This window comes from Eptesicus fuscus, chromosome 11 (assembly GCF_027574615.1).
Source record: "Eptesicus fuscus isolate TK198812 chromosome 11, DD_ASM_mEF_20220401, whole genome shotgun sequence".
NCBI classification, from domain to species: Eukaryota; Metazoa; Chordata; class Mammalia; order Chiroptera; family Vespertilionidae; genus Eptesicus; species Eptesicus fuscus.
Genome location: NC_072483.1, coordinates 69,293,002 through 69,437,180, shown reverse-complemented (window position 1 = coordinate 69,437,180; position 144,179 = coordinate 69,293,002). Strand labels below are relative to the sequence as shown.

Here is a 144,179-nt window from a genome sequence, read left to right as displayed (position 1 = left end):
AAAATCATCTTTGCTCGTCCATCTCTCCCACATCTTATACAAGGCAAGTGTCTTGAACTTCCTTTTCTCATTCTTTCTGAAACGGCTCCCTTGTCTTCCTCATTTTTTCTCTTCTTGTCTGCCCCAAGACCTATTCTTGTTTTTTAAAAATTGAGGTATAGCCCGGCCAGCATGGCTCAGGGGTTGAGCATTGGCTTATAAACCTGGAGGTCACAGTTTGATTCCTGGTCAGGGCACATGCCAAGGTTGCAGGCTTGATCTCCAGTGTGGGGTGTGTAGGAGGCAGCGGATCAATGCTTCTCTCTCATCATTGATGTTTCTATCTTTCTCTCCCTCTCCCCTTCCTCTCTGAAATAAAATATAAAAATATTTTTAAAAATTGAGGTATAATTCTCATACTATAAAATTCACCGTTTAAAGGGTACAATTCAGTGGGTTTTAGCACATTCACAAGGTTGTGCAACCATCACCACCAACTCCAGAACATTTTCATCAACCCATAAAGCAACTGGTACCCATTAGCAGCCACTCCCCATTACCCCTTTAATCACCTTTTGGCAACCACTAATGTACTGTCTATCTCCATGGATTTGCCTCTTCTGGACATTTTACACAAATAGAATCATATGATATGCAGCCTTTAGTGTCTGGCATCTTCCACTTAGCATAATGTCTTCAAGGTTCATTTATATTGTAGCAAGCATCACTACTTCATTCCTTTTAATGGCTGAGTAATATCCCATCATATGGATATACCACATTTTGTTTATCTATTCATGAGTTGATGAAAATTTGGGTTGTTTCCAGTTTTTGGCTATTATGAATAATGTTGCTATAAATATTCATGTACAAGTTTTCCTGTGAACATGTGTTTCCAGTTCTTTAGGTATATACCCAAGAGTGGAACTGCTAGTCATATGATAACTCTATGTTTAACTTTATGAAGAACTTCCAAGTGTTTTCCACAGCTACTGAAACATTTTTACAGTTTTACTATCAATATATGAGGCTTCAATTTTCTCCATATCCTTGCCAACAGTTGCTGGTACCCAATTTTTTTATTATAGCCATCCTGATGGGTATAAAGTGGTATCTCATTGCATTTTTTATTTGCATTTCCTTAATGAGTTACAAGACTAATGATATTGAGCTAATTGATAATTTCTGTACCTTTGTTGGAAATATGTCTAGTTGAGTCTTTTGCTCATTATTAAACTGGCTTATTTGTCTTTTTATTGTTGAATTGTAAGTTCTTCATCTCTTCCTCATCTCTACAAGTCCCTTGTCAGACATATGATTTGCAAATATTTCCTCCCACTCTGTGGGTTTTCACTTTCCCCATGATGCCCTTGGAAACACAAAAGTTTTTAATTTTGATGAAGTACATTTTATCTACCCCAGATCTATTCTTACTTACCTTCTACATTAGCATCCTGACCCTGTGGTAAATCAATCTAGCCTCTCTTGTTACTTCCAATTCTCCTTTCTGCACATTACCCTGATCTGTATAACAAAGGCTTGGAGAAAGTAGAACAATATCTTCTTTAGAATGTGAAATGAGGAGGAAAGACGGTGACTCCTGTATTTTCATATCATCGTCCCTTCCAGATATACAAAAATACTTAGGCACCATGTGCATTTTTCTGGGGGTATGGGTCTGCAGATTTATTTCATCAGATTTTCAAATCTATCTTTCTTGCCAAGAATATTAAGAAATATGTATCTAGCCTCATTCTTCTCTTTTATAGGAAAACATGACCTAGAGCTGTTGAGTTGAAAAGGAAAATGGGGGGAGGAGGGGCTTGCAACCTAGTTCAGTATCTGGTTAAAACTGTAGTCTTACTTCCCCACTCTGTCTGACTTGGGCGGAGCCTAACCCCAGGGCCCCGCCACAGCTGACTTGGGCGGAGCTGTGGAGCATGCCCCCAAGGCCCCGCCAAGACTGACTTGGGCAGAGCTGCATGGATCCTCAGGGGCCCGCCACAGGAGGAGATATATAGGTCAGAGCCTCCCCACAAGTTCAGTTCAGGCTTTGGATCTGGAATTCCCCTGGACTAGCAGATCTGCAAAATAAAGGTTCAACTTTCCTCTCTCAGAGTGCTGATTGATCGTTCTCCCTGCATTCTGCCACAACAGAGTGACTTGGCCAAGGTCACCCAGCTCATTAGTAGACAGTTCTACAGACACTCAGATTGCCTTATCCTCCCCCCTCCTCCCCCATCAACATTATCCAGTGTACCATGTTGCCTATAGAATTTCCATATTGCCGGTAAACTCCCCTTGGAGCAGCATATTCATGCAGTACTAACATTTTACCAAATACATTTTTATTTGTCAGAGACTAAGGCCAGACAAGATACACCTGGAAGGGTGTGTGGGAGCTGGGGAACAGGGCAGGTCTTGGGGTACAGAGGCAGTGGTCCTGAGGCTCCCCTAAGGAAAGTCACAGAATGGAAGGTGGGGAGGGTGGTGAAGATAAAAGCTACATCACCACTTTGCCTGGGTCTCCTGCAGACAAACTGCAGATTTACGTCATGCATGTGCCTATGTGGAGAAGTGGACGAGGAATCAGAGAAACTGGAACTCACTTAGCAAGGAGGGGGGTGGCAAGAAAGATGGAGCAATTCATAACTCCAACTATGCTTCATCTAGGGCCTAGATTCTAGGCAATTAAAGAAATGTATCTGGGTGCTACTTTGAAAAAAGAGACATTTTAGAAACTTTCTGATCTATTTTTCACTTCTGAACTTTTTATTTAAGTCAGCAAAGAAATTTCTAAATGGGCATCAAGAATAATACTTTGGCTAAAAGTTCTGGTTAGCTTAGTTACTGATATTGTACCAGTATTAATGTCCTACGTTGGTAATGGTACTATGTTTATGTGCCATGTTAATGTAAGTCAAAACTGAGCAAAGGAGCTGAGGAAATTCTATACCTTTTGGGTAACTTTTCTGTCAATCTAAAATTATCTCAAAATTAAAAAGATAAAACATTTGTCTCTGTTTTTCATTTTTGCCTTTCCAGAAATTTATTTTTTAGCTATACATTCTTCATGGGATCATAATACAAAATATGAACTAACTAGTGACCTGGTGCACAGATTGGTGCACATTGAAAGGAAATTAATTGGAAGGTGGCCTGCGGGGTGAGACTGGGTGAGATGGACCAGACATGCCCTGGAGCCAACCTCCCTCGGTCCCTCTCTGGCCGGCCACACCTGGGGCAGGTCCGAGGCTCGAAGGGCATCTGTGGAGTGAGCGGGGTCCCTCCGGCAGGTGGGATCCCTTGGCCTGGCCTGCGGGGATTGGGCTGAAACCGGCTCTCTGACATTCCCTGGGGGGTCCCGGATTGTGAGAGAGCAGTTCACCACAGCTCAGCAGCTCCTGTGTTGTGCGTCTGCCCCCTGGTGGTCAGTGCGCATCATAGCTACTGGTCAGACGGCTGGTCGGACGGTCGCTTAGCCTTTTATATATGCAGATAATTACACATACCGCATCTTATTGAACTTACATGTTCATTTTATTTTTATTTTGAGCAGGTATTATATTTTTAACATTAAAAAATTTTAAATACTAGAGGCCCGATGCATGAAATTCATGCAAGGGGCTCAGCCCTTGCAGCCCCGGCTTTGTCCGGAAGGTCGTCTGGAAGGTCATCCAGAAGGTTGTTCGGCTATCTGGTCTAATTAGCATATTACACTTTTATTATTATAGATTAAAAGCTATGCAGTGAAAACATTATCGTTACTTTTAGCCACCCACCCACCTAGTTCCTCCCCTCAGGACAGTCAGAAGGGAATTGCAGTCCTTCAAGCCAGTTCTCTGAACTTAGATCAAGTGGAATTTCTGGACTCTGTACTTGAATTCTAACTTGTGAATGCTTTGTTTAATGCGATATATGTCCAGGTGTGGGCTTCCCAATGTTTTTAGTCTCATTAGCCATGGAAGTAACAGGTCTCTCACCTATTTTCCTCAGCTAGACTATTAACACACACACACACACACACACAAATACATACACATGCATATGCACACACACATGCACATACACTTGTGCGCATATACAACGTTGCTCTTTTCCTCTCACATCTTCAACACAACTTCCACTCAGTCTAACACTGACAAAGAGCAGTGAGAAAAACTAGAGCAGCTTCACAAAACCCTGCATTGTTTTGGGAATCAGGAAAAGTAGCACATTCGTTAATTTGATGTGTAGTTGCATGTGTTGTTTCAATTCTTTAATGTGTTAAAATTTCTAAACCTTAAAAGAGAAAGATCAAAATTTTATAACCACGTATAACAAAGGCCCACAAGGATGGGCTAGATTTCCTGTTAAATACAAATTTGAAGATTACAATAATCAGTTGAAACAACCAATAAAAGGTTAAAGAAATTTTACTCATCAGAATTTATCTTGGGAAAGCACTTTATTTATGGGAAAGAAATATTTTGGTAAGGAACTTGGGCTGGAAGGATGGGAACCCAAGGACATGATTAACTAGTAGTATTAGTAATAATAATAATAATAATAGTAATAATAATTAGTAATAGTAAACTGCCTTCTGTGGAGCCTGAATCCTGTTAACAGGAGGCCATTGGTTTAGCTCTATGGTCGGCAAACTGCAGCTCGTGAGCCACATGCAGCTCTTTGGCCCCTCGAGTGTGGCTCTTCCACAAAATACCATGGCCTTGGGCAAGTCTATTTTGAAGAAGTGGCGTTAGAAGAAGTTTAAGTTTAAAAAATTTGGCTCTCAAAAGAAATTTCAATCGTTGTACTGTTGATATTTGGCTCTGTTGACTAATGAGTTTGCCGACCACTGGTTTAGCTGACATATGAACTGGCTGTGTGGTGCCACTTTAAGAGTGGAAGTAGGAGGAAAGCAGAATCTCTTTGCATAATTGAGAGAAGACCCTGCTAGGTCGGGCACTGCTGAAGGAAGACAGGGAGGGAAAACAATTCTTAGACATAGTACATCAAAAAGCAGACAGAAATAAATATCTAATTTTGCTGTAGGGTGTATGATCGTAAAGTCTAAGCCAAGATTTTCCACCCTCAGCACATCAACAGGTTAGGCCAGATAATTCTTTGTCCATGGAGCTGTCCTGTGCATTGTAGGATGTTTGGCAGCATTGCTGGCCACTAACCCACTAGATGCCGGTAGCATCTGCCTCCTTCCCGCAGGTCTGACAACCAAAGATATCTCCAGATATATTGTCAAAAGTCCCCTTGGGAGAAAAAGCACCACTGGTCGAAAATGACAGTGTTATATCTTTAGTAAAGTCTAATTTGCTTGGGAAGGCAGTGAATGGGGCTGAGGAGACAGACCAAGTCTACTCCTAAATTGAATATTCTTGTAATAGAAAAGAGGAAGTGACTGTCGGCTTACTTTTCTGGAACACTTTACTCCTGTACTAACATTGTAGACCTGAGCCAGGGCCTGCACACATCCAAGTTTCTACTAAACAGTCTGATACATATTGCAAACGTAGGATGAGACAGAGTTCAATCTTAGAAGGATTCCTAGTTCCTTTGTGCCCCTTGTCAACACTGAACCTTCCTTAACTATATAGCACGTTGCCTTATACTTTAATACTTGCATATATCTATTTCTTTGTAGCCTGCAGGCTCTTTTTATTATTACTGCTGCCCAGCACAACGTCTATAATATTCTAAGCCTGAAGTCAAACACTGGTAGTCCACAGGCGTTACTTGGCCTGCAGTTATATTTTATTTATCCCTTTCAAACATTGAGAATGTTCACACTTAAATGTAGAGTGACCGCTTTCCTGAAAGAATCAGAAGGTGGTTCAATAGTGGACTGGCACTGCCATGTGGCCACCCTTCCTGGAGCTGAGAATCAGTTTCCTCTTCAGAAGAGGTGCATACTCACCAGTGTGCAGAGTTCCCTGTGTCCTCTTGTATTGCTGCCACCCCTTCCTTCTCTTGTCTGTTACTGGCCCGGGTCTGAAAGTATGAATTTTCAAGCTCAGGACAAGTGTCCCAAAATGTTTACAAAATTGGTCTTTGGTTTCACATTAGGTATCTTAATATTGTATGGTGTAAAAGAAAGAAAGAACGATAGCCACATAGCAATCTGAAACAAAGCTGAATTTTTTGTTTGCCTGACCAGGAAGAGCTGCATCACTCAGGTGCAAAGTCAGCAGGTCTTTCTGAACAGACATTTAAAGGGTTAGACATGTGTTGAAAAGATAATACAGTTGACCCTGAACAACATGGGTTTGAACTGTGTGGGTCCACTTATATATAGTTTTTTTTTTCAATAAATACTCAAAACGTATTTCCTCTTCCTTATGATTTTTTAAATAACATCTTTTCTCTTGCTTACTTTATTATAAGAATACAGTATGTAATACATATAACATACATGTATTTGTTAAATTTTTATTGATTGATTTAGATAGAGGGAAAAGGAGAGAGAGAGAAAAAAGAAAGAGAGAGAGAGAGAGGGAACATTGATTTGTTGTTCCACCCATCTATGCATTCATTGGTTGATTCTTGTATGTGCCCTGCTGGAGATTGAACCCACAACCTTGACATATCAGGATGACACTCTAACCAACTGAGCAACCCAGCCAGGGCCAAAATGCTATGTATTGATTGACTGCTTATGTTATCAGTAAGGCTTTGGGCCAAGAGTAGGCTATTAGTAGTTTAGTTACACATGGATTTTTGACTATGCAAGGGCTCCACAGCCCTAACCACTGTGTTGTTCAAGAGTCCACTGTACATCCAATATATCCTGAGTACAGTAATTCTGATGGCACAGGAGGTGAACTGTAACCTCCTCCTTGCAGTTGGTCATTGTCTAAGAGCAGGACCAGAGTGCTGGATGAGAACCACGAGGGGCTGTGTAAGGCTCAAGTCAGCTTAGAGCCACACACATCTGTATGTACATGAGGATGGGTAGAAAGTTTTCTTTTTTAAACAGGAATAATAGTTGACAATAATAACTATTATTTAGTCAGGTGGCTATCTGGATGACTTAGACAATAGGTCTCCCAGGGTTTAGTTTGATCTTCAATTCTGGTACTTTCTTTCTGGATCATTAAGAGCATCTTAGTGATACTAGCTATAGGCCATTGAGTGTATCCGAGTTGGGCTCTTTGAGTTCCACAGCCTTTCTCTCTTTGTACCTCTAGGGACTCTACCAGGTCCTTGAATTACCCAAGCACAACACTAATGCATTGTACCGAGTGAATTTTCACAGCTTCCAGCCCAAAACAAAATTAGGCCAGGCTGGATATTTCCTGAAACAATACTTCCATTTTCTCCAGCCAATGTGATAAATCAGTCACTCTCATGGCTATGAACAGTGCTAGTTAAACTCAAGTGAAGAAGTTACACCAAACCAGTTTGTCAACTGTTAGTTGACTAGATTCAGTCTATTTATCTTATTTGTATGTTTTCTAAAAATCATTAAAAAAATAAAACTTGTAAAGCAATAGTAAAATTTGAGTAAGCAAATGTTTTTTATTTACTTTAAAAAAATGAGATCAAATGCATTTATTGAACTTTGAAGCTTTAAAAATCTATAATAATAAAAGTGTAATATGCTAATTAGACCGGATAGCCTAATGACCTTCCAGACAAAGCCAGGGCTGTGTGGGCCGAGCCCCTTGCATGAATTTCGTGCATCAGGCTCTAGTCTTTACATAAAACAAAATGTTTGCTTCAAATTAATTTTAGACATTATATAGGCCAGTATTCCCAAAGAGTGATATAAAAAGCACTGGTTTATGGAACTGTTGATTGATCCACTGTTAATCACCAGAAAGCTGCAAACTAAATTCTCTCCTTAGAAATTCTGAGTATATGGCCATAGTGTAAAGGTTCTGAGGAGTCCCGTAATGAAAGAGAAACCTTTTCATTTTTTTCTAGTGCTCAGAATCATGTATGTTGCTATGGCATTTGCTCTGGATCCATAAAATATTTCATTTCATTTCAGCACTATCTTTTCATTGTCATCAAAACTAATATTCATCAATAAAAAATATAAAATGCTGTGGCAAAAAAAACAACAACAAAAAAAACTAATATTCATCAATATAGAACTAAAAATGCTGCAATTATTAAAATTTTAAAACTTCCTGTGTGTTATCATTTTACACATTAGGAAACTGGGGCTACTAAAAGGATAGAAAAATTCCTACCTAAGATGTTATTTGCTAAAGCTCTTTGCCTGCAATCCCAGGAGCTGCCACCAGGTGATGGTGAGCAAGTTTGGATACTTACGCTCATTTCCCAGTGTGAGGGTCAAATAGTCTAAAGAGTTCTTTTAATTTAAAAGGAAGGAAGGGAGGGAGGTAAGGCGGGAGGATAACCACCAGCTTTCCCTTGCCCTGGGCCCATTCTGTAAGCTTCTACGTGGATCCTCAGAGGGTCCCAGTGAGACTGAGCCCAGATGCCTCTAGAGAAAATGTTCATTTACACTCCACTTATTTTATTGGTCGTTCCCTGCATCCCTTCTCCTTTCCTGCTTCCTCACTGGTACTTACTAAGATCACCACTCCCTAAAATGACTTGTCCTACGTTGTCTTAGGGTCTGGATTGCAGGAACCCAAACTAAGACACTAGTACAATTTAACTCACTGGTATCTTTTCAGCCTTATTAGATACTATATTAATATTAGAATTCAGGCAATGGAACTTATACCCAGGCTGGTTTGTACACACACACACACACACACACACACACACACACACACACACAAAACCTGTGCTTGTTCTTGACCCTGCTAGCTCTAAGCCTGGCAAAACAATAAGTACACAAGCTGACTTGCTAGTTGCAATTCTTAATTTGAGTTTTGCCTCTGTCTAGTCACTTAACTTGTTGGATATTTTTAGAAGTCCCTTTCTTTCTAGGTCTCATTATAGCTAAAAACAAGAAAGAACTAAATTGCACACTAATATAGTAGCCATGGTTTTATTCTATAATTTTTTTTTTTACCTAAGCCAATTTTTCCCTCTCTTAATATGTTTTTATTGATTTTTTTAGAGAGAGAGGAAGGGAGGGGTAAGAGAGAAACAGAGTTCAGCTGCCTCCTTCATGCCCCCTCCTGGGGATTGAGCCTGAAACCTGGGCATTTGCCCTGACTGGGAATCCAACCGGTGACCTCTTGGTGCATGGCTTGACGCCTAACCAACTGAGTCACACCAGCTGGGCTTTTTTTCTTTTAAGAACACTATGTTTTGGAGCAGTTTTAGGTTTACAGCAAAATTAAGCAGAAAGCACAGGGAATTCCCATATACCCTCGGCCCCCACTCATGCATGGCCTCCCCCACTATCAATGCCAAACTGTTTTAAAATTACATATTTTATGTCTTTTTGAAACTTAAAAAATGGGTAACATCTTACAGATTTTAAAAGCGGTGATATGATGATATTTTTCACACTGCCAACTCTGTCTTTGATTTTTTTTTTCTTCATGGCTTTCCATTCTCAGCTTGTACTCTTCCTATGAAGGCTGGAGGATAAGCTCACAGCACTTTGCACTGAGCTAGCAATTAACAGAGGACTTTCCCAAAGCAGAAAGCAGAGAAGGTCAATTTTCACCCAACAGTGGGAGTCTGGAAGAGAAGAAAATCACAGCCATCTGTTTTAGCAAAGAGAAGTCATCTAAAAGAAAAATTAAAGTTTAATTGAAGAACAGTGCTAGTTAAATTCAAGTGAATAACAATTAAAGTTTTTAAAATATGTTTTTAGAGAGAGGAAGGGAGAGGGATAGACAGAAACATCGATGAGAGAGAAGCATTGATCAGCTGCCTCCTGTAAGGTCCCTACTGGGGATCGAGACTGCAACCTGGGCATGTGCCCTGACCGGGAATCAAACCATGGCCTCCTGGTTCATGGGCCGATGCTCAACCACTGAACCATACCAGCCGGGCAACAATTAAAGTTTTCACCAAATCTTGGAGCCATGTTAAGAAGTGATGTGGCAACTTGCTCCCAATAGTAGTTCCTGTGTAAAGGTCAGAGAAATGGGAGGAAAACACATAAATAAATTAACAGCATTTGGAGTTATTTCAACATGTGTAGTTTAAGGCCCTTGAACTTCTATCAACAAGAATCAGGCGGACTGCTGCTGCTATTGTTAATGCCATCATTTGATAGTGAACCCAGCAAACACCAGTTACCTGCTGTAGGCAGGCACTAAGGGTCGCACCCTCAGAGGGGTGGCTCCATGTTTCTTCAGTGACCAGCCCGAGGTCAGAGCTCTGCTGGGTGCCTTTCCGTGTTTCCCCATTTAGTTCTCATAAGACATCAATGAGGACAAATTTCCCCTCCTTTTACAGTTGAGGAAACTGAGGCTCAGAAAGTCAACAGCTTGTCTAAAAGCATAGGACTTAGGCAGGATTTGAACCTAGCTCTATTTGACCACAAAACCTTTTTTCATTCAAGCTCACCTCTTTAATAAAAGAATTCATTTGGCAACATGTTTTCCTCGGTAGGGTTTACACTGCTTCACATTTGTTTCAAGAAATGTGTGTTGGACTTCACCCCACTCCATCCCCAGCCCTGCCCGCGGGGCGGGGTGCGGGGGGGGGGGGGGGAGGGGAGAGACAGGATCCGTTGAGGCCCCACTGTCACTCGCCACATTGCCTACTGAGCACTTGAAGTGTATCTGGTTCAACTTGTCATGTGCTGTAAAATACACATAGGGCTTCAAAGACTTGTTATGGGAAAGGTGACGTAAAACCTCTCATTGATAAGGTTTTTATGTCAAACATGTATTAAAATAATATTATGGCTAGATGGGATAAAATAAAATATTAATTAAAATGAAATCCAGCTCTTTCTTTCAACTTGTTTAGTAGCGCCACTAGAGAATTGTAAATTAGCCATGCGGCTCACATTCTATTTCTAAAGGTCAGGGGCTGTACTTAGATCTCTTCCTTTGTTGCTTTCTCCTTAGATTAAGTTGCTGTCACCCGGAGCTGAGAGAGGATTTGTGAGGAGGGCTGACAGTTCAGAGGGCCCAGATGTGGATGTTACCGAAAACCCTAATGCAAAGGACTTAACCTGGCTAGTCCGCTTGAGCTGGAATTTAGTGGCCTGGGTCATGAATGCAGTTAAGCCCTTTAGTGAGCTTTGGCTGTTGAAAACGCTGTCTTTTTGGATTATATTTTAAGGAACTTAAAAGAGCATGGGGAAGTGAAATAGTCAAGGCACAAAACAAATATATTCTCATTCTGTTTTGTCCAACAATGGTTCAAGTTTGAGGTTTCTAAATCTGTCTTGAGTTTACCTGGTGAGCAAGCTGAGAGCTATTTCATTGTTTGCCTCCTGCCATAAAGGAAATGCCCGCAGAGACTGTAGGTCTCTCTTTCTGTGCTGCAGTTGAAAGGAATGGAAAAGTACCTTTGCTTTGGAGAGGCTGAGAGACAGAAAGAAACCCTGCGGGGACTATCATATCACGTTGCCTCCTCCAGCTGGGAAAAAGGAGGCTGGCCCAAGATGGGATTTCAGCCCTGTGGTTAAACAAGCAAACCATCTACCCGTGTCATAGAATAATAACAACACTAAAGGGAATAGGTAAACCCAGGTCAACTTTGCCCACTCAGCAGCTGGAGACACAGAGGCCCAGGGAGGCTGGGCAGATGTTTGGGGAGTCGGGGGAGGCGGGGAGCTCTCAAACAGCTGTGTACATTAGAATCACCTGGGGATTGTTAAAAGTCCCCATGCCCAGGGCTTCACTACAGGCCAACTAAGTCGTCAATGTTTGGATAGTTTCCAGGGCATTCCAAAATGCAGCCAAGTTTGAGAACAACTAACTTTGCAGACACGGAGACCTAGAAAAGATCAGGGAAATTTGCTCAACTTGCAAGAGCTAGCAAGTGGCTGAGGTGAGACAAAGCTTTTTTTCCCCTGGATCTTGACTTTGAAACTTCCTCTTCCTTCATTCTCCAGTCCACTCTTCTTAGAATCACATCACTCTGCATTCCTGAGAAGTGTCCCTCCTGCAGATCTCCGCAGGGCCAGCTCCTGGTGTGGACCTCAGTGTCCATGCAACACTTCCCTAGCGAGGCCTGCCCTGAGCACCTGCAACACCTCCCATGTCACCGTCCCCTCACAGCTTGTCTGTCAGGCTCCTGCAATGGTCCCCGTCCCATTGTAGGGGGTCAGTAAGTATCTGTGAACTCAATAAATGTTGAATGGATTCTTAACAGTGACTTTCTCCTGATATTGCCTTCTAAGGGTATCATTGCAGGGGAAATATACTTCCAATTATTTAAGTTGGAGAAAATATGATTTAATTTTGAGAGATGGATTTTCCAGTTCTGAGTCATATCTGTTCCGTCAAACGAGGCTCATCTGGGTGGCCAATTTAAGTATATGTCAGCTCTTAGAGAACCTCCTAGGCTATTTAAAGGGACAGCATTTTACCCATGATCCAAAAATGGACTTTGATTAGATAATGAGTGTGATTAGAATAAAACAGTATCCCATGACCGAATGGAAATACATGATGCCACTGAAGATCAAATTATCATTGCACTTGCAGTTGAAAGGATTAACAATGGGGCAATTAAAGAAAAGGCTTTCCAGGTGAATAATATTACACATATAAAGTCACACAGGGGGCAGGCTCCAGGGTTATAGCATTCAATGGATTTGTGAGTCCCCATGTTTAAGAATTCTGTAAAATGGTATAAAATGATCCTGCAGATACACAGAGGTCATGGTCAATTCTCAAATGCACTCATGGAAAGCTGGGGAAAACGAATCAGCACTTCCGTTAGCACTTACCACTATATAAAGGGTTTAGAGCCTGGTTACTCAAAAGCGTGGTTCCTCGGGCAGCGGCAGCAGCACTTTGTTTTTACTCTTTGTTAATCCTCACCCGAGGATATTTTCCACTGATTTTTAGAGTGAGTGGAAGGGAGGGGGAGAGACAGAGAGAGAGAAACATTGATGTAAGAGAGACACATTGATTGGTTGCCTCCCGTACCCACCCCTACTGAGGCCAAGGATCAAGCCTGCAACCGAGGTACATGCCCTTGACTGGAATCAAACGCAGGACCCTTCAGTCCACAGGCTGACGCTCTATCCACTGAGCCAAACTGGCTAGGCCAGTGGTCGGCAAACTCATTAGTCAAAAGAGCCAAATATCAACAGTACAATGATTGAAATTTCTTTTGAGAGCCAAATTCTGTAAACTTAAACTTCTTCTAATGCCACTTCTTCAAAATAGACTCGCCCAGGCCGTGGTATTTTGTGGAAGAGCCACACTCAAGGGGCCAAAGAGCCGAATGTGGCTCGAGAGCCGCAGTTTGCTGACCATGGGGCTAGGGCATCAGCAGCACTTTAAAAGCTTGTTACACATAGCAGCACAATTCACCATAGCTAAGATTTGGAAACAGCCTAAATGCCCATCAGCAGATGAGTGGATTAAAAAACTGTGGTACATCTACACAATGGAATACTGCGCTGCGGTAAAAAAGAAGGAGTTCTTACCATTTACAACAACATGGATGGAGATGGAGAGCATTATGCTAAGTGAAATAAGCTAGGCAGAGAAAGATAAATATCACATGATCTCACTCATTTGTGAATATAATGAACATAAACTGATGAACAAAAATAGATCCAGAGACAGAGAAAGATCAATCAGAACATCAAACCTCAGGGAAGGTAGGGGTCAGTGGGGGTAAGGGGGAGAGATCAACCAAAGGATTTATATGCATGCATATAAGCCTAATCAATGGACACAGACAACAGGGGGGTGGGGGCATGAATGGGAGGTGGGGGGTAACGGGGGAATAAGGACACACATGGAATACCTTAATCAATACAAAAAAAAAAGAGGTCACGGTTCGATTTCCAGTCAGGGCATATCCCCGGGTTATGGGCTCGATCCCCAGGGTGGGGTGTAAAGGAGGCAGCCGATCGACGATTCTCACTCATCATTGATTATTTCTGTCTCTCTCTCTCCCTCTTTCTTCCTCTCTAAAATCAATAAAAATATTTTTTTAAAGAAAAAAAATAAAGCTTGTTACAAATGCAAAATCTCAGGCTACACACACACACACACACACACACACACACACACACACACAGAGTTTGAGAAGAATTTGTCTAGAATTAAATTTGCACCAGTGGTTCTCATGTGTGTGTGTGTGTGTGTGTGTGTGTGTGTGTCCGAGTGCACATGTATCTGTACACATGCGTGTACTCATGTACCCTGGGGATGGGGAACAGGAACCAGAGTTTGAGAACAAGATAAACATAGAAGTAATGGGACCACCAACCTGCAAAGTGACCCACTTTACAAATGGTTTGAAAAGAAGGCATTAATTCATTCCTTGCCCCTGTAAGAGGCTCATTAATTCATTTAACAAGCTTTGCTGTGTTCCTTCCAGCCCCTAGACATTGGGGATGCTAAGATGGATGAATTCCACTCCATGCCCCTGAGAGCTGTAGAGTCTAGAAAGATAAGACACGCAAACCATCGCAACAGGCACAGTTACTCAGGCAGCTGAGCCTTCCTTCTGCACATATCCATGCCTGAAATTTAAGTCAGATCCTGGCACTAGCTCCCCATAGGCCTCAGAACCCAGAATTCTTTAACCTCTTCTTGCCGGAGAATTTGCCAGATCTCTCAGGATTCTTCGAGACACGTACCTGTCTACTCAGTATCCCCTGGGCTTCGCCTCTCCTGTGTTTAATGTGGGAACTGTCCTCCCCCCATTACCTCTGTTTTGTGACCCCCAAAATCTGTACATTGAAATCCCAATCCCTAGGATCTCAGAATGCAATCATACTTGGAGATTAAATCTTTAAAGAGGTGATTTTGTTAAAATGAAGCTTCTTGGGCTACTTTTTAGGAGATTTTCTTAAAGCTGTGAGCAACATTGTTAAGATTCTCTTAAGAGAGACTCTGGTTTTATCTGGTCTTTATTCTTGGTATCAACAGCAACAAAATATTCTACCAAAATACACTCCCAGGCTAAAATTTTTCTGGTGGGATATAACTTGTCTCAAAAGGACAATCAGAAATAATGCTTATGTCATTGAACCAGTGATTCTGTTGCAGAAAAGATGAGTCTGATTAGAAGAAATGCTGATCTATCAGCAGGAAAGTTGCTATTTCAGCAAAGTCCATTTGTCTAGAGAAATATTCCCTAAGTTGTTAGCCTCACACTTGTCTATCAGCCCCGCTTCCCGCATACTGTGATTTTGATGTCCGGTGCTGATTATGGAGATTTCTTTCAGTGCTATCATGTTAATATTTTCTAACTCAGTTAACTTCCCTGGTCTACAGTAAACCTTGACAGGAGATGAAAAATATATTGGCTTTTTGGCTAATATGCTGAGCTTTGTAAGACATGCTTCTTTGAAGGTTATATGCTTTGAACTCTCTTTATAGTTATGGAGATGAATTTCTTCATTCAACTATTAATTCATCCGATGTTTCTCACATTTAGTCTCTCCTGATTAATGGCATCCATAATGGGAAATTGAGGTTATGGGTATAATGAGGGTCATAAAACAACTAAAGTTTCGCTGGCCTGCCCAGCTGTGACCATGATGTGCTTAAGCTCCATGGATTGGCCACAGGTTATCATATACCTCTTACAATAGGCCTGTAGGCATGTCTGTGGTCTTTCTTTAAAAAAAAATTATATATATATATATATATATACATACATATATGTATATATATATTACTGATTTCAGAGATATCAATGATGAGAGAGAATCATTGATCTGCTGCCTCTTGCACACCCCCTACTGAGAATTGAGCCCGCAATCCGGGCATGTGCCCTGACAGGAATCAAACCCTGACCTTCCTCCCGGTTCATAGGAAGACAACCACTGAGCCACACCAGCTGGGCTGTCTGTGATTTTTCTACCCAAAAGAAGACATGTCCTTTTATCCTCTGAAAATAGTTCTCTAAGGAAAATTAATCGTTATTCAATAAAGATGTCTGAATTTAGATTCCACAAAAAAAATAACTTTGGGTTGTGTCCAAGAATATGAAAAAGGTGAGAACTGATAACACTTGTGTTAATATATTCTGGAAATTATTGCCTTGGAAGGTAAGTGTAAACCAATAAATAGTTTAGCTATTTGCTTTGGGAGATTCCTGTAAACTAATTTATCCACGAAAATAGTTTGCTCATCTGGGAAAACTGTCAGGAAATAGATTTCTCACTGTGAAAAAAGCTTGCCTATCAGACAATAGCTTACTCATTAAAACCCTGACCTCACTGTGCCCACCAGTGCTAAAACATTATGTCATAAACTCTGCCCAATGTCAACTGGTTCCCCTGTATTGAAAAATCAGCCCTATGTCAAGTGAGCTCTCACCCCAAATCCTATAGATAGCCTTCCTTTAAATTCTCTGAGACACTATGGGTATTCTGTCTTCTTTGTCATAGTAAGTCTAATAAAATTAGCTTTTGAACAGTCAACAGTCACCAAAAAGGACAAAAGTAATCTTTATTGAGTATTGGTACAGATGTTCATTATGTGTCAAACTGTTGTGTTATTGCCCACTTCCTTTGCTAATTTGTATAGAACACATATAAATCAGTGCTAAGTTATGCTGTGACTTGGGCTCAGAGAGAGTAAAGTCTTATATCTGGTTATTTATTCTGAGATTAATAATGAAAAGCAGTGAAGCTTTCTTTACTGTTAGAGCTGGATTTGATAAAATGTTTTAAATGTTCCGTGATGGGCCTCCTTTTGTAGCTTTCTTTAGTGTAGCTCAGTGGTTATCAAGCTTTGACAAGGAAAAGAATTACAGTACAAGAGTGTATGGCACACCATGAATATTAGACCTCATGAGTCATTTAAGTGATTTTTAAAGACAACTTTAATTATACATAATTTTCGCCTTCGTGCTAATCCCCAGCTTAATGTGCAATTTGATAGCAATTGTTATGATTCAGCTCTAAATTTTGCACTGATTTTCCAGTATTCAATGTAAGGAAACAACATGATTATAAAAAGTTTTAGGCTGCAGTATGCACTGCTAATTTGAAAACCTCAGAAGGCGAGTTAATACTCTCTAGTATGGATTCAACTAATGTGTATTCAGTTGGGAAAAGTCCTCTCACATAAACTTCACCAGGATTCTAAGTTATTTGACCGGGAGACTGATATGCAGGTCACAATGTTTGCCAAGTAGTTGAGATAGGATCTCATGGTATCCTTAGGACAAAGGTACATAAAATGTGCGCTGAATAATCATGAGGTGAATTCTTACCATGTTGAAGGACCCTATCTGAATGGTGATCAACTTCAGTTTAGAAAGAAGTCACTGGTGGCAGATTGAAAGAGTTTATCCTGATTTTTTTTTTTTTCTGGAAAATACTTAAAGGGCATTTATATGGAGGTAAGAACAGCATCAATTTGTCTCATTTGGAAATGATGTGATTATGGAAGGAATCATCTCTGTCCTGGATAATAGAATTGAAATCTGAAAAGAACTCAGTAAATTAGAAATACAAGTCAAATCAAACACCATAAAACATACTACTAATAAATATCAATTCTGCTCTAGGATCCCTAGGCCAACTATGTAAGGAAACATGAAGGGATGGAAACATTTATGGTCTTTTTTTTTGCTGAATCAGGAAGTGCATGGAAGATAATTCAAACTTAATCTGCCTTAGCAATAACCCAGAATAACAGAGAATTGTCAACTTCTCTGGCTTTGCTCAGGCCACTCCTTGACCAATGGTATCATTTGAAGAAACAAAGTCTAATAGAAATTGCAATAAATGAGCCCTAGCCAGTTTAGTTTAACGGATAGAGCATTGGCCCGTGGATTGAAGGGTCCCGGGTTTGATTCCTGGTCAAGGGCAGATAACTCGGTTGCAGGCTTGATTTCCAGCCCTAGTCAGGGTTCGTGTGAGGGGCACTCAATCGATGTGTTTCTCTGTTTGTGTCTCTCCCCCTCCCTTCCACTCTCTCTAAAAATCAATGGGAAAATATCCTCGGGTGAAGATTTTTTAAAAAAAGAGAGAATTGCAATAAATGAAATAGACCCAGAGAAGAGCAAACGAAAAGGTAAGAACCCTTGAAGTCATGTCACACAAGGACCCAGCTGGAGATGCTCCATATGGATAAGAGGAGAATTAGAGAAGATGTGACAGCTGTCTTCAAATATTTGTATGGCTGTCACCCAGAAGGAGTATTCAAATTCATCTACATAGCCCCACAGGAGAGAACCAAAGGCTACAGGAACAAGTCACCGGGATGTAGATTCTGGTTTAAAATAAAAGCTTTCTCAAGTTGCCTCAAATGAAATAGGCTGTCCCTTTGCCCTGAAGGTGTTCAAGCAAAGATGAATGGCTGCTTGTTGAAGAAATCTGGCCATCACTCACAATTTCCTTCTTAATATCCATCCTCTACTTTCTTCCTTTATAACCACACTTCAATGTTACTCCGAGGTGAACAGACAACCCAGTTCTAATCTTAGACTAACCTAGACCTTGGAGAAAGTCCCTGCTGGAACATGTGGGTGAGCTTTTGATTTCCTGATAAGACAGAGTGTATGTGGGTGGCTTCTGGCAGTCTCCCCACTTAATTCTGTCTTGAGTGAAGATATGATGATAAATGCTGCAAAAGTCACTTTGAAACCATGAGGAAAAGACCAAAACAGTCAGGGAGAGCTTGACCCTCAGTTCCAATATCACTGAACTGCTAAACCAAAGCCAGCAACTGTTGACTTCCAGGTACCTGGCTGTGTGAGAAAAATATGTTCTCATTTGCCTAAACCACAGAAGTCAGATTTTCTCGAGGGTTTGGGGAATTTCCAGTAGATCCCACACATTTGGGTCAACATCATCCCACACCAGGAGGAAGAGAGAACACCACATGGAAGCTACTGGGGAAGGAGTCCTAAAGAAACAGAGGGTCCCTAAGCCAGGAGGAAGTCTGTGGTTATTGCCCTGCTTTCAGGCATGGAGAAGGAAGTTTCTCAGGGATGAGTCTCAAGACCCCAGCACATTTGTTGAAGACCTCCCCCAACACACACACACACACACACACACACACACACACACCCTGAATAGCTTCTTCTGAGGATGGCATATCCATTTCTGTGCAGTTAGACCAGCACAGTCCAAGCTGAAGATAAGGAACCAACCTTCAAATTGAGGGATCTCCTACATACCAGCATAAACCCAGAGGCACAATGGGCAGTGGCCCATAGCCCAGGTTTATACCTCTACCTGTACCTCTGAGATATGGTAGAGGTAGAGGTACTCAAGCAGGGCTGCCAGGTCACCAGTGGAACCAGAAGGGAGAGAGCCTGGTTGAGTGGGACCAGAGCTAAGGCCAATTTTGACCACAAATGGAGGCCAGTAGCAAACTGGTGATTTGGTAGTGTCCAAGGGCAATACCACCAAAGGAAGATAAGTAGAGGGCACAGTTATCTCAGAGACGCTGTCCTGCTTTGCCAAAACACTGGTTTCCCAGGTAATTTGGAGGAGGGTCAGAAACCACATCCACCTAAGGAATGGGAGAAAATCACTGGAAACATAGTTGGGTAGTCTAATTCACATTCCAGGAACCCTGGCTGTGGGCTTGAGCTGAAGAAAGCTTCCACTGTAGTCCAGGTCTGTAATGACTCAGCAGCAGCAGTAGCAGGTGTGGCCTCAGAAATTCAGACATTGCATATCAGATATCAGGCTGCTTAATAAGTACTTTTCAAGCTGTGAACTGCAGTGCATTAGTGAATCATGAAATAGACTTAGCGGGTCTCTAACAGCATTTTAAAAATGAGAAATAGAATAAAATAGACTATGTAGAAAATAGTGTGCATCGTCTGTCATAAAGGTAATATGAAACCTGTACTAGAGAGAGGGAGAGAGAGAGAGAGAGTGTGTGTGTGTGTACATCAGATTCTGACGTCAAATATAATTCTTACTTTGGCCCAAGGTCAAAATGCTTGAAAACCACTGATTAAGAGGCTCGTTGCCTAGGTAAATACTTCATTTGAATCAGGTAACCTACAGAAAATTTTGTGCCCTGCTTTATTTCCATGTTTAAATGAACAGGAAGTTAAGTGATACCGGGCATATGACCAATATTAATTACACAAATGTCGCCTGATTTTGGAATGACATGTTCTGCTTTCCTATTGGTCCTATGGCTCCTACAAATGTTCCTACTTCATTCAGTGAGAGGAGGGTCGTTTGTTCTTTCGCCGCTCTATTTCCTCTTTCTCATTAATAGAGATTTACCCCCTGGGACATTATATACCTCCATTTCCATAATTTTGATCACCAATTCCAATATTCTTTCTTTTTATCTGATAAAAACATTCTCTGTTTTTTTTTTTGGTGTTTTTTTTTTTTAAGTAGAGCATTTCTTTTCTGGAAACATTTAAGAGTCATGGTAGTGTTTATCAGTCGTCACTTTCTCAGCTGGGCAGGGGAAGGACCTTGCTCTGTTTTCTTGTGAAGATATCAAGCAAGAACACAGCTGCCAGAACCCGCTGCCAGATGCTGGTTCTAGAGGGGAGGGTTCTGAGAACTAGGGGAATGTGGGGGTTCTGATTGAATGCATATTGTTTCTAGGGAATTCACACACGCATTGAAATCATTAGAGTAGTCTTACAAAATAATAAGAGTCATATTACAGAATGAAGAGATCTCAAGGATCCTCCTAGCTGATCCATCTTTGGTCTGGAAGGAGCACTGGGAATTCCTGGTTGGGTGATGCCACCAATGCTAACATAGTCCCATGTCTTTTAAAACTTCAGTGCAATTTCATGGGTGGGACTGATAAGAGGAACTGAAGTTATTTCTGATACCAAAAACTTACCAGTAGACTGCAGGCTTTTTGGGAGCCATAGGACTCACTGGTCTTCATATGATGTCTTAGTGTCAAGCTCAGTAAGACTTTCACCTGTTGCTTTGGTCCTTGCTGTGTATTCAATGCTGTGTCCTGCCTCCCCATCCCAAAACCCATATGTTGAAATCCTAACCCCAAAATGTGATGGTATTAGAAGGGAGTGGGTAGGTAATGAGGGCTGAGCCCTCAAGAATATGATTGGTGCCCTTATAAAAGTGACCCCAGACAACTCACTTGCCCATGTGATGGGAAGTGACTGCTAATGGGTTCTTTTTGGGGATGACTGAGACATTCTAAAATAGATTGTGATGTAATGGTTGCATAACTCTAAGTGGTGAATATACTAAAAACCATTTAATTGTTCACTTTAAATGGGTAGATTGTATGGTATGTGAATATATATCTCAATAAAGCTTTTTTTTTTTTTTTAATAAAGCACAGGCAGAGAGATGGTCCCTCAAACAGGAGGCAGGACTTTTGGGGGGTGATGGGAAGGTTCTGTAACTTGTGGTGGTTGTTACTGAGGTATATCCATTCCTTAAACCCCACTGAAATGCATGTACATTTATTCTCAATAAACACAAACTCCCAGTGACCTCCAAGGCCATTGTGGAGAAAAGCAGAGAGAAGTGAGAAAGGCCTAAGGTATTCAGCATTTGTTTAAAGGAACTGTTTACATTATTGAATTGGAATAAATTGGGCAAAAGTGTAGGTGTTTCCTCCTATGGTGGTCTGAATTGTGTCCTCTCAAAATTGATATGTTGAAGCTCTGACCCCTGGCACCTCAGAATATAACTGTACCTGGAGATACAGCCTTTAAAAAGTGATTAAGTTAAAAGGAGGCTTTTAGGATGGGCCCTAATCCAATCTTGCTGGTGTCCTCATAGGAAGAGGATATTTGGACACACAAAGAGACACCAGGGAGCGGGGTGTGCACAGAGGAAAGACCAGGTGAGGACACAGGGAGAAGGTGTCTACCTATAAGCCAATGAGAGAGGCCTCAGGAACAGATAGGCAGCTGTTTCTCTTTGAAAATTTGCTCTTCCAAACAAAGATTTCCTAGTAGTGGGTAAGAATTCCAAAATGTGAACACCTTGATCTTGGACTTCCAGCCTCTAAAACTGTGAGAAAATAGCCTTAGCCAGTTTGTCTCAGTGGATAGAGCGTCAGCCCGCAGACTATAGGGTCCTGGACTCGATTTGGTCAAGGGCACATAACTCGGTTGCAGGCTCGACCCCCAGCCCATCCAGGAGGCAACCAATCAATGTGTTTCTCACATCCTTGCTTCTCTGTGTCTCTCCTCCTCTCTTCCTCGCTCCTAAAAACCAAAGGAAAACTATCCTCAGGTGAGGATTAACAACAACAACAAAACTGTGAGAAAAAAATTTTTTGTTGTATAAGCCATCTAGTTTGTAGTATTTTGTTGTGACAGCTCTAATAAATCTCCCTCCCACCTCCCGTCAACCCAATAGATAGAGGTCTTAAAACAGAAAATCAAGCCACTCAACAGGAAAATAAAGAAGCTATATTTTCTTGAACTTGTTTAAATTTTTTTATAAAGCTAGTTTTTAGAATAAAAACCACTTTCTCTACAAATAATCTCTCATTTATCTAGTCATCAAAGAAAAGGAAAGAAAACCTTTTCTTACTAAACCAGGATATATTCAAAAACAAACCCCCATGCCCAAAAATATTTCTTTAACATTTCCAATTGGGTTTTAAAAATTAAATTAGCACAATTTATTCCAAATTAATAAAGTATACCAACTTTTAATTTTAAAGTCAGTCTTACAGAATCCTGGTTTCATCCTACCTCCCATTCAGTAAAGATGAAAGCTTCTATTTTCCCACTAAAATGGCACCTGTTATTAGCGATAGGCATACTTCTCTGCAATTGATATTTAAGTGTTTTTTGTTCTCTGTAACCCATAGATCTGTTTTGTATGTCAAATTTTAAACTAGGGACAAGAAATTTCCTCATGAATATTTATAAACATTACTTGAACAGAAATGGGATGATGAACGTGGCCAGGCCTCGGTAAGGACCACCTTTCTCTCTGCTCACGCCCAGACCTTTCCCCTCCTCACTGTAAGTAGGACACTCGGTGCCTTAGCCTGTTGCCTCGTTCAAGCTGAACTGTACAGAACAAAACCACATGCTGTGGCTGGGCACATGGTGCCTGCACATCGTGTGCTCCTAACTGTGCACATTTTCATCGGTTGCCCATAGAAATGTCTGCCAAATCTTAACAGTTGCAGCTGATGAAACACAATTCCCTAATGTTCACAACTTCTGTTTAAATTTAATTTATCAAAGGCCCTTTCTGACAAGGATGAGAATCAAAGCCAAACACTGTCTTCACGTCTGAAAAGAGGCTTCTAAGCTCTTGCCTCCTTCCTTCCCTCCAGGACCACTGTGCCCACCTCTCACAGCAGATCCAATAGCCAGAGAGCAGGACTTTGGCTTTGACCTGAGGATTTTCTGGTTCGTCACAGTCCCTCCTCCTTTTCTGAGTATAGAGTTGATCTGTCTTAGGTCAGAGACTGTGTGTGGATTCAGCACAAGGCTCCCTGGATAGATGCAAATGCAAAAAAGGGGTGACTATTTGGATGGAACATGTCAAGTGAATAAGGATGGCGTGAGGATGTTTGCAGGATTAGCAGGGGCAGGAAGGCAGGTCACCCAGAGAACAGATAGGCAGCTATTTCTCTTCTTGGAAAAGAAAAGATTTCCTAGCAGTGGGTAAGAACTCCGAAATGTGAAAAACGTGAACCCATAGTAAACATTGCTGTGCCACTTTTTGGAAGCCCCCTCTTTTCTCTTTATTTCCAAAAGAAAGCGCCCTCCTTCTCTCTTTTTCCTCCTCCCCCTCCTTCTTTTCCTTCTTCTTCTGCTCCTCCTTCTCCTCTTTTTTCTTCTTCAATAAAATATTATTTCTGGACATGGTCAATATTCAAGAGGTATAAAAACAAATACTGTAAAATAGTGTTAATAGGATGTTAACTAGACTTATTGTGGTGATCATTTTGCAATATATAGAAATATTAAATCATTGTGTTAAATACCTGGAACTAATATAATGTTGTATGCCATTTACACCTTAATAAAAAAAAAAACTTACTAAAAAATGTGCTGAAATACTTTCCTTGAAGCATAAAGAAAAATACAGAAATATTGTAAAAAATTCTACCATTGTCTTCACTTCTCTCTTTGAAGACAGTCGCTATTACCAATTTCTGTGTATACTTCCAGAGAGTCTATCTACAAGTGTATTCTGACACATTATTTTGAGCCCTGCAAAAACAAAACAAGATTTGCAACCAGTAAAAGATCATTCTTGTTTCTCCCAAGGAGAAAGGTGTGTTTATTATATGGATTATGTGAGATCATGAGGCTCCCTCCTAGGTTTTCTGACACGTGTGGAGTTCCCTACAGCAGAATTGTGCCTGTTTTTGTATCCACAGGTAAGAAGACATGCCACCCCTGCTTAGGTTAGACACACTAAAATAAGATTTCCTTCAGAGTATTTCTAGTTTTAAATGGTGGGACACGAGTGGATTATTTTGTCAGCAGCATCTAAATGGAGTCCACCTTTGGCCTAAAAATGTAAATCAGTCAGTTAGTATATGAGCTTGGCTGCCATAATAAAATACCACAGGCTGAGTGGCGTAGACAACAGGCATTTATTTTCTCACAGTTTTAACGGCTGGAAGTCCAAGATCAAGGTGCCAACAGGGTTGGTCTCTGGTGACCTCTCTTCCTGGTTTGTGGATGGCCACCTTCTGTTGTATCCTCACATAGACATGGCTTTTTGTCTGGTGTCTTTTCCTCTTCTTATCAGATTATGATGAGAGAGGATCATCGATCGGCTGTCTCCTGCATGCCCCTCACTGGGGATCAAACCCGAAACCCAGGCATGTGCCCTGACCGGGAATCAAACCTCGACCTTCTGGTTCACAGGCCAATGCTCAACCACTGAGCCACACTGGCCGAGCTTATCAGATTATTCTTATCATATTGTAACTGTTTTATCTGAGGAAGGCCTCACCCTTATGACCTTATTTAGCCTTATTTACTTCCATAAAGGCCTTGTCTCCAAACACAGTCCTATCTGTGCATTAAGGCTTCAACATATGAACACAGTCCACACCAGCTAGCAATAGTGACAACTATTTTAATAAAATAATAACAGCTATTATTTATTTAAGTACCTACTGTTTGTCAGGAAATGTACAGCATGCTCTATGCATATTATTTCTAGTTCTCAAAATCACTCCATGCGGCAGGCATTATTACACCTAAGTGGTGATCAAAATATTTCAAAATGGGCATGGTTTGGGTGCTGACCAGTCAGAACGAACACTGGCTATAAACAACCGGGGTGGCCATTATTCTAGTGCTTGCAGGCTGAAGATGAATCCAAACAACTCCATTACACTGGGAAAGGGGAGATTTGGAAAGGTTGGTGAATTGTACAAGCTCACAGCTGGCAAATGGTGGTGCAGGGACTGCAAGTCATGTCTATGTGACTCAACATCATTATGTCTTTTTGCTGCCTTGCTGGGAGCTATCTGCCAGAGGTCCTCATAGGCCCCTGCCTTGGTGAGCCTTGGAGTGTGTTCCATCATATCCACAACTTAATTACAGTGCCTGCCATGGAAGAGGTCAGCTTAGTATCAAGTTCAATTTGACCCCTGACTCCTCTCTGACTTGACCCAGACCTTGGTGCAGGGGTCTTCCTCGATACCGCTCTTTGAAATTTGAAAGTATTGCAGGGTTTCTGAATCCTGGTCTTTGCCCTGGGCCCAGGAAGTCTTTCCCAAAAGATATATCTGGGTCTCAGGGGTCCTTTGCCTCCTCTCATGAATTCTGTCTAGGTCAGGTGAGTGCCACTCCTGCTCATGGAGCAGATTGCACATTTATCTAGTCCAATCTCAGGGCTTGGACTTCCGCCTGATCATCCACCCTCAAGTACTGCCTTCTGAGTGCTCCATTTCCAGGCTACATCCTTTCTTTGAGTTACTTCTTCAGCTGCTAATGCATTTCTTCACCGGCTCTTCCCTCTTCCCCAATAAACTCTACTTCCTATCTCAGTGCTTCTCATTCTTTCCTTCCTTCCTTCCTTCCTTCCTTTCTTCTTCTTCTTCTTCTTCTTCTTCTTCTTCTTCTTCTTCTTCTTCTTCTTCCTCCTCCTCCTCCTCCTCTCCTCTTCTTCTTCTTCTCCTCTTTCTGGCTTGCTTTTATCTTCTCCTTATTCCTTTTCTCCTTTTTCTGTTTTTCCTCTTATTTAGGGCTTACACAAATAAGCAGCCTTCACTCTTGACATTTAGGTCTTAAGAACATTCCAGTCTCCTGAGCTGTCAGGGGCTCAGTGTATCCATGGGACATTATATAAAACTCTTCATCCATCTGTCAGTCAGTGATAACTACAAGCAACTCAGAATTAGCCCAAGTCCAAGGCCATTTCATGAATGATTAAAAGGCAGCCTTGTTCATCTCAAACTTTACCACCCTTCCCCCAAATGTCACCTTGTCCAGAGGAAAAAGGGAAAGCTCTGTTATCGGTGAATTTGCTAACACATTCAGACTTGACCTGGAAGCATTCTCTATTTCTTCAACAAAGTCCCGGTGTGATAGTGTTCCATGGTCCTATATCCTGCTGTACTCTTGCTAGAGAATCAATGATTGTAGAAGAAGCAGAACTTTGCTCTGGGATAGACCCAAAGGGTACTCAGTGTTCAAAGAAGCCATCTTTTTGTAGCGCCCTTTGTTTGATAGGCACTAGAGGTTGGGTTTTCTGGGTCATGCACAATGTGCTTGACCAGAGCTCCAAATGATGAACTGCCTCTTGAAGGTGACTCTAGATTGCCTTTTCCTCCCCGAAAAGTCGCCCTCTGCGGCTGCAAAGTTCTCAGTAAGGGTGGAGTCCTGACTATTTTTCTTTTCCACCATAGTTGACAGTGAAGACATCAGCATCATGTATTGGAAAACTGCCTAAGAATGGGAAGGTGTGATGTTTCCATGCCAAGACAACCACAGGGAGGTGTGTTTTACACCCTCCAGCCTGAGAGTCACCCTGGGAAAGGAATCATTTCCCACATTCGCACTGCTGTGGCCCACACTGGAGGTTGAGGGACATCTGGGAAAAGCAGTGTGGTTCCTGACCCAGAGCCTCAGGAATGGTTTCCGGCTGCCCAAGCGCTGACATTCATTCCTTCATTCGTCACTGAGCAAATATTTACTAGTACAGCCAATGTGCCAGAGTCTATAGTGGGGTGTATCCAGCAGTGGGGGAAACAGGCCTGGGCACTGGTCTCAGGAAGCGGACAGTCTCCTAAAAGGTGCGCCTTGGCTCCTTGCTGTGGACTGTCACCTGGGGCAGCGGCGTGAGCTGCTGAGCTGGTTACTGGGATGCTCCAGTGCCGAGTGATCTGGCCCTGGGGAACTTCCCTCCACACCTGACACACTGCGTGCAGTGAACCTCCGCTTTCAAAATCTTTTTTATTTTTTCAATTGCAGTTTACAGTCAATATCATTTTATATTAGTTTCAAGTGTTTTTAATGTGTCAAAGGCCTTGGCTTTTTCTGGTTGGGGAAATTTTTTTAAAATTTATCTTTATTGTTGAAAATATTATAGATGTCCCCTTTCTCTTCCCTCTCCCGCCCCCCCCCCCCCCCCAATTGACTCCCTCCACCCTGCTCCTACCCTCTCCCCTCTCCCCTCCAGGCCTTCACAGCATTACTGTGTGTGTGGCTGGGGAATTTGACAAAAATTTAAAACAGGCACCCAACAGGAAGTTCCTATACGTATTGCTAAGGAAAGACAGCCTGGAGTGCATGCTTCTGAGAGCAGTTTCTGGAAAATTTAATCTCATTAGGACGGATTCTGTGACTGCTGCCAGGTTTCAGAACCCTGAGCAAGTAAATGCAGATGACATGTGCTCGAGTTCAAGCTACCTCAAATAAGTGTAAAAGGGTCACTGTCTTTCCCCCAAACTCCCTCCTCCCCCAAATAATCTTTCCTGCAACTTATCTTCCTTGGCTCCGAGAAATAAAGGCTCCCATTTAAATCTTTCTTCCTTTTGAGCTTTGTGTCCTCTGCCTTCTGTAAGAATTGTTCTAGTATTGCTTTTGAAAGGAATTATTTGAAAGTTCTAAAAGCCAGAATCTCTTGGCCTTGTTTTTTAAAAAAATACAAACTCTATTCACTCAGTAACCAATTCTCTGTCTATTTACCACTACCATTTATTTACTTTAAAATAATTATAATTCCTAAAGACAAGAAGACTCAGAGGATGATTAATGAGTTATTCAAACTCTGGTGACTAAAACACAGTAAACTTCCAGTTTCTGAGTGGTGCTTAGAAACGTAACTTTTTTCCTTTTTATTATTCCAATTTTCTATATGATCTTCAAAGAATGGTGTGGGCTGATATTCTGTTGGGTCCCTTCAAAATCTTAGCCTCTCTATTGCCCAGCAAATGCCCTTTATTGATGTACTGAGACGTGACTCAGTGTGTTGACAGAGGACTCAGTATTGCATCTGCCTCTGCTTGAACCTACTGGGTCACGGGGAGCTCTGGAATCCACATGCGCCTCTGGGGTGGAGGTGTGGCCCGGGGGTAGCTCATTGGACCAAGGTCCCTTTCATTTGACAGGTTTGTTCCCATCAGAACTGAACTACCACTTGCAAGATTGGAGACCACTTCGGCTGGAGGCACTCAGCTCCATAGTAGGGATCTCTCAGAGCTGCACAGTTGTGTCCAGTCCAAACCCAATCCCAGGAGCCTAGAGTGTTAGGATGGCCCATGCCGGCACTCATCCTCAGTTCAAAGGCTTACAAAAGCATTTCACATTCCATTGTAGCCAGCACTGTAAGTTCTGGAAATGAAAGCTATGCACATTGCTAGTACATCTTTGAGTAGTTCCCTCTTGACGTGAATTGCTATCCATAGAAAAGTTATTTTCTGCCATCCTATTCAGGATTTCCCATTTCTAAAGTCAGTTAACCATATGGCTATACCTTAAAATGATGCAAGGATTAATTCATTAAAACATTACTTCATTTCATTGCTTAACATTATGAATATAATTTTGGAAATCATTTTCCTATATCAAATGACTGTGTTCTTAAAAGGAAAGACATTTCTTATAGGTCTTATAGGTTATTACAACTGCATGCAATTTTGTGATTACTTTCTAGAAAGTTTTTATCCCATTGAGAGAAATGAGTTATTTTCATCATTCAGGGAAAGGTTAAGAAGTTTATTTAAGGAGAGATAAAATTTTTAAAAAATGTTATTTCTTTAAGGGCATAATAAGCTGGCTATAAAGGATCTAATCTGGAGATTTTTTTAGTCCTAGTGAGAGTTGTGGGTGGTAGTGGGGGCAAGGGGATTAGAGAGGAGAAGAGAGAAGGTCAAGTATAATGCAATGCACAGGCAGTTAAATTTAATAGGACTGAAATATAAGTCTGTTTAGACTGAGCTGCATGACCCTGCCCCTTAACTCACACAGTTGGCTGATCAGGCTCGACATGTGGCTTTTATCTTCCTGAAAGAAGACAAATCATACAGACAAACACTCATTGTACCCTTGCTAGTGAAAGGCATCTACTAAGTAAACTCTTTAGGGGAATACAAACAAATAAAAGGCACAGTCTTTGCCTTCTTTAAAGCCTTTGATTTAGCAAGAGTGAAGTTAAACACCATTAAAGACAGTACTGAAGATGACACTGGTAGCAGTTAGCGGGTGGGCGGTGGGGTTGTTACCTGTCCCCTCCCAAACTCCTCATTGAGCTTTGCACATGTGCTCAAATATAGTCCCCAAGGCAGAGCTTCTCCCATGAGCAATGCTTGGACTCCAGAACCCCAAGTGAGAATTCCCCTACCTGGCTTCCTAGCCTCAATTGGAAGACTGGACACATGGAACTGACACCAGCTCCATGTCCCAGCCAGTTACAAAAGAGCTGGACTGGAGAGTCTGTGGATGGCCTACACAGACAACAGTGGAAGAATTTTGTTCACCACCCTACCCCCGGGGCCAAGCACAGAGTGGGCATTCAACAGATGCTGTTCAAATGAATGGTCACAGAAACTGACACATTCTTATCTTATGCCAAGGAAAAATGTGGAAACAAATTAATCAAATGTTAATTAGATGTATATTCTGGGTGCAGTTATGTCACAGCCACTCCAAAATTAATTTTAATTTTTTTCAATTTTTGTTTTTTAATCCTCACCCGAGGATATTTTTTCCATTGATTTTTAGAGAGAATGGAAGGCAGAGGGAAAGACAGAGAGAAATATCAATGTGAGAGAAACATATCAATTGGTTGCCTCCTGCATAAGCCCTGACCAGGGCCCGAGCCAGGGAGGAGCCTGCAACCAGAATTGAACCCGGGACCCTTCAGTCCACAGACTGATGCTCTATCCACTGGGCCAAACCAGGTAGGGCAATTTTAATTTTTAGTAAACATTTTTTCTAATTAAGCCATAAGAAAAAAAATAACCTATTTTTTTTAATAATCCAAATGGGGTTACTGATATTTAAAAAAAAAATTATCTCTGTATAAACTCCATTTTCTTTCACCTAAAAAAACAACTAGGTATTTCTAATGGAATGTTGATACTCTGGAATATGAAGTACTAAGGTTTCAATATGCCATTAGAAAATTTAAAACATTAAAAAACTTTTGTTGCATTATGCAAATGTGAAGAAAACAAATCTTGACAAAAACTCTCAGATACTGTGTATCCAAAAGCAACTTGGGCTTACTCTTGACAGGTGGCAGGATACTGTGGCCTTCCTGTAACATTATGCCCTATAAAAAACAAACAAACAAACAAAAAAAACTCTCAGATATTTTTAATTGATTGTTTTTATTTTAAGAATTGCCCCACTGTCAGTTATCTTAGTTGTATATCAGAATGTAAGCAAATTGATTTATTAAAACCATTTTTTCAGAAATAATGGCAAACAGTCAGTCATCAGTGTGCATGTCTGGCTGTTTAATTTATTCTCTGCATGACTACCCTCAGGAAAGGAGAGAAACAGAAAGAGAAATTCAGTTCTATATTAAGACCATTTGTGTTAGAGACCATGAATTCTTTTCAAGTCTGTCTTATGATCTAGTGGCTGTCTACATCTATCTGCCCACTTTTATTTTGTTTTGTTTTTGAGGTTTCTTACTCATTTTCTAAGACAGAATATCTTTTTTTTTTTTTAGAACTATCTGTATATATAAAAACCTAAGTGACCATCACAACTGAATGGACAATCGAACAGGCTGTGTGGGGCAACCAGGCCGGTAGGGGGGTTAGTGAGGGGGAACAAACGACCGAGCAGCAGGCTATGTGGGGCAACCAGGCTGGCAGGGGTGTTAGTGAGGGGTGACCAAATGACCAAGCAGCAGGCTGTGTGGGGTGACCAGGCCGGCAGAGGGGGGCAGTTGGTGGCAACCAGGCTGGCGGGGGGAGCAGTTGGACATTCCCTGAGGGGTCCCAAATTGGAGCGGGTGCATGCTGGGCTGAGGGGACACCCCTCCCCATGCACGAATTTCGTGCACCAGGCTTCTTGTAAAAACTATACGTGGCCCTGTGCAGTGTAGCTCACTTGGTTGAGTGTTGTCCCATGAACTGAGAGGTCCCAATTCAATTCCTGGTCAAGGCACATGACTGGGTTTCAGGCTCAATCCCCAGTGAGGGGAGTGAAGGAGACAGCTGATTGGTATTTCTCACATGAATATTTCTCTTTCTCTCCCTCTCCCTTCCTTTCTCTCTCTAAAGATCAATAAAAACATATTTAAAAATAAATGCAGATAAGTGAAATAAAACGTTAAAGTATCTTTACTCCCCAAAGGTAATCATTGTGTGGAACATATTCTGGATATTGCATTTCTGGAGCAGACGTTAAATGCAACTGTGATTTTGTTTAATATTGTCAACTTACTCTATTGCACGCCCACCAGCACTGTATGAGAAGCCTGATTCCTCATAGCCTTCCCAGCAGAGCGTGTTGTCAAAACTCTTGAATTTTCGCCAGTCTGGTGGTTTCCATTTGTATATTTCATTTAAATTTTTTAAAACTGATTTTATAGGGAGAGAGGAAGGGAGAGAAAGAAACATCAACTTGTTGTTCCACTTATTTATGCATTCATTGGTGGATTCTTGATGCCCCTTACTGGGGATCAAACCAGCAACGTGGCATATTGGAACAACACTCTAACCAACTGAGTTACCTGGCCAGGCTCTATCTTTCTTAATATGGTTGAGATTGATATTCATTGACAACTCTTATGATTTCCTGTTTGAACTACATTTCCTAGGCTTCATCAGAGTGTGTCTACTATGACTTGTTTTCCTTGATTTTCACATATTTTGCAACAAGTATCTGGTCCTTTAGTGCTGATGGTAATAATAAAGGTGCATATTATCAATCATAAAAATGATTTTCATAACATACACATCAAAAGAACTACAATTTGTTTATTTCCAAAGTAGTTTGCTCTTAGTTTTTAGTTTAAGTGAAGAAGAAATTACCTTTCACTAGCGATGCTTATTTTGGTTAGCAACATGACTTTCCTTATCATGAAACTGCCATTTATATGAAATAAAGCATCTACTTATAACCAATTGAATTACTTCATTATATGTCAGGTGCCTGTCACCAGTTCCACTTGGAATTTCTCAATAAAAAGAAGCCCTAATATTTCCTAAAAAAAAAAAAAAAGAGAGAGAGAGAGAGAAGCTGTTTTTCTGAATATTTCCCTCTTTCATTAGACATTTTATCAAGTGAGGTTTTTCATTTAAAACTAAGGTTTCTTTAAAGAATAAGCAAATTCATGTACGTTCTGATTTATTTACACTTAATACATTGAAATTTGGAGATTTATGTACAAGTTATACACACACACACACACACACACACACACACACACACACACATATATACACATATATATTTTTTTTCTTAGCATATCATTTGTTTCTCAAAGAACTTGGTAGAAATTGATTGGGCATATCTGCCTAAGGTGTCCAAGTAGGACAGAAGAAATTCTTGAGTGGTTAACCAGATCTCCTGAAAGGAAAAATAATGAAAGCAGGATCTATGGCGAGGCCCTCCGGACCTTGACATAAACACTCAAAGAAAAACCAGAAGCAAGCCTGCCCTGACTTGTAAATGGACTGCCCTGGTGCTCTCTAGGCGTGAGAGCTCCAGTGAACAGGTGTCAGGGTCTGAAACAGCCATTAACCACTGGCAGGGGCCAGAAGTGCTCTTGAGGGTGCCGAGGGTGCTATGGTGGCTCTCCAGCATCCACAGCAGGAAAGACATAGAAATTAAAGGTCAGACCCTCTTGGATAAGCCTAAAAATTAAGCCAGAATGCTCCAAGAAGCCACACCATTATTAGGCAGTGACAGCAACAGCAGCCACAAAAATAATAGCCAGTTTACTTATTTGTGGTAGTTGGTACAATCACTGAAATTAGCAAATATTCCAAAGTTGCAGCAAACACTGAATTAGTGAATACTGAACCCATGCTTCGGAGTAATACACGTTAGGTTTCTATAAGCCTCGGGTCACAATGGTTTTGTTAATTAACGCATAACCTTGTTTTATGAGCGCTCTCACCAGTAGCACTGTAACTCAGGCCTGAATGAGGGATACCAAGATGTATCTCCTCTGGAACGCACACCCTACCCTTCTGTACTTAGGAGCACTAGATAGCACTCCTGCCCTGGGCTTGGGGGCTATTTTTAAACAGGAAAATCACTAACAAACACAAATGCCAAAGACGTGGCACTCAACAGACCATTAAACAGACACTTGTTTCCAGCTGAGAGCGAAAACAAGAAGGTGGTGCCACCTTGTTTGACCTCAGCTGGGAATGTGTGCGGAGGGGGACTCAAAGCCTTGCCTGCTTGCCCATGCTCATGAGTAGTGACAGTGGATTTGGGGGTTACAATAAATGTCAGTGAGTAGGCAAATTTGCAAGTAGGGAATCTGAGAATAATGAGGGGTGACTGTGCTTATAATCATTGAGAAAGAATCCCCCGCCTCTCCCCGCCGCCTTTGAGAAGCATGGCACCGGTGGCCGAAGCAATGGAGCAGTTAAGCTGACCTGTGAACAAGAGCCGCGGAGGGCCCTTGGCTGGCCATGGTGGACCCAGCTTGGGGTCTGAGCTAGTTTTCCGTGGACCTCTGGGCAGGTCATGGAACTTCATTGTACCTCAGTTTCCTCACCAGCAAAACTGACATCATTTCTGACGTACTTACTTCAAAGGGATGTTTTGAAGCTAAAAATGTAGGAAACCCAAGGGACTAAATAAATTAGAATGAATTAGGAAAAAAAATCATTTTTATTTCCTACTTTGTATATCTCTAACTTATTTCACAATGAACACTGTTTAGTAGGGATTCTATTTATAATAATAATAAAAAAATATTTACAAGGGAAAAACACCCATGAGAAAACACAAATTCATATGAAACGGCTTTGACAAAAAGTAGACCCTTCGAGATGAGGTGGAGTCGTTTTCCATGAAATAAATCAATGTTAACAATGGGTTAGTAAATGGAAGTGAAATTCCAGCCTGCTGTTATGCACAGGAAAAACAAGTCCCACCTGGTTTATGTAGTTAATCTTGTCAGAGCCATTTGATTCAGGCCTGCCGTTACACCCTCAGGGAAGCTCCTGCACTGTGAACACAGACCCCTGAGCCGCCTGCCTCCTGGGGCCGCCAGACCCTCCCTTGTCAGGAGCCAAGAGTCGGTCAAAGGATTAACTCTGGCCTTCAGTAAGTTACTGAAACTAGGCCCACTTCCTCTTGCCTGAGGACAAAGCATTCCTTCTGTAGCCACCCTTCAACCGCCACACCCTTTATCTATAGTTATGACTTTAGCCGATTATCTAGGTCAGCCCCCACCCCTCCTAGGCATCCACCCTTCTAGAAATCACATATAAGGAACGCTGTAAAAATAAAGTTTTGAGGCTTGATCAGAATCCCTTTTGTCTTGCCTCCATTCTTTGCGTCCCTTGTCTGTTTCTCATTCTCTTAGGTGCGCTGCCTCGGTACCCCCGTTAGAAGACCCCGCAGGTCGGGGAAACTCCCTGGATGTCATCTGTAGGAAAGAAAGGAAAGGGGGAGGAGGGCTGAGGGGTTTCCCTCTCCTAACAACAACATGGCCTGTAAACCGGGGGGGGGGGGGGGGGGGGGGGGGGTGCAGAGGGGCTCAGGGACAGTGTATGGAGACATCTGCACTATGATTCACCTTGATTTATTAATGCAATTTAAGAAATGTAGTGCTAGTGTCTGCTTTGGTGCCAGAAACTACCTCGACCCATTGTTTTAGAAGCACACGTTGGACTTGGCCTTTTGAACAAATAACAGGCTTGTTTGATTCAAAAGTACACTCACTGCCTTCCACAAACAGTCATTTCCTTGCCTTTGGATTTCTCCGTCTTTTCAAAGGGACGTGCTTTTTTCGTTTCCTAATTAAAACTATCCTGTGGTGTGGCTGAGGGCATTTCAACAGCTATGACGCTTGCTGATAGATGGTTGGCTCTCTGTGCTAGGCATGTGACCCTAAAATAGATTAAAGAATGAAGGCTAAGCCCTTCAGCTCTGGCCTCCGGCTTACGTAAAACACACACCTGGTTAATAGATTTTATCATTCCTAAACAATCCCTTGCAAAATTCTACAAAAGCATCACGTTGAAAGAATGAGAAAACAACCTTGTGGAAATAATAAAAAATGATCACAGGGTTATTACTATTTAAGAAGAAGAAGAAATATAAAGTTGTATTTACTAAAGTCAACATTGTTTTAACATTAATTCTGTTTACACAACAAAAGTGTTGTGTTGGGAGGATTTAGAACATTTACTGTATTCCATGACGATTTTCACATAAAAGTTGGAAGCTTCCCAATAATCCTTCAAAAGTTCATTTGAAAGAAATCCAGAAATGCTAGCTCACGTGGTGAGGGAGCAGAGAACAAACAGTAGGAGTTTTGGGAAACTTACAGCCTAGTGGAACATTTCTGTAGCTCAAACATATTATTTAGAGCAATCTTGACAAGATCTGCTCCTAGAACTATTCAAATGCATGAGATTTTGGGTGAGCCATCCACAATTCTATATCGTGGGTTAATGATGAGAATGTTGCTTTCTATAATTCTCTTTTGGGGAAAAAATGTATTATTATAGTACTATTAGAGAATCACTAAAAAGGGTTACATGTGGGAGGCAGTTAATCCTGATCTAAAAGAAAGAAATTTGATGGTGACATTTGTAGGAATACTCTTAAAGGGAAACTGGGTCTGGAGAATGACAAAATTGATGACGCTAACCCTAGAGAAACCTGTCTATTTTGACCTTTCTAATATTTCTTATAGAAAGCCCTATTTGAAAATATTTGGTACAATCAAGGTACAATTTCAGCATCTGAGGAGAGTTTTGAGACTATTGGACTCTCAAACTATTGGAATTTCATGAGCAAACAGAAAAAAAAAAGAGAGAGAGTTAAGTAAATCGTGGGCCATCAGACCAAGATTTGGTTTCTTGGAACATTCAAATAAATATACAGGCAAAGTATCTTTGCTGACATGTGTAACATATACCTTTGTTTTAAAGCATGGTGTCAGGAAGAGATCAAAGGAGGTAGCATGCTCGGTTGCTAAAACTTGGAGGGACCCCTGACATCATCTCACCAGTCTTGTCATCTTACAGTTGGAGACACTGAAGCCCCCAGACTTAAGTGACTTGTCCAGCTGAGGATCTTTCCTCCATGTTTCACTTCTCTTGAAAGAAAATACCCTGAAGATGTCAGCAGTTCATAGAATCCCTCTGCGATAAGAAGGAGGAAGAGAAGGATGGGAAGAAGGGAGAGGAGGAAATCACTCTTCTTGTGGCCCAGCCCAAAGCCCCTTCCACAAATTTTTCTTAAACTTCAGGCTGCCTCTTCATCTCCCCTCTTACTCTTTTTTAAAAAAAAATATATTTTATTGGTTTTTTACAGAGAGGAAGGGAGAGGGATAGAGAGTTAGAAACATTGATGAGAAAGAAACATCGATCAGCTGCCTCTTGCACACCCCCCACTGGGGATGTGCCCGCAACCAAGGTACGTGCCCTTGATCGGAATCGAACCCGGGACCCTTCAGTCCGCAGGCCAACGCTCAATCCACTGAGCCAAACCGGTTTCAGCTCCCCTCTTACTCTTATTTATCTATGCTAATACTATCAGTTATTGAGTTTCCATGCCCAACTAAAAATGAAATGAACTTGAGAAAAGAACACAAGGAAGTGTTAAAAACAGCATATACTGTGTCTGTATTAAAGAATAAATCAGCTGTTTAAATTTTAATCCTAATAAACAAAAAAAATATGTTGGTTAGGTATATAAATGCTAACTGCTAAATATGTTTCATGGCCTGAATGTCCCTAGTATTCATTAGCAGGAAAATGGGTGCCTGCAAGCATAAAATAATGATTTAGAAGTCTTCAATTTTGTCTCTAATTTGTTGTGTGACCTTGGGCATGTCACTGTATTTTTGTTGCAGCTTCTTAGGCTTTAAAAAGGATAACAGAATTACCCCCTGATGTAACCTCAAAGCAGCGTTCTGATGATTAATGAGCTGATGATGGCTGACGCACCTTAGATGAAAGGCAGGCTGTAAAAGTGTAATGTTGTTGTAGTACTTACTATTATTGCTCAGACAAGGAGCAACTACGGGAGCTGGTAGTATGTCAGTCACAGCTAAAGACAACTGTCCAAGGTAAAGAATGGGCACATTTATGAATTTTGGCTTCATTTGCAATTCATTTTCAAAGTTAATTATTTTAATGAGATATACAACTTAACTTGGGTTATTGGTGCAATGAAACATTTTTAGAACCTGGCATCCCAGAGGAAGATGTGGAGTATGCAGATGCTCTAGCAGCCAGCACTACAACCTTCATAGCACCCACTGGATCTCAGTATCTGTGTCTGTAAAACCCAGTTGCAGGTCTAGATTATCTCTCAGTTTCCTGCTTGCTCTGAGCGTTTACAGTCCTTCCACTCCAGAAACCTCCAAGGTCAATTCTGCAGCTGATGAAAAATAGAAGCCCAAAAGAAGCCACCATGGCCCATCGGGAAGGTTGGTTACAAAACTGAGCAGTATACTGAAGAGGTTTCAGGCAGGGTGTCTGGCGTCAGAGAGTTAGCTCGTGGGCAGGTCTCTTCACATGAAAATGGAGCTCAAATAGTTCTTCCCTGCAGGGGTGGGGAACATCTGGCCCAAGGGCCATATAAGGCCCTCAAAATCACTTGGTCTGGTCCTGCCAAGGCATTAGGGGTGAGTTAATTAAATGTTTGACCAAATAAAGCAGGCTAATTTTTAAGTTGATAATTTTGTGTGGCCCTTGAATGATGTTATAAATATCCAAATGGCCCAAGGCAGAAAAAAAGGGGTCAAGGTTCAATTCCCGGTCAAGTCACATGCCTGGGTTGTATGTTCGATCCCCACTAGGGACAGCCAAGCAGTGATTCTCCCTCATCAATGATGTTTCTCTCTCCTTCTCCCTTCCTCACTGAAACAATAAAAATATGTTTAAAAAATTAATTTCTCTTTCAAATCTAGATGTCTCTAGATTTCAATGTAGTAAAAAGACCATAAAAAATCACATGTGTGGTTCTGAATACTTTAAATACTGTGTCTAGTGATTTGTTCAGCAATATTTATTAAGTAATAAACCAGTCAAACTTGACATTTTTTCTTAGTGGCAAATGGCCCAAGATAACAACAGCTGGCACCCAGAGAAATCAGGAAAGGTCCTTTATTACGCAGTCCTGCTAGGTCAGGGGACTTTGATCCAAAGTCTGAACTGACAATGTGGGGAGGTTTTGATATATATATCTTCTTGTGGTGGCCCCTCGGGGTGGGCTTTGCAGCTCAACCCAAGTCAGTTAGAATGGGGAAGTAAGATTACTGTTTAACTAAATACTGATCTAAACAGTAAGCCTCCAAAATTGCCCCTTTATTTTCCTTCTCATTCGGACTTGACAGAAAAACACAGAGTAGAAACTCTGCCACTGATAAACTAAGTTGATCCTGACCAAGGTCTTCTGAAATGTTTTAGAAGCTAATTTTCAAGGTCAGTGCCCCATGTATATGGTACTCTCAGACACTGACTTCAGTTGGACTCTATGTCAGAGTCAGCACATTAGCAACACTCTCTCTGTCATGGAAGAAAGAGGATATCCGTTACATTAATTAGGGCTTTGCAAGAGACAGAAAAACTTTAACTAATTTAGATAATGAAGGGGATTTATTGGCCCATAAAGTCCCAAGGTAGATACGCTTCAAACAAGGTTTGAACTCACAATTCAATGTCACCATTCAATGTCATCTGCTGCTTCTTTAGGTCAGTACCTCACCATCCTACACTCTAACTCCGGAGCTCCAGGTGGCAGGACGGTGGCAGCATTCTAAGACCTCCCATCTACCCATCTTACCTTCCAGGGTAGCTACCTCCTTCACAAGCCTTGGGATTCACCATTTCTGACCAAAACTGGGTAACTTGCCCATTTCTGTGGCAACAGGATGGGAAGCATCCATAATATTACATTAATTTCTGTGGCAACAGGATGGGAAGCATCCATAATATTACATTAATCAGCCACCCTGACCTCTTCCCAGAGATGAGATTGATCCCTTGGGCAGGGGTGAAATTGCTGCTGTGTCCTGATGGCAGGAGATGGGTGATGGATGTAGAAGAGGCAACCTTCAGATACTCAGGACACCCTTCCTCTCCACGCTCTTTTCATTCCCATTGCCTTTTAGTAGGAGATGGATGAATGTAGTAATTAGCTACCCAAGTGTTGGCGCCCTATTTGACAGCTTTCAGGTGGCTGTTCTCCAGCATAGCCTTGGTCTCTGGCTGTTTCCACAGGGCAAAAAGAATAATTGTACTCCTTCTTGTGGAAGGAATTCATTCAAATAGTCATCAGTTCATTACCCTGTTCACTTATGTGCTCATTCAGTGTCTATTTATGTGCCAATCTTGTGCTTTTCTCCCCATGTCTCCTTTTAGGACTGAGTGCAGGTGCTGGGCCCAGTTGCAGAAGCTGAACACAGGTAAAGCCAGTGTGCTTGGAGGGGATGAGAGTAGAGGGGACCATGTCTGAGTAATTTTCCTTGCTGATATTCAGGACTGCCAAAACCTTTTCATTATGGGCTTATAACTCCAGACCCACTCTCACCTAGAAATGCCTGGAGATTTCCAAGGTCATTAATTAGCTATTCAAAGATAATCCTTGGAAAGCTCCTATTTTCAAACCAAGTATCTTTTCATGGTATTTTTAAATTCTCTCCTTAGGTAACAAAGGTAATCACTGCCATTTATTGAATGCCTACTAGGCAATACTTATTCATTTTACTTACATTCTTTTATTAAACCTTGACAACAAACCTCCAAGGTAGGAACTATTATTTTACCCATGACAAAGTGGAGGCATGGAGAGGCCAAGTAAATTTCTCAAGTTAGAAAGTGATGGAACCAGGATGTAAACCCAGATCTGCCCAAGGCCAAAGCCAGTAATTATTCCATGGGTTTCTCTCCCCCACAGGTACACTACATCCTGTTAGTAAATGCATTATTTTCATTATGCCTTAGGTTGCACTTAATCCCATCTATCATATCAGTGTTTATTTAATTTAGAAACTGATATCTGGACCTGGAATGTATATACAGGGCCGTGTGATAGAATTGCATTTTACTAGGGCCTAGGACAGTGATGGAGAACCTATGACACGCGTGTCAGCACTGACACGCGTAGCCATTTCTGATGACATGTGGCCGCATGCCGAGGATGAAACATTTGCTGCTCCTGAGGATGAAACATTTGCAACTAGAGTCTTGGAGTTAGTTTTTTCCTCAAAGTGACACACTACCCGAGTTATGCTCAGTTTTTTGGCGAAGTTTGACACACCAAGCTCAAAAGGTTGCCCATCACTGGCCTAGGAGTATAGCTTGGGTTTCCTGATTCCTAAGCCAGAGTTTTCTTCTGGATTCCACAGAAGAAAATGGGATACAGACCCTTCCTGAGCTTTCACTGTAGTTAGGAAATAAGACTTAACAGAAGACAATGCTACGCTTGGTTGTCAAAGCAAATTGTACAAATCCAGGTGCATATCAAATGAAATGCTATCAACAGTCAGACCTGCAGGATGGACTTGGTGTGTGCACTGCTCCTCTGATTTACTGTTCACAGTTGGGAGAAATCTTCTTTCACTTTGACTCATTGTTTCATCTGGAGGAACTCCCACCAGCATAACAGGCCTGCATTAGAAGTGAGTTATTTGCCCAGTCCGAGTGGTTCAGTTGGTTGAGCAATGTCCTGGGTACCAAAAGGTTGCTAGCTCAATTCCTGATCAGGGCACCTGGGTTATATGATTGGTGGGTGGCAATGGTGCACATCCCTGGATTGGGTAAAATTAATTTGTTTAAAGTTAGCAATTCTACAATCTTTGGAGATTCATTCTCTTCCCCCTCTGGTGGACCAATGCAAGACAGTGAGCCTAGTGCTCGGTCACATAGTTCAGACAGTGAGGGCACAGAACATTAGCCAGTTCGGCCCTTTGGGCTGTAGGTATAAACCCATGTTCTCCAATCAGCTGCCACTGTCATTACCACCTTTAGTCTTCTGTGTCTTATTTCTCAGTTGCTTCAGAATTCCAGGGAACAAGGGGTTATTATTTATTGACTTCTTAAAACTCCCCAAATAGAAAGCATCCACTTTCTTCTTTATTTAAAACCCAGCAACCATCATGGCTTATTACTGAGTAAAAACAAAACAAAACAAAAAAACACTTCAACATAAAACTTCTTTATTAATATTTTAATTGCATTATAAATGCTCAACAAGAGTTTTCTGAGATCCACCTTGATGGAACATGTGACTGCTTTTCCTGGGCCCCTGGCCTCCTTTCCTGCCTCTGCTCTCTCTCTCTCCTGTTTTCAGAGATCACCTCTTAATTAAACTACCTGCACTTAAACCCTGCCTCTGCCTTTGGGGAGACCCAAACTAAGGCAATGACTAAAGAGGACATAATCCATTCAGCAGGAGCAGACTCCTCCGCCCATCCCAACCTATCCCAACACACAAGACACATACCATCCCCTTACACTCACACACAGAGACAGACACACACAGACACACACATACAAGCAGACACCAACACATATACACACACATACATACACAGCACAGGCTTCAGGTCATTGTCTCCTATCAGGTTTTGCTGCCACCATATAAGGGTATAAGGAAACACCATCTTGTCTGGCTGGTGTTGCTCAGTGGTTGAGTGTTGACCTATGAGCCAGAGTGTTGACCTATGAACCACAGTTTGATTCTGGGGCAGGGCACAAGCCGGGGTTGTGGGCTTGATCCCCAGTAGGGGGTGTGCTGGAGACAGCCGATTGATAATTCTCTTTCATCATTGATGTTTCTCTCTCCCTCTCCCTTCCTCTCTGAAATCAATAAAAACATATTTTAAAAATTATTAAAAAGAAATGCCATCTCTCCATCAAAACCATGTCCCTGAATTCTGGCCTTTTCTCACAGCCTGGGCTTATCCAGCTATAACATTCTGGACTTGTCCTCTTCACTACAATCAAGCAACTGGTTCAAGTGCAAGACAACATCTTATAACAATGGGAGAAAATGTCAAGGTCTTAGTTGAGCCCAATTACAAATACGGTTTCAAGTTCCTCTGCTGGCTTGTCTCAGCTTTGAACCATGAAAAGACACCTCCTGACACTCACTGCTATCCTTTCCTCATTTTAGCCTTTTCGTTTAGATCCCGACACATGTTTTTTCTAGATCACCTTCCTCCTCATTCCTCATTCTTTTGTTTGGGTTATTGTTATTGAGTTCCTCTTGGGGTTTTTGGAGGAATATGATTTTTTCCCAGGGCTATTCCTTGAGATCCTGGATGAAACAGTTACTTTGGAAGCGGCTTCCCACACAATCTTTCCTTTCTCACTGCAGCCACAGCCTAGAATCCCGCTCCACGTTTACCCCCATTGTTGGCTGTTTCTCTTGGAGTCTCTGTATTTGGGGTCATATTGCAGGTTGGGTTCCTCAGAAGCACACACCAAGATTGTCATATGATAAGCTTTTTGGGAATGTCCTCGAGATCAACAACTAGGTGGAGTGAGGGAATGTTAGCAGAATTAGTTAGAGGGGGATGGGCTGCAGCAGACACACAAGGCTTCATCCCAGGGTGACTTTGGAAGCTGGGAAAGTTCATCTGGAGGTGGTGCAAAAAGCAGGTCTTGGGTACCTCCACTGACCAGTCATTGCATTCAGGTTGCTCTGGGAGGAGACTGTGACCTTGGGCGTGCTGTGTTGACCCAGTCTAGGCAATTCTTAAAGGGCTGACAGCTGAGAGCTGTCAGCTGCCAACATTCCCCGCAGCTGAGGAAATGAATCCTTCAGCCCTGGAGGCGTGGAGGAGGAGTCTGGGTAACTCGGAGCCTGGTCACATCCTTCAGACCTTCTCACTCCTTAGTCTTCCAGCAGGCAGTCATTCTCCACCTTCTCACCCTGAGCTCTGTCCAGAGATCTTCTGGGGGAAAGGCAAAGACCTAGCAACATCTTAAAAAGCAAACAGCAGAACCTATACACATTGTGGTGCAAGGAGGCCCATATTCTCACAAAACTAAGACCGAACTGTAAAGTCTTTTTTATTTTTGTAAGTGAAGATCTATGTTCCAAAATACATTTCTGAATTCTTTTCCAGATGCACTGGACTTAGTGAACTCTGTAAGAAATGGAAACTTTATTTCAAAAATAAACCTTAAAGCAATTTGAAAATAAAGAGGACCTTCCTTTTGAACTGACGATAAAAGTGAAGCAGGCCCACAAGCACAGTGAACCAAACTTTTTTAAGAGTTCAAAATTTGAAAAGATTGCAATAGCAGACGTCCCAGAGTATGTGGCAGAATTTTAAAGTAGCTTAGGGAGCCGAAACCGGTTTGGCTCAGTGGATAGAGCATTGACCTGTGGACTGAAAGGTCCCAGGTTCGATTCCGGTCAAGGGCACGTACCTTGGTTGTGGGCACATCCCCAGTGGGGGGTTGTGCAGGAGGCAGCTGATCAATGTTTCTAGCTCTCTATCCCTCTCCCTTCCTCTCTGTAAAGAAGTCAATAAAATATATTAAAAAATAAAAATATAAAGTAGCCTAGGGAATACTAAGAGGGTCCCAGTACTTTTTTTTCTGAATGTAAAATTCTTTCAAAGGTCCTTTAGACATTATGAATCAAGCCCATTTGGAGGTACAAACAACTTAATAGTAAGTTGCTGTTATGGGTTGAGTTGTGTGCCAGCCCTTCCCTCCCCACTTCCCGCCCACCATCACCACCAAATAAGATATGTTGAAGCCACAGTTCCTCAGAATGTGACTTTATTTGGAGGTAGGATTTTTTCCAGAGGTAATCAGATTAAAATGAGGTCATTATGGCAGGCCCTCATCCAATAGGCTTGGTGTCCTTGTAAAAAAGGGGATTTGGGGACATAGAGAAAGGTACACATAGAGGGAAGACAATAAGACATAGGGAGAATGCCACCTATAGGTCAAGGAATGTCCGAGGCTCTCAGGAGCTAGGAGAGAGGACACAGTACCGATTCCCCCCTCCCAGCCCTCAGAGGGAACCAACGCTGCTCAGTTTTGGACTTCTAGACCCCAGAACTGTGGCACAATGTCTTTTTTGCTGTTTAAGCCATGCTGTTGGTGGTACTTTGGCGCTGCAGCCCCAGGAAACCAATATAGCTACTCTGACAGCAACTACTTCACTCAGCTCAGATTGTCATCTTCCAGGAAGGCATCTCAGAAGTCAGATGAAGTTGAACTTAGTTCCATCATTTTGGCCAGTTATTTAATTTCTCCAAGACTGTTTCCTTATATGTAACAGAAGAACATTAATAATACCAATTATAGGGTTCTGTTGAATATTGGGCAAGCTAAAATAGATAAGATTCTTCCTTTCTAGGTGCTTATAAATTCAGGAGTGTAGCATATGGCAAATTGACTATCTTCTCTAACACAAATGCTGATAAATCAAATGGTGGGTAGTCTGATCCTTGTAATTTTTATGCCCTTTAAAGAGTCAAGTTCAGTATCCCTTCCTCTGTCCTTTAGTACCCATTACAATATCATTGTTATTTGTTTTTTTTTTCTTTTTTTAATGTTACTTCTTACCAACTTGCAACGGTCAAAGCCATTAAGTCTCCTGAGACAAAATAATAAATTATCTTTATGTATAGAGGAAATCATAAACCAGAATGACAACCCAACCTTAGAATAAGCACCCTGCCTTTGGCAGCATGCCATCATGAACTGGTCTGGGGACACCACAGATTAATTAGCTGAATAGTTCACAGTCAAGGAGTCACCCAGCCAGGGACCAGACTCCAGTCTATTTTGAGGCAGATATGTATTTGGAGATTTATTTTTTAAATGTTTTTTTTTTTTTAAACCAGATAATCACCCCTGGTTTGTGTGCACAGACTTTTTTAAGTAATACCCAATATTATAAAACTTCATATAGATAGTCTTTGAACTTTTGGTTAGATTGGATCATTTGAACTGTTTTCTTTCTTGACAGAGATAATTAAATATGGGTTAAGCCACAGTGATGAACCACTTCACACATACTAAGATGGCTATAATAATAATAGACAAAAATAACAAGTGATGGTGAGAACATGGAGAAATTGGAATCTTTGTACATTGCTGGTGGAAATGTACAGGTGCATTTGCATGGAAAACAGTTTGGTGGTTCCTCAAAAAAGTTTAACATAGAATTCCCGTGTGACCCAGAAATTTCACTTCTAAGTATATACCCAAAATACTGAAAACAAGGAGACTCAAACAGAACATTGCGCATCAATCAATATTCACTGCAGCATCATTCACAGTAGCCAAATGGTGGCAGAAAAACAACAACCCCAAAACTGTCTATCAACAGATGAATGAATAAATAAAGGGCTGTATACACATAATGAAATATTATTCGGCCATAAAAAAGGAATGAACTTTTGATACATATTACAACATGGATAAACTGTGAAAACATTAAGTGAAATATGCTATACCCAAAAGGACAAATATGTGTGATTCTACTTATATGAAATAGCTAGAATAGGCAAATGCATCACCTCAAAAAGAAGATTAGAGGTTACCAAGGGTTGGAGGTAGGGTAGAGTGGGCATTAATTGTGGTGATGGCAGCACAACATCATGCATGTGATTAGTGCCGCTGAATTGTACACTTAAAATGGTGAGTCTTATGTGTATTTTTACTACCATAAAATAAAAAAGAAAGAAAAGCAATTACATAATCATTCTATACGTTTCATGTGAAACCAGGGGGTCTACACACATTGATGATCTCATATCATCCTCACAGTGTTATAAGGTAAGGATCATTGTCTCAATTTGACAACTAAGAAAATTAGAGGCTTAGAGAGAGGCTCATGGCCAAGGAGCTACTAACTGACTGAACTGGGATTGGAGTCACATCGTAGTCCTTCCTCAGCATGAACTAGAAATAACATAAATTTTTCTGTCTATCTACAATCTACCAAGATGGCTCCAACATAAATATTCATTCCTTATTTACAGTAGAGATGCAGGTTAGTAGTGAAGAAGACCCCCATGGGTCTCCTAGAGAGAATTTCCTGATTCTGCTTTCTCAAGTCTAGTTGATTATTTGTAAAAATAATATTTGCCTTGAAAGTGCCCCTGGAATGTGTCATGTATTTGGGACTGCCATTGTCTAGAAGACATCCAAGGAGCCAGAAATGAGCAAAGATCACCTGCTCAAGTACCAGAGCTGGCTATGGTGTGAAGGCTGCAGCCTTTTTGCATATTTTTGAAAAATCTTTTCTTATCCCCACTCCCAATCTGCAGCTTTAGGAGGGTGGGGTTAGAGGGTAGAGGGGAATAAGAGCATTTTCCCAAGAATATTGAAAATGACTATGAAGCCCTAGCCAGTTTTGCTCTGTGGTTAGAGCATCAGCTGGAGGACTGAAGGGCCATGGGTTTAATTACAGTAAAGGGCACATACCTCGGTTGCAGGCTCGATCCCCTGCCCAGGTTGGGATGTGTGCGGGAGGCAATGAATAGCTGTGTCTCTCTTACATCAATGTTTCTCTCTGTCTCTCCTCCTCCCTTGCACTCTCTCTAAAAATCAATGGGAAAAAATAGCCTTGGGTGAGGATGAAAGAGAAGAAGAAGAAGAAGAAGAAGAAGAAGGAGGAGGAGGAGGAGGAGGAGGAGGAGGAGGAGGAGGAAAATGACAATGAAGAGGAAAATCTACCCTTCCTGGTGAGGCAGACATCTTTATTCACCCTCCCATGTCTGGTCTTTTCATTTTTGTCACTTTCTTGACTCTTCTTTATCTGTTGGACTTTTAAATGTTGGTGCAGGGTTCTTTCCTTCTCACTTCTCTTTTCATATTATACTCTCCCGTTGACCTACTCATCCACAAACATGGCTTGACCTACCCCTGGTCCCTGATGACATCTACATTTCTAGACCAGATGGGACCATTGTATCCATTACATATCTCCAACTGGATATCCCCAACCATATTCATCATCTTCTTCTGAAACCCTAGTTTCTGTTGGAATGACAGCATCAACCAACCAGTTACCCAAACCAGAAACCTGGCAACCCTCTTACACCCCTCTCTCTTCTTTTCCTTCACTCTCCTTAGTTTTTCAGTCCTGCCAGTTCTATCTCCTATAAGTTGCTAATCCATTCCTTCTCCATTCCATCCCCATTGTGTTTTGTTTAATTTCTCCTTAACATAACCTACCAGACCACTGAAGTAGACTACATTGAAGTAGATTCCCTACCTCCAGCCATATTCCTCTGAAACCTGTTCTCCAGGAAGTCATTAGACAAACAAACAAAACCACATTTAGTCATACTTTTCTTTCACCTAAAAGCTTTCAAGATAAATTTCAAATAACCAGAGTCAACATGGCTGACAAGTTCATTCATGTTCTTTACAACCTTGTCTCAGGTCACTTTTCTACACACACCCTGAACTATAGTTACCCTGGCCTAATTAATTACAAAAATGGGCATGGCCCATCTTGCCTTTGTGCTTGGTGCATTTTGTTTTCTCCACCTGGAATGTCTATCCACCCCCTCATCCTCTGCCAGGGTTCTTGTCCTAGCATTAAGAAGGGCTCAGCATTCTGGAGAAAGGCTGTGCAGTAGAAGTCCAAAGACGAAAGATAATTTTGAAAGGCATTGGGGGTCAGAGGAGCTTCAGCTAAAGGAGCTAAAGGTTTCTCCTTGTCTCAGGACCCCATGCTTTTTATTAACACAAATTGTCTTAAGGCAAGGTGGAGAAATATACTTCAAAGAGTAGGGTCTACAGAAGCATTGTCAGATTGGGGAATAGCCTACAGCTGTTCAGGTGTTTGACCAACAGGAGGCAATAACATGTAGATTAAGATGCCCTGAGCTGTCTGGCAGCAGACAATCATCCTATTCAGGTTTGGGGGAAGTGCCCTCTAGCCACTCCAACAGGTAAATTACATATGTGACTCATCCCTTGTTGAGACCCCAAGTTTCATCAACCTTTTGATAAAACTCTTGTAATTATGACATGCTGGAATTGGTTCTCGGCAATCCTCCGCCTCTCTGCCTAACTCTTACACATCCTTAGGGACATGCTCCTTGTAGAAGTGTGTTCTGACTGTCCTGAGCCGATTTGGAGCCTTCTCCTCCATAGTTTTTCCTTATCAGAATGTGCAGAACTCTGTTCTACTCCTTATTATGTTGTCTTAATATTGATACTGTTATGCAGTATCCTTACTAGGCTAATTATTGTAGGCAGGCACTGGGTCACACACAGGTTTAATACATAAAAGAGATGAAACATATTTGAATGAATGCTCCCCACCTGGAAAACTATTCCTTCTTAGCCCAAAACAGGTGTTTCATAGACAACCTCTCCCAGCATTGATAGTAATCTCCTGAGGGCTCTTTGAGACTCCAGATTGGGAGAGAAAAGACATGTTAGTTGAGACATGAAATTCAGAGAATGTTACATAGACATTAGAGATATAAAAAGGACGTTAATGATAATGATGATGGACTATTCAGTGTGGCTGTCTATCAGGGAAAGAGGTGGACATCCCTTGTTTTTATGTTTCAGCAACATTTTCTCTTTCTTTTAATAATAGCACCTTGGGATTCCAACACTCTGGCTGGCACCAACCCAATCCTGTGGTTCAAATGGGGTTGATCCCCAGCTCCCATCCCATTTGCTCACAACTTCAGTCTGTTCAATCAAAATATTCCATCCCCTTTCTCTCAGCAATGGGTTCAGAGATAGGCACATGACCCAAACCAGACCAATGGACACTGTACAATAGGAATTCCTCTGGAGCTAGAGATTTTCTGTTTTTACTGGGGTTGGTTGGTGGAAATATAAAGTAGAATTAAAAACTTCCTGTAACTTGTTGCCAGCTTGGGCTCCTTATAGGAAACGACTTGGGAAAGAAGCCCATGCACAAGGAAGGAAGTACTGAGAGGCAGAAAAACAAATCGCTGAGGATAACGTTCAAGTGCTGAATGCAACTTTACACGAAGCCAGCCTGTTTTGTTTTTTGTTCTAGTTACATGGTAAAAGAATTTCTCCTTTTTTAATAAGGTAATTGAATTTGGGTCTCTGTCACTTGCAACCAAAAGAGGCTTTATTGCCCTAGCTGGTTTGGCTCAGTGGATAGAGCATCGGCCGGTGGACTGAAGGGCCACGGGTTTGACTCCGGTCAAGGGCACATGCCCAGGTTGTGGGCTCGATCCCTGGTGAAGGGCGTACAGGAGGCAGCCAATCAATGATTCTCTCTCACGATTGATGTTTCTATCTCTTTCTCCCTCTCTCTTCTTCTCAGAAATCAATAAAAATATATTAAAAAAAAAAAAAGAGGATTTATTAATACTGAAATCAGCAAATCTAGAAAGTGCGAATAACAGAGGACCCTGGCTCTGTGGTCATGTGATAAGCATGTGTTTCTTTTCATCCAGGTCGTTTCACCCAGTAACCTGCTAGGCTCTGGGTCATTGACCCTCTGGGCAAGTGGCAGAGGAAAGAGGGTCCTAGAAGGGGCTACGGTTCACAGACTGCTTTAACTATGGTCCACTGAGATGGGCCACACCTATGCCCCACCCCATTTGCACTTGCCAAAAGATGCTTTCAAAGTTATTTTGTTGTATACTTATTTTTTAATCATGAAACAAACATGAATACATCTTTTTGTAAAAATGGAAATATTATAGAACATTTGGAAAGTCTCAACTTTTACTTGATCATTCTCTCACAGAATATTCAGCTTGAATTTTTTAAACCCTATAATTGAGTATAAACACACATAGAAACAGTTGTTTGTTTTACATGGTGACTATGGCAGTGGTTCTCAACCTTTCTAATGCCGCGATGCTTTAATACAGTTCCTCATGTTGTGGTGATCCCCAACCATAAAATTATTTTCGTTGCTACTTCATAACTGTAGTTTTGCTACTGTCATGAATCGTAATGTAAATATCTGTGTTTTCCGATGGTCTTAGGTGACCCTGCTAGCGGTTCTCAACTGGATAGAGCATCGGCCTGTGGACCCACAGGTTGAGAACCGCTGCTGTAGAGCCTAAGACCATCAGAAAACACAAATATTTACATTACAATTCATTAACAGTAGCAAAATTACAGTTATGAAGTAGCAACAAAAATAATTTTATGGTTGGTGGTCACCACAACATGAGGAACTGTATTAAAGGGTCACGGCATTAGAAAGGTTGAGAACCACAGATGTAGGGGATGCAGACTGTGATTATGTAGGTTCTGCCTACATGTGCAGTAAGAATAAAATTCTGTGGTAGGCAGTTAGATAGACATGAGCAGAGCAAGGATGGAAGGCCAGGTACAGAAGGTCACCAGGATGGAAAGCCCTAGGTGCTCAGCAATGGGCAAAACTCGGAAATTAAGGACCTCGCCCCCAGGGTAAACTTTCTTCCCCCAGCATATTCAGTTTTTAACCTCTTACCTTTCCTACCTAGAGATAACATCTAGGCCTCAGTTGTATTTCAGCTTCAGGCCCAGAAAAGCAGCAAAACCACACAAGCAACACCATGGCTGACCTCAGGACCAGCTGCATTGATTAGTGACCCCTTGCCCTGGCATCTACCAATCTGTGGAGACCACAAATCCAAAAGAACACACCTAGAAAGCTTCTGAATATTCTACTGAGATCTTTCCCTGGGACTCTCCCATAAAATCTCCACCCTTAAAAGCCCTTAGGATGGAGGACCCAGCTAGCTCTCCCTCCAGGAGCACCATAGCACCTTTCCCCTCCCTTCTCTCTTTTCTCCTCCCCCCACCCACCCCCGCCCCAACCAGGCACATTATCTTTGCCTTTCTCTTTTCTCCTAAGCTCCAAGGACCCTTCTTTCCCCCCCTGTAACTTGTTTCCTGAGCCCATTTCTTTTACAGCTCACTTCTCGTACCTCTGTGACTTTCTAAATAAACCTTCTCTTATAGTTTGAGTCTTGCTTCTGAATTCTTTCCTATATAGAATTCAAGTATCAAGGTTGCTGAACCAAGGTCCTGTCTAACCCCACTGGTCTAACACCTGGCACCATTCTCCCCACTGCAAATATCCCTTTTCACTCTTTCATCCAAACCCAGGGATATCAGAAACTGCCCCTTCCTTTAAATTCTTCTATGTATTTAGAAACCTTCTCTAAAAGTTTGCTGTTTAAAAGTGTCCTGGGATGAGCTAAACTATAATTTTTTTCATTTTTTTCTTTACTCATTAAAAAAATTATATAAGTAATATATGAACAGGTACTTACTATAAAAGATTTAAAAAAATACAGAACTACATGAGACAAAAGGTGAAAATTGACCTTATCTCACAATCTCACCTTGCCATTACCCCTCATATTGTGTACTTTACAGTCCTTTTCTCTGCATTTTTTTACATACACATATGTAAAGCAGCAATATATTTTATTAATGCATTTTAAAAATATATTTTTATTAATTTCATACAGGAAGGGATAGGGAGAGAGAAACATCAACGATGAGAGAGAATCATCCATTGGCTGCCTCTTTCACACCCCCATTGGGGATTGAGCCTGCAACCTGGGCTTGTGCCCTGACTAGGGAATTGAATCGTGACCTCCTGGTTCATAGGTTGACACTCAGCTACGGAGCCAAACCTGCCAGGCAGCAATATATTTTAGAAGCTTTTCCATGTTAGTGTCATAAGACTAAACAATTACGTTGTAAAAAACCAGAGAATATATCTTTAGGTCATGAGATAAGGATCGGCAAGTTTTGAAGGGCTGGGAGGGGCAGGGCATCTTTGTACACAAGACTGAATAGGGAGGGTTGGGCCCCGGGTAATGAGAGTTTGTATGGGGCAAAGCACTCAGTTGGACCATGTCAAAAGCAAACCTTAATGACTTCCCAACTTTTCCATCCCTGCTTCTCAAATCCTGAGACTAGAAAGAAGGTATATTAGTGGCAGTAATGGAACTCTCCAAGTTTTTCCATTCTGAATCGTTACTTAAAGCTCAATATTTTTTTTTTAGAAAACAACACTATGTTTATTCTTTCCTTTTTCAGATAATTAAGCTAGATATCTTTTTCCTCCTTATGTACCAGTTTCGTAATGTGAGATGGATGATCTTTGATGAATGATTCTTGTTTTGAGTTCTCTTTTTAACTGGCAGAAATACCCTTGTCCTCTTTTACCTTCTTCTCTCTTTCCTCCTCCTCTTTATTCATTACTCTTTATTCTTTTCCAGTATTCTACATTTTTGTGGGGAGGAGGAAGGCCTCTTCTTTTCATTTTGGACTTCCATTCAACTTAGGCTCAATATTATGATTACTTATGTAACATGTTAACTATTTTACACTGAGGCTTAGAGAATGCCAATTAGGCATCCAAAATATTTGAGCACATGGACATTTGGTGTGATATAACCATACCACTAGGATGACAGACACTGTTTGCCTGGGGAGCAATGTGGTGCCTCAGAAAAAATCATGACCTGGGAGTCAGAACAGGGTGTGGATCCAGGCTCCACCACTCACTAGATTCAAGGAGGTTCCTAACAAAGTCTCATTGTTTTCTTCACTAAAACAGGAAAATGCTTTACTTGGGCATTTATCAGGCTAAATAAAATAATATACATGTAAACACTGGTTCAGTACATGAGCATTCTTTTTCCATCCTAACATTTTGATTTAGAGAATCTTCTATGAAAATTCACACCATCCATTCAGTCAACCAAAGAGAGAAGAGAGTGATTCAGGCAAATGTGTCCAAAAGGAAACACTCAAAAAAAAAAAAAAAAAAAAAAAAAAAAAAAAAAAAAAAAAAAAAAAAAAAAAAAAAAAAAAAAAAACAAAAGGAAACACTCACTGCTTTATGCTTCTCTTTTGCTGTATTTACTCAGAAACCTGAGCTTGCCTGACCTAGTGCAAGAAGAAAAGGAAGCTCTGGAAATATGATTCCTGCTTAACAGAGACGGGATGATAGAATATAAGCAGGCACCCAGGAAGGTGTAAATGACTTTGTTTTCTAAAGACATAACTGCAGTTTCTTTATAGTAACAAGCTAACTTCCTAAGCTTTAATAAATTTTATTTTGAAGCCCTACTTTCATTTTCCTATTTATATATCAGGAAGTTTGATTTACGAGCAACCCCAAACTAGCTTAAACAAACATACATGATCTGACTCATTTTACTGGTCAAAATAGGGATGCTTCCTGACCTCAAGCATCACTAGATTTGGGGTTTCTTGCCCCCCTCTCTTTCCTGGGCTCCCTTAGGGATTCATCCTGTGTTGGCCTGATGGCTTCTGAGAGAGAGTTGACCTGTACTCAGGAAACTTTAGGCTTAGAGGATCCCAACTCAGTTTCTTTTTCAGGATAAAAAGGTAAAATATCTAGGATGGACTCTGATTGGCCCTCCTTGGGTCATGTGACTGCCCTGAACCAACACCTGTGGCTAAGGGGATAAAATGTTCTGATTGGTAGGTTGGGTCCTATACTCACTTCTGTGGCTAATGTGGACAGGGTTTGGTGACCAGCAGTTATGCCAGAAACACACAGAATGAGGAAGGATCCTTTCCCAAAGGAAATGGGTGGTTTTTAATAGAAGAAGTTGGGGGAGGGTTGCTGGGAAGACAATCCAACAGGTGTTCATGCTAGAGATAATCTTTTACAAATAAACTTCTAGCTAGAATTTTACTGTGATTGTGTAGATTAATATCGAGCTTTAAAATTTTAGATATCACATTCTTTATCCCCTTTCAGAGTATGTTTGTCCCATCATTACTTCTGGTAAACATATCCTAAAGTATTAAGCTCCAATTGTGGTAATAAGAACGACTATATTGGAGTATCTCACCAAAATTAACAAATTATCACTAGTTGTTCATTTGGTGGTTTACTTCTTTCTGCCCTTACTAAAAGTGGCTGATTGAAAAGTAGGTAAATGAGAATTTATAATTTTGTAGTTAAAACCAATGTGTGCTGTGTGCTGGATTACTTTGGTTTTCTTGAATTACCACCACTGGTATAAAATGAGGTTGGGAAGCATGTTCTGACATTGTAGGTACACTCTGGCATCACTCAGGTTGCTGAGGGGTGGGAGTGGGGAAGTTGTCCTTAAGAAGACTAGGAGCCATTATTGGAGAAACTTGGTTCTTTAACAATGACACACTTTCTCTCTCTCCCTGTCTCCCTCCCTCCCTTCTCTTTCCTTCTTTCTATCCTTCCTTTCTTTCCTTAGCACAGCTCAGGGGGTGGCAGGAGCTTCTGCCTTTTGGATGAGTAACAAACAACTATAGTAAACTTCAGTCTGTCCTTCACCCAGCTTTCCCTCCATCTATGGGAAGCTCCATTATGTCCCTGTTCAGTGTGGCAGGGCACTAGAAATCAGAGATGCTCCGTGTCTGTTCTCTGGGCCAGCTGTTTCCTTTCATGCCTGGCTTCCATCTCTGTGGCAAGTAAATACATCTGATGCTAGATTTATTGACAATAATGTTGAACCAGGGCTTCTCAAACCTTAGGGTGCACAGGACTCACATTTTGATAAATGTGGATCCGTATTCAGTATATCTAGGAGGGGCGTGAGAGTCCGCATTTCTAACAAACTCCCAGGTATAGCGGCTGCTGCTGATCCATGAAAACCCATTTTAAGTAACAAGGTACTAAAGTCACAGGTAGGTGTTCCCCAGTCCTAATGAAAGCTGTTTTGTACCCAGGTGAGATAAAGTAAGGACTCTCACTAGACTTCTAGTTACTACTTTGGTACTCCCACATTTTATACTAGTTTAAGAAATATGCTCTAAGCAAGATGTGATGATATAATGAATACTAGAGTATCATGATTTAGAAATTACATGGAAAGTATATGATTTCCCCGTCCTGCGGGGGTCTTCTAACGGGGGTACCGAGGCGGCGCACCTAAGAGAATGAGAAACAGACAAGGGACGCAAAGAATGGAGGCAAGACAAAGGGGTTTCTGATCAAGCCTCAAAACTTTATTTTTACAGCGTTCCTTATATGTGATTTCTAGAAGGGTGGATGCCTAGGAGGGGTGGGGGCTGACCTAGATAATCGGCTAAAGTCGTAACTATAGATAAAGGGTGTGGCGGTTGAAGGGCGGCTACAGAAGGAATGCTTTGTCCTCAGGCAAGAGGAAGTGGGCCTAGTTTCAGTAACTTACTGAAGGTCAGAGTTAATCCTTTGACCGACTCTTGGTTCCTGACAATATGAAACAGCTAACATAAAACATATAAAATGCTTTTTATCTATATGAACCCTGGAAATATTTATAAAATCATTAGAGAATCAGTATAAATAGGAATAAATTGGCAAGATGAAAAGAAATCATTTTCACCTGTATTTTATTTTTTTTAATTGGACATTATGACATGCTCTTACTTATTAAAATTTCTGGACTAAAAACTGTCTTTATCTAGTAAGAAAAACACACATAATAAAGGTTTTCAATAATCAAGATTTGAAGGAGCAAAAGAAAAAAACTAAAATGACTATTTTGGCCCTAGCTGGTGTGGCTCAGTGGATAGAGCATCAGCCTGCAGATCGAAGGGTCGCAGGTTCGATTCCAGTCAAGGGCACATGCCTGGGTTGCAGGCTCAATCCCCAGTGTGGGGTGTGCAGGAGGCAGCCGATCGATGATTCTCTCTCATCACTGTTTTATCTCTCTCACTCTCCCTTCCTCTCTGATATCAATAAAAATATATTTAAAAAATAAAATGACTATTTTGCTTTGAAATGGACCATAATTCTCAATTCTGTCCACCTTGTGCTTCTATCTTTAAGGGGATGGAAAGAGAAGAAGAAATGGGGGAGGAGGAGAGAAGGGGAGAGAAAAAAGAGTGAAGAGGAGGGATATTTCAGATTGGTTTGTACCTTCTCAATAGTGGAATAGCAAATTTAAAAAACACAGGTCCTGAATTGTGTTTTAAACACCAGCACTCTTTCCCCGATCCAAGATAATTTTACTCAAAGTTCTTCCTCCTCACTTAAGCCTACATGCTGCCTACCATTGTTGACCCTACTCTCGGCTCTGGGAATGGGTCCTGGATAACTTTAACCGGTATGTTTTATTTCCTTGCAGACCAGAGCTGTTGAGGTAATGATAGCAGATTAATCCTTATGTGGCTAACACAATGCAAGGAGATGTTCCCCAGAAAATCTGGAAAAGATAGCCATTCTTTCTTGGGCTTGATTTGGTGATTTTTAAAAAAATAAGTCTTTATTGTTCAGATTATTATAGTTGTTCCTCTTTTTTTTCTCCACATAGCTCCCCTCCACCCGGTTCCCACCCCACCCCATACCCTTACCTCCCCATTGTCTTTGTCTATAGGTGTTCGATTTATGTCCAGTCTCTTCCTGCACCCACCACACCCCCTGCCCCTGAGAATTGTCAGTCCACTCCCTTTCTATGCCCCTGATTCTATTATATTCACCAGTTTATTCTGCTCATCATATTTTTTATTCACTCGATTTTTAGATTCACTTGTTGATAGATATGTATTTGTTGTCACTTTGTTGTTCATAATTTTTATCTTTACCTTTTTCTTCTTCTTCCTCTTCTTAAAGAATACCCTTCAGCATTTCATGTAATCCTGGTTTGGTGGTGATGAACTCCTTTAGCTTGTTCTTATCTGTGAAGCTCTTTATCTGACCTTCAATTCTGAATGATAGCTTTGCTGGGTAGAGTAATCTTGGTTGTAGGTTCTTGCTATTCATCACTTTGAATATTTCTTGCCACTCCCTTCTGGCCTGGTAGTTTCTGTTGAGAAATCAGCTGACAGTCATATGGGTACTCCCTTGTAGGTAACTGTTTTTCTCTTGCTGCTTTTAATATTCTCTCTTTGTCTTTTGCCCTTGGCATTTTAATTATGATGTGTCTTGGTGTGGTCCTCTTTGGATTCCTCTTGTTTGGGGTTCTCTGCGCTTCCTGGACTTGTAAGTCTATTTCTTTCACCAGGTAGGGGAAGTTTTCTGCCATTATTTCTTCAAATAGGTTTTCAGTATCTTGCTCTCTCTCTTCTTCTGGCACCCCCATAATTCAGATGTTGTTATGCTTGAAGTTGTCCCAGAGGCTCCTTACACTATCTTCATATTTTTGGATTCTTTTTGCTTTCCTGGTTGGGTGTTTTTTGCTTCTTTGCATTTCAAAATATAGGGATGTATTCATTGTATGAAGAAGGAATATTAAGATAAAATAAAGATAACACAGAAGAAATAACTGAAGTAAACGTATGGTGAGGACAGTGTTTCTGTCTAACTTTTAAGAAACGCTTTGATTTCTTGGGCGAGATTAAGTGTACTCTAAGTACCAACATTGGTGTGTGTACCTCTGTGCATGCATGAACAGTGTTTAGTAGGTGAATTCCTCAAAGGTTTCTTGAGTTGAATCGATGCAGGCATTGTACCTCCCAGCACATTGGGTAGATCCGACTGAAAATAAGATGAAGGATACATGCTGTTGCTTCTCAGACAGCTCATCATGGAGTTAGAGAAAGAGATAAACTTGATACAGCACAAGAAGCACTAAGTTTGAGTGGTGCCAGCCTTTCTGTTGCCTCTCTATGCATAACTGCACTGTGATTTCCCTGTGGGAAATCTACACCTGCCTCCCAACGCATTTCCTTAGTACTTTTGGGATGTAGACTGCTGAACTCCAACCTAGGGTCCCAGGGTGGAGTCAGTGGGTCAACTGGGATAGACAGAATATATGTACTGTTCTAAATGCACAGATTGGGTAAGGAAGGAACGAGGTATCTGGGAAGAGAATCTGAGTTTCCAGTGGGATAGGAGTCTTCAGATCCCCTGGCTATCTTGCTGACAAGGGGGATGGAATGGAAGTGCTCAGTGAAGCAAACACTGATACTAAGAAAGCTAAGTGGTGCAATGGAGAGTCAAACAGCTCTTTTGGATCTAATGCATAAACTCCCTTTAATTCTCAAACTCCCATTTGCTCAAGCAAGTGTAATTTGCATTTTCTATTCTCTGTAACCTAAAAGGTCTAACCAGTAAACCAATAGCATGAACAAACACAGAGAATGGGACAAGTGATTTTTTCATGGGAGCTTCTCAGAGCATTTGACATTTGAGTGAAATGCCTTAAATGATAAAGGGAGATCTAATGGACCTTTAGATAGTAGGGCTGTGTTCCTTGTTATATTTATGGATTCTGGAAATTGGGCAGGATTACTAAAGATGCCAGGTCAAGGCCAGGTAATACAAGAATATGTTCCTAGTCTCTGGGAGAGGCTCTACCTACAAAAAAAAAAAACAACAACAAAAAACAAAAAACAAAACTCGCACAAAAACAAAACAAACAAAAACAAAAACAGAAAACACACACACACACACACACACACACACACACACACACACACAAAAAAAAGCCAGTTGCTCATTAGGAGTTAGACGTCACTTCTCAGAGTCATCTTTTCTGACTTTCCTAATCCACTAGAAATTAAAGAACAAAGAATTTCTGTTAAACTTCCAAATGTGAGGTTCTCCTGGTTTTACATTAGGATGATTCTGGGAAATGCTAGTAGTAGTTTGCTATATAGTCACAGACTATTTCTTGGACCCTTAATGAAACAGATCATTAGGTATTCATGAGAATTAAAAAATCATTTCCTCCTCAATGCTTCTATAATTTGGAGAAATAACCAAATGATATAAGGAACCTGCTGGATGTTTTCATTCAGTTGCCATTATAGTTTTTGAATTGATTTTTTTCTAAATAGAAGGAAAATGAAGCCAAACTCCATAATCCTCAAAAGCTCTAAATAAAAATATACTGAAACCTTTCTAAAAGAAAAGCAACTGCTCATAATTATTTTATTTAAAAAAACAAAACCTCTAAAGATTAGAAATACTGCATTTCTGTTTAGCCTAAGCAATCAAGATGAGAATTTATAATTTTAATTTCAAGAACTATTTTCTTTTAAAAATATATCACATATATACATATGTGCATGTATATATAATATATAGGTGTATGTGTATACATAAATACATACATGCACTTACATATTTATTTTGTAATAGGAATAGATAGTAAAAAAACCCACAAAGATAATGAAGAAAGATGCTAAGATGTTGCTGGAATTTGACTAGTCTGCTTTACATTTATTGACGGAAAATTAAGGTTCAATATTGTTTTTCCTCCCTTGGAAATTATTTTTCTAGAGGCTTTTCCTGGTCTTGGAGCTACTACTTCTAAAATATACTTCCCTGTGTATGCAGAATGGTGGTAGTCTTTTCAGGTAAGAAATTCTCTATTCCATTTATGTCAGGGTCTATCCTTTGATAGCGTTTCCACAGAATGGAACATACAGTATTTTCTAGTGGAAGAACAGGTTGCCCGAGTCAGGTATCCATTGTTTGTAGCTAAAGTGACCTGGGCCCAAGGTAAGTGAGCTTGCTTTGCTCTGTGAATCATCACTCCACCTAGTTCAAGTTCAGGCGGCTTCCCAGATTTTGAGATTCTCCTGGGAAATGAGCCCTTGCTTTAGCCTGAGGCTGGCTCAGGAAGGCCACCTTTCACCTATTTAACGAAATGTTTTGCATCGTAGCAGTGAGATATACTATTCAAATGGCTATATCTAGCCCCATCACTACTTAAAAAAAATCAAAACTCGTCAAGTCAGTTTTATTTCCTGTGTTATCAAATAGGATTTAATGTTATAACTAAATAATATGTTGGATTAACAACAACAACAAAAAAGCCCCTGTGTGGGTGGGAAGAGATCAACCAAAGAACTTGTATGCATATATACCTAACCCTTGGACACAGACAATAGGGTGATGAAGGCCTGAGGCGGAGGGCGGGCTAGAAGAAGTCAATGGGGGAAAAAGGGGACATCTGTAATACTTTCTACAATAAAGATTAAAAAAAAAAAAAAAAAAAGCCCAAACTACTACCACTTAGTTGTCATTTGTGGGGGTTTTTGTTTGCTTGTGGGGAAGCAGTCTACCTGCCCTCAATGTCTTTTTTTCCTTTCCGAAGTGTCTAAAATGAGATATAATGGCAAACTCCATACAGGAACATTTTAAAATTAACAAGAATGTCCAAAAACAATCATCTGGAGTAAACTTTATCCTTTGAAAACAAGTGCCAATCTTGCATAAATAGTGAGTGCATTTAGGGGAGATGGGCTATTTGCTGGGTTGGTTTGAAGCCAAAACAAAAGAAATAATAAAAGGAACATGCCTTGAATTTTTGAGCTCCCCCCCCTCTCGCTGCTGGCGTTTCCAAAAATCATTTTGACAAAAGTGACAGAAATTTATGCAAGAACAGGATAACGAATCCAGTTAAGAATGAAAATAATATGCATATTATGTCATGATCTAGAAGATGAAGACTTGACAACAATAACTGCGTTTTCAGTTCTCTTTTTGGGGGTGGCCTTTTCCCCCCAGGAGGGACGGCCCTTCCTGCAGATCCTGAGGGACCCACCTCTCCTCGGCTCTAGTCGCGGCCGCAGAGCCTGGCGCCCCTCCTCCCGCCGCCGCGGCCCCTTCCTTCTCCGCCGACCCCGTTCCCGCCCCGCGGCGGCTGCGGCAGCGGCTGCGGCTGGGTCCCGTCCGCCACGGCTCCGCCGACTGACCCGTAGTAACCCCGCTCCGCCCCGGGCCGCCCGCCTCGCGCTCCCCGCCGGAATTCGATAGGCCCAGCCCCGCACGCGCCACCGCCCGCGGGCCAATGGGCGGCGGCCTTTCTGCATATGCAACGAGCGCCGGCCTGGGGAGCGCGTCCCGGGCGGTTCGGCTCAACAGACGCTGGTGTGCCGGCGCCGGGAGCGGCGCTGCAGTGGTCGCCGCGGCCGGGCCGGGACGAGGCGGCGACGGCGGACGGGGCAGCGGACGGCCGCCCCCTCGCATTGCGGCCGCGGCGGCTGCGCCAGGGTCTCCAGGAGGCGGCGCGGGACGTGACTGCTCTGGGGCGCAGCCAGGCCTGCGCGGGCCCGAGGCCGCAGGGACCGGAGCCCGGCGTCGCGGTGAGTGCGGCGCCCGTTGTGGGAGCGGCGGGGCCGGTGGGCGGTGCGGCCTCGGCGTGCGGTCGGGCTGCGCCCGAGGGCGGCCCCCGCGCGGAGGAGGAGCGCGGCCGGCCTGGGGTCCCCGGGGCCCCGACGTGGCCGCCGAGCCCGGCTCTGGGGGGGGGGGTGCGCGCAGGCGGCCGCCGGGTCCCGAGCCGGCCCGCGGCGTGGGGACCAGCTGCGTGGGGACCCGCTGCGGGGCAGAGTGGGAGGCACCTCGGTGGGATCCGGGCGGCGGGTGACGTGGGGCCTCGGCCAAAGCGCCCACGTGAGCGGGTTGGGGGGCGGGGACCGCGGCCGGAGACGCGGCGCTGTCCGGTGGAGGAAGGATGCACGGGGTCTCCCGGCGCTTTGGGGGTGGGGCGTGGTGGGGTGGGGGCTGTTAACTTGGATTTGATGGGCTCTGACGCGGTCGCTGGGAGGAAACCGAGTCCGCAATTTCGGAAAACCTTGCTGGAGGGGTGGGTGGGGGTGTCTTGCTGCGGGGTGTGAAGAGAAATTGGGTGTGTGAGGTGGATCCACCTTGGTATTTGTTCTGGCCACAAATACCAAGGTGGATCCACCTCACACACCCAATTTCTGTGGTGATGGGACTGGAATGAGGACGGATCGATGTTTTGGGGTCGAGAGAGAGAGTTGGTTTACTTTCCCCTAAGTGCGTTTTAATTACACACCAGCAATGGAAGGGGCAGTACCGAGGGCGTGCTCACTGCCAGAAATTCTCGGGGTAGGTGTTATTATCAGGCCCGTTTCATAGATGAGGAACCCAGGCAGTGAGTCATTGAACTGGTTTGCCCAGTTTGGCTTAAAAAAAAAAAGTGCTCTACTTGTATATACGACCCCTCAAAAAATAGCATGGTCGGAACAACGTCTTTAAAATTATATGGAAGCCAGAGAGGGAATAGGCCTTGTGAAAGTGATTGCAGCTGAATTAAAATGTCAAGCAGCTGACATTTATGGAGCCTTTGTAACATGCCAGGCACTGTACTAAGAGCTTTATGCATGGTGGTTATTCCCATTTTACAGCTGGAGAAACTGCAGTCTGGACAGGTTAACTTGCCCCAGATCACAGCAAGTGAGAAGAGAAGTCGGGATTCAGAGTATCCTGTCTAAACATCCAGAGCTCTCACCTCTTATCACTATACTAGAGGTTCGTGCCCTGGAGAGAGAGGGGGGGGGGGGTCCCTCAGCTGCGCAGTCCGGGACCCCTAGGGGATGTCGCCCCCCCCCCCCACCAGGGGGCGGGGAGGGGGAAATCGGGCCTAAGCCAGCAGTCCAGGACCCCTCGCTCCTTACTGCCGCCTGCAGCATAGGCGGGAGAGGCTCCTGCCACAGCCCCAGCGGAGAACCCAGCTTCTGGCTGAGCTGTGCCCCCCCCCCCCCCCAAGCGCACTGACCACCAGGGGGCAGCTCCTGCATAGCGACTGGTTCTGTCGTTTGGTCATTTGCATATTAGGGTTTTATTATATAGGGTTTATTATACAGGATAGGCTATAGGATAGACTAGGATAGGCTAGGATAGGACTAGGCTGCCTCTTCCTTGGGGCTGCCTGAATAGTTGCCACAGCAGGATTTTTGTTTGGGTGGTCAAGAGAACTAGGTTTCATGATCATGACAACCTTTTTCGTCTCCCCAGATTAGTCCCCAGAGTTGAAGGGTGCTGAGGGTTATTACTAGGAAGAGGTATTGTGACATGGGAGTGTGTTTCACAGACTTTATTCTTTTGTTTTCTGGCATCTTCCTGTCCAGTTCTGACCCTGTGGATTAGTAAGGCTTCTGTAGTCACTCTGGCCTTTTTCTGTCAGGCTTTTCCTGGTTTCTCCCCAGATTAGTCCCCAGAGTTGAAGGGTGCAGAGGGTTATTACTAGGAAGAGGTATTGTGACATGGGAGTGTGTTTCACAGACTTTATTCTTTTGGCATCTTCCTGTGCAGTTCTGACCCTATGGATTAGTAAGGCTTCTGTAGTCACTCTGGCCTTTTTCTGTCAGGCTTTTCCTGGTTTCTCCCCAGATTAGTCCCCAGAGTTGAAGGGTGCAGAGGGTTATTACTAGGAAGAGGTATTGTGACATGGGAGTGTGTTTCACAGACTTTATTCTTTTGGCATCTTCCTGTGCAGTTCTGACCCTATGGATTAGTAAGGCTTCTGTAGTCACTCTGGCCTTTTTCTGTCAGGCTTTTCCTGGTTTCTCTCTTGTACAAAAAGAGTTCATTTTGTGGGATGGCAGTGTTGTTGGGTGTAGGGCAGAGAGGTCCATTGTATATAAGGGTTGATGTGACAAGACACCTAGTGTCTTTGGGTCTCAGTTACTGGATTGGTAAGACATTTGGACTGGATGATTTAAAGCTGAGCTGTTCTGTGAGTAAAATGTCCTTGAAGGAAAGAAAGATGGCAGAAATGAAAGATGGCAAATTATGGGGAAAATCATGTCATGTTTGGTTTGGGGGAGTCAGATCTCAAAGCCTCAAGTTCTTTCTCATTGTTTATGTGCTTCCCTGCTGTCTGGTTCTGCTTAAATGATTAGTTCATTCCTCATTCAATTAATCAGTGAGAGCCTTTTGACTCCTGTTGTGTGTCAGGCCCCGTGTAAGGTGCTGGGATACAGTAGTGAATAGGATTGGTGTGCTCCTTGACATCACGAAGGAAACCAGAAAACCGACATGAAGCAAATCATCATATGAATAAATATATAAGTACAAGTTACGATGTGCAGTGAAGGAAAAATAGTGTGTGAATGAAGATTATAATGAGGATTGCGACTTAGATGGAAATCTAGGCAGTTATTTGAACTGATGTGGTGAGATTTTACTGGAATGATAATCTTGCATTCTGAGGCTATAATTAAAGGTCCCTAATGAGTTTGAGAACCTTTGAGCAGTATTTGTTCCTAATCAGAATGTCACTCACATTGAAAGATATGAAAATCAGATAGGGAACTTTTTCAAGTAGTCATTCTGCCTACCTTCAGGGTACTTAAAGCTTAAATATTTCTGTAATGCTTAAGTTTTCCCCTCTTAAAGTGAACTGTTGGGAAGCAAGAATCTTTATGTGAGATTTGGACTTGAGGATGGGATTTGGATGTTTTCAGGGAAGCCAGGCCCAAAAAGGTGACAGGATTTTCTAACTTTAGATAAGCCACATCATTATTATCAAAAGTATCCAGTATAGTTTACACTTTACAGAGTGATTCTCACCTTTTAGGAGATAAAAATGATGACATGATTTGGGAAATGTAAGCTGTTTAATGTGAATATTTCAATTGAACATGTATTAAGCCAATACAAATAATTTATTGCAATACATTTACTAAAGGCCATCTGCATGCAAAGCATTGTGCTAGGTGTGCCGTGGGGAATAAGAAGATGAATTTGAGAAAGTCCTTGCTTTCAAGGTTTCAATTTAATGAATACGAATACTCAGATTTAAGTGTTGTTTTTCTCCCCCTTTTTAAGGTACTATCATGTTAGCCCATTTGATTCTTAAGAGTCTTATATCATGAGCACAAATATTGAGATAATGGAGATGGAGAGGTAAAATCTCAGACATAGCGATTAATGGTATAGGGGAGGGAGAAGGAGGTGGAGATTTCTTGTGATTACTAGTTTATCATTTTGGAGCCATCAGTGTAGAGGTGATGGCTGAAACCTGGCATGAGTGAGATTGCCTTTGCAAGAGACTACCAGGGGTCCTCAAACTTTTTAAACAGGGGGCCAGTTCACTGTCCCTCAGACCGTTGGAGGGCCGGACTATAGTTTAAAAAAACTGAACAAATTCCTATGCACACTGCACATATCTTATTTTGAAGTAAAAAAACAAAACGGCAAAAACACCCGCATGTGGCCTGCGGGCCGTAGTTTGAGGACGCCTGGACTAGGCTAATAACAGGAGGAGGCCTGGGATGGAGCTGGCGAGAGGAGGCTGCCTTTGCAAAGGAGACCTGAGGAGTGGCCAGGGAAGTGAGAGGACAGCCAGAAGCAGGTGTCCCTGCAGCCATGGGGAGGAAGTGGTGAGGAAGCGGTTAATACTGTGGAGTGCGCATGTGAGAGGAAAACTGAGTACCATCCATTGGATTTAGTAACTGGGAAAGTGTGAGTTGAGAGGGAGAGGTTGAATTCAGTTGAGGAAAGTGTTACTTGTTAGTACAAAGTTCCACAGGCTAGGAGGAGGGCCGAGGGCCACCTCTTCTGTAGTAATAGAGGAGACAGGCCTGTGACTGACCTGATACAAATCAGTACCTTATCTTGGAACACTGAGCAATTTCCAAAAAATTGCCAAGAGCTGTTCAATTCCTATAAAAATCAGCCCAGTTTTAGTTCACTCATGATAGTCTTTTTAGAATACCATACTACAGAAGCATTTCTTCTCTCCCTCCCTTCCTCCTCTCTCTATCCTTTAATTGATGTAATGAAGTCTGTACTTATATAATTTGATGAATTTGGACAAGCATACATCTGTGCAGCAATCACAACTTCTAAGTTTCCCTGTGCCTCTGGTTTTGTTTTTCTGGTATTTTGAATCTGGTGAGTGAGCAAAGCCATCCTATATAATAAAAGGCTAATATGCAAATCGATCAAACAGCAGAACGACTGGTTGCTATGACATGCACTGACCACTAGGGGCAGACGCTCAATGCAGGAGCTGCCCCATGGTGGTCAGTGCACTCCCATAGGGGGAACATCGCTCAGCCAGAAGCCCTGAGCCAGGCTCACTACTGGCAAGTGAGTGGCAGGATCCTCTCCTGTGGGGAGCGGGCCTAAGCCATCAGTCGGACATCCATTGAGAGCTCCCAGACTGTGAGAGGGCACAGGCCGGGCTGAGGGATTCCCCACCCCCCTCCCCAGTGCATGAATTTCGTGCACCGGGCCTCTAGTTATATAAATAAAAGCATACATCATTTAGAGGGGACTGGGAAACATTAATCACCTAAGGACAAGAGTATTCAAGCTGTATGAAGGTGGGTACAGCATGTGGTTAATGTTGAGTGAGCAATACAGAGGGCAGAATAGCCAGAGAAAGGTCAGCTGAGCAAAAGGGGGAAATAGGCCGGATTTGAAAGGAAGGGTTGAGTCTGAGGAAGGTACTCAAATGGGGATATCCAAGAGCAGGATTGACACTTAAAATTGAGGCATCAATGTTTTGAGGGACCAGGGAAGCTGTGAGGATAAATCATCCGAGGAGAGAAGCAAAAAAAAGGTTTGGAGGACACAGTTAAGTCCTGGCATAAATTCATTTATTTATTGCTTCCTTCAACTTAGAAAGTAACTACTGAATGGATTGAAGGTCCTAGGAATGGAAGGCCCTAGACTGAGCAGCCAGCAGGTGAAGAGAGCCATGTGGGCTCTGAGTTGATACAGGAAGGACATTTGGGTTCTGGCCCAGGTTGTTTCTAATCCTGCTGCTGGTGGGCACTGCCGTGTGGCACTGTGCACAGCAGGCCTGGCAGTGTGGCATTGTCCCTACCATTTAGCCTGTCTGGAGCTCGGTTTCCTTGTCTGTAATACTTTCTTGTTCACCAGAGTTATGATCTGCTTCTCCACCCGGGTTCTTTTTCTTTTACCTCCCTTCATCTCTTTATTTTACTTGGCTCAGACTTTTTGTTACCTATGCTTTATTTGTGTTTTAGGTTTCTTTGAAATTTTATTAGTTAGTTTTGTGCACTTCCCTCTGTGTGTTCATTGATGTGTTTACTACTTGGAATTCACTGGAATTACTTGCATGGGTTTTATTAAATAATAACTACCCTGCTGCATAGCCTTAACCTTTTAAATATTATTTTAGTTCTAAGTTGATTTTGTAGGTATATAATTGTTCATTTTTCTGCATCGATTTTTGAGTTTTAATATATTCATTATCATTTTGGTCAAACTTGTAAAAAGTTCCTACTTCAACCACAGAAGTTTCTTATTTGTACTTACTTTACTTTTATTGGGACTGCAGTGATCCTCATTCTGGACTTTTACTTTGGCTTTGATTTTTACTGTAAGACTAAAACAGCCAGAAACCTTCTCTTCCCCTTGGAGACTGACTTGATCTCTGGACTTATACCTCCTGTTTTAGGGAAGGGTGAGGTGAGGAATTTATTTTAGTTCCAAAGGAAACCAGAATGAATTAATCTGAGCACTTTACTTGACATAATTTTAATGTAAACAGAATTAACATTAGTTGAAACTATATCACGTGGACCATAATCATGGAATTATTTTTTACATATTCACAATTAATGTTTTCCTAAGTCATTTTCCATTTGCATTATATAACTTCCCATATTGCTCATGTGCTAGAATCTAAGAATTTGTATTCATCATTTATTCTGAAACTCGGTCTGACTTATATAGGTTGATGCCTGTTTAGACAACATAGTGCCTTCCTTAGAAATTCAAAATATTTAGTCTGTATATCACTTTCTGAGGCATAAAAAGAATATCTGTTCTTTCTAACAGCATTTTGAGGGAGGTGGGGAGTTGTGGGAAGCAGTAGCTGGCTGGGAGTGAGGTCAGGGAAGGCAGTATAAGGAGAGATTGGTGTGGTCCAGAGGAGTGACTGCGGGCTTGAGCTTGGTGCAACATTATTGCTTGAATCCGAAAATCTGGTTCTCTCATTCTAGTTTTGTGACCACAGCAAATTAACTTCCGAGTTTCAGTTTCTTTAGGATAAGGATGATGTCTGTCTTATAGGGTACATGTGCTCTTGGGTGTGCATGCAACCCATCTCTGGGTGCTAGGAGAAAATGTTAGAAGTTTTACTTCTTATTTTAAGAAATCTCTATATATTATGCATGAAATGTGATATTTACAAAATGCTAGAACAATAGTATATATACACAGTATTGAAGGAACACATGTTTGGAATGCCAACAGTTTTTACCGAAGTGTCTTGTGATCCTTAGAATTTTGAGAAGGTAAGTTAGTAGATAAAAGCTAGGCTCATGCTTGGAGGCAGCTTTAGAGATGAATTAATTTTGGGATGGGGTTGAAGAGCTTTTGGTGACTTGGCTCTGGGAAATGAATTGAAATGTATTGGATTTAGGGATGTGTCTCTGGGAGTTCATTTGAAAAATGGTGGGCATAGTAAAACTGGCATGTGTAATATTTGAATTACTTTGTGAAAGTCCTAAACCGTATGTTCTTACACTATATCATGTGTTAGAAGATTACATGGTAGAAGTTTGCAAGGGATAAAACCCAGAAACATGAGTCAGTGTTAGGGAATTGCTCTTGGTGCATGGATAGTTTACCCACAGATAACTGAGAGCTGACTGTATGCATGTTTAAGTTAATAATATTTGTTTGCATTGTATGAAGCCAGAGGACAGGCATGTTAACTATAGGTAATTAATTAGTTTTGTATTTCTTATTAATTTCAAATTGCTTTATAAAATGATAATTGTATTTGCTGTCTTTTCTTTTTAGATAAGTCTAAAACATAATGTGTTCCTTTTGGGCTTTTTTGGGGGAGAGTAGCTGTGTGTAATTCATCCATCCATTGCAAAGACAGCTCTATGAGGACAGGGATATTTGTGCTTTAGTCACCCAGTGCCTAGCATATAGAAGATACTTATGTTTGCTAAATGACTCAATCTTTGCATCTCTGTCACCTAGCACAAAAATAGATGTGAGATACTCAGTAAATGTTTGTTAAATTGAGTTGAAAGATGTGAGCACAATACTAGAAAAGTTTGGAAGGCCAACAACGTGACATTGAAATGTCCAGTATGCACTTATTAGTGGGAGCACAGGAATTCTCTAAGAGCAGACTCACTGTTGATAAAGTATGTATTTGAATAGCTAGCAGGTTGAGCAATATGTACAGATATAATTTAAAAATTATGTGATCAAGAAGGCAAAAATATATGATGGATTATTTCAGTACAACTGCTTGTTGTACTTTAATATCATAACTACTTGTTCCTTTCTCTGTAGCCTCCTGACAATGTCCTCATGGCTTATAGGACACTTCTCTTGGCTTCTTTACATTTCTTAGCTGGCTTTTATAGTCTGTCCTTAATCTTTATTTATATATGAAAAGCCTAATATGCTAAGTGTCCGACTGTTCATTTGACCAGTCGCTGTGATGCGCACTGATCACCAGGGGGCAGACGCTCCCACCGTTGGGTTAGCTTGCTGCTGGGGTCCGGCCGATTGGGACTGGGTGAGACAGGCCAGACATGCCCTGAAGCCCTCCCACAGTCCCTCCCAGGCTGGGAAATCTCCCTCGGTCCCTCTTCGTCTCTAAAATATTTCTTCTAATTAATTTCCTTTAACCCTTTGCACTCGCTTGCTTTTTTCTCGATTCCTTTATTCTAATGCTAACCGTGTTGAGTCATACTCGACATCCGAGTGCAAAAGGTTAAATGTGCACGAGTCTGTGCACTGGGCCTCTAGTATTTTATAAGTGAACCAGAGGCCCAGTGCATGAAATTCATGCACTTGGGGAGGGTGCCCCTCAGCCTGGCCTGCGCCCTCTTGCAGTCCAGGAGCGGGGGATATCCTTAGCGCTGCTGTGGAGGTGGGAGAGGCTCCTGTGTTGCTCGCCAGCTGTGAGCCCGGCTTCTGGCTGAGCAGCGCTCCCCCTGTGGCAGCGCATTGACCACCAAGGGGAAGCTCCTGTGGTTGAGCATTTGCTCCCTGGTGGTCAGTGCGTGTCATAGCGACCGGTTGTTCTGCTGTCAGGCCGCAACCGGCTCTCCGACATCCCCCGAGGGGTCCCAGATTGCGAGGGTGCAGGCCAGGGAGGGATGTGGGAGGTTGGCCAGCCCGGGAGGGACCATAGGAGGGCTCCAGAGTGTGTCCAGCCCATCTTGCTCAGTCGTGATAGGCCGGACCCCAACAGCAAGCTAACCTACTGGTCGGAGCGTCTGCCCCCTGGTGGTCAGTGCATGACATTGCGAGCAGTTGAGGGCCTTAGCATATCATTAGCATATTACACTTCGATTGGTTCAACGGCTAACTGGATGACCGGGCACTTAGCATATTAAGCTTTTATTATATAAGATATGCAGTTGACTCTTGAACAACTTGGCAGGGGGTGGGTTAAGGGTATAGTTGAAAATCCTCAGAAAACTTTTGACTTCCCCAAAACAACTACCAGTAGCCTACCATTAACCAGAAGTCTTACCAGTAACATAAACAGTTGATTAACATACGTTTTGTATGTTATATGTATTATATAGTGTATTTTTACAAAAAGGAGGCTAGAGAAAAGAAAATGCTATTAAGAAAATCATAGGAAGAGAAAATAAATTTACAATACTGTATCTTTGAAAAACCCATGTATTTATTGAAAAATCTATGTGTAAATGGACCTGCACAGTTCATACTCTTATTATTTTTGAGAGATTTTCTGGTTTTGACTCTATTATGGAGAGAATCAGTGATGACTCTAAAATCTAGATCTTTAGCTCTGTCTACATCTTTAGTCCTGTATTTCTGACAGTATCCTAACTCTATTCTTGTCAGAGCTATACACTTAATAGCCAACCCCTCTACACATGCACTCTCATAGCTTTCTGTTCTTTCTCCTGTATTTCTTATATCTCTTGTCAGAAATGTTGACATTAACCTTCAAAGATTAATATTCACACCTCCTATATCCTGTTGTCTTACCTCAGAAAAGTCTCTACAGTTGGTCCTTCTGCTTCTGTAACTACTGCCATAAACTCTGGACCTTTTAATTCTTCTCTTGGTTTCTTGTAATAACTACATACCTGGAATCCTTTCTAGTTTCTTTTCTGTGGTGACCCAAGTAATCATTCTGAAAAAATAAATTTGGTCAAATGCCTTGCTTAAAAACCTATCTCATTCTATCTACAACATGTTTCTATATTCCATTTGCATTTCTAAATCCCCCCATATTTCCTGTCTTTCAAATATGTCAAAGTACTTGCGATTTCTTCTTCTGTGCTCTTTCATGGCTCTGTGTTTTTGGTGTGTGAGGCAGGAGTGGAGGGAGGAATCAGAGCACACAGGGATCCATTTAGCTCTGTCTGTGGGACCAAGAAGTACTTCACGTAGAGGCTGCAGCTGAGTCTTGAAGTTCAAGGTTACTTTGACAATCTGTGTTGCTGCTGGGCAAGTATGCACTAATTCTTGTTCCAAATTTTATTAGCTAGTCTTAAAAATGTTTTCTTCAGATAGACTTCGGGGTTCATGTATCAGTTATTCATACAAAACAAATTACTCATATAAAACAAACAGGTAACCAATTCCTAGTAAGATTTTGTGATAGGGATTGTATTTGGTTTAGAGGTTAATTTTGGTGGAATTATATTTATCCTTTCTACCCAGGAACTAGTCTGTTTTTCCATATTTGCAGGTCTTTTAGTTTCTTTCTGTAGCAATGTATATATGTATGCATGTATGATTGTATGTGTGTGTGTATAATACACATATGTTTAAGATGTCTACATTAAATGTTTAACAGTAAATTTAAACATTAATGTTAAACAGTAAATGTTAAATGTTAAACAGTAAATTTAAACATTAAATGTTTAAAGTTCCTTTTGTTATTGTGACTAAGAAATTTTTCCTTTTCGTTTTCCAATTACAAATTTTTATCATGTACTTAATATCAAGACATCTTAGTGAATTTTCCCTCTAGTTGGATAGTTTTCAGATGGTTCTTTTGAATTTTTCTTTTCTTGTCAGCCAATTATCTGTAAACAATGATGATTTTATGTCCCTTTTTCCAGTATTCATACCCCTCATATTTTTTTCTCATCATTGCATTGGCTTCTGTGACTGCTGCATCGGTGGTACACTGTAGCTTTCCAGGCCAGCATCTTCAAATCCCTCTGCTGGGTCTTCATATCGCCTTCTCCTCTGTGTGTGTCAAATCTCCCTTTGCCTCCATTTTGTAAGGACACTTGTGATGACATTTAGGGCCCACCAGATAATCCAAAATTGCTTCCTCATCTCGAAATCCTTAATTGAATCACACCTGCAAAGAACCTTTTCCCAAAAAAGGCAACATTTCTAGGTTCTAAGGATTGGGGTCATGATACCGTTGGGGTCATTTATCAACCTATTATAGTACTTAGTGTTGTCTTGAATTGCCCTCTTCTTGAATATCTCTGATTTTTAGAGATACTGTTATTACTGCCTATAGTTCCCTCTCCTTGATTCATTGGCCAGAAATATATGGATCCAGTCAACTCACCATGGTCAACCTTTTGTGACTTTTTCCTCCCCCTCCTAGACAGAGGACTGCATTTGCCTATCTTTTCTTAATATAGTCTATGTACTTCTCCAGGAGCCTTTGACATGGGAATCAGGTATTATGGCAAAGTGACACAGGTAACTTTCTCATAATTTCCCTTGATTTGAACAGATACCCAGTCTGTTTGTCTCTAGAACCTGACCTCTCAGAGTACAGTTGAATTGACTTCAGTATTTATTGGCCGGGTGTAAGAAGTAAGAGAAAAGAAAAATATTAGTATACATTTTGTATGAACTACAAAATTTTAAGTACTATTAAAACATAACATTGTATATTATAGTTTATGTAGAGTGCTTTCACCTGCTTTCCTTGTTTGCTCCTAAAGGGAGTTTTATTTGGTATTTTATTATAACCCCAGTTTTACAGTGAACCTGAAGCTGGGGTGTTCAGGGACTTTGTTCCTTATTACATGACGAGTAAGTGGAGGTGGGGTAGCAGCAGACCCAGAACTTATTGCCAGAGTTCTAAAAGGAGCAAGTTTATTGAACATTTTTTTTATATGCAGTTAAACCAGTGTTGCAACTAATAGTACCTTCAGTAGATCATATAAAGCATTTAAATAAAACAAGTACCTGTCGGCTTTGAAACTGCATGAAACAGAACTTTGTACCCATCCAGCTATACTGATAACTAGCATTCACAATGAACTTGTGTTTTCCCAAAGTCCTTTATATCTACTGCATTTCATTCTTATCCTCACTGTAAATTTTGTGTGTTAGATCAATGGTGACATATGTGGAAATAAAGTACAGGAATGCTTTTTCAAAGACAAAGATCAAACTTAACTAGTGGTGGGACTCGGGCTACAATTTGTTGGCTTACACCATGAGATTATTGATTGTAGGGTGACCAGCTCATCCCTGTTTGCCTGGGAATTTCCTCGTTTTAATGCTGAAAGTTTTGTGTCCTGGGGAAACTCCTCAGTCCCAGGCAAATTGGAATGGTTGGTCATCCTAATTACGTGTCACATGTGGAGGTGGACTGGACATGGGGATAGGTTTACCATATATAAAATACAAGGCACTCATTTAAATCTGAATTCCAGTGAACATGAAGTAACTTTTCAGTATATGAGTAAATGTCAAATACTGCATGGGATACATGTACTTTAACATTTGTTCATTGTTTATCTGAAATTCAAATTTAGGCATCTTGTATTTTTATTTGTTAAGTCTTGTAGTCCTAAGAACGAAGGAAAATTTTGGTGTGTAAAAGTGGACCTAGATGCTTTTTAATGGACCTTAGTCTCCACACATTTGTCTACTTGAGGAAGCACCATCTGGCAGTTTCTTTTTCTGGGGTACGACTCTTGTCCTTTCAGTTGTGTGGGCAGGATAGATGTAAGAGGTCAGGATGAAGATATGAAACTAGATTTGCCTACTGCATTAAAACGTCTGTGCGTGTATATATGTGCGTGCGTGTGTTTGAAGCAGTTCTTCTTTATTTGTCAGGAAACCCAACCCAGATTTGAGCCCATTTCATCTTTGTTGGAAAAGTCTGTGAAGGAGTAGCACATTCTTATGGATCACCCATAGTGTTTTTAGATTGTATATTAAAACGTATGTTTGTTGTTGTTTAGATAGTACATTGACAATGACTCAAAATGGAAAGGAAGTCAAGGCTTCACCCAACCTCTTGCACCTATCTGGTCTGTTGGAAAATGAACTTTTGAAATGGACCTTAGAAATCTCATAGAGTGGTTTTTGCTTTTTTTTTTTTTTTTAAAGCAGGGGAACTTACCTCCCTCAAAATGTGTGTGTGTGTGTAAAAATATCTTCTGTAGAAGAAAGAAATGGGTTCTTAGGGTTATTTAAATCTTCATTGTTGATGATTGCCACTACTACAAATTGATTTGGGAGTCCTAGGCATCAGTAGAATATAGTCTTAAAAAGAGATTTAGTTGAATTCCATCAACATTAATGGTGAGCAAATTAAGATTTAGTTACTTGTACAAGGTCTCACAGTAATTAGTAGCAGAGACTAGGGTCTGTGTATGCATGTATGCTTCTCATTGAATGTGTTGTAATTCCTATTCTGTGTCAACCTGAAATGATATAAGTTTTCTTGACCAATTTTCTGTTTCCTGTTTGATTCTATGCCAAGACCTAGAGTTTTTTTGTTGTTGTTGTTTTAAGAACATCTGGCTTAGACTTGATCTGGAAAAGGAAGATGGAATAAATGTAGATTAAAAAAACAACAGTGTCTGCTCCTGGCCAGGTGGCTCAGTTGGTCGGAGTGTCATCTCATGCACCCAAAGATTGCAAGTTCAATGCACAGTCAGGGCACATACCTAGGATGTGGGTTCCATTTGGGTAGGGGTGTTCATAGGCGGTGGCCTATTGATGTTGCTCTCTCACATCTATGTTTCTTCTCTCTCTCTGTCTCCCCCCCTCCCCCTCCGCCGCCCCCCTTTCCTTCCTCTCACTCTAAAAATCAATGGACATATCTTCGGGTGGGGTTTAAAAAAAATAAGAAAAAGGATCAGGGTTATGAAGTCCTGAGGTCTGTATTTGTGGTTCAAGAAAACTTTTCAAGCATCCCATTGTTATTATAATAAAAGGACTAAAAAAGTTCACAGTAGATAACTGAAGATTGTGGAAAGATAGTTGGTTCTATTCAGCTGCTTTTCAATTCTTAATCTAAATATATCCATGGCAAAGACTTTCTGGTTTTCCTTTCTTCCCTTTCTCCCTCCCAGTATATCTCCTTAGGGCCAAATTTTATTTTCTGAAGTTAGAATAAATACAAGTTTAATAGCTTTCTTAAAAAGAAAAAGACCAAACTATTACTTTTTCATCAAATTTCTAGTTGTGAACTGAAAATTTATCTAATCAGATGGTGCTATGACTCAATCCTCTAATAATGTCTTTAACTGACGTTCTGGTCCAGAATTTTTTGACCTTGTTATTTGTTGTGTAGAGAAAGTAATTACATGCATTAGTGATCTTGATTTTTACCTGTAGAGTCTAATTTCATTCTTAGAGAAGTGACTGTTGAGTGGTCAGAGTTGAAATCTTCAAGGCTGTTAAAGATTGTGTTAATAGGGTTTTAGAAAGGAAAAAATCCTTTGTTTTTCCTTTAGTAAAAGGGAGAGTGAGACCCACTGTATTATGTAGTAGTGAGTTCTTATTGAACTTAGGCAAATAATAATATTGCAATGAAAATAATACTCACTCAGAGCTTCCAAATTCTGGAGGGATCAAGTGGGGGAGAAAAAGATAAATGTTTCAATTCTGCTTACGAAGATATAATTTACCAGATTGCTCCAAGTCATAGGTAGCCTAAGAGAAAAGGTTTCCTTATATCTGGAAAATGAAAGATTAAAGAACCAGTACTATTTCAAATAAAAACTCATAAAATTATAATCCTCAGAAATTCATTGTCTTGTTATTAAGCCTTATTGGTTTTAATCTTTCTGTTAGAAGCTTTATGAATCTAGTTTTTCATTGAGTTCTGTAAATTTTCACCCAGTTCAAAGGTATGATCTTAAAACTTATCAGAAACCTGTATTTTAGAGTATCAGAGTCCTCTTCATGAATCTCTGCAAAAAAGTATGAGTAATATGATGACTCTGTAAATGACAGGCTTAAGATGACATGGTTAAAGATCTCTGATTACATTGCAGTTGGCAAAGAAATTTGCTTTTTTCTACAACACAGTATTTTCAGATAACAACTAGAATTACAAGTGAAAACCTATCAGGATATTGTAGATTCTTTAGAATTTTATATAATTTCTGGAAAATTCATTTTAACAATATGTGCATATAAGTACAATATAATTATTTCTTATTAGACTAAAGTTTTTGTGTAATTTTAGCATATCAAATAGGTCTAATTAATTTTATTTCCTCTTTTTATAAAGAGAGAGATGTCCCTTGAAATTTCTCAGGGATCTTTCTGAAAAATTTTCAAAGTTATTTTCAGGTTAGGAAAAAGACAGTTTAATGTGGGAAGGCGGGGGCAGGGCGTGGTGAGGGGGTAAGAGATCAATCAAAGGACTTGAATGCATGCATATGAGCATAACCAGTGGACACAGAGGGGTGATGGGGTGGGGGTGGTGAGGGCATGTGCTGTGGGTTGGGGGCGGCCAGGGAGAGGTCAATGGGGGGGAAAGGAGACTTATGTAATACATTAAAAAATAAAGAACTTAAATTAAAGAAAAAAAGACATTTTAGCCCTACCCGGTTGCTCAGTGGTTAGAGCATCGTCCCACAGACTAAAGGGTCACTGGTTCAATTCTAGTGGTCAAGGGCAAATCCTCGGTTTCAGCCTTTGTCAGGGTGCATGTGGGAGGCATCCAAGGGATGTGTCTCTCTCACATTGATGTTTCTGTCTCCCCCTCCCTTCCACTTTCTCTAAAAATCAATGGAAGAAAGATATCTTCAAGTTAGGATTAACAAAAAGAAAAAGACAGTTTAATTTTGTATGTATAGGAAGTTTACCAAACACACCAGGTGTTTTAAAACACTCGGTCAAATAGGATCACAGGTCACTGTGAAACAATATTTAGTTATCTACTTAATCATGGTGACAAAGACTTCACAGGCAAATACGGAAAGTTAAATATTTGTAAGTAAAATTTAGTTCTTTTAATATTAAGACTTGGTTTACATAAACAATAAAAAACCTGATGATAATAGAGCACAGGAAATGATTTTAATAAGACAAAATCTTTGCTTTTTCTTTATGATCTCTTATTAAAAGTATACCAATAGTACAGGAAAACTTTGTCCTTTTAACAGAGAAAAAACTAAACTCCAATTATGTAACAGCTATTTTTGGTATTTAAATTCACTTATTTAATTAAATTCATTTAAATCTTACTGACCATCCATAAAATCCCCCCCCCCCCAAGATTTCCTTTCCACAAACCTTCTACAACTTGTTCTTTTTAGTTTGTTTCATCTTATTCAGAAGTACTTTTTTTTTTTAAGGACAAACCATTTTAATTTTCTTAAAAATGCATTTGCTTGTATTAAAACTTTGACTGAAAACACATTCTATATTAATTAGAATTCTCAACCCTTAGAAACTTTAATTTCTAATGACAACTAAAAAGTAAGCAGTAGCATTCTTTGTATTGTTAAGTTTATGAATACACTTAAAATGTTTTTATTGTGTTTCTTTTTTTAAGAAAGAGAGGAAGGGAGTGGGTCAGAGAGAGAGAGAGAGAGCGCGAGCGAGAGAGCTAGAGAGAAATACAATGTGAGAGAGAAACATCAATTGACTGCCTCCTGCATACCCCTTACCAGGGATCTAGCATGCAAACTGGGCAAGTGCCCTGACCAGAATCGAACTGGTGACCTTTTGGTGCATGAGTTGACGCTCAACCAACTGAGCTTCACCTGCCAGGGCTGTGTGTGTTTTAAATACTGCTAGGTTGCTTCAGTGGACTCTGGATACTGCAGTCTTTTGCATACTTGTGAAACTGGTGGATGAAAATTGGTATGGCTTCATTTTAATCTCAGTTGCAAGTTAAGGAGAACATATTGTCTATATGTATTAGCCATCTGCATTTCTTCTTTTTTGGCTTCTCTGTACATAATTCTTTGCTCAGTTTTCCTTTCTGTTTGTTGCTTGATTTTTTTAATTTTTAGGAGCTCCACATATTTCATCATGTGTTATTTTTTTCTGAATCTTGTTTTCCTTTAGATTTTTCAAATGGTTTCATTGCAGAAATGTTAAATCTTTAAAATTTATGTGGAAGAATAAGTCTGTAAGAATTAATAGGAACATTTTGAAGAATAATGATAATGAGGGTCTTACCAGATATTTAAAGCAGTAAGTTCTCAAGCATTAGTGTACATAAAAACCACACAGATGCCATATAAAAACGTGCCACCACTAGAGTTTTGTAAGGTGAGGAAGGAGAGAGACATATCTGAGGATCATCATTTTAAAGATTCTCTTCTGATACGATTGGTTGACACACAGCTGCAAATTGGTTGACACACCATACATTTGGAATAGTATGGTGTTAGCAAAGCAGTTGACAGAGATCCAAGAAGTGGAATAGTGTCCAGAAACAGATCCAAGTGTAAGTGGGAATTTACTGAAGGTGACATTTTGGCTAACTGAGAAAAGGGTGGCTTATTGAATATATGGCTTCAGGCAGTTCATCTGAAAGAAAAGGTTAGCTTTCTCCCTTATACAATGTAGATAAGTAAACTATATTGATTGAATATCTAAATGTAAAAATTTTGCAAATACTATGAAAAATATAGGTGACCATACGTTTAGCCTGGGATGGAGGAGGCCTTCTTAACTAGATTGGGAACATGAAGGAAAAGATGAACAGATTTTCCAGTCTTTCACTGCTGCTGTGCTAATTCGTGACTATTTCGTTCAGAACAGAAGATCTTCACTATATTAAGCAGAAAGATTTCAGTTGTTGGGAAGGGCTGGAGGAACAGCTGCCACCGATGCCATCTTCTGGGCCTTCAGGCAGTGGGCATCGATCGCAGCTGCTGGCTCCATGTCACACCACCCTAGCCTCCTGATCTAGGAGTAAAGGATTATCTCAGCTATTTTAAAATCTAATTTTCTTGCCTCCAGTTTCTGCTACCTTCAGGTTAGCTATCCTCTGTATACACTTACTTTTTAAACTATGCATTTGTGTACACTGGAATACAAACTAAGTTTTTTCCCCAGCCTCAGAGGCCATAACAATTTGAACTTCACAGTTTGGGGCCTTAAACACCTGCTCTCATTTCCTCCTCATCCCCACCCTGCTCTACTGGAGTGGCTGATTGTTTTTTGAGCACCTCCTGCTTTTGGTGCTCTTCCAAATTTTGTAGTGTTATCTCTTCAAAATCTCCATTTTCTCTCTTCCTTCCCCTCAGCCTTTAAGATCATAAGTTGCTATTTGGTTTAAGAAAACCCAGAAGATTCCAGAACTAGCTTCTACCTTTCACTATACTCTTCCTGAGATGTTTACACTTAGTAGTTAGTGATCAGTACTTAGTGTTATAGTTATAGGTCTTATATGATCTATTTTGAGTTAATTTTCTGTATGGTAGAAGATAGGGGTCTATCTTTGTTGTTTTACATCCAGCTATCCAGTTGTTTCAGCACCATATGTTGAAAAGACTGTTCTTTCACTATTGAATTATCTTGTCATGTTGTTGCAAATCAGTTGTTCATGATTTATAGGGGTTTATTTTGGACCCTCAGTTCTAGTCCGTTGACCTATATTGTCTGTTCTTTTGCTGGTGCCAGACTGTCTTGATTATTACTGCTTTATAGTAAGTTTTGAATTCAGCTTTGTTCTTTTTCAAGATTAAATTTTGGCTATTCAGGCTATTTTGAATTTCCATGTGAATTTCAGGATTAGCTTACAGATTTCTGTATAAAGGCTAGCAAAGATTTTGATAAGGATTGTGTTGAATCTACAACAATGTGAGGAATGTAGCCTTTTTAACAATATTGTCTTACAATCCTTAAACAAGATGTTTTTCTATTTATTTACGTCTTTAGTATCTTTAAACAATTTTTGTGGTTTTCACAGCACAAATTTTGTGCTTTTTGTTATATCTAATCCTAAATATCGTAAATGCAATTCTTTTCTTAACTTCATATTCTGAATGTTCATTGCTAAGTGCACAGAAAGACAATTGATTTTTGTATACTCATATCTTGCAGCCTTTGCTAAAATCTTTGTTGTATTAGTTTTTTTAGTGGGTTACTTAGGATTTTCTTTCTTTTTTTTTTTTGGGGGGGGGCATTTTAAAACCTTTTTTATTATAAAGAAAACAATGCAGGAAAGTAGAGAGAATAATGTATTGAGTCTCCATATACTCACCACTTAAGTTAAATAAGTATTAATCTTTTGCCATATTTGATTTACATTTTTTAACTGAAATGTTGTGATATAAAATTATAGACATAAGCGTTTTTTACCCTGAAGGTAGTTCATTATACATCTCTACTTTGCCATCTTGACCAGAAGTCCCCTAGAATTTTCTGTACATTACAATCATGTCATCTGTAGATAAAAATGGTTTTTTTTATCACAAGATTATTTTATAATTCAAAATGCAAACATACAAAATTAAATTTCATGAGATAACATCATTCTCCTGGATTCCTAAAGTGCTTCTGTTCTTTGCAGCTCTGATGCCTGGAAGTGGCAGGACCTTTGTTTTCATTGTGCCATTTTCCTTTACAGAAACCTTCAGTGGTTCCCCATGCCCATGGCAAAACCCCAGGTTCTCTGGACTCATTCTCCAAAGTACTACTCAGTGCATTGTCAGGAAACAGCTCCGCATGGTGAGCAGAGCTTTGGGCAGTTGGGAGTCTTGGCTTCTTACCAGCTGTGCGTGGGCAGATTTGGAGGTGTCCTTGTCTTGTAAAACTGCAGAGTTAGACTTTTAATTTTTTAAGCATCATGTCCTTTCGTTCTTTGAACATATTTATTATAATAGCTGTTCTGATGTTTTGTCTGCAAAAATCAGACATTTGGGCCCTCTGAAGAACGATTTGTTGCCTGCTTTCCCCATATGTGTATATGGATCACACTTTATTTGCATGCCTTGACTTAAACTGGCTATTTTACATGCTTTATAGCGATTTTGAATTCTGATTCTGAATTTCGATTCCCTTTCCTTTTCTACAGCTTCTTGTTGTGGTGGTGTTTGCTTGTTTATTTGTTTAATAACTTGGCTGGCCTATTTCAGAGAAGTTGATCTTTTCTATAGTGTGCATCCTGTTGCTCCGCAGAGGACACAGCCGATCCTGGGTGCTACATACAGTGTATTTATCTACCTCTCCTAATGACTGTGGAGGATTCATGAGGAAAGGGACTAGGACTTTTATTCACTGTTGCATTTCTTGTACTTAGAGTAGTATCTCAATAAATCTGATGAATGCAGTGTATAAAATGACCAAAGTTTACTGCCTTCTTGCTTCACAGTTTAAACTGTCCTAATTGAAAAGTATCTAGAACCAACCACTATGGGAAGTGAATTTCATATTTGCTAACTTCAGTTGCTTTTTGCTATCTAGAATGAGAGAGTGGGAGCTCGCTGGGAAAGAATGCAGAGACTAGCAGGAGTTCCTCTGAGCCAGGAGAGGAGGCTATGGTGAATATGCAAAATGCTGCCATCCTTAATATAATGACACTGAAGAACAGGAAATGGGTACTCCCTCCTGGCCACTGGGAAGTGTTTGTGGATACTTGGGGTTAGTTTGGAAAAGCTGCCTTTTTACAGGATGGTGTGAAAACTTTTCTGTGGTAACTCCATTGTTAGTAGATACAATACAGATATCAAACATGGGTAGGACTTGACTGCGGCCAGTGCACTAGTTGCTGCTTGATGGGGGAAAAAATCTTAATTTGCCTATCTAATATGAATAATTTTTCTTTAAAGTTATTTAAAATGATTTGAACTAATTTCTTTCTCTTCCTTCTAGATTCTTACGGAAATCTGTTACTTCTACATTTTGAGTACTTATGAATAACCACGTATCTTCAAAACCATCAACCATGAAGCTAAAACAGACCATCCACCCCATTCTTTTATGTTTAATACATTTTATCATATCACTTTATACTATTTTAACATACATTCCATATTATTTTTTGTCTGAGTCAAGACAAGAAAAATCAAACCAAATTAAAGCAAAGCCTGTGAATTCAAAACCCGATTCTGCATACAGATCTGTTAACAGTGTGGATGGCTTGGCCTCAGTATTATACCCTGGCTGTGATACACTAGATAAAGTTTTTATGTACGCCAAAAACAAATTTAAGGACAAAAGACTCTTGGGAACACGTGAAGTTTTAAATGAGGAAGATGAACTACAACCAAATGGAAAAATTTTTAAAAAGGTAAGGTGATCTTTCGTTGCCTTTGAATTTTCTATGCATAAGATGAACTTTTAGAAGTGGTGGCAAGGGACAAGCCTGGCCTACTTCTATCAGAATTTGCTGACATGGCAGGAGAAATAGGGTAGGAAGGGGGCTAGACTGTGTTCTAACCTCTTTGTAGTCGCCAGCACTGATTTGTCCTGAATTTTCACAAAGACATTAAGAACTCTTGCTGGTGTGGGGCACTTCTGCACCTGCATGTCTACCAAGGTTTGGATAGAATGTCTAGGGCAGTTTTTGGTATGAAACCGCAAACTCCTGGCAGTTCCAGAAGCACCTCTGTGTGCTTGAGATTGCTCTAGGTTTTAGGGTGGCACCTGCTGTCTGTGATTTGAATGTATCATGTCTTGTCCTTGGGTTGTGGCAGTTGCATGGATTTTAAGAATTTCTTTTCACAAATCAGAAGAACCTGCCATTATTGACTTGAAGCAGGGGATAAGACATCCTAGAGGCAGTATAACATAGGGGTTAAGAATCTGGACTCTAGATCCAGAGTACAGGTTTAAATCTCAGCTTTTTCACTTACTAGCTAGCTATATGACTTTGGAAGAGTTATTTAGCAAATTTGCCTCAGTTTCTTTATTTGTAATATGGAGATAATGATCATGGCTGGTCTTTATTAGCATTTCTTTGAAGCAAGGCTGTTGTAAGAGCTTTACATATATCAACCTAGCTAAAACAATAGCTCTATGAATTAGTGTTATCAGACTTAAGATGACAACAGGGAGGCACAGATAGGTTGAGTAACCTACCCAAGGACATTACAGCTAGCAAGGGGTGAAGCCAGAACTGGAACCCCGGCTGTCTTGCTTTATTTGCGATTCATCAAACTTTTTCAGAAGTCTTGAAATAAACTCTGGTACAGAAATCCTATTATATTTCCTTGTTTGAAACTAGGCTCATTAGAAAGTGCATTAATTTTGGGTTTTGTGGATAAAGATGAGGCAGATATTTTCTGTTAGCCTTCCTCAGTGGGAAAGGGTGCTGTGCTAAGGCTGCTTTTTGTTGGTTTGAGTGGCAGCTGTGGGCAGGTCTGCAGACTGGACAGTGGGTGTTTCCACTGCACGTTAAACAGGGTAGGCTTTTTTCTCCCTCTTGGTCTCTTATATACACCCATTGTATTGCAGCAGGAACAGAGAAAAGGGGACCGTTCACAGCTGATGTAAGAGTGGGGTTGTGCAGGCCATGTGGCTTCTACTCGGAGTGTTTGCCAGCAGGAAGTGCAGACGTATCTTTTGACGAAGTGTGTCTTCATTTCATAGTTTCCATATTTGAAGACAGTCTTTAATTAGGAGAAGAGAGCTAATGAAGTAGCAATATCTAAATGTTTCCTCTCCGTTTTGAGGGGTTGAGCTTTGGGAATTAACCCTAGAGTGTATCTGATATGTTTGAAGCAAAGATACTCAAACCTTTATTTCCAATTAATGATCTGAAGCTTTGTTTCCATCTTATCCTAAAAGTATTTGAGCTACAAGTGGGGAGGTAAGGGAAGAAAATAGGCAGTGTGATGATTTTGCTCTAATTTTGCCCACAATAAGGTGGGCATCAGCGTCATCAAGACAGGCCTCTTTCTAGGGGGCACAAGTAGAAAGACAGAAGCAAAGAAGCAGAGGCTTGGCAAGCTCTTTCAGGACTGTTGTCTTACACTTTAAGTGTCATATGGTTTTATGAGACTGTCACAGAGCTAAGCATCTGGGATGTGTCAGCATCTCCTGACTGCAGATTCCCCAGCACCAAGTGCATTGTTCCAGCATCTTTTGAAATGAACAGTGAAACTGTTGGATCTCCAGAACATCTCTAAAGTACATGTACCTGAAATAGAACAAAGTCGCAAAGAATAACAGAAAAGAGCACAAGGCTGGTTCAGACATGGTGATCTAACCACCAACAACACTACATTTTTTTCTTGTATTTTATACACATTAGAGAGAAGAAAATAAGGAATTATATAATCAGTGTGCTTACAGAGAGATTTCACTATGACATTCCCTCTAAATTTTCCAAAAAGATAATAGAAGTCCTTATTTTTGTTCTTGGGGGTTGACTTTGCTTTCCTTTCCTCATCCTCAATGCCTACTTTTGTCTCATTTCTTGCTGTAGTCACATTTTTTACCCTGTTTACATAGTGCATGATATTCATTTTCGGAGTTATATAGGACATTAACATCGTAATTAATTTATGCAGTGGCTCGTCTCTTGGCCAGAGTTTGTGGTTTGGTTATTACTAGTACATTACTCTCCCAGACCAGAACTCTTGGTTCATCTTTTCATACTTGTTCCCCTCTGTCAGCCCCTTTGTTAAAGGTACCACCCGAAGCAAATGGCCCAAGGGAATAAAGCAGGAGTCTGATTCCCCCCTCCCCCCTTTATAGCCTTCCTCCCTCTTTAAAAGTGGCTTGTGCTTTGTTCAGGAACATATGAGATTAGATATTTGATAATGCTAATAATGAGACTCTCTTATCTCAAAAGAAAACAAAAATAAATTATTCTAATCCCTATTCTGATCCACTCACACTGCAGCTGAGGCAGTCTTCTGTGAGCAGCTCACCTTCCCTCTACCCAGTCACATCCCAGCTCCCTTCTCTAGTGCAGGCAAAGCAATGTGATTTAGTACTTGGGTCCTGGGATGAGGCTGCCTGGGTCAGATTCTCATCCTGTTACTAATAGCTGTGTGAGTTTGAGGAAGTTATATTATCTCTGTGCCTCAGTCCTCATATGTACAATAGCAATAATAATAGTAACTATGTCTAGAGTTACTGTAAGAGTTGAGTAAGCTAATTCTTGCAGCACACTTAGCACCTAGCAAACGGTAGTAAAAGTTGGCTGCCTCCCTCATTACCATCATAGTGATGATTACCAACCGTCCAGATTGCTTGAATATTTGCACTTTCTCTGCCTCCCTCCCCACAATCTATATATATATAAAAGGCTAATATGCTAAGTGTCCCTCCGACCGTCTGACTGGCTGCTATGGCACACACTGACCACCAGAGGGCCGACACTCAATGCAGGAGCTGCCGTGATGCGCACTGGCCATTTATAAAGAATTGGCACCGTGGACCTGGCACCAACCAAACAACACTTGGCTTCCCCCAAGTGAGACACAGGCCCCGCCACCACCCCGGAGTGACAGCTCACCCAATCGCAGCCGACATTGCCAAGACCCCATGGCACAAAATGTGACTCACAGCCCAGCCCAGAAATGGTGGCTGTGGGTGCTGGGTAATGACATCACGTAGCAACGCCTGGCTTCCTCCCCCTACCAACTAGCCTCCTTGCAATTTCTTCAGCCCAGGAACATGATTTGCTTTATAGCCAGGTGCAAACATTTTACACTTTAACCAAATGTCTATGAAGCATTTTCCAGTGCCTCATCACATTTGATCCTCACAGAAGCCTTGGAGTAGGTAGATAGGAGACTCGGTAGAATCCTATTTTCATTAGCCGGAAAACGGAGATTTAAAAAGTTTAGAAACTGGACCCGACTGAAAAGAAGTAAGAAATGGTGGACCTTGAAAATGATTTCAGGTTTTCTCATGCAGAATATAGTCAAACACTCATGTTGTTAAATATTTTACCCTTTGTTCTCCCTGTGTGATCTACAATAATAACTTGCTTCGTGTTGATATTTACTGCTGTGTTGCTGACAATTACCTGAAAGAGAAGTTGGGGTACTTCACTGGGCTGGAAAAAGTTGAGCTAAATTAGAAAGCAGGTCTAATTAAGCAAGTTTATTTTATATATATATAAAAGGCTAAGTTGACTCGCGCATGTGCAATACATATAAAGCTCTTGCTGGCGCCAATTGCACATGTGTGTTTCAATCTGTCATTGTTGATTGTGAATTTGGTTGGCACTTCTATTATAGAGAAAGGGTGAATAGCGATATTAAAATATTTCTTCTAATTAATTTCCTTTTAATGTGCACGAAATTGTGCACCAGGCCTCTAGTTTGTTTATAATGATCTTTATTTGCAGAGAGAAAGGTTAAATGAAGCCAGCTGTACTTTGCTAAGGAGGCAGGAAAGTACATAATTTTGAAATATTTCTCTTCTAAATGGTTATAGTAAAAAAAGTCCTGGTGCCTATAGGGGTTAGGCTCAGTGACCCGGAACTTGATCTTAATAGACTGTCTCATTCTTCAGGGTCCTGAATGGTTATTTATATGCTTTTATAGAATGTTCTATATGTTACCTTCATTTATTTTTATTGTTTTCTTTTGAGATAAGGGAAGCTCATTATAGCATTATCAAACATCTAATCTCATATGTTCCTGAACAAAGTAACTTAAGTTCTTGTGTTCCAGGAAGTGCTAGTGTGAATGATAACATTGATATTTACACATGTGTATATCATACCTGTCATGGAATAAAAATCCAGCCAATTAAATGTGAGGGAGGGAAGTTACTATAGGGATAATCTTAATCCTCCCCTTAGGTTTACAGAGAAGAGGGACAGACCCAGGGAGTGCGTGCTCCTTGAATTCTGTGCCCTAGGCGCCTTGCCTTATCCTCGTTCCTGCCCTGGCCCAGCCAGTTTGAAGGACAGAAAGAACAAAGTTGTATTTACAGGAAGGGCGTCAGGGAGGAGGGCTGGAAATGAGCACAGGGAAACCTGCACTGCTAGGTCCCTTAGGGCCTTTAGGCCAGGTAAGGTTTTTGGACTACATTTCTACCAGCAGGGGAAACACTGGAGTATTAAACAGAGCAATTAGCTGACTTATATATTAAAAAAACAACAACACTAGTTACTATAGCAAGAATGGGTTGTAGAGGAATAAGAATGGAAGCGGGTTGCCTAGTTGGGATTCATTAGTTCTGGGGGAGAGATGGACTAGGGGTGGTCAGGAATGGACATAGAAATTTGGGAAGCTCTTCGAAGCACAGTCGTTGTGAGTTTGGCTTTTGTCAGGGACACTTCAGCCATTGTAACACCTGAGGGACTCTGCTACGAAGAGTGTTGGTACAGATGGGTGAAGGTTATTGAACTTGGTGGTAGGTAGGTAAGGGAGTTTCTGTTTAATTTCTAATTTCTCAGTGAAGTATCATCACCTGGAAGTGGAGAAGGGTGGCAAAGGGTGAGGAAACGAAGATGCTAGGGAAGTGGTGAGATCTATGATTCTGGATTAGTTGTCAGAAGTATAGGCAGGGAATAAATAAATTTAATCTCAGGCTGGGCTCACTATAGGGACAAAATTAGGGTTAGAAACTGTTCCAGCACAAGTCAGATAAAATTATGAGGTCCTCTAAATGTAACATTTATGGGAAAGATGACTACTGGAAGATTCAGTGTTTTAACCCTTTGCACTTGCTTGCTTTTTTCTCAATTCCTTTATTCTAATGCTAACCCTGTCGAGTCACACTCGACATCCGAGTGCAAAAGGTTAAAGAATTAAATGAAAGTCAGATTTTGGTTATACTTGCATTAAATTCATGATTTGATTTCTTTGCCACAAGGTGGCACCATCATATGGCTTTACATATTTGGACTATATATGTGACTAGAGGCCTGGTGCACGAATTTGTGCACCGGTGGGATCCCTCAGCCTGGCTTGCAGGATCAGGCTGAAACTGGCTCTCCAATACCCCCTGCGGGGTCCCGGATTGAGAGAGGGCACAGGCCAGGTTGAGGGACCCCACCAGTGCATGACTGGGGCTGGGGAGGGACATGGGAGGTTAGTCAGCCAGGGCGGGACCGTGGGATGGCTCCAGGGCATGTCTGGCCCGTCTCGCTCAGTCCCGATTGGCTGGACCCCAGCAGCAAGCTAACCTACCAGTTGGAGTATCTGCCCCCTGGTGATCATAGCGACTGCTCTACCGGTTGACTGACTGCCCCCTGGTGGTCAGTGCACATCATAGCGAGCAGTTGAGCCGCCTTAGCATATCATTAGCATATTATACTTTGATTGGTTGAGCAGATGACTGGACACTTAGCATATTAGGCTTTTATTATATAGGACTAGAGGCCCGGTGCATGAAATTTGTGCACGGAGGGGGGGGTGTCCCTCAGCCCAGCCTGCACCATCTCCAATCTGGGACCCCTCGAAGGATGTCCGACTGCCCGTTTAGGCCCGATCCCACTAAACGGGCAGTCGGACATCCCTCTCACAATCCAGGACTGCTGGCTCCCAACTGCTCGCCTGCCTGCCTTCCTGATTGCCCCTAACCACTTCCGCCTGCCAGCCTGACCACCCCTTAACCACTCCGCTGCATCAGCCTAACTGCTCCTCTGCCAGCCTGTTTGCCCCCAACTTCCCTCGTCTGCTGGCCTGGTTGATCGCCTCCAACTGCCCTCCCTTGCAGGCCTGGTCCTTCTCAACTGCCCTCCCCTGCTGGCCATCTTGTGGTGGCCATCTTGTGTCCACATGGGGGCAGGATCTTTGACCACATGGGGGCAGCCATATTGTGTGTTGGAGTGATGGTCAATCTGCATATTACTCTTTTATTAGATAGGATGCCTTTTCGGAATACATATATTCTCTGACACTTAAAAGCTATACATTTAGATTCTTGAATCTGGGAGTAGCTAGGAGGTAGCTCATGCTTATCTTTAGAGTATAAAATTCTTAATTGCAATCCAGTTCCTGCATGTTTTGGCCCAATTCTCATCTGTCTTCTCACCCCCACAGAGCTCCTTTTGAAGTTTTGGAGCTCCCCATGCTGAACATGTTGTGGGGGTGAAGAGCAAGGTGAGAGTTTGGGACCACTAACATTAAATAAGTATTTTAAATACAGTGGTGTTATCCATCAAAATAAGTATTTCTTAAGTTCATTATTGAATAGGACACTAGAGGGCAGCATTTATCTTTTTTCAATTTTATCTCCATCTTATTTCTGAAAATTTCTTAAATGTTGTATGCATTTTAAAAAATGAATATGATTTGATGGTTCTAAGGTGTGTGACATATATTGATGACAAAGCCATATTTGAGAACTATATATTTTTGCAGTGAAAGGAGCTTTTAAATCAGTTTGTATGTAGTTGGGGATTTATAGTCTGATCTAACCTAAAGATAAAAATACGTTAACCAGCTTTAAAAGGAGATTGTAACTAATGTAGACTCAATGTTACCTGAACTTCTGGAAAGCACAGATGAAATATTGAATGTCTGGCGGTGCCAGTGAGTATTCTGGTCCAATCCTGGTCACGGAAAGAGACTTGTTCACTTTGCTTATCCAGTGTCAGATACAGCCATTCAAATTGAACCGTCATAAACATTTTTCTTAGCTTGGGGTCTGGCCAGTTTTTTTTTTTTTTGTGTATTGTATTTTACCATCTGATACTGAATCCAGGAATTCATAAGTAAACAGAAAGTAAAATTTTGGTGTCAGTAATGTTTAATACTAGGCTAAATTTTCAATTATTAGACAAATCCTTTAAGTAAATAAAATCTATAAGTGAATTATTAGTATATGACCCTTGAGCCGGAAATGTGACCTTTAAGATCCTGTCAAACCCTGAATATTTTTGAAAAAAAACACACACAAAAAAACACCTCCCCCCCACAAAAAAAGTTAAAGATTTAGCATAAAATTTGAATTGTCATAGAAGATATCACAAAATAGCTAATTTTCAAAACAGATTTATCACTTGAAACCCACTTTTTGTTAAAAAATAGCTTAATTACATGCAAACATAACTTTCTTATTTGTCAAAATTTGGAACACATCCTGGCTTTTTAGAAACTAATATTTTGGTTATATTGAAAGCTATTTGTGTGGTTTTTGTTTGTTTTACCAGGTTATCCTTGGACACTATCATTGGCTCTCCTATGAAGATGTCTACGTTAGAGCTTTGAATTTTGGAAATGGCTTACAGGTGTTGGGTCAGAAACCAAAGACCAACATTGCTATCTTCTGTGAAACCAGGGCCGAGTGGATGATTGCTGCACAGGCGTGCTTTATGTATAACTTTCAGCGTACGTGGGCTTTCTTTTTCTTGTCTTCTGGAAGAGTGGACCTACATTATTGTGGGAGAGATATACTGACTTTTATTATAAATATTTCACTCTTACGAGTAAAATTCTGATGTTATTTTTCACCTTGCATTCAGTGGAGAATTTGTTATTACTTAAAATTACTGATCTGTTTTTGGGAAAAGGAACTAGTTGTGGAACAATTGGTACAGTCGCTGTAGTAAGTGGACTTGAATCTACTAATAGGGGACTATCTGGGTATAAGGAGCCATGTCTATACACTGCTGTCATCTCTCAGGATTTCCCCTTTGAAGGTGGCATCATTTTGTTAGGCCACTTCTATCAGAGGTAGCAGTTGCCCTTTAAAATACTTCCAATACTCAAATCCAGGTGATAGGCTAAACGATAGAGAATTTTTATGTTGTGTTTATTTGAGTAGTATTCATGATGCCTCAGTCTGTGAGGTAGTCTTGGAAGCTTAGTTGAGAGTTCTTGGTGCCAAAATGTGATATTAAGTATGGACATTATCTTATCCTTGAGATCAGGATTGGGGAATGTCCGGCCTGCTGGCCATATCAGGCCTGAGAAATCTTTTGGTCTGGTCCTGCCAAGGTATTAGGGGTGAGTTAATTAAATGGCTGAACAAATATAGCAGACTAATTTTTAAGTTGATAATTTTGTATGGCCCTGAGAATGATGTTAAAACTATCCAAATGGCCCTTGGCAGGAAAAAGATTCCCCACCCCTGTTCTAGATGAAACAGAAAAGGTTCTTTTACCAGATTTCTTGCTGTAAATGCCTTCACTGTTTTTTTTCCCCCTTTAAATTGTTACACCTTTTTATTTTCACAGGTTTAGGTTTATAAAGTGTTTCTTTTGAGAAGCTTGAAAACAATCATTTCTTAAAGTCACGTTAAGTCTTACTCTATTGAGTTATTACTCTATTGAGTTAAGCAGAAAGCAATTAAAAATCCACCATATTATTTAATTTCAACATTTTAAAGAATGTTTTTCTGTAGATTTTTCTGCTTTGGGATAAGCAGTACTGACACTTGTTCATGCTATTACTGTAACATGTAATAACTTAAATCTGACAATGTGTTATTTTAATTGGTATATATTTTTTTTCGTATTTTAGTACCAAGTAGTTAACATCTGAGATTGACATTTTAGAAGTCAGATATGATTACTTCCAATATGACAGTCCCATAATAACATCTATAGGTGAAACAAAATAAAATTAAATATTTTTAAATTTTAAAGTATTGAAAACCTTGGGGGAAACCAGGATAGGGTAAGTAGGCATAATGTTAATTAGCATATTAAGGATTTGGGAAAACAGTACAGTTAGATCTTTAACTATGGATCTAATGATGGAGGGTTCAGTATGCTCCCTTCTGATTCATATACACTTTCAAAGGTTTTACCTATATTTAGTATGCCCTTGAAATGTTCAAGTATTGACTTGCCCTTCTTTTCCCTATAGTTGTTACGTTGTATGCGACACTAGGAGGTCCGGCAATTGTTCATGGACTAAATGAAACAGAGGTGACTAACATCATTACTAGTAAAGAACTCTTGCAAACAAAGTTGAAGGTGAGGACTGGAGTTGTTTTAATAACTGTCCAATACTTTTGAATTTTCAGTGTCATGAGCTTTATTGTTGATGCTTAGTTCTTTTATGATCTTTAAAATCCTTATTATCTTTATAAACTTATAGGAATATCATTTTATTCCTTTAGTAAAGAAAAAGTGGATTTCATATATACATATAACTAGTGCAAGAGAGTTAAAAATTATTAATATTCTCATATCTAAGGTGGAGTTTATAAACCTTTTTTCTTTATTGTGCTCATCTATTTTCTAGTCTATTTTAAATTAAATTTTAATTTTGAAGGGTTATTTTTAAACTGATAATTTTATTTCTGAAGCATTGAGTCATTATGAGTTTTGAGAATTTTTTTAAAGGGAAAAGAGAGATTTTATGAAACTACAGGAAAAATGCGCTTCTTTAATTTCTAGATAACTCCCCATTAAAAAATAATTTCTGATTAAAAAAATACACAAGTTTATAAGTGAGTACTATTCTTTCCCCTTCCTCTGCATCTGTTAGCCTCTTATTACATAAGGGGATTGGCTCCCCTGCAGTTTAGGCAGCCTATGTTTACATGCCCATTTTGTGAGGAAGTAACTTTGTTGATCAAGGTTTTACCAAAGAGCAAGAGATACCAGTAAATCTGGTGCTAAAGAATAGTAATTTAAATTTCAGACCAGTATTTCTCCATCTAAAAAGGGGTATTCCTACCACCCCCCTTTATTTTGAGGCAAGAAGTTAATAATTCATTGAATATGGTAAACTGCTTTCCTTGTGATCTGGACCATTTGCTAAGCTACTTCATGAAGAATAATGAACATGGTGAATGCTTGTGTGTTTCCAGGATATAGTTTCTTTAGCTCCACGCCTGCGGCATATCATCACTGTTGATGGTAAACCACCTACCTGGTCCGAGTTCCCCAAGGGCGTCATCGTGCACACCATGGCCGCAGTGCAGGCTCTGGGAGCCAAGGCGAGCACGGGTATGTCGCAGCTCCCTGACCCTTCTGTGTGCTCTGCAGGGACCCTGCTTTCCAGAATAATTTCTAGACCATCTCTCTGGGAGTAAGATCACTCTGGGTATACTTCCATCTACCCTTTCAAGAAAGGTATAAGGAAAAAGTCAAGCAGTAATCTACGAACGTTCTAAAAATAGTATTTATTTGAATTTAGTTTTAAACATGTTTTACTTTATATAATTTTTCCGTTTTCTTTTTTCTGGTAATTTTAGATGGTTTAAAGTTAGTTTTATAACTAATGACATTAAACTTGTCCTCTGTGGAATAATTATTTGTGAGTATTAAAAGATAGCGAAACCCAGATCCCTCCTTTTACTCTCTGTTCCAACTGTACCTCTTCCAAAAGGGACATCTTTTTATCCTCCATAGCTGGGCACGGTGACTCCAGGATTTCCTTCTCTCAAATAGGTGTCAGAAAATGTTAACAAGTATATTGGTATTTAAGGATATCATAGAAAGCTGCTTAGATGCTGGGGTATATTTCCTTTCTAGTTGGACACTTCGTGACTAATTCAGTGTAAGCATTGGCTGAACTCTGGAATGGGGTTATGCTGACATTAATTTTGGGCAGATTGAATTTTAGGTGCTGGTGGGGCATTCAGATGTCGCTGTCTAGTGGGCAGTGACTGTACAAGTCTCGTACTCTGCAGTGAAGTGTGGTGTTAGGAGATTTAGAAGCCAGAGACAGTTTGTTTTTTTGTTTGTTTTCTTCTACCATGGATGGAGAGCCTCCCAGTTCACTTTGAGGGGCACAGCCCTAGTCCCCAAAGGCGATGAGATTGCTTGCTGCTAGCACCTCCTGTTTAAAGTGCTGCTATAACAAACAGCTTAGGTGCCTGGCAGTTAAGTTTTAATTAGCTGTGGAGTAGGTGAGGTCACCCATGGAGATTGGTGCATTCAGATGCCACCCAGGATTGGCCAGAGAGGAAGGGAGAAATCATGTCTCAGTGAGGCAGGAGTCAGCAGGACCAGGTGCACAGGCCGAGTCAGATGACACAAGGAGAGCAAGGGGACCATTGACTTAGCAGATGTCACCTCAGAGAACAAGTTCCAAGAAGTGGGATGAAGGCGTGGATGTAGATTAGGGAGTGAGCACCTGAATGAGAACAATTGTTGAAAAATATGTCTGCAGGCAGGAGAGGAAGGGTTCACTTGGGAACATGTTGAAAATTTTCCCCTGCTTACTTAGGAAGTCCACATTTAGGGTAGTTCCCGGATTAATTCAGGCAGATCATCAGTGCCACCCACGATCCACTTCTCTTTGTCTACCCTGTCTCCTCTGTAGGATGTTGGCTGCTGTCCTTAGGCTTGTCAAATGGAGGACGTTGTCCTTAATACAGAATTCTGAGTGTAGCAAAGTTAACTTACCACTGCGAAGCAGAGAACATTTTTAGCAAATGTCTAGGTACCCTTGTTCATCCACCCTAATTTTTAGTTGCATATCTGGAATAGCCTTTTATCTTCCTACCTCCTTCCTTGCCTTTCTAAATTAGGTAGCCACACAGCAGCTAAAGCGATCCTTGTCCAGGATGATGACAAAGCAACATTGCTTTCCCCCAAGTGAAATCCTAAGTCCTAGCGTAGCCTCGAAGGCTCTACATGGTGTGGGCCCGGCTGCTGCCTCCCTTTCCTTCCTGCTCCTTTTCTCTTGCTCGCTCCTCCCCACCACACTTCCTACTGCTCTGTACTTATGCCAAGCACATTCGTATCTCGGGGCCTTTGTACCTGCTTATTTTCTACTTGACACAATCTCCCACTCTCAGGGTTTTCCTGGCTCTTTCTCACTTTTTTCAGGTCTTTACTAAAATATCAATTCCAGAAAGGCCTCTCCTGACTTTTTCATCTAAATGGCTTTACTTGTCTTGCTTTATTTTTCTTCATAGCTTTTATTATATGATAGATTTATATGTTAGTCTATCCCAACAGACTATATGTTCTTTATGTGCCGGGACTTGATCTGTGTGATTACAATGAATAATTGTTGAATTGAGTTAATAAACATTCTTATGAAAAAAATCAGTGCTTTGGCTAGATTTCTTAGAAGTGTATTGTGTATGTGTTTTTCTCCAAAACAGAAAACAAACCTCAGAGCACACCGGCACCCTCAGATATTGCAGTAATCATGTACACAAGCGGGTCCACAGGACTTCCCAAGGGGGTCATGATCTCCCACAGCAACATCATTGCTGGCATCACGGGGATGGCGGAAAGGATTCCACGCCTGGGGTATGTCTTAGCGAGTAAATGCGGGGAGGCCAGTGTTAATGTCTATTATAGTAAGCCTCCCTGGCTCTTCTCTCACACAACAACACACATGGAGTCAAATTGATGCCCTGAGGGCCTTCCCATGTGCCTTCTCAAGCTTGCTCCCACTGTAGTCACTTTCAGAGAGCGCGCACCTGACCGTTTCTTCTCACATCTCCCTTTTCTTTCAGAGAGGAAGATGTTTACATTGGCTATTTGCCTCTGGCCCACGTGTTAGAATTGAGTGCGGAGCTTGTCTGTCTTTCTCACGGATGCCGCATTGGTTACTCTTCACCACAGACGTTAGCAGATCAGGTAAATTAAGTGTCTATGACTCGAGATACAAAAAAATCATAGTCATTTTTAACACATTTTCCCTGACAGTTTGGCACTATATTGTGGAGATGACAGTTCATTTTAAAATAAGCACTTGCTTTTTAGATTATAAGTAAGTTAAAATGATGAATTTATAATACATTTTTTTAATCTAAGAATTTCATTGAATTTTAAAATAAGAATCACTACATATAGATCACTTTTTCTCTCTATAGTCTTCAAAAATAAAAAAAGGAAGCAAAGGGGATACCACCATGTTGAAGCCAACACTGATGGCAGCGGTTCCGGTAAGAACTGACCACTAATTAGTATTGAGTTCTCAAGAAGTGTCATCTGCTACAGACATACATGCCAGTGGGAAAGATACTGTGGTTGAGGAGGTTATGTAGGGTTTATCCTCATTGATTTTCTGTATTACTTGAAGCTCTATGGATATAGTCCGTCTTTATTGTCATATCATCAGTGCCTTTCTCTAGATAGCTTCTTGTTCAAATTCTTTTCATGAGGTTTGTTTGCTGTTAGTAGAAACCTGGAACTCAACAGGAGATAGGAGAGAAGAGTTAAGATCACCTCCTTCTAAGCAAGTAGTGTAATTACCTCCTGAGTCCTCAGGAAAGTCTGGCCTAGATACCAAAAAAAGTGGCCCAGAAGTTGGTGCCACTTTGAATGGGAGGGGCCTGAGAGTAAGGTTAATGGAAGTGAGACACAATGATTTTCTCTCCCTATGTAAGTCTTATGTGGCTTTCTGATTTTGTTTGAAAGTGTTGGGAATTATCAGATATCTGAGTGCTCATGTCTAAGTATAATTACATAGTTATTCCAAAATCAAATATAAATGACTGGCGATTTTGGAATTTCTATGGGTATATCGTTTTCTTAGTGCTATCTTGCTTTAAATTTTCAGGTCATGTAAAAATTCAATATAATTTGAAATTGTAGAGGAAAAACTATTTGAAGTCATTAAAGTATATTTCATAGTAGTAATAGGCCTAGCAAGCAAAATATAGTGCAGACAAGGAAAATTTCCTGGGTGCAGCATTGAAAGACAAAACCAGCCAAAATAACCCAAGGTCCTCTTGAGAGCGAAGAATGTGGTACTCTATAACTAAAATCATTTCATATAGTTGTTTATTTACTTAATGAGTTCAGTTTTTAGTTCAGAATAAATAAGATGAAAAAAAGCAATATAAAAAATCAGTAATGATATATTACTGCCCAAATGCTTTTATCTTTTTACTACTAATGAACTTATATGTTTGCTATTAAAAGTTATTTTCACAGAAACCTCATTTTTAAACTAATTTTGGCTGTATCTTAAAAATGTGTTCCTGATGGGATATATCTTTTGAAACGTCTCAATATTGATAGAACTATTAATTTGATGTGAAGATTTTAATATGTGTAAGGCAGCCGATAACATCATTAACTGTATTAACTAATTTTTATATGTATAGGAAATCATGGATCGAATCTACAAAAATGTCATGAATAAAGTAAATGAAATGAGTAGTTTTCAACGTAATCTGTTTATTCTGGCCTATAATTATAAAATGGAACAGATTTCCAAAGGGCGAAGTACTCCCTTGTGTGACAGGTAAGGAAAGGTTCTCCCTCTGGATAATTGAGTTGCTTTGTTCAGATCAATAGCCCTGTTAATTGAAGTAGTGGTAAGAAATAAACTTATTTTAAAAAGTAAAGAGATACTTTTGGCGTGGCTCAGTGGTTGAGTGTTGACCTATGAACTAGGAGGTCATGGTTCAATTCCTGGTCTGGGCACATGCCCGCGTTGCGGGCTGAATCCTAAGTGTGGGACGTGCAGGAGGCAGCTGATCAATTATATTCTCTCTTATCATTGATGTTTCTTATCTCTCTCCCTCTCCCTTCCTTTCCTAAATAAATACATTTAAAAAAATAAGAGGGACTCTTTAAAAATTCCATCTTGCATACGAATATGAGCAATTAAAAGATTGCCATTTTATTTGACAAAAATTTCCACTTACTCGATTTAATAATGTGCTTATATTTTATATGGACACTTGTGTGATTTGAATTACTTTAATTATTTCCCTTTGCTTTTAAATGTATTTCAATCCTATTTTATAAAAGAGTAATATGCAAATTGACCATCAGTCTAAGACACATGATGGCCACCCCCATGTGGTCAAAGATGGATGCCCCCATGTGGACACAAGATGGCCACCACAGATGGCTGGTAGGGGAGGGCAGTTGGGGGCAGTTGGGGGTGACCAGGCTGGCAGAGGAGAGCAGTTGTGGGGGACCAGGCCTCCAGGGGAGGGCAGTTGGAGAGAGACCATGCCTGCAGGGGAGGGCAGTTGTGGGGGATCAGGCCTGCAGGGGAGGACAGTTGTGGGCGATCAGGCCAGCAGGGGAGGGCAGTTGGAGGGAGACCATGCCTGAAGGGGAGGGCAGTTGTGGGGGATCAGGCCTGCAGGGGAGGGCAGTTGTGGGGGATCAGGCCTGCAGGGGAGGGTAGTTGTGGGCGATCAGACCAGCAGGGAGGGCAGTTAGGGGTGACCAGGCCAGCAGAGGAGGTTGGGGGAGACCAGGCCAGCAGGGGAGGTCAGTTGTGGGAGTACCAGGCCTGCATGGGAGGATAGTTGTGGGGGGACCCAGGCCTGTAGGGGAGGGCAGTTGGGGGGGGACCAGGCCTGCAGGGGAGGGAAGTTGGGGTGGGGGGCAGGCCTGCAGGGGAAGGCAGGGGTAATCAGGCCAGCAGGGGAGGACAGTTAGGGGTGACCATGCCAGAAGGGGAGGGCAGTTAGGGGCAATCGGGCTGGCCGGGGAGCAGTTAGGCATTGATCAGGCTGGCAGTGGAGTGGTTAAGGGGTGATCAGGCTGGCAGGCAGAAGCAGTTAGGGGCAATCAGGCAGAGGCAGGCCAGCGGTTGGGAGCCAGTAGTCCTGGATTGTGAGAGGGATGTCCAACTGCCCGTTTAGGCCCGATCAGGATCGGGCCTAAATGGGCGGTTGGACATCCCTCAAGGGGTCCCAGATTGGAGAGGATGCAGGCTGGGTTGAGGGACATCCCCCACCTTCCGTGCATGAATTTCGGGCACCGGGCCTCTAGTATGAATATAAAAGGGCAATAAAATGTGACTAATTTTTTGTGCTTAAAGTGTTAACTGACCAGTTTTACCACAGATCTACTAATTTTTTGTTTTTGTAGTGCTAATAGAGTAAGATTTAATTATACAATATTGTAGAATTTAGAAATGAAAGTATTATTTTCTAATTATTTTCAAGATTATTTTTTATGGGAATACTAAAGGCCTGGTGCACGAAATATGTGCACAGGTAGGGTCCCTAGGCCTCGACGGCAATTAGGAACTCCCTTCCCTTCCCTGGCTGCCGGCCACTGGCTGGGGCCTCCCTTTGTTCCGCGCCACCCCCTGGTGGTCAGCGCATGTCATAGCAAGCACTTGAACTCCTGGTCTCCTGGTCGAATTCCCAAGGGGACACTTTGCATATTAGCCATATATATATGATAGATAGATATGGGTTAATATGTTTTTCAAATGTTTTACTTTATTTAAAACTTTATAAGCTTTTCCCTGCCTTTTAGTTATCTCTTTAGCGAGATATATAACCTACTTTGTAAAGCCTATTATTATTATTATTATTAAACTAGAGGCCTGGTGCACGAAATTCGTGCACGGGGGGGGGGGTCCTCCCCTCAGCCCAGCCTGCACCCTCTCCAATCTAGGACTCCTTGGGGGATGTCCAACTGCCAGTTTAGGCCTGATCCTGGGGATTGGACCTAAACCAGCAGTCGGACATCCCTCTCACAATCCAGGATAGCTGGCTCCTAACCACTTGCCTGCCTGCCTTGCCTGCCTGATCGTCTTTAACTGCCCTCCAGCCCCCGCTGGCCTGGTTGCCCCCAACTTTCCCCCCCTCTCCCCCACCGGCCTAGTCGCCCCTCACGGCCCCCCCAGCTAGCCTGGTTGCCCCCAACTGCTGCCCCTGCTGGCCTGGTCGCCCCACACAGCCTGCTGTTCAGTCGTTAGGTTGTCCCTCACTAACCCCCCTGCTGGCCTGGTCGCCCCACACAGCCTGCTGTTCAGTCATTTGGTCGTCCCTCACTAACCCCCCCTGCCAGTCTTATTGCCCTGCGCAGCCTGCTGTTCGGTCATTACTATGAGGGCGTCCTGACCAATTTACTCTTTTATTAGTATAGATGATTGCCACTTGGTCTCTGCCTTTTTCAAAGTTACTTAAAAAACAACAGTAAACCCTTCTTTTGACCAAGGTTGTATTTATTAGTGTATTTTCAGAAACATTTCAATTAAATATTTGAATTATTTTCTTTTTTTAATTTACCAGATATTTTTAAACAATAAACTTATTGGAACTTGAATTAGTGAAATTTTTTTAAAAGTTAGATTGCTGTATATAAATATGTAGACATTTCTAATGAAGTAAGCTAAAGCAGAAAAATAATTTGCTTTTAATACTAAATTTTAAAAATAAAATAGAATTATTCAGTATTAGTATAATGTGTAGTCTAGAATAATATAAAACAAATTGCTCTGTCCATTAGCAAGGGTTTTCCATTATTATACAAAATTAAACCTGACAGTTTTGAATTCAAATATTAGTTGAAAAATTTTAAGAAAAGATCATATCTTTTTTATTTAGTTGAACTTTTAAATATTAAGATGTAAGTAGTGGGTTAAGAGAATATCTTGAATTGGTTGTGTGGCCGTGGATAAGGCATTTACTATCAAAATTGGGAGATAAGTCTAAATGATTGGGAGATTCCATTCAGCTTTAAAATTCTGTAATTTCTCTGATTAATTTTTCTAGGTTTATTTTCCAGAAAGTTCGGAGCTTGCTAGGTGGAAATATTCAGCTTTTGTTGTGTGGAGGTGCTCCACTTTCTGCAACCACGCAGCGATTCATGAATATCTGCTTTTGCTGTTCCGTTGGTCAGGGCTATGGGCTCACTGAGTCTGCTGGGGCTGGAACAATTACAGAAGGTTAGTGCTACCACAGAGTGGAGTATCCAGCAGAGGCTGGGTACTCTGACTCCCATTTTTGGATATGGGTTGTTTTCTACAAGTATGTAGAAGAGGGTTTATGGTATCTTTCTGGCACTGTAGTGTTAAAGTCCATGTTTTGTGATTATTGACATAAGGGTTTAGAATGTGTTAGGTATATCTAATAGCAATTCAGCTGGAGGAGTTTCTCATGCTAAATTATAAACTAGGGAATATTATAAACTAACTAGAGGCCTGGTGCATGAATTCGTGCATTGGTGGGGTCCAGCCAGCCTGGCCTGATCGGGGCCAATCAGGCCAGGCCAGCTGGGGGGAGGGGCCGCAGGAGGTTGGCAGGCTGGCCCCGCCCCCAATAGGGGTGGGGGGGCTGATCGGGGGCGGGGCCAGCCAGGGATAGGGGCCGCAGGCAGTTGGTGGGCCGGCTCCGCCCCCAATCGATGTAGGGGGGCCGAGCCGGCCGAGGGGAGGGGCCACAGGCTGTTGGCCAGCTGGCCCCGCCCCCTGATCAAACTCCCACTCTAGGGGACAATTTGCATATTGGCCTTTTATTATATAGGATTAGCATTCTGGAAAAGAAGTTTTAGTAAAAATCATTGGCTGTATTCTGTACATTTATTACATCAGTTCTTAAGTTTTGTTTATGTAGAAAATTAAAGTGTTTTGTCTAGTTGTTTGGGTATGTGTATTAAGGCTCAAATTCAGAAATGTTTCTTGCGGGGGCGGGGGTGTGTGTGTGTGTGTAAGTATAGAGAGAAAGGTCTAGAGAATATAGTTTTCATCCTTCCCATGATGACGTGATTGAGGAGGAGATCCTCTCGCTCCCCAGGTGGTTCCCAGGTGAACCCCATAGGGCCTCATGTATCCCTTTTATGGGAGGAAGTTACTTTGCTTCCCCTGTTAGAGGAAGCTGTGTTTCTACTTTGTATTTTCTGGATACTGATAGATATTGAACCTCTTCACTGCTGATTTTTAAAAAAATATATATTTTTATTGATTTCAGAGAGGAAGGGAGAGGAGAGAGAGAGATAGAAACATCAATGATGAGAGAGCATCATTGATCAGCTGCCTCCTGCAAGCCCCCCACTGGGGACTGAGCCCACAACCTGGGCATGTGCCCTTGACCATAATCGAACCTGGGACCTTCCAGTTTGCAGGCTGACGCTCTATCCACAGAGCCTAACCAGCTAGGGCTGATTTTTTCTTACTTACCTTGAGTACTTCTATGTACTCTTCATATGCCAGGTTTATCTTGCATTACTCCTGTATTTTCCTGTTTTCAATTATATTCTCTGTATTTTATATTTTTTGTTTCATGGGAAATAAACAAGCACTCTTTTTTAAAAAAAAGTATTTTATTGATTTTTTTTTACAAAGAGGAAGGGAGAGGGATAGAGAGTTAGAAACATCGATGAGTGAGAAACATCCATCAGCTGCCTCTTGCACACCCCCTACTGGGGATGTACCCGCAACCAAGGTACATGCACTTGACGGAATCAAACCTGGGACCCTTGAGTCCGCAGGCCGATGCTCTATCCACTGAGCCAAACCGGTTAGGGCAACAAGCACTCTTAAGTACATGCATATATGGTTTCTTTTCTTGAGGATCTTAATTTCTTTTTTTAAGATTCACATTGAATGTGTGTTTAATCAGTTACAGTTTGTTGTAAATGAAACTCTGTAAAGTATTAAATATTGGCATTTTATTTCTGATAAATGGTAGATTCTTTTCCCAAATTCTTGAAAATTAGCCATCTTAATCTCCAACCTGGTCTATGATCTCTCACTGCGTGAATTTAAATAGGGTGTGGTGGCATAACTGATATGTGAGGGAGGCTTCCGAGGTCTTCATTTCTTAAGATGGGGTGCTATAAAATCATGAACCAGGCAGCTTCTTAAATGAGAGAAACAGGCCCTGATGTAAAAAAATGTGGTAGGTGACGAATCTGGGGACCTGGAGCAGGCTATGTGCCCTCTAATGGGGACTATAATTACTGATGTGCTGGGAAGGTGGGCCCATTGTTCCTGGAGATTCCACCCTTACATGTAAAATGTCTTGATTTTTTAAGTGTCAAGAATCAATTTAGATTAAAAACAAAGCAAAACAAAAGAAAAACTCAGTGTGGGCCACCCAGCCTGTGGTTCACCAATTTGTGACCTGCTTTTAAGGATTCTCTGGGGATATCTAAGCTTTGGGATAAATCATTGTTTTTGGTAATTTTAAAAAATGAAGCCATTTATTAACTACTGTAACCAAAGACTTTTTTTCGTTTGCCTTTTAGTGTGGGACTACAATACCGGCAGAGTGGGAGCACCATTAGTTTGCTGTGAAATCAAATTAAAGAACTGGGAGGAAGGTAATAACATATTTTAACCACAAAACATTAATGTGTATAGTATTAACTTTAAAATTAGTATTGTGCTGCCTGGCAGCCAGTGTAGTTCAGTGTTTGAGTGTCGACCTATGAACCAGGAGGTCACGATTCGATTCCTGGTCAGGGCACATGCCTGGGTTGTGGGCTCGATTCCCAGTGCGGGGCGTGCAGGAAGCAGCCAGTCAATGATTCTCATCATTGGTGTTTCTATTTCTCCCTCCCCATCCTCTCTGAAATAAATGAAAATGTATTTTAAAAATTAGTATTGTGCTTCATTTTCTTCCTTATTTAGAATATAAAAGTACTCAAACTGCTCATTTTTGTTTCTTATTAATAGATATATTTTATCTACAGCTATATGGATGCATTTGCTTGATTAAAAGATGATTCTGAAGAATTGTAATTTTTTTATTTTGCTTATTATTAGTAAATACAAGTAACAATTATGGCAAAAAAATGTACTAAATAAATATGTCAGTTTATTAGGCATAATCATAACTTTTATTTTATAGAAGCAAATTAATAAAATTTAGCCCTAATTGGTTTGGCTCAGTGGATAGAGCGTCAGCCTGCGGACTCAAGGGTCCTGGATTTGATTCTGGTCAAGGGCATGTACCTTGGTTGCGGGCACATACCCAGTAGGGAGTGTGCAGGAGGCAGCTGATCGATGTCTCTCTCTCATCGATGTTTCTGGCTCTCTTTCCCTCTCCCTTCCTCTCTGTAGAAGGTCAATAAAATATATTTTAAAAAATTAATAAAATTTATTTTTTATTAAAAAAATTTTACATATTTTTTCTTTTGTCATCTTTTCCACGAGGTTTTCAACCCAGAATTACCAAAAGGAAATTTTTACTGTAATTTCATAAAAATCTGTTGTTATATGCACTTAAATATTAATTACTTTTTAAAAAATCCTCACCTGAGGTCATGTTTCTTAATTGATTTTTGAGAGAGAGGACGGAGGAGAGAGAGAAAAATTGATTAGTTGCACCCCAACCAGGGATTGAACCCACAACCTAGGTATGTGCAACATTTTTTTGGTGTATGGGATGATGCTCCAACCATTTGAACCACCCGGTCAGGGCAAATACTAATTACTTTAAAAAGTTTTTATTTGATCCTATTAACATGTAAGTATTATTTATGATTTGTTTGAATGCTTTCTTTTCTTTTATACAAAGTAAAGATAAAGATTCTAAGGCTGAGATGTAATTTTTTAGTGAATATGTTTAATAAATTTAAACATGGAGTATTCTGAAATTATCTGTAAGAAAACATCTTCTAAATATATAGGAATTTGATTTGATACAGATATTTATTATTCTCTTATTAAATGCATGATTTAATACTTCTACTAGTATGATATTTAAGAATCTCTACAGAATTTTTAAAGTTTACCTGTGTAGTGATGTAATTATTTTATACAATAGATGTTAGATTTTTGAATAATTTTCTCCTCAGAATAGTAGTTTAAAAGCATAAGTGCTTATGTTTAAGCAACTGAAGTTTTGTACCTAAAACTTCAATTTTACATTGATGAATTTTGTTAATTCATAGTATCTGCCTTATTTCCTTTGGGAAATTCTAATTACATTGAAATCAGATGTCCCTGTTTAGAAACTAACAGTTTCATATTTTCACATGATGCATATAGGGATGAAAATACCGAATTAACTCTAAATTATTCTTCTTATTAGGTGGATACTTTAATACTGATAAACCACATCCCAGGGGTGAAATTCTTATTGGTGGCCAGAACGTGACAATGGGATACTACAAAAATGAAGCAAAAACAAAGGCTGATTTCTTTGAAGATGAAAACGGGCAGAGGTGGCTCTGTACTGGAGACATTGGGGAGTTCGATCCTGATGGTTGTTTAAAGATTATTGGTGAGTGTCTCGTACTTTTTTGTGAACGTGGGTGTATTTAGAGAAGCTGCTTAATAATGTAAGAATGTATTTTTATGAAATGTTGGTATGGCCTGTTGCATCATCCATAGAATATAAAAGTTTACAGTTAGGGGTGTGTGGAATTATAAGGTGAGACAGATAAAGAGGTCTCAGAATCTGTCAGCAGCAGTGATATCTTATTAACCCTTAAAGAGTCAGATTTGTAATAGGGAACATTGTTTTTGTGACTTCTTTGATGTCTAGAGGTTATTGGACATGTTCTCTCCTGTCGGGACATGACCTTGCCTCACCTGTGAGAACAAAGGAAGGCCGGAAAGCTCAATGGGGTGACATACCTTCCCCTGCTCTTCCCTGAGGTTCTCTTCCTCAGACACTGGCATTTCTCGCCCAGTCTTGACTGGAGGCCCAAGAGAAGATGCTTATTCAGCTCCTCATATCTAACCCACAGCCCATTGATTGACCTTATGACATAGGCCTCAAGAGCATTCTCTCTCTGTCTCTCTTATCCTGGTAGTATGTTAGGCTGCCCCTTCTGTGATCATATAAATGCTGACCCCACTGGGCCACTTCCTCCTGAAACCTGTTAGTGGCTCCTAGAGGCTCAGTTCAAGGTTCCCCTGTTGTGTGGCCTGGTTCACCTCTCCACTTTCATCTCCACTTCCGGTGGTTTCTTCCTTCTCTACTGCGGTAATTTTGAATTGGCACATCTCTTTTCTCTGCCAGCACTGATCCACTTGACTGTTGCTCAGTCTTTCCACAAGACTCAGCTCAGGTGTCGCTGGCAGGAATTTTTTCCAAAGCAGCAGGTTCGAGAGTCTTAACACTTAAGCACTACCATAGCGCATTGGAGAGAGATGTTTTTGCAACATGTATCTCTCCAGGTAGAGTGATTGTTCAGGTGGCACTGAGTATATTCTTTACCTCCCTGGTATTAATGTATACCATGAACATACCTGTTCAGTGGAATATGTCCAAAGCCCTGATGAGGGGAGGCCCTTATTTAGAAGCTAATTAAAAAAAAAAAAGAATATATTTAATAATGTCAAAATTAGGACTTAATTTTATTACATACTTTTAATTTTAGCATAAGTATTATAATGAACTTAATTGGTAGCAAACTGCTTAGAGAATGGCCAATATTTATGTGTCTTAAAGGTGTTATTAATGTTATCCTACCATGTATCCCCCTCCCGGTCTTGTCTTGCACAGATCGTAAAAAGGACCTTGTAAAACTCCAGGCAGGAGAATATGTTTCTCTTGGGAAAGTAGAGGCAGCTTTGAAGAATCTTCCACTAATAGATAACATTTGTGCATATGCAAACAGGTAAGAAAGTAGAATTCAGTCAACGTTTACTTAGAACATTTGGTGTGCTATTGGCATTTCCTTCGTATATGGGTCTTCTTTGTAAAATTGTACCAAGAACTGTTCCTTCTGATCTGTTGTCTCTGGGAACAGCCTCTTCTCATTACAGCCATTCACCACCGATTCTTCCCTTTTCATGCTTCCATCCTCATCTTCCTCTGTGTCTGTTTTCTGCTTTATATCTCACTGCAGTGTCTTCTGTGGTAGGGAAGTGAAGAAGAGCAAGTCCTCCTTCCTGCCGCCTTGGGACCCCTAGCTACCTGTCCCTCTGCACAGGGAGGCTTCCCAGAGCCAGTCCAGAGGAAAGGGAGTAAAGAAAGGAATTGGGAGGTGTGAGCCTGCTTGGGATCTTGATCAGGGTTGAGGGCTTCTTTCTTAGGCTGTGTTAAAGCCCATGATGACTTAGAGGCAGCTGGGATGGGGAGTTTAAAGTTAAAATCCTACAAGTGCATTCTTGGAAAATGTGTTGGATTTTATTTACTTACTTATTTATTTAATCCTCACCCAAGGATATTTTTTCCATTGATTTTTAGGAAGAGTGGAATAGTGGAATAGAGAGGGAAAGACAGAGAGAAACATTGATGTGAAAGAAACACATTGATTGGTTGCCTCCTGCATGAGCCTGACCAGGGCCCAGGCCAGGGAGGAGCCTGCAACCAAGGTGAAAATGTGTTGCATTTTAGATTGGTGCTCTGATTACGCTTTCCCTGGCAGTAGTATGTGATGTAATTATTCTCCAGTGTAATGACCAAGTGTTGTGTGGCCAGCCTAGAAACCTAACTACAGCAGTTTATATAAAAACTAGAAGCCTGATGCACGAAGATTCGTGCTAGAATGGGCTTTCCTTTCCCTGGCTGCCGGCACCGCCTTTCCACTCCTGCCCAGCCCCTTTCCACTCAGGCCCTGGAACCACCTCTTTCCGCTCCAGCCCCGCCTTCCCACACTGCCCAGAGGCCCTGAGAGACCGGGGATGGGGCAGAACGCCTGCGATGACGCATGCGTCCCACCCCTGTCACTCGGTGCCTGTGTATGCAAATTAACCGCCATATTTGTTGGGTTAATTTGCATATCATTCCTGTTTGGCTGGTGGCGTAGCAGAGGTATGGCCAATTTACATGTTTGTCTATTATTAGGTAAGACTAGAGGCCTGGTGCACAAAATTCGTGCACTGAATGGGGGGTTATCCCTCAGCCCAGCCTGCACCTCTTACAGTCCGGGACTCCTCGGGGGATGTCCGCCTACAGCAGAGGTGGGAGAGGCTCCCGCCACTGCTGCTGCACTTGTCAGCCATGAGCCCAGCTTCTGGCTGAGGCACTGACCACCAGGGGGTAGCTCCTGCATTGAGCGTCTGCCTCCTAGTGGTCAGTGTGTGTCATAGCGACCGGTCATTCCGCCGTTTGGTCGATTTGCATATTATGCTTTTATTATATAGGATTATGAAAAAATAACCTCTGGTATCAGAAAAGCCATTTTTGAAACAGACTTTGAGGTACAACCCCAGTTAGATTTATTACATTTATATATAAATGATTTGGCCCTTTAATGAAGTATTTTTGTTAATGAAGCCACGGTTCTGTGTTCTACTTGTGTGTTATTAACCAGAATTGCCCTTCTCTTCCTGCTGTTGCTGCTATGTTATGACGTTCCTGCCTTTAGCAGGCAACTTGGCTCCTCTTTCTTTTCTTTTTTTTAAAAAAATACATTTTTATTTATTTCAGAGAGGAAGGGAGAGGGAGAGGGAGAGGGAGAGAGAGATAGAAACATCAGTGATGAGAGACAATGATTGATCAGCATGCCCCCACCGGGGACAGAGCCAGCAACCTGTGCATGTGCCCTGACCAGGAATCGAACCATGACCTCCTGGTTTATAGGTTGACACTTAACCATTGAGCCACGCCAGCTGGGCTTAGTTCCTCTTTCAACATAAATTCTCATGATAACAAATGAAAATCAGTATAATCACATTACTTTGATTTATTGCCAACTTTCTTTAGATAAAACTTCTTATTTACATTAGCTTTTATTTTTGTTTAACCTGTTGATGTGAATTACTGATTTTTTAAAAGATGAATTTTCTAATACTTGTTATTTTCTTTTTAAAATGTATACATGGCACTATTCCTGTGCATATTTGAAAATGACCATGAAATGTTATAATAAGGTTTATTTAGCAATGAACTCTGCCAAAGCATTGGAACGTGCTGTGAGTCAGACAGAAAAGGTGGCTGTTGTGTGAACTCAGTATGCCAGTGCCCGGTATGCCTCATGCATTTTCTGTAAAGCAGTGAAGGATTGGCGACTAAAATGTCAGCATAATCATAATCAGTTAAATGGTGTGCCATTCAATGACCTTGCTAAGTTATCCTTTGTCTATTTCAGTTACCATTCTTACGTCATTGGATTTGTTGTGCCAAATCAAAAGGAACTAACAGAACTTGCTCGAAAGAAAGGACTTAAAGGGACGTGGGAAGAGCTGTGCAACAGCTGTGAGATGGAAAATGAGGTACTCAGAGTGCTGTCTGAAGCTGCTATTTCAGGTGAGTGATTCTTACCGTGAATCTGCGAACTGAGGTGGGATGAGAGCACTTAAATTATTTATCCTGTTATATTACAAGGCCTAGGAAACCAATCATAGTTTCCTACCATTAGTAGAACAGACATCTCAGTTCCCCTGTCAGCCCTGCAACACAAAGGTCATCCGTCCCATGATGCACATGCCTCAGAATGTTCTCATCGTGCAGCTTCTTTTTCTCGGTTTTTCTCCACTGTTTCCAAGGCCCTGCTCAGTGTCCTGGCCACCACAGCCCCCAGGGAATTGTCTGATATTCTTCTCTACACTTTCTGTACTGGGAGTTGGTTGTTTCCACTTTTGGCTGTTCTGAATAATGCTGCTATGAACATTTGTATACAAGTTTTTGGGTGGATGCATTTATTTCTCTTGGGTAAATACCTAGGAGTCGAATTGCTAAGCCTGTGTTAACTTTGTTGGACCTTTTGAGGATCTGTCAGACTATTTTATAGAATATTTTTTTCCAAATTACTTTCTAAAGTGGTAGCACCGTTTTACATTCCCACTAATGTTGTATGAGGCTTCCAGTTTCCCTGCATCCTTGCCAACACTTGTTATTGTCCATCCTTTTGATAGCCATCCTAGGGGTGTGGAGTGGTATTTCATTGTGGTTTTGATTTATGGCTCATGATATGGAGCATCTTTTCATGTACTTGTTGGCTGTTATATAGCTTCTGTGGGGAAATGTCTATTCAGGTCCTTTGCCCATTTTTTAATGAAGTTATTTGTCTTTTTATTATTGAGTCTTATCAGTTATTTATCTATTGTAGTTACAAGTCCATTATCAGATATGTGATTTGTAAATATTTTCTCCTATTCTGTTGATTGTTTTTTACTTTCTTGATGGCATCCTTTAAAGCATAACAGTTCTAAATTTTGATAAGATACAGTTGATTTAAATTTTTTGTTGTTGTTGCTTATACTTTTGGTATCACGTCTGAGAATTTATCGCCTAATCCAGGTTACAAAGCTACCCCCAGTGTTTTCTAGTTTTCACTCTTACATTCACGTCTTAATCCATTTGGAGTTAATTTTTATATGTGATGTGAAAAAGGCATCCAACTTCATTCCTAATCCAAATCCACAGGGGTCAAGTTTACACCACAGATCCAGTGGGTTATATAGATTAAGAGACTTACTGTAAGGAGTTGGTGTACATGGTTATTGGGTCTGGTGGGCAGGGTTGGGACTCTGGAGGGCAGACTGTTGAAGGGTCCACGACGAATTACTTCTGTGGGGGCTGCCTCAGCTCTAAGGCCTTTAACTGACGGACCAGACCCACTGAGATGATCTAGGATAACTTATATCATCTATCTATCTATCTATCTATCTATCTATCTATCTATCTATCTATCTAATCTATCTATCTATCTATCTATCTATCTATCTATCTATCTATCTATCTAATCTAATATAATCTAATATAATCTAAAGGCTAAGCATCCATCTCATCCGAAACAACCAAACGGATGACCGAACAGACTGTGTGAGGCGACCAGGTTGGCAGGGGCATTAGTGAGGGGCGACCAAATGACTGAGCAGCAGGCTGCATGGGGCTACCAGGCCCACGGGGGGAGAGGGGGACAGTTGGGGGCGACCAGACCGGCAGGGGCTGGCAGGGGCGACCAGGTCGGCAGAGGGGGGCAGTGAGGGGCGACCAGGTTGGTGGGGGGGAGCAGTTGGGGGCAACCACGCCGGCAGGGGGTGCAGTAAGGAGTGACCAGGCTGGCGGGGGAGGGGGGCACTAAGGGTGACAAGGCCGGCAGGGTGGGGGGGCAGTTGGGGGCAACCAGGCCGGTGGGGTGGGCAGTTGGGGGGTGTCTATGTCTGCAGGGGGGGCAGTTGGGGGTGACCAGGCCAGCAGGGGTGTCAGTTAGATGTGATCAGGCGGTCAGGCAGATGAGCAGTTAGGAGCCAGCGGTCCCGGATTGTGAGAGGGATATCAGACTGCCGGTCTGACATCCTCCGAGGGGTCCTGGATTGGAGAGGGTGCAGGCTGGGCTGAGGGGAACACCACCCCACCTCCCCGTGCACAAATTTAATGCACCAGGCCTCTAGTGTAAAATAAAACGATTATAGACTTAAATCACACCCACAAAACACCTTCAGAGCAGCATGTAGGTTAGTGTTTAATTTAATAACTGGGACTCTAGCCTAGCCCAGGTGATGCATAAAACTGACCGTCACAGTCCACCCCTTGTCACCTTGGCACCCTTGTACAACTCCTTAAACAACAGTTAATTTCCAAGTAAAGACAGTAATTAAGTCAGACTTCCGCCTAGCATGATACAACTATCCTGCCTACAACTGAAAATACCTTTCCCCAGAGAGGATGCAAACCCCTGAGTGATGTTTACTCTTCTCCTTTGCTATCCTGTGTTAAATACTGTGGTATAAAATCAACTTATTATGTACATATTATAAGAAAAAAGGGGAAGAAAAATATTTGCTTAACATATATATTCACAACAAAAGAAAGAAGAAATATTCAGTTATTTGAGTCCTCATTTCTGTTTATTTTTCTAAAACACTGGTTTAAATCATGTCACTGAGTAAGGCCATAGAGTGCGAGGCTGAGCTGAGCAATCTCTCAGCACTGGCTTTTCAACCTCCCCCACGTCTCCGAGGTGTCAGACTCCTGGTCCCTTAAATCCTGTGGTCCCAGCCTTACTGATTTCTTTGCTCATGGAGGTTTTCCTCTTGACACCATTCCTGAAATTCTTTTAATCATTGAAGAATAAAGCCTGTTGGTTATCTCTGTATTTATTTTATAAGTTAAAATTAACATATCTCTCTTGTTTCCAAGACACTTGTACCTTTCATTTAGTATTTTATCCATATGTAAATTATTATGGCTAGGTGTTTACCCTTATTAGATTATATATTACTTGAGGATAGAAACCTTAGTTTTGTATTTTTTAGAGAGTGTTTAGTGAAGTACTTTACACAATATTTTTCAGTAACTATTTGTTGAATGAATGTTAGAAAAATAAGTCATTCTTACTAAGGAAGTGCATTTCTTCAAAACTAAATCTCCCCTCCCCCCTTCCCTGGCTCTGCTATTGAGAATCTACTGAGTATTAGTGTGTTAGGAACACCATCGTGAGCAAACATTCTGCCTTTATAGCTTATCAGTGAATATCCTGGTTCAGTGACAGGAGTCTCTTTTAACTTCATTACATTTTAATTTCTGATGTGATTATGCTCTTTATAATAAATTCAGAGAAAACAAATAGGTGTAAAGTAAAAAGGGACATTTCTTTATTCTTAATCCTGGATCCCTCCCCTAGAGGTGTATACAGTTTATAATTTACTATGTATCCTTTTTGTCCTAGCATCTAGATGCATATAAGTTTATCTAATATTTAAAAAACAAAACCTTGCCTTTTTAAGCCTAGCAATACGCCCATACCATATAGATCTAACTCATTTTTGATGACTGAATTGCATTATTTTTTATGCCTAAGTCATACTTTATCTCATTATATTGATAGACATGTACTTAATTTCTTTTTGCTATTCTAATAGATATCTTTTTTTTTTTTTTTAACTTATGCTAGCATTTCTGAGGGATAACTTGATTGGAAGTGAGATTCGTGGGTGGTTGCTTTTGCATTTTGATGGGTGCTCAATGACTCTTTGCTAAGAATTTCAGTGGTACATTTTTCATGACTTTGCATTTGTATTTTTTCCCACACCATCTCAGCAAGTCTGGAAAAGTTTGAAATTCCAATGAAAATTCGTTTGAGCCCTGAACCGTGGACCCCAGAAACTGGTCTGGTGACAGATGCCTTCAAGCTGAAACGCAAAGAGCTTAAAACACATTACCAGGCGGACATTGAGCGAATGTATGGAAGGAAATAATTATTCTCTTGGGCATCAGGTTGCTGCAGGGAGCTCAGATCAAATAGGAAAATACTTGAAATGCACGTCTCAAACTGTGAGGCAAACTCCATTCCTCATACTAAACCTAAACTGTTACTTCTCATGACATCACCATTTTTAACTGACAGGACGAGTAAAATATTAAGACAGCAAACCTGTGTCTGTCTCTTCTTTCTTCCCCTCCTGCAGTTTCCTTTACCCCCAGGACTGCACTTGTCGGCATGAGGAGTCTCCTGAATCATACGGGGAACAGTGATTTTAAAACCTCAAGTTTTTAAACATGATTTATATGTTCTGTATAATGTTCAGTTTGTAACTTTATAAAGTTTGGATGTATAGAAGGATAAATAGGAAATATATGAATTGGTTATTTTGGGGGTCTTTTTTACTTACAGTATTTAAAAAATGTAAGGTTATGAATGTGAAATTATGTAAATTTCAAATGCTTATGAATCAAATCATTGTTGAACAAAAGCTTTGTTGCTGTGTAATTATTGTCTTGTATGCATTTGAGAGAAATAAATATACCCATACTTACATTTTAAGAAATTAAGACTTCGTGAATATATGCCTGACAGTGTCTTCTTTTATATCATATATATATATTGATTTCAGGGAGAGGGAGAGAAAGAGAGGTCAACGATGGAGAGAGTCATTGATCAGCTGCCTCCTGCACGCCCCCTACTGGGGATTGAGCCTGCAACCCAGGTATGTGCCCTGACCCAGAATCGAACCCTTATCTCCTGGTTCATGGGTTGACGCTCAACCGCTGAGCCACACTGGCTGGGCTATTCATTTATTTTTTATTAGATAAAAATGAAGTTTGGTTGGTGCTGCGTGGAACAAAATAGCAGTAGAGGGTTCTGATTTAATAGTAAAGAAGAAAACACAGCAAGTGCAGCACCAGTGGGTAACTCGTCTTGGGTAGCTTGCCCTCAAAGTATTTAGTCTTCTAGTTAGCTGTTGAAATGAGGAAGCAATTCTAAAAGTAAGATAGTAGAACTTAAAAAACAAAGGATGGAAAGTTATTTATTTCATCGATCATATGTACATTGAATTGTTTATACTAGTATATATGCTACATTAATAATGGAAATGTACTATGTCCCACTCCCCTAGTTTTCATGTTTAATCTGTTTCACTTCCTAATTAGGATTCTTTGTTTTGATGGCTTGCACTGGTGTGTGTGTGTGTGTGTGTGTGTGTGTGTGTGTGTGGCTTATTGAAAAAGCACTAAACCTTTCTGTCATAAGTTGTCTATATTAGAAAAATGAAAAAACTTAGAATGCTTAAGATAATAGTATTCTCAACAAATTCCATGAGAACTTAATGAGGTGAGTTAAGACTTGTAGGTTTTTATGCTTGTGTGCAACTTATTTGTGATACTAAAAACATTGATTGTGTAATACAGTCTTTTCATATGTATCGCTTGTCTCTTGTTATTTGAGCATTATTAAAAGTAATATTGCACCGATTAAGATATGTTCAACTCAAGACTTTAAGAAAACATAGGTTCCATGTTTTTTATATGTCATATTAGTTATTTTCTTGGTTTCTCACTGTAAGCCTCAAAAGACAAAAAAAGCATGCACAGGGGTCTGTGTAGGGCAGTGGGCATGTTGAGGATGGGCTCAGTTTTTGGTCATATCACAAACATTACATTTGAAGATATTGCAATATGGTATTTTGTTTGGTTTTGAACTTTTACTAGTGGTCTTCTATATTATGTTTTGAATGCTTCTGTCTTCATTATAGTTTATCATAGTTAGGAAAAGCTGCCAAGAAATAAAACTATGAAAGACATTAAATGGAACCTCTCTATCGGATGTTGTGATCCAAAAATTAAAACAGAATGGGTGGAATTTGTTTCTGATGCTTTAGCTTCAGAATAATTGTTTGCTTTCCAGTGGTTTTAAAAAGTTGTACTTAGAAAAAGAAGGCTCAGTTCTTCAAAGGAGAGATGTTGATAATTGTGACTTGAAATAGTGTCAGATGAATATGTAGCTTATCATTGATTTGGAATAAACATTTCTTTTCAGAAAAATCTAAAGGCTGATTCCATTTTAATAAATTTTAAATAATTTCTTTCAGTCCTAAAATGTCAGATGTCACAGCAGAATATGAAATTAAGTATGTAGAATCTCTTTTCAGACAAGTTACTCTCTAACTCAAACCATCTTATTTAAAAAACTTGTTTTTAAATACATTTTTGTTGATTTTAGAGAGGAAGAGAGAGGGGGGGCGTGGAGAGAGAAACATTGATCGACAGCCTCCTGCACGCCCCACACTGGGGATCGAGCCCGCAACACAGGTATGTGTCCTGACCGGGATTCGAACTGTGATCTGGTTCCTAGGTCAATGCTCAATCACTGAGTCATGCTGGCTGGGGCTCTAACCCAAACCATCTTAAGTGACTTGTAAAACGGTATCTTTTAATACTACACTTTCAAAAAGAAAAAAGTTGGTTGATTTACTAGGTGTACCGGTTAATGACAGATTTTATAATAAAAGAAAACATGATTATTTCAAGAGAAACATCAGAAGTGCTTTATTCAAAGTAATGTCCATCGCTAGCTACACATTTCCGCATCTTTCAGGTAATTTGTGCATACCGTCCCAATAAAACTTTTCTTGTTTTGAGGCAAACCATTCAGAGACCCAATTTTCCACTTCTTCGTACGTTTTGAAGTGCTGCTTCGAAAGTGCGTGTGCCATCGATTGAAACAAGTGGTAATCTGAAGGAGCAAGGTCTGATGAATATGGCAGGTGGGTTAATACTTCCCAAGCAAGATCTTTTAATGTGTCTTTAACTGGTTTTGAAGTGTGTGATGGTGCGTCATCATGAAGCAACATTACTTTGCTGTGTCTTCTGGAACATTCTGTTTCACGATCAAAGCGTGGTTCAAATTGATTATTTGTTGTTGGTAGCGATAAGTATTAACGGTTTCACCTGGTTATAGAAGCTCATAATACACCACACCTCCCTGATCCCACCAAACACAGAGCGTTGTCTTCTTTCTGAAGCAATTTGACCTTGCAGTCGATGTTGATGGTTGACCTGGATCAACGCATGATTTTGTGTGTTTGGGATTCTCAAATTTTCATCGCCAGTTACAATTCGATGCAAAAAAGTCTTTCATGCCATTGAAGCAACATTTTACTGATGACTTTTCGGTTTTCCATTTGTCTTTTGTTCAGTTGATGTGGCACCCATTTTCCTTTCTTTAAAATCGTTCCCATTGTTTGTAAAGGATCGAGTTGTTTTTGAGTTTGACACACATCTTCATCCAATAATGCTTGTAATTGTTGGTCTTCAAACTTTTCCGGTTGACCTGGACGTTCTTTGTCTTTCACATCGAAATCATCACTTTTAAAGTGTTTAAACCAGCATTCACAAGTATCTTGAGATAGAGCATGTTCATCATAAGCTTCCCGAAGTATTCAGCAGCACTTTTCTTCAAAATAATGAATTATAACTTTCCTGCAAATGCTTTTTTTTGGGGGGTACAAAATTCGACATTTTTAAGTGTAAAAATATGTTAACACCTTCAGCAAATTCGACATATGAAGCTTTGAAGAATACAACAAAATAGCATACATATCAAATCGCATATATATCAACATATGTGTAACTCCATCTATTGAAAAAAATCTGCATTATTAACCAGTCCGGTACACCTAGTAAAAAAAACCCTAACTACTATAATTCTGTTATAAGAAATACTGCTTTAACCACAAGGTACTTGAGGAGGAAAACTTGGAATTCCAAAGTCAATGGCTAAATCTAATACACATGTGACTGTAGAGTAGATCCTAAAGGAATGGTTCCCTAAGAACTCCTGTTTTCTATACTTCTGGAGATAACCGTTGCTGTGACAGTAAGTAGCAGTTTATCGCACATAGATTGTTGGCTACCTCCTCTTCCCTACAGCTCCACTCCCCCGCTGGAATTTTTAGCTTAAACTTCATTTAAAGGTTTTTACCAATCAATAGGACAAAACTGAAAGTGGAATCTACTTTCTAAGTACTTTGTTTTTAAGTAATGGATTTGCTATCAGTGATGTTCTCTAAAGTTTGCACTATTTTCAGCAATGTTTAAAAATAGATGAACTTGGCATAACTTTGCTGCTAAAATTCACAAGATTTTATAGTTTTAAACAATTAGTCCCTGTGATACAATGTTAAAATTAAAAAAAACAAACACAAAACACTGATGTGTGGGTTCATTTGTAAGAAAGTTATGTACATCTGTATTGTTTTAAAGGGGCCTCCATTTTAAACTGTCACGTGGGTCCACACTGAAATGTAACACTTTCTCTGTACTTACCAGTGGTGACTTACTATGAGTTCATTTTCAGTGTTTTCTTGGTGATTGCGGTTTTCTCCCTGAAGAAGTGTACATGATAAAGAAGCTACATCGTGTAGACTACTTGTAATTTGACATGAATTTTGAAGAATAAAGATGTGTAAAAACATTTCTGATATTAAAACTCAAAATTTGGTCCTAAAAAAAGGAAAAGCTCCATCCATTCTTGAAATCCTTGTTGAAAAGGGAGTTTGGGGGAATTTTCTGTCTCAGCCTAGCAATCCATTTAAAGGGAAGTTTTTATTCTAGAAATTCTGTTCTTAATCTTCACTTCTCAGCAGTCTTTCATTCTTACGTTGCCCCAACCCGGCTGGAGTTCCTCCTTTGCGTTTTTTCTGGTTCTGACTGCACAGAAGCTCTGCATTCAAAGTCAGCGCTGATAAAGTATTTCCTACACTTTCCCACAGCATAAAGTCGTGAATACAGATAATAGGAAAGTTAAAATTTGGCCCTAAAATGTGTGTGGGTTTAGAGGCAAATGTGGCATATTGTGTGCCGAACTTTAATCCTTTGATTGTGGGAGAAAGTTCGGTGTGATATCTCAGAAACAAATCTCCCCCTGCCTTCAACTGTCATTTAATGTTTGTTTCTGACAAAATTGGGCATATGTCCCTGTATACTAACACTTCCAATAAAAGTAGGTCTTTGTAATCATGTAACTAACAAAACTAAGCATCTAGCAGCTTTGATGTGTTTTTCTTTTTTTTAATTGTGCCTCCTTTCTCTAACTTTCCTCAGGTTATTCTTTTAAACATTGGTAGCTTAATATTTCGACTACCAAACACATAATATATAATTTTAGGACGAGGCAGGCCTGTATTGCCATGGACTCCCAACTTTCTTCCCATTGAGAAAAAATGTAGCTGTTAGAAGAACAGCTGTGAAAGATACGTTCTGTGTTACTGCAAGTTCCATATTCATCAAAATAGTGAAAAACCTACCCCTATGTTGCCCAAATATGTTGATGCCCAGATTTCCATATTTTATTTATAAACACCTGTGGTGCCAAAGCCCTTCCTTGCCATTGTGCTTTGTCAATCCTCATGGCTGTATTCTGGACATTGTCATCCCACAGAAATAACCGTGCCTGACAGCAGGAGGATGTTGACTATTAAAGGCCTGGATGAGATTAGAGAATGGCTTGAACCAGAGGCCTGGCCGGGCAGGGGGCTGAGGCTGGCTTGGGAAGGAGGGGTGGGGTGCCAAGGTGCTCATGTGTAAAATACCCAGTTCTAACACCCAGCAATGTGCTATCCTTAGCTGCCCACCCTTGCTGTGGCTTTCCCTACAGTGATGCGCTTAAAAAAGAAAAAAACCTTATTTGAAAGTATTTTTAGACAAAAGGAAAAATATTAGTTTTTTATGAATTGCTAATTTAACGTAATACATGAATTTATTTTAAATTTTCTAGCAATTCAGAAATATAAGGTAAAAATGAAAATCATACAGAATATTTGAGAGCATATTATGGACTGAATTATATACACCCAAATTCATATATTGAAGTTCTAACCTCAGAACGTGACTGCATTTGGAGACAGGACCTTTAAGGAGGTATTAAAGTGAGGTCATTGTAGTACAATATGACTGGAGTCCTGATAGGAAGAGGAGAGTAGGACAGACACACACTCAGGTACAACAATGAGAAGACAAGCCAAGGAGAGAGGCCGACTGACACCTCGATCTCAGACTTCCAGCCTCCAGATCTGTGAGAAAATAGACATGTTTAGGCCTGCCAGTCTGTGGTATTTGTTACAGCAGCCCCGGTAAACCAGTGCAGAACATAATTGGGTTATGGCTATTGTTCTGTGACATGCCTTCTTCATGATGAGTGTACATTGGGCATTTCCTGTGTCAGTTTGCATAAGTTGATCTGATTAAGCAATAAAGTGATCTTTTTAACGGCTACATACTATTCCATAGCAAGGGTTTATTAGAATGTATATAATCATTCTTTTATTGCTGGGCATTTAGGTTATTCCAATTTTTACTACTAGGATCTGGGTGACAACAAACAGCCCTTTGTAACATTATTGTACATATGTGGAAACTCAAGCATCTATGGGGTATTTCCCTAATAGGGACCAGGCTAGATCACTCCTTAAACAATTGTCAAGCTAGCCAATTGGTATTTTGTTTTGAATGCATAGAACTTGACTCTTCGGTAAATTTAAATTCCCGAGGATGTGGGTGCTTTTGTGATTCTTTGTATCCCCCAAATCTATATATATAAAACCCTAATATGCAAATAGACCAAATGGCAGAACAACTGAACAACTGGTCACTATGACATGTGCTGACCACCAGGGGCGTGCATGGAACATGGTGGGTGTCAGCAGCAGGCAGCAGAGCACGGAACATGGCGGGCACTGGCTGTGGCGGGATGGTGGAGCAGGTAGCGGGGGTGCCAGACCAAGGCGGGGCGCCAGTCGCTGTCATTGGGGCGAGCCTCTGGTGGTTACTGAAATTTCTTTGCTCCCACGTGCTGTGGTCCCACCAGGCGCTTGCACCTGCTGCCGGCATCGGAGCTGCCTCTCCCACCCACTGCTGGCCCCGATTGCTTGGCGCTATCAGTGGGCTTCTCTACCTCCCCCTGCTCCTGAGGGGCAATTGGGGCTGACAGCCGCTGCTCGCACCCGCTGCCGGCGCCTGGCGCTGGTCCTGATCTCTCGGCGCCATCAGTGGGTGCGAGCAGCAGCTGTAGACCCCGATTTCCCCTCAGGGCTTCTCCACCTCCTCCTGCTCCTGAGGGGTGATCAGGGCAGCAGCTGCTGCTTGCACCCACTGACGACACCGGCCCCAATTGCTCTGCGCCATCAGTGGGTGCAAGTGGGGCTGGTGCTGTCAGCACGTGGGAGCAGCAGCAGTGGGAGTGGGGCTTCTGGTAGACGGGACTGGGGGCCGTGGCAGGAGGGGCCAGCGGGTGCGAGCAGCAGCTGGCGGCCCTGAGACCTGTCCCTGTGCCTACCGCAGCCTCGCAGCCCACAGTTCCTTTCAAGGTGCACGAATTCATGCACTGGGCCCCTAGTTTAGTATAATATTTTAAGATCCAGAGTGTTTGCTATAGTATCATTTTCATTAATCATCGCTTGTCAATCAATCATTTCAGCCTTTGACCCAGGCTAAAATGCAGGGAACGAGGGAAGGATGGTGTGCCATGTGACCTAGACAGACCCGTCCTGGGAGCTCCGTGGATCCTGTGTCAGGTTAGGTTGTTTCCTCTGTATTTCCCCACCTACCTCCTTTTCTCTCTGATTCTAAATAACAATGCCATATGCCTTTAAGTCATTTGTGGAATTGTTTTGTTCTACCCTTTGCCAGGAATATACAAATATGAGTAAAATAAAAAGGAATGCAGTGCCATTAATCACACAGGGGCCTTTGCAAACATTTGACGTAGAACCGGAGACAGCTGGCCTTTGTGTGTCTGTGTGTGTATGGATGCCCTCCTCCACAGCGCTTACAGGAAGCAGCGGGGACTGTGAGGATAATTGATGTGGTCTGCCACCCCTTCCCCTGTGTGACTCACCAGCCCCGCGCTGCTGCCTCACCAGCAACGTCTTCCTGGAGTGGCACAGACAATCTCCTACAGGATCAGGACAGTCTGGGGAGCAGGCAGAGAGGATGACGAACACAGACTCGCCGTAGCAGGACACCAGGATCATCCATCACCTGCATGCTCTTGATGCTGAAACTGATTTTGGATCATGTAAAAAGGACAGTTTTGCCTTGGAGTATTGGTAACAAGAACTGCTTTTTGAATTTTATGATTGGTCTCTCTCCCTTTTCCTCCAAGTTCTTCCTGCTTTTTCTTTTGGTTCAGTTTGATTGAAAAAAAAAACAAAACCTCGTGAGCAGCCATGCTCTCTAAGACACTAACACTTCTCAGGCTTGTGAGTTATGGAATAATCACAATCATAATTGTTAACACTGAGAATTTTCTAAGTATTTGATGGGTGTTACCTCCATTGATCCCAGTGTCGGTGCCATAAAAATAGCACTGCTTTACAGACAAGGAAACTGAGGCACGCGGAGGTTAAATGACCACGTGGCAGAGCTGGGGAGGAGCCCCGGCAATGGAAGCACCTTGCGGACCGATTTGGTGGACTAGGATCTCAGACTCCAGACTCCTGTGGTCAATGCTGCCAGGCCCCGCAGAGCCGTCCTTTGGTCCTGACTTGTTGACTGGCTGTCAGATCTCCAAACCTCTCCTCTCTGCTGCTCGGCCGGGCTGACCCATGGTTCTCGCCACATTCCTGCTTCTCGGGCCCTGCCCGGTGTCCAAGCCTGGCACCGACCATCTGCCCTGGGCAGTCAGTGAAACACCACTCAGCTGATGGCTCATGTGTGCCCAGCACTGTGCCAGGTGCCTTAAATATGAGCAGGGATAAATGAACGCATGGCTATCTATGGGCAGGAAGATCGCTATATTCTTTAGAACAAAGTTTGGTTAACCTTGGCTTAGGGTAGGCAAGGGGACAGCAAGGGCTCTGTTCTACATAGCTCAGTTGGATACCAGCTGTCCGGCTCCTGACATATCAGTAATCCTGGCAATTTCTATTTTGGTTTGCATATGACAGTGAGCCACATTTTCCATTTGAATTTTGCATCCACTGGTTTCCTTTTTTTAATTAACAGCATTATTGAGGTGTAATTTATATACCATAAAATTCACCCCTGTTAAGTGTGTAATTCAATGAGATTTAATAAACTTATAGAGTTGGGCAACCATCACCACAATCCAATTTTAGAACATTTTCCTGGCCTCAAAAAGTTGCTCATTTACAGTCACTCTGGGGGCTTCTTGTGCTCCCTCCGGCCCCTGCCTTGGGCTGTTTGATACTTTCTCAGGGATGGGGGTGGTGGGGCATTTGCATGGTAGATTCTCTGGGCCTCCCTTCCTTCTCTTTTCTTCTAGCCGTGGTGTCCAGCTCCAGTGCTAACAGCCTGGCTGTTGGTTCTGTACATCTGGGTGGCTTTTTAAAAAATCAATTAAACAATTTATTGATTTTAGAGAGAGAGGAAGAGAGAGAGAGACATTGATTCGTTGTTCCACTTATTTAGGCATTCATTGGTTGATTCCTATATGTGCCCTCATTGGGGATTGAACCAGCAACCTTGGTGTATTGAGAAGATGCTCTAACCGACTGAGTCACCCTGCCAGGGCCAATGCTGGCTCCTTCAGGGGAACCTCAGACACCTATAGTCTCTCTCCTGGCAACTTCACCCAGAGCCTATTTGGGACTTCTATGGGGACACAGACACCCTGTGTAGCCCCATCAGGATTCCCCTCACCTTTCTATGGGGCCCTTTCATCTTGATGGAGAGATTGTGGGGAGGAATGGAGAGCTGGCATGTCCTTAGTTGCCACTGGCAGTGTCTCAGGGCCATGGTTAGCCGAGGTCTCCCCAGCATGCCCCCTCTGCTTGGGGAGACAGTGGGGGTGGGTGGAGCTGCTTCATGGCTTCTGCCTCACAGGCGCACCGTTATCTTCCCAAGGTCCTTCTTCAGGTGACACTGGAGTGGCTTGCCAGTCCCGTTGTTGAGCAGGGATGCTGACGGGATGTAAGCACACCCCGCACCTCACCTCCACAGCGTGCCATGCTCCTAAGCTCCAGAGCCTTGCTCTCCGTCTAGATTTATGTCTTTGCTTGTTTGCAGAAGATGAACTGCAGTGTGGACTGAGCTCCTCCCCCAGGAACTGGCCTCCTTGAACTGAGCTGTGTAGGACAGAGCCCTTGCTCCCGAGCGCTCCATCCACAGGAAGCCTTCCCCTTTGGTGTGGGTACTTCACACACCAGTGATACATGCCCATGTACAACCCTGATGGTGAGGAAAATTGAGGCTCAGAGACATTAAGTAAACTGGACATGGTCACCCAGCATAGATACACATAAACTAGGTCTGACCCTAGACTGGGCAGTTACAAGGTATAAGGAAGAAAGCTGGTATCCAACAACAGGGAACTAGTCAGATTTGAATGATGATATAGTCCTATGATGGACTGTTCTGCAGCTACACAGAGACATTCCTATCTATCTATCTATCTATCTATCTATCTATCTATCTATCTATCTATCTATCATCTCCTTATTTCCTTCCTTCCTTCCTTCCTTCCTTCCTTCCTTCCTTCCTTCCTTCCTTCCTTCCTTCCTTCCTTCCCCCATTTATTGCTCTCTCCCTGCCCCCATCCATCCATGCGTTCATCTACCCACCTCTAATATTTTCTTGGAGCATTTTAATCGATGCCTTGCACTCGCCTTCTTGTCCCAGAGTCTGCTTCTGGGGACCTAACCAAGACACCTGACCTCCATTTCCTCCCCTCTCATTCGCTGCTCCACTCTCAGCCCATGGCAGTCTGGCTCTGCCACATCACTCCAATGCATTACAGCCCCTATGACACTAAGCTGCTCACCCCAGTGCACACAGACTGGCTCTCACCTTCGTTGACTTCACAGCATCACCTGACGTCACGGACTCATCTTAAAGCACTACTCCTCTCTGCCACCACTTCCCTGCCTTTCCCCTTATGTTTCTAGACCTTTCTTTGACTTCCCTTGTGTGGGCGTATCCTCCTCTTGGTAAGCCATTAAAACAAGAGCCTCTTCTTTCCCAGGTGACCTTGCTCAAGTCCAGCTTCATTGCCACAAAATGCTGGTAACCCACACATCATTGTCCTCAGCTCTTTCTTCTCTGGGTACTAATCCAGTATCTCTTTGCTGAACATCTTTACTGGAATGTCTCAAAAGCCCCTCTAAACTAAATCCACCCATAACCCTGTCCATAAAGCAAACTCGGTCCTCCTTCAGCATGCTCTAGCTTAGTGAATGCAACCACTTATCCATCTGGCCATGACCTGGGTGCCAACCTGAAATCCTCCCTCACCCTATTCCCAGTAGCCAACCGGATACCATCCCCTGTGTATCATGCCGCCTAAATCCCTCTTATATGGTCCACTTTCCTCCGTCTCCACCATGACCACTGTAGTCCAGCCTTGTCATCAGCACCCTCCTGGAGTGTGAAAGTAGCTCCTTCACTGTGTTGATTTGGTACACTCCTTTAATTTTTCCCACACTGATACCAGGCTGATTTTCCCAAAACAGAAATCTAATCATACCTTAAAAGTATTATTGACATATAATTCACATACCATACAATTTACCCATTTAAAGTATAAAATTTGTAATTTTAAATATATTTACAGAGTTGTACAAACATCATCACAATCTAATTTGAAGAATATTTCCATCATTCCCCCAAAGAAATCCTGTTCCCATTAGCAGTCACCTCTCATTAACCCATTTTCCTAGCCCTAGGCAATCACTAATCTCCTTTTTGACTATGCATTTGTGTATTCTGGACATTTTCTATAAATATAAATATACAGTATGTGGTCTTTTGGGACAAGCTTCTTTTACTTAGCATAATGTTTTCAAGAGTCTTCCATTTTGTAGCTTATAGCAGTACCTCATTTCTTTTTTGGGGGTGCTGAATAATATTCCATTGCATGGATATGCCATTTGGTTAATCCCTTCATCACCTGAACCTGTGGGCTGTTTCCACATTTTGGCTACGGTGAATGATGCTGGTATGGCCATCTGTGCTTATTTATGTTTTTGGTTCTCTTGGATATATACACAGCAATGACACTGGATCATACAATCAATCATACATCTTTTATAAACTTTTCCGTGACATTCCAGGGCCCTTAGGTGAATGTAGCCCCTCTTCTCCTGATGCCCCAGTTCTCACCTTCTTTGCCAGCCTCTCTGTGCTCCAGGACTTGGCCACAGTGGGCTGTACTTTGGTCCCTGGTCTTCACTCAGCGGTAGGTCTGGAAACCTCACTGGACGTCCATTTATTCCTCTTTCACTTAGTCCCCTTTTCTTCAAATCCTAGTTTAATAGGCATTTCCTCAAGGGAAGCCTTTTCTGAGCTCCCTGATGAGCTGAGGCTCCCCTTCACACACTGTAATTGCACCGCATATATATTCCTCCTTCTTAGCACTTGTCACAATTTTACATTTTGTTTAGGGTTTTTAACCTAATGTCCTTCTCGCCTAATGGTTCTATAACCTAGGCCACATAAATTTTCTGTCCCATCTCTATATCTCCAGCATCCACACAGCACCTGGCTTGTATTTGTCCAGTGAATTGCTACATGACTGGAAATGCCATCACCCACCAACTTCATGATGGCATTATCTAGTTCAGCGATTTTCAACTTGTGTGCCACAAGAATTTTTAATACATGTAATACTTGACTATTTAGTCAGATGCATAGACTTCTTTTCTATTAGATTGTCAAATAGAAAAATGACAACAGTCAACACAACAATAGCCATCCAGTGTGAATGACTCAAAATTATATATTTTTTTTGTTGTCAGATTGGCAAAATATATTTTTTGGTGTGCCGCAGAATTTTATTATTTTTATTTTTATTTTATTTTTTTTAAATTTCTTTATTGATTAAGGTGTCACATATTTGTCCTCATCCCCCCATTCCCATCCCACCCCTCTCCCCACGCATGCCCCAATCCCCTGTTGAACTTAACCGTTGGATAGGCTTATATGCATGCATACAGGTCCTTTGGTTGAACTCTCCCCCTCCCCCCACCCTCCCCCTACCCTCCCCTATCCTCCCTCTGAGGCCCGATAGTCCGATCGATGCCTCCTTGCTTCTGGTTCTGTTCTTGTTCCTCAGTCTATGTTGTTCATCATTTCCCCTAGATGAGCGAGATCATATGTCACTAGATATATACTAATAAGAACTGAATGTGAGACGAGCAATAATAGTTATGCTGACAGGCAAATGAATCAATCTGTAGCGAGCTTCCCCCTGGACCAACAGTTCTTTTGAGACCCAATTTCAATGTCCAGTAGTTCCTTATGTGTACATGTCAGCACTGACCCCTCAGCTCTGGATGGTGGACAAATGGTGGTAATGGAGGTCTGACTCCCTCTGGTTTGGTCTCGGCCGAACCCAGGGGCACGGCGTCACCCGGACTAAGGGGCACGTGGCCTCACCCATACCCAAGGGGCGCGTGGTCTCACCCGGGCATGGGACCCAGCCTCACCCGGATGGATCCAGGGGCGCACGGCCTCACCCGGACCCAGGATCTGGCTTCACCCATACCCAGGGACGCTTGGCCTCTCCCAGACCCAGGGGCACGTGGCCTCACCCGGGCCTAGGTGCACGAGGCCTCACCCGGATCCAGGGACACATGGTCTCACCCGGACCCAGGGACGCTTGGCCTCTCCCAGACCCAGGGCCACTTGGGCTCACCCGGGCCTAGGTGTACGAGGCCTCATCCGGATCCAGGGACACATGGTCGCACCCGGACCCAGGGACGCTTGGCCTCTCCCAGACCCAGGGCCACTTGGGCTCACCCGGGCCTAGGTGCACGAGGCCTCATCCGGATCCAGGGACACATGGTCGCACCCGGACCCAGGGACGCTTGTGTGCCGCAGAATTTTAGTAATTAGTTTATGTGTGCCATGAGATGAAAAGGTTGAAAATCACTAACCTAGTTGACTAAGGCTTTTCTGATCTTTCTGTCATGAGAACAATATGAATCAGCCCAATGATTGTTAGCACTGTTCCAGCTAAACAAACATGACATGAATATCAACAGTGAAATGGCAGTCTTCCCAAAGACCACACCAGGAGCCAAATGGAATTTCACTGGTGCGAGGTGACTTCTCAACAGAGATAAACTCAGGAGGCTGATTGGAAATTGAACTCACCAGGGATGAGAATATCATTTCCCATGGAGCAAGAAACCCCAAAACCACCACTCAACTAACTTCTTCCAGGGTAAAAGATGTGTATTTCTCACGGTCAGAGTACCTAGTATGTTTCTGAGACACACACCTTCACTGACTTTGTCCAATGATCTAACTGCACTAGATCAGAATGTAAGCCTCCCCTCCCCTCCCCTAAGTGCCATTTGATTTGTTTTCTGGAGAGCTCTCTGAGGATCAGACGGGCTGGGGTGGGTGGGGATGATGTCTGGCTTCTAGGTGATTTGGGTGAGGGCAGTGAGGCAGAGCCTTCTCATATGCACCTTCGTCTCGCTGCCTCCATCATTCCTGCTGAGCCTGAGTTCAAGACCTCACCAGGGTCTGGCAGAATAGAGGAGCTTTTTTACTAGAATATATTCCTTTCCATGTAGATTGCAGGCTGTGATTTCCTCTGGACTTTAACATGCCTTCATCCTCCTCCTTCTTCCAGACATTGGTTGAATTTTCATCAAAAATAGCCCCCTTTTATTTTTTTTCACTGTGTTGGATTTATATCCTTTAGAACTCAGGACAGGGAGGAGTTAAACCCACAGATTCCCCCATCTATCTAGGATTGGAATTCCCACTCCCTATACTACTTATTTCATGAACTATTCAAATTGGGATAGTTTTCTGTTTATGAAACTAGATTTTTAAAAAAAACACACCACCACTCAGCCGGCGTGGCTCAGTGGTTGAACATCGACCTATGAACCTGGAGGTCATGGTTCGATTCCCAGTCAGGGCACATGCCTGGGTTGCGGGCTCGATCCCCAGTGTGGGGCATTCAGAAGGCAGCCGATCAGTGATTCTCTCTCATCATTGATGTTTCTATCTCTCTCTCCCTCTCCCTTCCTCTCTGAACTCAATAAAAATATATTTTAAAAAATGCACAACTAGATTATAGAATGGGGAAGAGATCATGTTTTATTCTTTATTTCTTGGAGCCTAGCCCAATACCTTTTATGGGGCAGGTGCTCAGTTAATGTCTGTCCACCGAGTTGCTTTAACATTTAAGCTTCACTGCTTTTGTTCCTGTGTCACATGTTTGCCTGCCTTCACAAGTATGATTTCTGAGCATGGCCGCACCCCCTGGAGAGCCATTTAGATCCCCATTTTACGGCCTTTTATGTTTTCAGTTTTGACCATGCACTTCTGCCGGATTTGAAAGAGATGAGAAAATATGGCAAATGCCCTATGTGGACAGGTTCATACTCTATAACTTGTCTTCAAACTTATAGTCCTCTTGGCTTACTTTTCTTGTAGGTAAAAGCATCACTCAGGTATTTTATGATCCTTTATCCCTTGCTGCTTTTGGTTCACTGGGAAGAGTAGGCTACTTCCTCGTATGAGGTCCAGAGTTCCCCGAGTTCGGGGCACCTCCTCTCCTCCCTGTGGCTGTGAGCACGTGGACGTGTGCACCTGCATGCGCAGCCCTCTCTCCCTCCGACATGCTCTGGACATTTTTCCCCTCAAAAGAAAACTCAATTAGTGGTTTCATGTCATCCAAATAAGAACCATCAATCGGGGCAGCATGACATGGTCCTTAAATCCCATAGGCCACATTTTTGGCAAATAGCTGTGTCCTGTAACTGTCATTCCCATGATGTCCGGCTTACTCATCATCTGATGCATGACATTTGTCTGGTCTTGGAATGCTCCATCTCAATTAAATTTGGAGGAAAAGTCATTCTTCTGCACTGTAAATGGAAAAAAAGTGCACCATGGGGCCTTTTCTCATCAAACTATAGAAGATGAGAAACTGCCTGCCCTGCCGGGGTCTCTCTGGGGAGAGAGCTAGTCCAGGAAGGAATCTGCTCAGGGGGGAGCTGGGAGATCCCTCTCTACTTTGTATTTTGTACTTGGAAAAATTCATTAATGTTTTTCCTTTTTGTGCTTCAGTAACTAAAACTATTCCAATTAATTCACAACATCTATTAACATACTCTTTGCATATAGTAAAATATATCGAAACCACAATTCATTTGGAATTAGACAATATAGTAGGATGATTGATTTGGGGACTGAGAAAGACATAACTCTGAATAATAACTAAGCACCGTTATCCATCTATATACCTATCTATTATTGCAGTAAAGTATATGTAATATAAAATTTACTATTTTGACTATGTTTAAGAATACAAGTCAGTAGGACTAAGCAATTCACAATGTTGTGCTACCATTACCACTATCCATTTATAAAACTTTTCATCATCCCCAATTGAAAATCTGCTCATTAACACCAACTACTCATTCCTTCTCCCCGCCCCCCCGCCCCCAGCTCCTAGTAACCTCTATTCTATTTTTTGTCTCTATGAATTGAATTTGCCTATTCTTGGTACCACATATAAGTAGAATTATACAATATTTGTCCTTTCATGTCAGCCTTATTTCAGTCAGCATAATGCTTCCAAGATTCATCCATGTTGTAGCACATGTCAGAATTTCATTTCTTTTCATGGTTTAATCCATTGTATGCATGTACTGCATGTTTATTCATTCATCCATTGATGGATATTTGGGTTGTTTCTACCTTTTGGTTATAATGACTAATGCTGCTTTGAACATTGGTGTACAACTATGTTTGAGTTCCTGTTTTTACCTCTTTGGGGTCTATCCCCAGAAGTGGAGTTGATGGATCATATGGTAATTTTATGCTTAACTTTTTGAGGAATTGTTTGGCATGATTTCACAGATGAGGAAAATGGGACTCGGAGATGTTAAGCTACTAACACCAGGTCATATAGCTGGTCTCAAAGAGAGTCATTAAATTTAGATAAACAAGTGGAATATGACTACTTAGTGCTTTCCATAAATAGGCTCTTAATAAATGTTTATTTTCTTCCCTTCTGCTTCTGATGAAATTCAGATATACTGGCCTGAAGTTTAAGTTTAGTTAAGGTTACACACTCATTCATTTTCTTTACAGATATCACAAAACCAAACTCTCCTCATCTTGACTAAAGTGATTCAAGAACCCTCTATACCTCAGAAAGGCAAATTCCTTTCAAACAATTCATGTACTGATTTACAAATCCTGGATCGGTGTCTACAATCTTTTCCAAGGCACACTCTGGTGGCTGTAGTTGGTATTGTTTGGGGTTCTCGAGAGTCAAAGAATTGCTTTATACGTTATCTGAATGTAGAATTTTCCAGAAGGTTGATCTGCCCTTTTCTCTCCCCAATCCCCAATACATGGTAGTGATCGCAGCATGACCCTGGCTAGGCAGGCTGAGCAGGAGGGAGGCTATGAGGTGTGTGAAGGTGAATTTGGAGGCTCTGTTGGCCTTTCTTTGTCACAGGCCCTGGCCTTTAGTGTCCACCTTTAGACCCTCCTTCTGAGTGACAAGTAGCCGCTCTCCTCTGCCCTCACTCTTTAACACTTGCCTGTAGGTTGGCTATGGGTCATTTAGGTTGGTAAGATTAGAAATCTTGCTGTTACCTCTCCCTGGGGTATTTACATCAAAAACCTATTTCTGATAGTGGAATAAAAGGCACAGTGCAGAATTCCCATCAGATTGGTGGGTATTAAGTTTTGGGAACGGACAGTGGGACGGCCTCCCACGATGCATTGAAAACATGTCTCATGGGACAGCCATCAGAAGATTAAAGACTGATGTTCCCTACAGGGTTTCCTGACTTAGGGAATTGATTGGATGGAGCTGCTAAGAGAGGAATAAGCTTGAGAGAAGTCAAAGCCTCAAGCAGCCTCGGTTCTCTCCTTGTTGGGCCCAGGAGGGAATTAATTTTTTCCTAAAAAACAGTGAGAGTCACCAACCTAAAGCACACATAGTCAAGGAAAGTTTGGGAATTCAAGGACTGGGGAGGAGAAGAGGAATGGCTTTGCTTTTGGGGTGGGGAGGAGACAAACATTTCACATATACCAGGAGGCACGCTTTCAGTAAGTGTAGTTCCCAGAATGCCCACCAGATGGTGCAGGAACTCCGCCCACACCTGCCCTTTGAGGCAGACGGGACTGGAGCTTCTGCCTACTCCTGGTAGAGCTGGTTAAGACAGCATGATGAAGCCTTCACTGTGGCCAGGATACCTTTTGACATCTTAAGCATTCAGATTGAATATTCAATTAAAAATGGATTGAGTTTCTAATAAATTAAATGAAATTACTTGCTGATGTGTACCAGAGCGCCCTGTACAGTGACTGCCTATACAAGAAAGCAATGTCAGACAGGGAGAAGAAAAATGAGCAGCGATCAAGATGCTGTGTGCGGTGATGCGCAGCAGCTCATGTTCCTGGAGGATCTGAAGTCTCACTGAGGCTGCGTTCATTCATCTCATTGGGCATTTACTGTGGACAGCGCTAGTCTGGGTGCAATGGAAACAGTTCCCAGCCTTCTGAGAGCTGCAGCCTACTGAGATGATTAGACAACAAGTCTGATAAGAATGTGATGTGCACTATGGAAAACAGATTAAAACTGACAAGTGGAGGAGGAGGGCTACACTTTTAAATTGTGTGGCTATGGAAGGCTTCCCTGTAAAGGTGAAGCTTCAATAAGGCCTAAGGGACTGATGGGGCAAGCCATGGGGATTTTGGGGAAGATGAGTCTAGGCAGAGGGCACAGCAAAGGCACAGGCTCTGAGATAGAAATGTGTCAGGCAGACTCAGGAGGAGTGAGGAGGCCGGTGTGGATGCAGAGTGAAGGAGGGGAGTGTGGGATAGGAGTCGGTGAGATGCTGCCGGGGTAGATCGGGGGATTTTGAAGCAGATGGTCATATAAAATACTCTCAGAACTTTGGCTTTTACTTTGGAATGATAGGAGCCATTGAGCATTCTGAATAGAGAAGGGACATGGTCTGACTTACCGGCATTTTATTTTAAATTAAATTTATTGGGGCAACATTGGTTAATAAGATTATATAGATTTCAAGTGTACAATTCTATGATACACCATCTGCATATTGCATTGTGTGCCCACCACCCCAAGTCAAATCTTCTTTTTTCACCGTATATTTGACCCCTTTACCCTTTGCTACCTCCAGCTCCCTAGCCTCTATGAAAAACAGTATGGAGGCTCCTCAAAAAATTAAGGATAAAGTTACCATATGACCCAGAAAATTGTCTTCTGGGTATTTACCCCAAAATTAGAAAACATTTATTCATATCCCTATGATATATGCACCCCTATGCTCATTGTAGCGTTATTCATGGTGGCTAAGACATGGAAACAGCCAAAATGTCCTTTGATAGATGATTGGATAAAGAAGATGTGGTACATATATACAATGGAATACTCCTCAGCCATAAGAAAAGATGAAATACTGCCATTTGTGACAGCATGGATGGATCTTGAGAATATCATGCTAAGCAAAATAAGTCAGAAATAAGTTAAGAATAATATGATTTTACTCATGTGTGTGGGATATAAAACTGAAAGCAACAAATGAACAAACAAGAAAAACAAACAAAAACTCGTAGATCCAGACAATAGTATGGTGACTTACAGTTTAAAAGGAACACTCTGGCTCCTGTATTGTGAAGGGGAGAGAGGTAAAGCAAGGAGACCACTCAGGGGCGATTGCAATGTTCTAGGTGAAGAGATGGTGGTGGCTTGGCCAAGGAGGCAATTGTGGAAGTGGAGAGAAGTGGTGAGATTTTGGATATGTTTTTTTAAAATATATATTTTATTGATTTTTTTACAGAGAGGAAGGGAGAAGGATAGAGAGCTAGAAACATCGATGAGAGACAAACATCGATCAGCTGCCTCCTGCACACGCCCCCCACTGGGGATGTGCCCGCAACCAAGGTACATGCCCTTTACCGGAATCGAACCTGGGACCCTTGAGTCCGCAGGTCGACGCTCTATCCACTGAACCAAACCGGTTAGGGCTGGATAAGTTTTGAGTCAATAGGACTTGATGGTAGATTGAATGAGTGCTAGAGAGAAAGAGAGGTCTCAAGGATGCCTGCAAAGTTATTTCCATGCACAACTGGGCAGGTGGAATTGCCATTCACTGAGATGAATTGAAGGAGCATGTTTTTGAGGAAAGACCAGGAGCTCAGTTTTGGATATGCTGAGTTTGAGAAGCCCTGGAGACGTCCAAGGGAGAGATATTTAACATCTATGAACCTGGAATTTAGGGACAAGGTCTGGGCTGAGATCTAGATTCAGGGAAGGGGTCCAGTGGGTCTATAGATATTTAATGTGATAGACTGGAGTGAGAATGGGTAGAGGAATGAAGTCCAAGGACTGAACTTAGGCACACTCAAGTGTTCAGAAGTGGGAAATTGAGGGGGGTGGTGGTTTAGCAGAGTCGACAAGAGGTTGGACCAGTGAGGTCGGAGGAAGCTCAATGAGTGTGGTGTCCTGGAAGCCAAGGAGGGAAAAGGCCAAGAGGAGGGAGAGCTCAGCTGTGTCACCGGCTGCCTCAGAGCCAGCACACAAATCACTCCCAAGTAAGATTTCCCAATCTTAGCACTGCAGACGTTTGGGGCCGATAATCCCTTGTTGTGGGGACTGTCCTGTGCACTGTAGCATGTTTCCCAGCACACATGGCCTCTACCCACTAGATGCCAGTAGTGCCCTCCCAGTGCAAACAATCCACAATGTCTTCTCCAGAAGTGGCCACAAGTCCCCTGATGGACAAAATCATCCCGATTGAGAGCTACAGCTCTAATGCAAGGTCTGGGGAGCTAACATTCAGGGGTAGGAAATCTCTTCTAACTGAGGGGAGAGGAAGCTTCTGGAGAAGCTGTCAGATTTGAACTTGACTTTACAAATTCAAGTCAAACTGGAAGGAGAATGCGCGAGGATAGACTATTGACGGAGAGTAACTGGGCAGAGTGAAGGAAGGCATCTAAGCCAGCGGAGAATTCCTGATGCTCGACACATGTCTCTGTGTAGCGGCTGACATCTCCTTGTGGCGTCATGGAAACAGTTGTTTTCACTGTCGCTTGCTTTAGGCGCAGACATGGTTTCCATGACATCTTTCTTCCCCACAAAGGAAGACTGAAGGTTAAAAGATTTTTTCTCTGAAATATGATTTATGGTGGATTAGGCACAACAATACATGTTATGCCATTTAAAAACTATTATTAATAAAAAACCCCACAACACTACTCTCTCACCCTCATCACCCTTCCTGCCTCCTCAATCCTGGCATCTTTTTCCAAAATGATAAAGGAGAAACTTGTCTTCCAGTTTCCAGATACAAGGTCAGATTGTTTACCTCCCATTGGAATACAAGATTAATTCCTCCCCTGCAACACACACACACACACACACACACACACACACACACACACACACACTTGAAATGTAATGCCTTTTTTTTTTTTAAAGCAGATACTCACTTCATGGGCTCATTAGGAATTTTACCAAGTCCCTATTGGAATAATTATTATTTTGGACATTTAGCCGATATGTTCAGAAGGCAAACTGATGTGGCATTTACAAGACTCACCTGAAAACATCCTCAGGGTATGAAGAGGTAATTGGATTCTACTTTGAGACAGGGGAAGTTCAGACATGGCTCAAGGAAAAGGCCAATTTAAGTGGAAAGTGTTAGGACTTTGGAAGGAGAAAAGAAAACTCCTGGATAAGTAGACTTATCCAGTAGACCGACTATTGGCATCAAGTTATCTTCTTGGAACTTAATGGGTAAGCTTCCCGATGGGTAGTTTAAGGAGGGTCATTAATTAGGACCATTAGTTCAAGTGAAGGCTTTGTAAAGCTGGGCATGGAAATGGTATATTTCAGGGGTTCCCAAAGTTGGTCACCATCACAGTCATTAGAGGTGCTTAACTAATGGGGCCCACCCCTAGAGATTCTAGGTCAGTCCCTGTGGGGCAAGCTCATGGCATCTGTCCTGTGTAAACGTACCCCAGATGATTCTGACCAGTCCTGGACTTCACACTGGCATTTGGGGTATTATTTACTCAATTTTATTAGAAATTAAGGAGCTGTAGGTCTAGACAGGAAGAGGTTTTGTAACTTAATGAAGCTGACTTCTCCATTTCAAAAATGTTAACAAGTTGGTATTTAAATGGAGATAAGATCAGAGTGGACATACAGCTGAGAAAAATTATTATTTTTTATTTTAAGAATACTTCTGTTGAGCACATTGCAAACTTTTTCCTTCCTCTTTTTAATTCTTCCACTTCATCTTGGCCATGAACACTATCCTCTGTTTGCACTTTGATTCAGTGACCCTGGTGCCCAGGTCAGACCTGTCACCGAGACTTGCTAGCCAAAGGTATCTATACTAATAAAAGGGTAATATGCTAATTAGCCCGGGAGACCTTCTGGGAGACCTTCCGGACGTCCTTCCAGACAAAGCCATGGTGGCAGGGCTGAGATAGAGGCAGTTAGGGGAGAGCAGGCTGGTGGTGGTGAGGCAGTTGGGGGCGAGCAGGCCGGCATGGGGGGCAGTTGGGGGCGAGCAGGCTGGCAGTGAGGAGCAGTTGGGGGCGATCTGGTTGGTGGGGCAGTTGGGGGCAATCAGGCCGGAAGGGGGGCAGTTGGGGGTGATCAGGACAGCAGGCAGAGTGGTTAGGGGCAATCAGGCAGGCAGGCAGGTGAGCAGTTAGGAGCCATCGGTCCCGGATTGTGAGAGGGATGTCTGACTACCAGTTTAGGCCCAATCCCACAGGAAGTTGGATATCCCCCAAGGGGTCCCAGATTGGAGAGGGTGCAGGCTGGGCTGAGGGACACCTCCCCCGTGCACGAATTTCGTGCACCAGGCCACCAGTCTATATATATAAAAGCCTAAGTGACCATTAGCTAGAACGACCAGAAAGACTGGTCACTATGATGCACACTGACCACCAGGGGGCAGACACTCAACGCAGAAACTGCCCCCAGCCTGCAGGCCCCAATCACCAATGGGGCCTGAAGGCCAATCTCTCAGTTCCTCCCCCTGGCTGGCAGGCCCCAATCGGGGTCGGGCCCCCAGGCTGGGATGGGGAACCAGGGGGTGGGTGGCAGCGGATGCAGCCCCTTTCCCAGGGGGCTGAGGGCCAGCTCCCTCCTCGGGGCCAGTGGCCAACCTCCCGGGTCCTTTCCTCTGTTCCTTCCCTCATCTGACAGGCTCCGATCACCTAATTGAGGCCTGCCAGCCAACCTCCTGGTCCTCCCCCCAGATGGCAGGTCCCAATTGCCCAATCAGGGCCAGGCCCTGGGCTGGGACAGGGAACTGGGAATGGGTGGCGGAAGACATAAGTGGCGAGAGAAGGAGGAGGGGGGAAGGTGAGAAGGCAGGGAACCTCACGGTGGTGGTGTGCAGGTGGCAAGGGAAGGAGGAGGTGGGGAGGCAGGGAATTTTGAGGTGGCAGTGTGCGGGCACAGGCAGGAGGAAGGAGGCAGGGAGGTGGGAACCTGATCAGTCCTGATCGCTGGCTGGCCAGGCCTAGGGACCCCACCTGTGCACAAATTTTGTGCACCAGGCCTCTAGTTTATATATATTGATGTGTATTTGTCATCTACCTGAAGTGAAATGACTTTATGCCTTCTCTCTTTTGAGGTCAATCAGCCTCAAAGAAATGCCCATTTCTCATAGTGTCCTCTTCAGAGTGCCCTTGGTAAACAAAGTTGAAAATCTCCATTTATCAGCCATGGGAAAAGCCAAGAGTTTCCCAATGAATGGTCACTGTCCAACCATCCCCCTTTCATGAACAATAATGCAAACTCTGTAAGTTCCACTCAGATCACAGGGTATTCCTTGACTAGCTTGTGCTTGCCATCTCTATTTTTATGGCAACATCTCAGCATCAATCCAAGATATCCTTCTCCATTGGCAGTAGAAAAAACAAGATGATAGAGGACCACTCTTCAAAGATCTTGGTTTACATTGGAACCATAAACATACAAGGATGTGCAATATTTTAGCAGTGTCACCTCTGTAGAATCCTAAAGGCTCCCTGTGAGGTCCTAACTAACCTTGATTAAAGAGTTGTCTTCTAAGCATGAAGGTGGAATTCTATACATATAACTAGCTTCCTTATGATTTTCCTCCACCAGAAGGGATCACTTCTTCTCTCCCTGGATGGAGTAATGATTGCAAAGTGGATCAGATCTTGTAAAGAATGACTAAGTTATAAGACATTCAGAGATTAATAAAATAATGATAATAGTTCTGTAAGCATTTATCAGGAATTAGGCACTCCACTAAGTTTTTTACATGTCCTATTTCATTTAATTCTAAAAACAATCACGGGGTAGGTACCATCATTATTGTCATTCTACTGATGAGTAAAACTGAGGCTCAGAGGGGTTAAGAAGCTTTCTTGAGGCTGGTGAAGGACAGAGCTAGGAGCAAACCAGGTCTACTTGACTTGATTCTGGGTTCATGTTTTTAAAACATTTTGATACACTACTCTTTTTATTTTTTATTATAAATTTTTTATTATTTATTTTCTTTAAATAAATCTTTATTGTTCAGATTATTACAATAATAATTGTAACAATTGTTCCTCTTTTTCACCCCCATAGCTCCCCTCCATCCGGTTCCCACCCCACCCTCTGCCCTTACCACCCCCTCACCTCGCACTGTCCTCATCCATAGGTGTACAATTTTTGTCCAGTCTCTTCCCACACCCCACACCCCTTTTCCCCTGAGTATTGTTAGTCCACTCCCTTTCTATGCCCCTGATTCTATTATATTCATCAGTTTATTCTGTTCATCAGATTTTTTATTCACTAGATTTTTAGATTCACTTGTTGATAGATATGTATTTGTTGTTCATAATTTTTTAAAATAAATCTTTATTGTTCAGATTATTACAGGTGTTCCTCTTTTTTTCCCCCCATAGCTCCCCTCCTCCTGATTCCCCACCCCACCCCATGCCCTTACCCCCTGCCACTGTCTTCATCCATAGGTGTAGGGTTTTTGTCCAATCTCTTCCCGCACCCCTCACACCCCCTTCCTCCTGAGAATTGTCAGTCCACTCTCTTTCTATGTCCCTGAATCTATTATATTCATCAGTCCATTCTGTTCATCAGATTTTTTATTCACTTGATTTTTAGATTCACTTCTTGGTAGGTATGTATTTGATGTCATTTTATTGTTCATAATTTTTATCTTTACCTTTTTCTTCTTCTTCCTCTTCTTAAAGAATACCCTTCAGCATTTCATGTAATCCTGGTTTGGTGGTGATGAACTCCTTTAGCTTGTTCTTATCTGTGAAGCTCTTTATCTGACCTTCAATTCTGAATGATAGCTTTGCTGGGTAGAGTAATCTTGGTTGTAGGTTCTTGCTGTTCATCACTTTGAATATTTCTTGCCACTCCCTTCTGGCCTACATAGTTTCTGTTGAGAAATCAGCTGACAGTTGTATGGGTACTCCCTTGTAGGTAACTAACTGTTTTTCTCTTGCTGCTTTTAAGATTCTCTCTTTGTCTTTTGCTCTTGGCATTTTAATTATGATGTGTCTTAGTGTGGTCCTCTTTGGATTCTTCTTCTTTGGGGTTCTCTGCACTTCCTGGACTTGTAAGTCTATTTCTTTCACCAGGTAGGGAAAGTTTTCTGTCATTATTTCTTCTAATAGGTTTTCAATATTTTGCTCTCTCTCTTCTTCTGGCACCCCAAAAATTCGGATGTTGGTATGCTTAAAGTTGTCCCAGAGGCTCCTTACACTATCTTCATATTTTTGGATTCTTTTTCTTTTAGTTTTTCTGGTTGGATGTTTTTTGTTTCCTCATATTTTCAGATCTTTGGTGTGATTCTTGGGGTACATTGATCTACAGTTGAGTTTCTGTATATTCTTTATTTCAGACAGTGTATGCTTAATTTCTGACTGGTCCTTTTCCATTTTTTTTTTTGGCATTCTCATTAAAGTCCTTGAAGGTCTCACTAAGCTCCTCAGAGGTCTCATCAAGTTTCTCAGCAGTTTTTAGAAGATTCTTGAGTAACCTTATAGATGTGGTTTTGAACTCTATGTCGTGAGTAGTTTGCTTTCCTCCATTTCTCTCATTCATGACATGTTTCTTTGTATCCGCATTTTGGCTGCTTCCCTGTGTTGATGGAGTGGCTTTGTGTAGTAGGTGACCTATAGGGGCCAGTAGCTCAGCCTCCCCAATCACCTGAGGTGAACGCTCTTGGTACACCCCTTTGTGGGCTGAGTGCAAAGTCTTGATGTAGTTAAGCCTTGATTGCTGTTGGTACACTGGGAGGAATTGACCTCTAGGCCAATTGGCTGTGGGGACCCGCTGTGTCTATAATGGAAGAACTGCTGTGCTGGAGACACACTTATGGGGCAGGACTTGTTTCAGTGGGGCTTTGGTGCTCACTGAGTCTGCCTCTTGAATGTGTCACTTATGGATGTGAGGAGTTGAAATCTGGTGTCTCACACTGACCACTAGGTACACTGGCTTCTGGATCTCCAATGGGTGCCGGTCAGCTACCGTCTGAGGCCACCCAGCAGGAGCTACAGCGAGAACTACAGTTTTCTCCTCTTTGCTTGGGGTTTGGAGGTTTTGGAGCTGACCCAGCTGCAGTTTGTTTGGTTAAGCTGCGATAGGGCAGGCCATTCATATGCAAAAGCCACTGCTTGAAGCTTGGGTGGGTTTGTAGGTTGTGCGGGGCAGGGTCTCAGGGCGTCACTAGGCTAGGACATGGCAAACAGCGATGGCTGCCAGTCTGCCGTCTCTGCGTCTCAGACCATGTTCCAAACCGCATTCCCGCGTCTCGTGCCCCAGCGCAGTAAACAATTATTCCTGAGTGCAGCTCTGCAAGTAAGGCACCCTCACTTTCCGACCTGATGGCAGACAGTCCAGCTTCTCCCCGTAGGAGTTTGGGTTCCCCTCATCTCCCCAGAAACTGGATTTCAGAGTAATCGGGAGCTTGTCTCCCTTCGGGTTGTAAAAAGCAACACCCGCCGCCAGCCCGGATCACGTGCGCCTCCATACCTCAGCTTTTCAGCGCTTGTGCACATCTCAATGCTCTTTCCTCTTTCCTTCTAGTTGTAGAACTTCCACTCAGCCAGCTTTCCCGTGGTTCTGGGTTATAGACGTTTTTAGTTGTAGTTTTGAAATTGTTGTGCAAGGTAGCAGTTTAGGTGTTTACCTATGCCGCCATCTTGGATCCTCCCTCCATAATTTTTATCTTTACCTTTTTCTTCTTCTTCCTCATCTTAAAAGATACCTTTCAGCATTTCATATAATATTGGTTTGGTGGTGATGAACTTCTTTAGCTTTTTCTTACCTGTGAAGCTCTTTATCTTACCTTTATCATTCAATTCTGAATGATAGCTTTGCTGGGTAGAGTAATCTTGGTTGTAGGTTCTTGCTATTCATCACTTTGAATATTTCTTGCCACTCCTGTCTGGCCTGCATAGTTTCTGTTGAGAAATCAGCTGACAGTTGTATGGGTGCTCCCTTGTTTTTTACTAACTTTTTTACTCTTGCTGCTTTTAATATTCTCTCTTTGTCTTCTGCTCTTGGCATTTTAATTATGATGTGTCTTGGTGTGGTCCTCTTTGGATTCCTTTTGTTTGGTGTCCTGTGCACTTCTTGGACTTGTAAGTCTATTTTTTTCACCAGGTGGGGAAAGTTTTCTGTCATTATTTCTTCAAATAGGTTTTCAGTATCTTGCTCTCTCTCTTCTTCTGGCACCCCCATAATGGCCTGCCCTATCGCAGCTTAACCAAACAATTGGTATGCTTGAAGTTGTCCCAGAGGCTCCTTACACTATCTTCATGTTTTTGGATTCTTTTTCCTTTTTTCTTTTCCAGTTGGGTGTTTTTTGCTTCTTTGTATTTCAAATCTTTGACTTGATTCTTGTGATCCTCTAGTTTGCTGTTGGATCTCTGAATATTATTTTTTATTTCAGTCAGTGTATGCTTAATTTCTAGTTGGTCCTTTTTCATATCCTCAAGGGTCTCACTAAATTTATTGGCCTTTTCTAGAAAATTCTTGAAAAACCTTATAACTGTGGTTTTGAACTCTATATCCAGTCGTTTGCTTTCCTCCATTTCTTTCATTTGTGACCTGTTTCTTTGTCTCTGCAATTTGGCTGCTTCCCTGAGTTGATAGAGTGGCTTTGTGTGCTATAGGGCCCAGTGGCTCAGCCTCTGCAGTTACCTGAGGTAAACACTCTTGGTGCAACCCTTTGTGGGCTGAGTGCACAGTCTTGTTGTAGTTAAGTCTTGATTGTTGTTGGTATCACTGGGGGGAATTGACCTCCAGGCTAATTGGCTGTGAGGATCAGCTGTGTCTACTATGGGAGAACTTCTGTGCTGGAGACACCCTTTTGAGAGAAGACTTGCTTCAGTGGGGCTTTGGTGCTCACTGAGTCTGCCCCGAGTGTGTCCCTTATGGGTCTGAGGAGTTGTAATCTCTATGGTTTCACTCTGATCCCTGGGTACACTGGCTCTTGGATCTCCAAGGAGGTGCTAATTTAGCCTCTGCCTGAGGCCACCCAGCAGGAGCTATGGAGAGATCTGCAGATTCCTCTTCTTTGTTTGGGTTTGGAGGTGCCCAGATGAGGCCCAGCTGTGAAGCAATGCAAGCTGCTGTGGAGCCTTGGGCCTTCTTTTGGATGTTCTGGGTCTCACTGACTCAGCTGTAGGTAAGTTTAGAATTCAAATGACCAGGTCATTCATATGCAAAACCTCTGCGCTCAGCTTGGATGGGGCAGAGTCTCATGGCAGAGCAAACAGCTATGGCTTTGTGGGGCAGGATCACAGGGCGGGGCAAACGGCAATGGCTTCCCGTCAGCCCTGCCCTAAGAGGCCCCCGAGTCTCAGTGTCCCTTGGTAATCACTGTAAGCACCTCTGAGAGAAAGCCACCTTTGAGTTTTGCCCGCTGCCAGACAGTCCAGTTTCTCCCTGTATGAGTCTGGGTCCCCAGAGTCTCGCCCGAAACTGGAGTTCAGAGCAGTCGGGAGCTTTTGTATCCCTCCTGATTGAGAAAGTCCGCCACATACTCAGTTGCCAGCCCTCTCCGTACCTCTACCTTCCTCAGCTCCTGTAAGTCTCAGTGTGCTTTTCTCTTTCCTTCTAGTTGTAGAATTTCAACTCAGCCAGCCTTCCTGTGGTTCTGGATGATGTCCGTTTTGTCTTTTAGTTGTAGTTTTGAAATTGTTGTGCGAGGCAGCAGTTTAGGTGTTTACCTATGCCTCCATCTTGGTTTCTCTGATACACTACTCTTTTTAAAAAAAATATATATTTTTATTGATTTCAGAGAGGAAGGGAAAGGGAGAAAGAGATACCTAGAAACATCAATGATGATAGAGAATCATTGATCGGCTGCCTCCAGCATGCCCCACACTGGGGATTGAGCTGCAACCCTGGACATGTGCCCTGATCGGAAATCAAACCCTTACCTCCTGGTTTTTAGGTCGATGCTCAACCACTGAGCCATGCTGGCTGGGCTACACTACTCTTTATGAGCTTTTGACATGAACTCTGTACAGTAAGGCATTGGGTCCACAGGCAGACTGGCCAATGTGGATTCTTGCACACCCTACTGGGAACACCCATTTGTGTGTGAAGACTGCTGACCTCAACAGGCCTGCTGATGCACATGGGGAGCAGGGAGAATGCATGAGGGTAAAATTATTTATTCCTCTTGCTTTACTGCATTTACCATACCATATAAAGAATCTATCAAAGAATAACATGACCAGTCTCTCTGAGCATCATCTAATCATCTAATCATCCTAGGAAATCAAGTTAAAGATTAAAGTTGAATACATCAATATTAATAGTCACCACCATCAAGAGTTTTAGCCCATTAGGTAACATAAAAAACCCCAATAAGTCACAGATCTCCTAATTAGCAGCCAAAGAAGGGAAGAAAAGCTCCATGACCCTGTTTTGTCCTAATTGCCAGTTGAGTTGATCTCAGAGGGCATGCTCTGTGTATTTTGAAAAACTGATAGTGCCACCAGCAATTTCATGATCACCTAGGAAACTTCCAAGCATCTTTAAAAACATGTTACTTTCCTGTAAGTGTTATTTCCACTAATGAGACTGGAGGGCAAGGTGACCTTGTCTTTTTCCTTCAGAACGTAGTCTCCATTCTTCTGCCTGCTATTTATGTTGCCACAAGGCCATCTGTGTTTCTCTGAAATGCCTTCTTGAATTTTAAACAATGTATTTTTACTTCTTTCAGAAAAACAGCAATGACTCAGGCTCAAGGTGGTGCGATTCAATATAACTGGATGCCTGCAAGGCGGACTCACCCTCCAGGGTCTGTCTTCACATTGGACTGCTCATATGTCCCACATCTGCTGCATCCAAGGTCAGCGAGGCCCAGGGGGCAGCCCCGGGGGAGTGGGAAGATACAAGGTGAAAAGACTCAGTTTCTGTCGTCAGGGAGTTAACAGTCTAATATGAAGAGAAAAAATATATAAATAAACACAATACAGGAAAGCATATGAATGGTGTCTTAAGAAAGCTTTTCACCAAAAATTCTTTAGAAATCAAGAGAAGAAAATGGTATTTGCACACAAGGCGTGTCCTTCAGGTGCATCACAGAAATCCTTCATTTTGCAAAGTTGGCTTCAGTACATGTTGATACCCTATAACCCTAAACCCTACCTGATTCTAATGCTTTCCTGTGAGTGACCCTAAGTTGAAAAACTGAAGCCGTTTATCAGTATAGCTTATTCTTCATCCAGGTCCCTTCTTCCCTGCATTTGTCTGGGTGTCCCTGAAGGTCACGCAGATGTCCGGGTCAGGGTGGCAGCATGCCTTCTCCTGGGGAACCAGGCCATCTCGTGGCCATTTCTGCAGGGCCTGGATTCTGACGATGGCACGTGACCCTCACTTACCTTGAATGAAGACAGGCTTCTCCAGTAAGTTTTTAAATCACTCAGGTAACTTCTTTTTTAAAAAATGTATTTAAAATTTTTTTCAATTACAGTTTATATTCAATATTATTCTGATTAGTTTCAGGTGTACAGCAAAGTGGTTAGGAAATCATGTACTTTACAGAGTGGTCCCCAATGTTTCAAGCACCCTCCTGGCCCCCTATACAACTATCATGATATTATTGACTATATTCCTTATGCTGTAATCTACATCTCTATGACCTTTAGGTAACTACCAATTTGTGCCACTTAATACCTTTACCTTTTTCGCCCTGCCTCAATCCCCACCCTCTGACAATTGTCACTCTGTTCTCTATATCTATGAGTCACCCAAATAACTTCTAAATCTCACAGAAAGTTATGACTTTTCTGTGTATGTTATGTCTACAAATGAGGCTGGAGGGTCTTTCTCACCCATCACCCTATTTCCATCCTTC

The 144,179-nt window shown here is 41.6% G+C and overlaps 2 protein-coding genes and 1 non-coding gene across 5 annotated transcripts; 2 read left to right on the top strand and 1 right to left on the bottom strand.

Annotated features, from left to right (window-relative positions):
* Positions 1-61,180: 61,180 nt before the first annotated feature.
* LOC129150682 (spidroin-2-like) lies at positions 61,181-61,756 on the top strand. Its single transcript, XM_054722849.1, has one exon. It carries the CDS (start codon positions 61,181-61,183, stop codon positions 61,754-61,756), a length of 576 nt encoding a protein of 191 aa, XP_054578824.1.
* ACSL3 (acyl-CoA synthetase long chain family member 3) lies at positions 61,227-113,387 on the top strand. Of its 3 annotated transcripts, XM_054722765.1 has the most exons (15): positions 61,232-61,475; positions 82,141-82,558; positions 90,338-90,515; positions 91,998-92,107; positions 92,950-93,088; positions 95,200-95,350; positions 95,560-95,683; positions 95,920-95,991; positions 97,159-97,298; positions 100,531-100,703; positions 103,004-103,078; positions 104,794-104,985; positions 106,216-106,330; positions 108,749-108,906; positions 112,645-113,387. In XM_054722765.1, the coding sequence occupies exons 2-15, from the start codon at positions 82,181-82,183 to the stop codon at positions 112,800-112,802; spliced, it is 2,163 nt and encodes a 720-aa protein (XP_054578740.1). In that variant the 5' UTR covers positions 61,232-61,475; positions 82,141-82,180; the 3' UTR covers positions 112,803-113,387. The 3 variants fall into 3 exon arrangements, with proteins under 3 accessions (XP_054578742.1, XP_054578741.1, XP_054578740.1); XM_054722766.1 differs by lacking the exon at positions 103,004-103,078 and having other exon boundaries at positions 61,231-61,475; XM_054722767.1 differs by lacking the exons at positions 106,216-106,330; positions 112,645-113,387 and having other exon boundaries at positions 61,227-61,475; positions 108,749-108,888.
* LOC114232867 (small nucleolar RNA SNORA68) lies at positions 93,843-93,963 on the bottom strand. Its single transcript, XR_003618983.2, has one exon. It is a non-coding gene; the product is annotated as a small nucleolar RNA SNORA68 (small nucleolar RNA).
* Positions 113,388-144,179: the final 30,792 nt, after the last annotated feature.

What these genes read in the sequence shown, in the direction of transcription:
- LOC129150682 (XM_054722849.1), top strand. Translation starts at nt 61,181, where the DNA reads ATGGGCGGCGGCCTTTCTGCATATGCAACGAGCGCCGGCCTGGGGAGC.
- ACSL3 (XM_054722765.1), top strand. Translation starts at nt 82,181, where the DNA reads ATGAATAACCACGTATCTTCAAAACCATCAACCATGAAGCTAAAACAG. An exon ending in ATGGAAAAATTTTTAAAAAG is followed by an intron (nt 82,559 to 90,337) that starts GTAAGGTGATCT and finishes TTGTTTTACCAG; the next exon opens with GTTATCCTTGGACACTATCA. An exon ending in ATTAAAGAACTGGGAGGAAG is followed by an intron (nt 103,079 to 104,793) that starts GTAATAACATAT and finishes TCTTCTTATTAG; the next exon opens with GTGGATACTTTAATACTGAT.